Source organism: Tenrec ecaudatus, chromosome 12, assembly GCF_050624435.1.
Source record: "Tenrec ecaudatus isolate mTenEca1 chromosome 12, mTenEca1.hap1, whole genome shotgun sequence".
In the NCBI taxonomy this organism is placed as follows: domain Eukaryota; kingdom Metazoa; phylum Chordata; class Mammalia; order Afrosoricida; family Tenrecidae; genus Tenrec; species Tenrec ecaudatus.
This window is the reverse complement of record NC_134541.1, coordinates 137,088,921-137,210,816: the sequence shown is the minus strand read 5'-3', so window position 1 is coordinate 137,210,816 and position 121,896 is coordinate 137,088,921. Positions and strand designations below refer to the sequence as shown.

At 50.5% G+C, this 121,896-nt stretch overlaps 2 protein-coding genes across 2 annotated transcripts; one reads left to right on the top strand and one right to left on the bottom strand.

The window, feature by feature from the left end:
- The first annotated feature begins 285 nt into the window (after nucleotides 1-285).
- BRI3 (brain protein I3) lies at nucleotides 286-8,397 on the top strand. Its single transcript, XM_075565056.1, has 3 exons — nucleotides 286-518; nucleotides 1,555-1,657; nucleotides 8,033-8,397. Exons 1-3 carry the CDS (start codon nucleotides 383-385, stop codon nucleotides 8,163-8,165), a joined length of 372 nt encoding a protein of 123 aa, XP_075421171.1. The 5' UTR covers nucleotides 286-382; the 3' UTR covers nucleotides 8,166-8,397.
- Nucleotides 8,398-9,660: 1,263 nt separating this feature from the next.
- BAIAP2L1 (BAR/IMD domain containing adaptor protein 2 like 1) lies at nucleotides 9,661-94,066 on the bottom strand. The gene is made up of 14 exons (XM_075565055.1): nucleotides 93,784-94,066; nucleotides 65,919-65,994; nucleotides 59,014-59,100; nucleotides 25,782-25,843; nucleotides 25,610-25,681; nucleotides 24,448-24,585; nucleotides 23,931-24,083; nucleotides 22,236-22,403; nucleotides 19,936-20,083; nucleotides 18,320-18,527; nucleotides 17,410-17,487; nucleotides 15,725-15,902; nucleotides 10,181-10,215; nucleotides 9,661-10,014 (listed from the first exon to the last, which is right to left on the bottom strand). The coding sequence occupies exons 1-14, from the start codon at nucleotides 93,832-93,834 to the stop codon at nucleotides 9,939-9,941; spliced, it is 1,530 nt and encodes a 509-aa protein (XP_075421170.1). The 5' UTR covers nucleotides 93,835-94,066; the 3' UTR covers nucleotides 9,661-9,938.
- Nucleotides 94,067-121,896: the final 27,830 nt, after the last annotated feature.

Genomic DNA, 121,896 nt, shown 5'->3' with positions numbered 1-121,896 from the left:
GCTGGTGCAGCCTGTTCCCCTCTCCTCTGCCTTGTGGCGGCACGGCGCAGGCTGCCCAGCTCGCGCCTGTGCCCCCGTCCCCCAAGTCGTCGCGAGGGCGGCAACGTGGGTGGGCGGGCAGCCGGGGTCAGACCGGGCACGCGGTCCGGGGCGGTGGGGCGCGCGGAGGGCGCGGCCCCTTTAAGACGCCCCGCCCCGCGTCCCTGCCCCGCCCCGCGGGAGCCGCCCACGTGACCCGGGTCTTGTGACCGGCGGGGGGGCGCGAGGGGAAACGCGAGGGAAGCCCGCGGCGTCCGGGAGGGCGTCCGGGAGGGCGGGCGGGAGGCGGCCGGGCGTCCCCGCGGGAGCGGGAGCGGAGCAGAGCGGGAGCGGGGCCGCCGCCATGGACCACAAGCCCCTGCTGCAGGAGCGGCCCCCCGCCTACAACCTGGAGGCCGGCCCGGGCGACTACCCGTGCGGCCCGCACGGCTACGGGGCCATCCCCGCCGCGCCGCCGCCCTACCCCTACCTGGTCGCAGGTGCGCCGCGCGGGGGCTGGGCGGGGGCGGCCGCGGGGGGGGGCGGTGCAGCGGGGCGCCCCGCCGGGCCAAAGTTTGGGCTGAGCCCCGCGGTGACCTTTAACCCCAAACAAACTTTCCCCGACTCCCCCGTCCGGGTGGGGACGGGATTCCGGGCCGGACCGGGAGACCCGGTGGAGGGAGCGGGGAGGGCTCGCCCAGGTCCCAGCCCCGAGGAGGTTTTAAGGCACGGTGTTCCCAACTGCCTGACTGACTCCCCTCTGCCACGCCTAGGGTTCCGGGCACCAGGCCACCCAGAGCCCCTGGGCACCCTCTGCTCGGCCTCGGATCCCGGAGCCCCTGACTGCCCTGTTACCGTACCGGGAACCTTGGTGGTGTATTGGTTAAGAGTTGGGCTGCTAATAGCAAGGTCAACCGTTCGAAACCAGCAGCCGCTCTGGGAGCAAGAGGCTTTCTACTCCCACAGAAGCCCGCAGGGGCAGTTCTCTCCTGCCCTGTAGGGTGGAGCAGTGGGAAAGGACCTATAGCAGAGAAGGCCCTGGTGCAAGGCACCCTGCCCTACCGAGGGTCCCTGTGCCAGACTGCCTGTCCTGTGCCCTATTTCAAACAGGGCTTCGGAGCAGTTCTTTCTGTTTGGACCTCCCTTGTGGAGAATTTGCATTCCACTCCAGATGTAGGGAATTGGAGCCGCCCTTATAACTAAACCCCCAGGCGAATGGCTTGCATGTGTGCCGGAAGGCCACCGGGGTCTAATTAAAGTGCCCATTCTTGCCCACTCATTCGGTGGGAATGGGAACTCTCGGCAGGGGGTCAGGCTGGACGGGGATGCTTTGAAGGCCTGATTTCAATGAACTTTGCATTACTAAGGTGCTGCCTGCAGATCTGTGCAGAAGGCAGCTGGCAGTCAGACTTGGCAGATCAGCTATTACACATTACGGGAAGGATGGAGGCTTTTTTGGGGGAGAGGGACAGAATAGCAACCTTCAGACTTTTTGGCATTTTCTCCTTGCGCCCTCTGACCTACCTCCTCCCACAGGGTTGCCCACCCACCACCCCAGGGTCTACAGCATGCACAGTCGCGATGTCACCCGGTACCCTGCCAACTCCATCGTGGTCGTCGGTGGCTGTCCAGTCTGCAGGTAGGCCTGGAGGACTTGGTGTTCTGGGCTTGGGTTGGGGGTCCCCCATGGGGATGAGGAACCACTCCTGTGTGGGTGCCTGCTCCCTGGAGGTTGGGAAAGTGCTGTCACCCCAAGGTGGGCAGGTGCCACATGGGGCGATGACTGATGGCCAGCCTTTCCATCTTGCTTCAGGGACCTCAGACAGCTGTGCTTGCCCCGCAGCTGTTTCTCAAAGGTGGGGGAGGGGTTGCTTTGCCGGCCCTTTGGGGTGTGGGGACGGGAGAGTTGGAGTTTTTGATGGCTGCCGTGGGGTGTCCAGGAGTCCAGTGTGGGGCAGCAGCTTGAAGGCGGCTTTATCCTGAGGGAACTCCGACCGCCCAGAGGACAGCTGCTTGAGTCTTGTATAAACTTGGTAATGAGTTCTCATGGCTCACGGGGGCACCTGGATGTTTGTGCGGCCCTTGGGGAGACAGGTTCAAGGGAGACCTGGGGCTGGGCAAGAAGATGAGGTGGGAGCCATGTGTGACACATGATGAGCCACCTTAGGGCTCAGGACAGGAGCTGTGGATGGGAGAGCCACAGGGAGCTGTTGTCACACCTAGGTTGATTCCTGGCTGGGGGTCCCTGCACAGCTGATTGGGGACTTGGAGAACATGGAGGCTCGGCTTGGACAGGAAGGGGCTCTGGGACTGCTGAGGGAGAGCTGGCTCCTCCATGGTCGGATCCCGTTGGGGGTCTGGTGGCTGAGGTGGGTGATGGGTGGAGCTGGGGGTCTGAGTGGTCTTCAAGTTTAGGGAAGGTCCTGAGGCTGCTGGCTTGAGGGGGAAGGAGCCTGGGACCCGAGTCAGCTGCTCTGTCCTGGTCACCCGTTCCCTCCTGCTGGAGGTGCTGAGCTCTGGACTCCCCTTCTGGGACCTCTGCTTCCCTGTCTGGGAAATGAGAGGTCTTTCAGATGTTGGAGATGGGGGTCAGAGGAGGGTGGGGCCTGGAGGCCAGCAGCTGGGCCTCTGTGGCCGGAGGAGACTGGAGGCTACAGACAGCCAGGATAGCCTGGGGCTGTCCCCTTGCTAATGAGTTGTCACCTGGGGTAGGCTGTGCCTCTCCAGGCTCTACAGGAAGAGTCCTTGCCCTGGCCAGCTTTTGAGGCGCTGTCTTCTCTTAGCACAGCTGCAGTGCGGGGCCCCCAGAGCTGCCCCTTGCCCTTAGTGCCCTTGCGGGCTCCAGGGGAAGGAGTGTCGCCCCGGGGCCCCCTGGTCTCTGAAAGAGGGCCTGGGGCAGGTTCCAGTTGGCCACTGCTGGCTTCTTGGGGTTGGAGATGGGCCGTTGGCCAGCGTGCCAGACCTGGTGCTTGGCAGGGCCGGGCAGAAGTCACACGCTGGCTGTCATGGTTCCACTGAGCGGGGCTTGGCAGGCGGCTGCCTGACCACTGCTGGCTGGCAGGCAGTGACTCCACCTTCCCGTTTTAGCCACTTTGAAGAAGGTATGACTCCCAGACCTTAGTGTTGGCTGGGGGTATAGGTGCCCCTGACCCCAGGCTTGGAGAGGAGTGGCCCAGCCACACCCAGAGGTCGGGATGCCAGGAGCCCGGACTGTGGTGGCTGCTGGTCCAAGTGGTCAGGGTCAGGGAGCATATGTGGTTGGTGCCCTGGATGGTGGGGTTGGCAGGAGGGGCTGACAGCATGAGGTCTCAGGTAGAGGTGGGGGCGGGCAGGGGCTGTGCCCTGGGGGCTGTTCTGCCAGCTGCATCCACACCTCCTGCCTCCTGGGCACCCTTGCCTGTGGGGCTGGGACTCTGCCTGGCCTTGTCACACCCCTGAGTTTGGAGAGGTGTTGCTAGTGGCCCTGGTGACTCCTTGCTTGGTGAGGAGGGCTTGAGGGGCAGGCCAGTCACCAGGAGGAGCCGGAGAGTCTATGGTGACTCTAGGTTGGCCTCCGAGTTGCTTGGCAGCCAGGTGCACGTGGGCATGGCCAGGTTGGTGATCACGCCTGCTGTGGCTGTGCCACCCTAGTGGTCTCCTTAGTGGCCTCCTGATCCCAGGTAGCCTGGTGTGTGGGCTTCCAAAGGGTCTGGGGTGGTTGCCTGTGCTAGAGGGTTCCCCCAGCCTCTGGAAGAATTGCCAAGAGGCTGTTCTTAGCTGCCTGCCTCTCACCCCTGCAGGAGGCCCTTGGGAAGTGGGCTCCTGGGGCGCCCCCAGAGGCAGGCACACTAGCCCTATGTAGGGAGGAGGCTGGTGAGGGGAGAGGAGGGGTGCCAAGCAGAAGCTGGGAAGCGATTCCTAGTCTCGGGAGGGCTGGGGTCCCTTTACCAGCCAGTGTCTTCCCCTGGCGGGGTGGGGGTTCTGGGAGAAGTGCCATGGGAGATGCCAGGAGGAAGGCCAGCTGCTGCCCCCCCCCCCCAGATCCCCGCAGTGCTGCATACAGACAGACACCTCCTGGGAGTGCCTGTGACCTGAGCTTGCACCCTCTGGACCCGAGCCCCCCTGAGGCCAGGAGAAGGGGAGCCTCCAGGGTGGGTGGCAGGGGTGAGGGTCTTCCTGCCCCAGGACTACTGCAGGGCCAGAGACCATCAGGGCCCATGGTGTTTCCTGGGGCCCCTACGGCCCCCTCCTTCCCAGACTGCCCCCAGGCTGGCCCCGGGTTCTGCTCACTGGGACACCCACAGGGCTGCTTGGGCAGCTGGCCAGCCACTTTCTCTGCGAGGTTCCCGTCAGAGGTTAGGGAAGTGTACTCAGAGTGGGTTCCCCAATTTCCCCTGCTCCCATGGTGTCCCCACATGACCCCTCCGATTGTGCAAGCCTGGCGTGGGCGTCACCTGCCCCGCTGGGCTGCAGAGCCCAGTGAGGAGAGGAGGAACTTGGCCAGTCTGCTGAGGGGCCAGGGCTGTGGCTCGTGGGTTGGTTTGTTTTTTTCCTAAACAGGTTCCTGTCCAACCATGTCTACATGGTTTGTCCAGTGGCCTCAGTTACATTGTTGCAATAACGAGATGTGTCAGCACTCCCATGACTTCCTGTGGGGCTGTTCTGTCTCATCATCCAGGGTCTCTGGTCTCATGTAGGAAAGTTTTTGGGGCACAGTAGCCATGACTGGGAGCCAGTTGATGGTCTAGCTAGTCCGTGACCTTGGAGGATAATTTCTGTCTGAGGTTGGACGACTGTGTCAGGGCCATAGTCTTAGGGAGCCCTCTAGCCTCCACCCGCCTGGGAAGTCTACACTACAAACCGGCACAGCTGTGGACATTCGGGTGAATCCATTTGAACCCCTCCGGGGTTTTGTCCCCTCTCAGGATTAAGGCCGTCCTAGTCAGCAGGTTGGGAGTGACCATGGGCCACCATCGAGTTCTTCTGGTCTCAGGACAGGGAGGCCGCGTGTCCTGCAAACTGTCTGTCCTGCTGACCAGTTTCTCACCTGAGCCATTGGTTTTTCTTTAGTCTCTCACCCTGGAAGCCCAGAAACCAATATCAGAACACCTCCCCCGAGCCCCACCTTTTGAAACTTCCTTTCTGTCCGTCACTTCGCTCTTACAAAAGGGGAACCGTGTCAGGTGCGTGTTCCTTGGGAGCATCGAGCGTGGCAGCCCTCAGTGGCTCTTCTGGGCACCATGATCTGCCTGGAGCCGCCGTCTGAGCACTCGGCGGGTTTCACGTGTTGTCTGATTGCATAGTCATTTCCGGGTTTGGGAACACCCGTGTATGTCCCTCCTTCAAGCTTTAGGCAGGAGTGCGCCGTATGTGGGCCTTGGGAGACCTGTGGTTGTGTCCTAGGCGGCCGACTCCTGAGTTTTGGTGGACCCAGGAGCCCAGGTGGTTTTGGGCTCAGCAAACCTTGGCGCATCCTTGTCTGTCAGCGGGCACGCTGGTGCTGCTGCAGCTGAAAGGATGGGGATGGGTTTATCAAGAAATGGCCACATCACCTATCTCTGCAACAGACTCAGGGCCCCGAAGGCCTTTGGGATTGCGGGTGGGGTGTAACGTGTCCTCGCAGTCTCGACAGCCTGAGGCCGTGTGCTCTGAGGGTCGGCCACCCGTGCAGGGCAAGTCTTTACCTGCTCCCCAGGGCCTGCTGAAGCCCCACGTTCTCAGCGGGGGGGTGGGCTTCGGGGTCACTGAGACTCGGCAGACGGTGTGGGGCAGAGTCCACGCCAACTCCCTGGTGTTCCAGGAGGATGTGGGCAGTACAGCTGCCAGTTCTGCCAGGCAAGAGGGGGTGGGGCTGGATGGGCAACACTCCCGGCCCAGGCGCTTGGACCTGGTTTCTGGCCCATTTCTCGTATGCTTCCACTGGCGTTGGCAGGCCAGGACGGGGCTCAAAGCTTGTGTGTGCCCATCCCAGGCCCCGTGCCCCTCTGGGAGTGGACTCACTGGAGGCAAGGTGAGCCCTGGGAAACTCCCGGTGACAAGTGTGTGTGCACAGCAGTTTTGACCTCTGTCACCAGACTCAACAGGACAGACGAGCACGGGGTCCTCTTGGCTGACTCGTGAGCAGGCGGCCCACTTCATGTGAAGGCATCCTCCCGGGGCAGTGAGCCCTGGCTGCTCACGGAAAGCCAGTGAATCAGACCCACGAGCCACGCTGTGGGGCAAAGCTCTAAGGATTTGCCCGGAGGCTTGCAGTCTTGGTGACTCAGTGCTCAGGAGTCTGGCCAGGATCCCCAAGGTCAGCAGTTTGAAACCACCAGCGGCTCCTCGGGAGACTGGGCTTTGACACACCCTAAAGGGTTAGTCACAGAGACCCACAGGGGCGGCCCTACCTTGTCCTGGAGCAGTGGTTCTCAACCTTTCTAATGCCGGGCCCTTCCTTACAGTTAGCTCATGTTGTGGTAACCCCCACCCCCCAGCTGTAAAATTATTTTGTTGCTACTTCATCACTGTAATTTTACTACTGTTCTGAATTGGTGACCCCTGTGAAAGGGTCGTGACCCACAGGTTGAGAACCGCTGTCCTATGGGGTCACTATGAGTCCGCATCTATTCAATGGCAGAGTATTTTTTTGGGGGAGGGGGGCTATCGTAACGTAGCTTTATGTCCAGGTAGGGTTCCCTGTCTAGGTGTGATGGTGTACCCACAAAGGGTCTCCTGTGTCTGTGTCGGCTGTCACGCAGGGAAGGACAAGGGCTCTCTACAGCAGCAGGACACCCCCTAGTTCCTCTGGTCCCAGGGCTGGGCTGCTGCTCGTGTACCGCTTCTCCTCTGGGCCTTTGGCTGCCTCAGTCTCCTTACTCTAACGGGGAGGCAGTCTCTGCTGGTCCATCCCTTTGATCACCACCCGCCTGCTTTCTGTAACCTTTTGTGGGTGGGTAGGGAGGCGAGCATAGAGTTTGATTCCTTTTTTTAAAGTTGTTGAAACCAGAATTCCCCTTGGCTTATCCCGTTCGTTTTTCTTTATCCTGGGCCCCAGGTCCTGGCCTCTCTTAGGGCCTGGTTGGGTGCTGGCTTGGCAATGGTAGGGACAATGTCCACCCGCCTGCCAAGATGGTCTTGAGTTTCTGTCGAAGGGCCACCAGCAGCCGGTGTCTCTGGTACCTGTGGGGCTCAGCCCCCACCCCCCACCCTCTGCACCCAAGGGTGCATACCACCCCCCTAGCGGCTGGGACCCTGTGCGCAGGCGCCCTCTGGTGGCCACTGTGGCGTTCTTCCTCATTGCCAGCATCGCTTCCGGAAGGCATTGATTGGAAGCTGGTGGAAGGGCTGGTTCTAGCACTAGTCCAGCGTCTTTCCCCAGGCCCCCAAGGCTGGGCCAGCTCTGGGTAGATGCCACCTGGAGGGACTCCCCTGGCATCTCTTCTCAATCCCTTCATGTGCTTGGGATCAGGCCCAAGAGGGCTGTCTGGTGGGGTGGGTCCCTCTGGGCAGCCAGTCTCCTCCCTCTAGTGGTGTCTGGATCTCTGCCCCTGGGCACAGGGCTACAGTCACGTAGATGAGTTGCAGGGGCTTCCAGAGTTCCTGGACAGGTCCTGCCATTGCTCCGTCCCCCGAGAATTCTGGAAGCCCCTGGGACATGGTGTGCACTGGGGGTGGATATGGTGCTTTGAGGGGGAGGGGACACATGCCTGAGGGTTGAATTGTAGTGAAATGTCACCCAAACTTGAACAGCCAAACATAGCCCCAAACCCACTCCATCCCTCTCTGACGGGGTGGTGGTGGGGTGGTGTGTGTGTCCCCCGCGGTTCCTCCTTTGAAAGGGAGACCAAATGCTGTGTCGAAGCATGAATCGCCATGCAGGCAGAAGCCATGTGTCAGTTAATACCCAGGGGCTTCTATGGGGCGGGCATTGGCTGCTGCTCCTCCCATGGCACCTACCCTGGCAGCTGGCCAGAGGGGGCTCACCTGCCTCTCCCGCAGGCTGTGCATGAGGCAGGCCCACTTGACCCTGACCCCGTCCTCCCTCTCTCCACAGAGTCGGGGTTCTGGAGGACTCCTTCACCTTCCTGGGCATCTTCTTGGCCATCATCTTGTTCCCCTTCGGGTTCATCTGCTGCTTCGCCTTGAGGAAGCGAAGATGCCCCAACTGTGGGGCCTCCTTTTCGTAAAGGCAACCTCACCCCAGGCTTTCCAACACGCTCTTTTTCTAATGTAAATGTCGTGTACAATAGCTTTATCCCAGGAAGCTTCTGGACTGTTTTGTAAAGTGTGGAGGGGCCTAGGAAGGGTGCTCAGCTCTGGGACCCCAAGGCGATGGTGACTCACGAAAGCACTGCTGCTTCTGGGTCCTGCGATCCAAGGAAGGTGAGGGGTACCGTTTTAATAAACAAAATTCCTGTCCTTGTTGGGTTTCCACCTGCCTGTGTGCGCATGCCCTGCGGCCGCCTGCCCTCAAAGCCGAGCCTCCACTGGGGAGCGGGCACTGGTGAGAGCTGGCTGGACCGTCAGCCTTTACCTACAGAACATAGCTGCTTCACTGGAAAGGTAAGTGACTCTTCGGGAACATTGATGCTCAGCCGGTCCAGGCTTGGGCTTTGAGTGTGCTGTGTAAGCATGGGAGCGACATTTTCTGTGGGCTCGAGGGAGATGAGGAGCCCAGAGGGCTCTGGAGGGCCACTTCCCATCATCTGGAAGGACCAGCACCCAGCTCTGGCTTGGGCTCACTATGAACTTGGGCAGCCTCTTTGGGGGTTCCCCAAGAGTCGATTCTACAGCTCAAGAAAGCATGCCTGTTTCCAAGGTCTTTATTGTCATGAGATCAGCACCGTGACGCTACGGAGCTGGGGACCCCAGGACCCCCTCCCCTGACTTCTGCACGGAGTTCCATTCTGTGGAGGCGAAATGGGGCTTGGAGGAGTCTGGTGGGGTCTGCATGGTGCACCTGATCCCCTAGGACCTGCGTCTAGATCCCTGTGACAAAGCCAGAAGGCTCCCCACACGGGGCGACCCACCTGTTTTCCCTGAGCTGAACACTCCTGGACCCGCTCCTGTAGGTGGTGGGGAGACCCGACCAGGTTCTCTGCCCTGGCTGTCCCCTCCCACAAGAGAGCTTGTGATATTGTTCCACCCAGCTAGAAAGAGGCCTGCACTGGGCCAGCATCCAGTCCCCAGGAGAACAGCTGATGGCGGAGCAGCCCTTCCAAGCAGGAGGGAGTCCTAGGTGCAAATTCTGCTCTGGATTCTCCACTCAAGGTGAGCAAGGTAGGTCCTTCCTGCTGGTGAGACCCCCCCCCTCCCCCAGGCGGGCTGAGGGCTGCCCTGGCACACGGCCTGGGCAGTAAACCCAGCAGGTAGCTCGTGACTGCCGGCAATGACTGAACACGAAACGTGAAAACCCGCTGCGCTGACGAGACGCTTGCAGTCCCCTCCCTGGGTGGCTTTCTCCGATAAAACAGAAACTTAATGATTAAGTTAGAAAATTTGTATTTTACACATTATTTTCATAATTTATATTGCTTATGATTTGCACACCAAGGTGCACGCATACACACTTTCTCTTCAGGTAAATGTCATTGCTGTTGCCTGAGAGCACGTGCTTCGTAAAACACCCCTGTTGTCTTAGCACGGAAGCGGGGCGCCAGGCAAGAAAGCACAAATGATCTGTATATTTTGGCTGTTTAAGAAAAAAAAAAAAAAAGTGCACTAAATCATCCCAAATTTACAGAACAGAATGTGTAGATCTTAAATAATTTTGTTAGTCACTAAAGCTACTATTCGTTTTATCCTCTTGAAGACAGATGAGAAGATGCGTCCACCTGCCGGTGAGGACTGGGCCTCGACCGGGCGCCACACCAGTCCCAGCATCTTGGCGTCGGCGCGCGTGTGAGGTGCACCGGTCAGCGGGGCGGGAGAGTTTATGGGGGGAGCCCAGTGTCCGCCTTTCACCGGATGATGGGAGCAGATCGGTCGTTGGTCACCGTCGGGCGCAGCTTCACAGTAGCAAAGGGGTTTTCTCCACTATGGAGGAGGGGGGGGAGAGAGCCTTCAGAAACACTAGACCTCTGAGACACATGTGGTTTTCAGAGACGAAACCCCCTCACCCCCAACAGCAGTGGTGTCTGAACCCAGGGTGGTGTATCAGGTCACCCATGTGGTCCCTGAGAAGGCACAAGACAACACCTACCTCAGGAAAGGGGGCTTTGCCATCCCGTTGGCATTCTGTGAAGAGAAGATGAAGGTTACAGAGCGCCCTGAGGCGGGCGGGGGGGGGGGGGGGGGGGGGGGGGGGGGGCTTTCCACTATGACGAGGGAGGTTGGTGGCACCGAGGGTTAAATGCCAGCCTGCTAGCCAAGAGGGCAGCAGTTCAGAGCCATGAGCCACTGAAGGAGAAAGACGTGGCTCTAGTCTACTTCTGGATGGATCTACAGTCTCAGAAGCCTCAGGGAGCGCTTCTCCGCTAGCCTGTGGGTCCCCAGCTGGGAGCTGGTTCCAGCGTGACAGCAGTGGGTGTGGGCTCAACGGGACTGGAAAGGGAGGGAGGCCGTGAGTACGGGTATACACACCAAGGTGGGGACAGCATGTTTTGAAGGACAGGAACCTTTACAGGTGGGTGGCCACAGGCCACCTGTGCTTTCGGAGGACAGTGAGGATAAGGGGAGTCCAGCCTGCTCCTAAAGATGGCCCCAGAGCTGCACTGTGGGAGAAGGCCCCACCCAGCAGTGCCCACCCTCCCCACAGCCCTCTGGCGAGAAGAGGAGCGGGCACATCAGGTGATGTGTGGGAGGAGCCCTGGCCACGCAGTTGGCTGCTGACTGAGCACAAGGTCCCCCGATGGGAATTGTCTGCCACCGGACTGACAGGGGCAGGTCTACCGTGACCTCTAGGGTCAGCACGAGTCAGAACGACTGGATGGCTGTGGGTTTGGTTTGAGATGTGCGGGAAGGGGCAGATGGGGGCTCTGTAGTTAGCGAGTGTCAGTGACCAGCTTGTGCTGTCATCACCCCTCCCCTCCATCAGACACTTGCACCTGTGCCTCCCCAGGTGCCCCCACGCCCATCTCCCTTCTTGACAGCTTTCTCTCACACTGGATCCCACCAGCCATGGATAAGGAGGCCTGCATCAGGCGGGACGGGGCAGGTCTAGTCACAACTGGCAGTGTGTTCTCAAGAGGACCTTTGAGGGGCAAGTTATCAGAGATAAGTCCCCTCTCCCTCCTGCCCCTAGCCACCCCCTATGCCTGCCCACAACCCCTCCTCATGCCAGTGAGGCGGCTACTCAATTCAAGGCGTTCTCGCTGGGACATCTAGAAGATTCTCCTTAGGAGTTGCTCAGCCTCCCTGCCCCACACGGGACACTTCACCTCCATTTCCTAAGCTGCCCCAGCCCCCTCCCACCTTTCCTCTCAAACAGCAGCCCAGCTGGCCTGTCTCCCTTCTCCTCTGCCTCACCAGCCAGGAAAGTCTGTAAGTCTCCCCATCCAGCCTTGGCCTCAGCCCTGATTGGTGTTATTCGTTGGTCCCAGGGCCTCCACCAGCTGCTTATAGGAGGGCCTAACCAACCCCAACCAGAGTGCACACACTGGCCATGGATGGGAAGGACCTTGACATTAGTGAGTAGGGCAGCTACTGGTCACTGGTGCTGCCCTGCACGACACAGGGTGCCACACCTTGGTTCCCCTGCTGCCACAGAACAGGTGCTGTGACGGCCCGCCCCCTCCTTGCTGCTGGACTAAGGAACTCACAGGCCCTGGCCAGCTTGTTGGTGATCCTGGCCGAGCCAGGCCTGTGAGGGTGCTGGGCAGCAGACCAGCTTAAGCCGCTTTCCCCGCTGCTCGCCCTAGACCCCATGAAACCCCCTTCCTTCCTGCTGCGCACCCTGGACTCCCATGAAACCCCCTCCCTTTGTTTTTAAAGCCTGCTGGAGGCCCATTCATATTCCTCATCAGCAGCCCCGATGAGCAGTTGTTTGAACAGGTGAGCCCTGTCAACTGGCCAGTCTCACCTGGAGAGCCAGGGACTCAGCTCCCTGGTTACAGCCCCTTTAGTCTCAAGAGGGGGATGCAGAAGCCCAACAGTGTCAAGCAGCCACTCTGGGTATGCGGCCGTCGGCCACAGTGAAGGTGGAGAGCGGCCAAAGAGGAGCCACCGTTCCAGGTGGTTCTGAAAGCTGCTTCCACGTGCAATCCTCCAGGAGCGTCCCCAGTCCTGAGGAGCGGGTGGGGCTGCTTGCTTTCTGCTTCGCTCCTGGTGAACTGTTCTGTTTAGTCTGACCGACGCTGGCCTGACATGGATGGTGACTCAAGGTAACGAGTCAAACACAGAACTCAGTTCCTCAGATGCGCTGCCACTCACTGCTCAGGATCACACTGCTGCCATCCAGAAAGCTCTGGACAATTCTATTGCATACCTGATTTGTAAATTCTCAAGTTCCACATAATGAGATCTTGGGCCTCCTGCTGGGAGGCTGTTGGGACCAGACGGCCCACTGGGCACTCCTAGGTGGGTTCCTGGCATCTTGCTGAGCCACTGCAGCCTGCCTCCAGCTGGGGGTGAAGAGAGGCAGCATCTTATGGAACGCCGCCGCTCTCACTCCTGGATGTCTTCCTTCAGAAATCGTGCATCAGTAGTTGAGCAGTGGTGCCGGGCTGTGAGTGAGTGGTGGTCCTGGATACCTGCGTGGCTCTCAACTCTGCAGTTACTAGTCTTCATTCCAAAACCAGACCCACTGCAGCACTTCACTGACACAGGGCTGGAGGTGATGCTGGAGGGGATGGGGGCCAGGTGAGTGCCCCTGAGATCATAGCCCAGGTGTTGGGTCCTTAGAGGCTCTCCTTGAGGTGAACTCCACTTCCACTGGCTGGCGGTTAGGGAGTCCTGACCTGGATGCACGGGTGTTTTCCGATCTCCCCCAGACCAGAGGAGCAGCACTGGGCTGGCCATGCTGTAGACATGGTAGGGGGTAGATTTCAGAGTGGACTTTAAGTCTGCAGATCACTGTTGTCATGATGCGTGTGGCCACAGCACAGTGAGAGGAGGCTGGGTGGACACACTGAGAGTGACCGAGACGCACACAGACAGCGTGAGCACACACAGGCTGTTGGGAAAATGGTGCCAACAGGCTTGCTCCACACAGGGTTCCCACAGCCTCAGTCTGTAAAACACGCTCCGTGTGAAGCACTTCAGCAAGCTCTCCCTGCGCTCGGGGTCCCCAGTCAACTGTAGCAAACTCATCCCCCAGAGCACTGCCATGGGCTCACTAGGTGTTTGGCAGCACCTGAGGTGCCCCTCAAGGGGGGCAGGATAGCCCAAGTGGTCAGAAGCTGCGTGTATTTTGCCTCCTGGGGTGATGGTGAGGGACTCACGGTGCACTTATGCTCAAAGCAGGCGGCGGTGATGGGGTGCTGCCTGAAACAGCGCTGCTGGGGGCTTGAGATGAGATGTGGACCAATGCCAACGATGCTTTTCCTCAACACCTTTCAATGTGGCTTCCTCCCGTGGCAGATCACACTGGGTCACCCTGACCCTGCCAGGGGAACACGACTTTCCGACCCATCAGACAGCAGCGTGCTCAACACCCAAACTTTCCTTGTCTGTGCTACGCCGGGAGGAACACACGTTCTTGTTGCCCAGGCCAGTGAGGGCCATGACAGCAAAATGCCCGCAGTGCCGTTATGTATCACCCCAGTGCCAACCTCGATAAAGCCACAGTGCTCGGCGTGCCCTGTCGATGGCTGCCTCAAACCCGTGTGCATCTAGGACATTTCTCACTGAGAAACTTTCCAGAGTGCTCTACCACACAACGATAGCATGGGGACTGTCCGCACAGCCCACTCCGACCAAGATGTGCTCTGGCAAAACCAAGCAGGCAGGTGAGCAGCAGCTGCACCCTGGTCTGATGCTCCCCCCCCTCCCCCCCCCCGCTCACGTGTAGGGGCAACGGAGCACAGGACGTCTGCGGATGCACCGGGCATGGGCCAGGCTCCTCCACCTCGGGAGAAGACAACCAACCACAAGGGGAGAGAACACTTTCTGGAGTGAAGACATTAGGAGTCACAGGAACCAATGAGCAGACCCAGGCCACACAGTGGGTGTACCCAGCAGACAAGCTGCACAAAGACGACGACATCTGATATTTCAGACACGAGGCAGGGCTTTGTCCCATAATGCCTCACTGCTAAGGCACAGAGCAGGCTTTCGGAAGAGCAGCCTGGTCCTGTGATCACAAGGCTCTGCCTGCGCACCCACCTGAACTGAGACCCCCCTATGGCTGCTGGGACAGGGCTGTAGAGCACCGACCCCCTTTGCTGGACAGGGATGTATGCAGCCAGAGACAGCACCCGGTGATAACCGAATAAAAGACAATGAGGTGGCAAGGGCTGGACCACAACCTCCTGGTGACTTTCCATGAGGCAAGGGCACGGCAGCCTGGCAGACTTGGGGTCCAGCTTGGTGGAACCATCTGCACCTGGGGGCTCGTCCAGCTGAGTGTCCCTTCCACCGGACAGCCACCTCCCATCATCCTTCAAACTCAGCCATTCAGCAGTCTCCACCTCGCTGACAGTTCCCAGTCCATCCTCACACTGCACTCCCTAGCCAGTCCCTGGTACCACCCGCTCCCCACCTTCCTGCCTGGCCCTCCTCCAAAGCCAGCATCCAAAGATGCTGGAGAGCGGCACCCTGGCTGGCTTCACTTTAAACTGTGGCCCGATGGCACAAAGGGTGTTGGGTGTTTGTCACCTCAGAGCCTACTGCTTCTCACCCTCAAAAGATGTGGAGTTGTCCATCACTTTGGCCCCCAGACGGCTGCGGCGCCTCCTCGGGGTTGTGTCACCTGGTGAGTCTACTGTCCACTCAGCCATGTGTTCCCAGGGTACCCAGCAGGGGGCGCTGCTGCCAGCAGCTCTGTCCAGTCCTGGAGGCGCCTTCCCACTCTGGGCTCCCTGGCCCCACAGGAAGGTGGCTTGAAGGCCCACGTGGAGACTGCACAATGCCCCTCAGCCAGGGCTGCCCACACAACATACCACACTTCCACGGGACACCGCCAGCATGCCAGCCTCAGTCTGTGTCCCCATGGCTGCCTCCCACCCTGGGTTACTCTGGCCGCTTCCACGGCCCTTAATGCTGGTTCCCTACTAGCTTTTCTCATAGAGTACACAGTAGTCAGTTTTAACATGGGGGGACGACACAAAACCCAATGACCAGCAAAAACCTGGTCTGCTTATTTGTCCATGTCCACGTCCTCTCACCAGGAAGCACCATGGCCCAAGGGCCCAGGAGCCGGTCTTTGTACCTCTCTGAGCTGCCAGGGCTGGTGCCTGGGGCACGCAGCCTCTGGTCAGTCGGGGCCCTCACAGGTCATTCAAGGACAAGAGGGGTGGCAGTGCTCACGAGACTGCCTGCCGGTGTGAGGTAAATGCTTCCCGAGCAACCTGAAGGTTAAGCTTCCCAGGGTTCACCTTCAGCCTCCCTTCAGAAAACCACCTGACACCCGGAGCCACTGCAGAAAAGGGGATTAATGATCCAAGGCCTTCAGCGTAACCCAAAGCCAAGAGATTTCAAAGCCTAAGGAGAAGTGGTGATGGGGAGCCACTGGGCCCCCACTCTACCTGAGAAAAGAAGGGCTAGGGAGGAAGAGGCTGACCAGGAGGAGGGTGGAGGACCGGGAGGGGCTAGGACAGTGGGGATGGGAGTGGAAACTTGGGGAAATGAGGCTGGTGGCTTTACTCACAGGAGACGCAGCTTCCGGCTTGGGCGCTGTCACTCTGAAGGTTGAGGTCTGTGTGGGAGCCTCTCTCTTGTCCGCAGCTGCCCCCGTGGACAGACAGTCTTGGTAATCTGGCGGGGGGAAGAAGACCTGGCTCTTCTCAGCCAGGTTCACAGTGCTGACACTCCGCACGGGCACAGGGCTGAGAGGAAACAGGTCAGGATAGTGAGGGCAAGCCTGCCAGCCTCTGACCCAGCAATAGATGGTTGAGGGGGCCGCTGCCAACACACAGGCGCACACGTGCACACCCCTACCCGCATGCACCCTACAACACTGCAGTGTTTTGAATGGCCAATCTTCAGTCATGAACAAACAAAGCAGACGCTAGCTAGCTTGATTAGGAGTTGGACCTTATCTATATAATCTATAGTGATCAATTGAAAAAGACAGACCACAGCACAAACCTAAGTAAACACTTAAAGATAAAAAGGAACCACCATGCTGTCTCCACAAACGTTACTGTCATGTCTTGGCATCCCGGGGTGCTACTGGATGGGGGATGAGAGGAGGTGGACTCAGGAGCCACCGTGAAGTGGGGAGGGGGGAGATGTGTGTGTGGTTCCTGGAGCACCGCCCCAGTTCCCTGGGGCACACCTCGGAGACTGGGACTGGAATGGGCTCTGAGTCATGGCAGTCACTGACACTGTGCTGCCCTGAAACACACTTGTTGAGTACCAGAGGTGGGACTCAAGCCCTGGGCGGGGAGGCCTGAGGACCATCAGTGTCCACAGGATGGGCAGCAGAAGAACCCTTTGAGGTGCACACACAGAATGGTTGGAGGAGTGGAAAGAAAAGAATCCAAGGTAGAACATTCTGGAAAGTGCGTTCCCCAAGGTTCGAGGCTGTACTAAGGACCACATTTTGTAACCAGAGCAGCACTGATGAGAGGTTGGCTGGGTCTCTCCATCTGCTGGACCCTGTCCAGATCCCCATGAACGATGGAAGAATGGAACAGGGTGGGATGGTGACCTCTCGTTCCCCCTGCCCACGGCTCTGCTTGGAACCTGGGTGTGGCAGTTACATCATCTGGTGTCAGTTTGGGACTTGAGAGGATTAAGAGTGAAGGGGTGGAGTCTAGTCCGTCGATCAGATCATAGCCAATGAGGCCTCTGTGTGAACATGGCCTTCTCCTGAGAATTCTGGGAGCTCCTTTATTTTTCCTCCTTGGAGGCAGGAGACACTCTCTCTGCTCACTCCCTTGGAGACTCTACTGAGAAGGTGAACTCCCTGAGAGCCGCTCTCCTGACAAGACACATGGCACCAAGCTGACAGACCCCGTGCCTGAGAACTGGAGGAGCCCCGGAGAGACTCCTGCTAGCACTGAGATGCTTACAATGCCACTGGACCCACAAGACTTCCCACCCACTGGCCTGTGATCTTCCTGCACTTGGCATCTTTGCATGTGTTTTGTGAGTCTGAAGAGGATTTTACAGATTGGTATCAGACATAAGGGTTAATATCAGACTTAAGAACTTGATCTGGACTGGCTGTGATGTTTTCTCAATATTCAACTGCTCTTGTAGATAAAGCTCTTTCTTGTACACATGTGAGTGTTTATGAATTTGTTTCTCTAATATTTCCGGACTGACATGCTGGGCTCAGGGTGGGCTTCTGGTGGCTGGGGAGAAGGGACCACACTCAGGGGCTACCTTGGCAAGGGCGGAGCGGCTGCTTCCTCTGCGTTCCCCTCCAGCACCTGTGTGTACGACGATGGGAACCAGCCTCTCCTGCAGGGGAGGGGGAGAGAAGACCTTTCTGTGGTACGAGCAGCGGACAGCTCAACAGCAGGCAAGCCAGGGAGCAATGGTGAGGGTGCAGGGGCTGACCCACCCAGGCTCACCACAGGGCCTACGTGTGGGCCGAGGCTCGTGGAAACACACATGCCACTGATAAGCCTGGTTCCAGGCGGACTGACAGGTGAGGGCAGTGTTTACTATTTAATGTGAGGTCATAACAGAACGACTGATAAACGCAGATCGTGCTTGAGAAAGCAAGTCACATGCTTGGAAGAAACAAAAGACCAGGTGAACATTATCTGCTCTGAGGTGACTTTGTAGACTCTGGTCTTATCTGTTGGAATACCAAGTCCAGGCAGGCCTCGGGAGTCTGGGGCCCTATTTCAGTCCTCCCCAGTTGAGCAAAGAGCTCATCCAGTAAGCCCCACGTGCGTTTGGTTTCCCTGGTCTGAAGTGTGGGATACCATCGTGAGGAAGTCTGAAACATGGCAGGCATGAGCAACAGACGTGCCACAGGAACATGTGTTTGGGAAAACGGTACCCACGTTGGATGCAGGGCAGCTCCCCACATCCACTCCGTGGAAACCAGGATCTGCACCGGCAGGTCTGCTGCACACGCAGCTCCCCACTGCTGTCCAGTGACTGACCCAGAGCCCCGACAGGACAGGGCAGACTTGCTCCATAGAGTTTCCCAGGTCTTACCTTCTCTGGAGGAGCAGCTGGTGTTTGAACCTCCAGCCTTGCAGTGAGCAGCCCAATGCTTAACCCACCGCACCACTAGGGCGTGTACAATAGAGGATGGCCCGAGCCTCGTGGGACTTACACCTTGGTGGTGTCCAGCTCCCCGTAGAGCCAGCCGTCCTTCTCCTCGGGGATGAGCAGCGTGATGACGGCCCCCTTGGTGAAGCTGAGCAGGGTCTTGTTTCCGCCGTCGGCATGGGCGAAGATGGCCCTCACCTTCTGCTTCTTCATCAGGTTCAGGCCCGTGGCCACGGACACCGAGCGCTGGAGACTCGGGTCCTCAGGAGGCTCTGGTCCAAGAGGAAGCTGGCGTGAATGACGCTTCACTCACGGACACACTCATTCCCAGTCCACTGACCCCAGTGGAGCAGAGAGCCCAGGCTGGGCGGGGGCAGAGAGAAGCACCGTGCCGTCCACACCAACAGACCATGAGACCGAGTGACTCGCCGGGACCCGAGCTGGTAGTGGCAGGCTCAGGAGTCACGGAGGGCAGCCGGCAGCACCCGTAAGCCCTGGGAGCATGTTGTGTGTCAAAAAGCAAACGCAGGCTGGTATCACTCCTGCATGTACACGGACAGGCTTATGTGACAGGCTTCCTCCCACTCACGTTCTGCTACCCTAGGGCTGGATCTGGCATCTCTGCCTGAAAACAACGCAAGCTCTCACTCTGCAGCATTCTTGGATTCTTCACACCGTTCACACAGACCTGGGGTCATCTCCTGCCACGCAGCCCCCAAGGGTCCTGTGTGTCAAACTCGTGAAGTGGAGGCAGTGAGGCAGATGTAAACGACCTGACCCCCACCCCAACCTGGGACACAGCGTTTCTCGCTGAGGGCCCTGCACTTGGCTCCCTTTGTGTTCTCATCTTACAATCCAGTTAGAATCCACCGTGAACTGACGGACCTTTGCTGCTTCCGTAAGAACTGGAGAGGAACTTGACTCCATCTGCAGGCAGAACCCCGCCAACCACACTTGCAGCTGGAACCGGGACGCACCCCAGAGAGAACCATCTGAGAACCAGCGGCTGCCCTCGGGGGCCAGTGCCAACTCTAGAACACCTGTTGTTTCAGGCAGCAGCTTTTGATGGGCAGGGTCCACTGTCTTCCAAAAAACCAAACGTGCTGCCATTGAGTCAGTTCTGATCTAGAGCTGCCCCGTGGGCTTCCCAGACTAGGACTGCACGGAGCAGAAAGCCTCGGCTCTCTCCCAAGGAGCGGCTGCTGGTCTCCACGGCTGAGTGTGTGGATGGCAGCCCCACGTGTACCCCCGAGGCCAGCGGGGCTGCCACCCTTTCATCCAGTTAGTTCCTCATGTAGTGACAAGCCCCCCCTCAACCATGAAATTATTTCCATTGCTACTTCATCACTGTCATTTTGCTACTGCTAGGAGTCGGGCGACCCCCAAAGGGGTCGCGACCCACAGGTTGAGCATCACCTATGGCTGCTGCTGCTGTGCGCTCCCGGGGCTAGTACTCAACAAATACCCTTGCCCTCACCCCCCTGCACATCTTGTCGGCTGGCTCGCTCTCTACAGGCTGCCTGAGTCACACCTAGACCTTTATCTGCTTGGAGCTGAGACATAAGCTGTGAGTGTCTGCTTATAAAGCTCCAGTTCACCACCGCATATTCAAAGCATGCCCACCATTTATATGAATAATAAATAATAATAAAGCCTTCAAAATCACACCAGGTCTCTTACCTGTTGAATTGTTTGTCCTTTCTGAATTCTGGGCCACGGTTGCTGGGTTAGTAAACATATCGATCAGGGGACCGCTGTAGACTTTAGTTGACGTGGCCGGGAGCATCTTTGGTGAATATTTAGAAAGGGTGTCGTAATCTTTCCCGACCTGTGGAAAACCCTCTGTTGGTCTAAGGCTGAGTACCACGCAGTGAATCGACAATAGGGCTTCCCCGGACTGGTCAGCACCACCTCGTCCTCCTCCAGCTCTGTCTGCGCTCCCCTGCAAAGATCTCACGTGTGGCACACGCCCTGTTACTCCTCTTTGTAGCCCCCCTGACTTCAAGGGAAAATAAAAGGTTCCCCTTCTCGTTTTCTACAGTAACATGCAGATCCTGCCTTCCAGTGTCGACGGCCACGGGCCAGTTTCTTAGAGGCGCAGTCCCAAGAAGGATGGATGGACAGCTAGAGGGATTTGTCATGTTTCTCGTGCGGTCACGGAGGCCTGCCAGCGCTGTTGTGAGCGCCAGAGGGGAGAGCCCGAACTGGCCCGCCGGCCCTCAGGAAGCTGGCTGCAGGTTTCTAGCTCTGCTTGGGGGTCTATCAAAAGTCATCCTCAATTTTCTTTGTATCAGGACTGTAAAACCAACCAACATAACTCATGGCTATCTGACCCCCAGAACCCGAGGGGCAGAGCGGGACAACCAACATAACTCATGGCTATCTGACCCGCGGAACCCGAGGGGCAGAGCGGGGCTGTCTTACTGGGTTCCGAGGCTGGCAGCTCTATGGGTGCTGGTGGCCTCGTTTTTCTCTGGGAGGCCACCGGGTGGGTCTGAACCGCTGACCTTGTCGAGCAGCCAAGCGCTTTCCTGGTGAGTAGCTACTCATTAAGCAAGCGGTCCTTTCCCAACTCACTGTAGTGCCCGCTGAGCACCTTCCTGGTGAAGGGCAGCTGCCCCCCTGCACCCGTTTTTGGATGCTGCCCTGCCTCAGGAGAAGGGCTTTTAAATAAATGTAAATATACAGTTCACCCCCACTTTCATTTCATTGGAAAATTTTAGAGTTAGCTTTTAAATGTTTTTCTTTATCCCAAGAAATCCTCACGGGATTCTGATGGCCCAAACCCCACTGCTGACGAGATGGCTCCGACTCACAGCAGCCCAGGGCAGTTGGAAGGCTCCTCAGGGTCTGAGACTGACATTGGAGGTGTCTAAGCAGATTTGGCCTACCACCCTTTTCAGAAACACAAAAAAATGACTCATGCCCTCTCCCCGCCATTAAAACCTTTTGTCTAGAATAAATAGAAAGGCTTTTGCAGACCCCCTGGATCATTCCGGGGCCCCTTGGGGCCAGTATCACCCACTTTGGGAAACATTGCTCTAAAACTCTGCAGGAGCAGACAGCCTCATCTTTCTCCCTCAGGGGACTGCTGGGCTTGAACCGCTGACCTTGAGATGAACAGCTCAAAGCATAGCCCACTTCCCCACTGGGGCTTCTGATGAGCAGCACACCCAGTGTACACAGCAGTGGGGTGGTGGGAGTGGTAGACATCGCTCCTCTCTACCATGACCCTGGTAAGACCCAAGGGCACTCCACCTCCTGCAGCTTGGGGCTGAGTCTTTCTCCCTAGGCTCCATGCTGTGATAAGCCCTGGCTAGCTGGTCTTTTGTCTCTGCTGCCCTGGGGAGTGGGCCCCTGACCACACCCACACCGCCACATAAGACTGGAACCCAGGGCCACCAACCAGCAGACGACAACGCCCAGCTCACAGAGGAGAGATGCCGGGGACGCCTGCCCCAGTGGTGACTTCCACGATGTCAATGGCATCGGAAGTCATGCCACTCTGTTCTCTTCCTCAGCACAGCTCTGCTTCCTCCACGGGGAAAACATCTTCCAGTTGGAACTAAAAATCATGGCGATGCATTTTCCAAAACAAGAGACCCCAGTACTGAACACAGCAGGTGGCCCTTTGCACAGATTACCGGCCTAGTGTGAGCACAGACGGGCCCTAGAGAGAGAACAAGGGGGGCTGGAGGTGCAGTGGGAAAGGGATTGCCTGCTAGCCCAAAGTCTTGGGGTTTGACCCGTCTGGCAGCTCCTCAGAGGACTCCGTGGTGACCACAAAGAGGGTGGCCTCGGGCAGCTCGGCTCTGCCACATGGGGTCGGTGTGAGCTGACGTGGCCTGGATGGCACCCAGCAGCAGCAGCAGGAAAAACCAGGGACCCGTGACATCCATTCCACCGTGAGGAGACCTGGCCTAACCTGCGATTCATAAGCCCGCAGCCGGGCTCCCGGCTAGGCCGCCGACGCTTATTACCATGTTGCTTCTCTGGACCATCGGCGAGGGCTGAGGCGTCCCGGACACAGGGGTGGAGAGCGGCGTCTTGATCTCTTCTATCATGTTCATGATCTTGTCGGGCACCTTGGTGGCATCACCACATGTTTCCTGCCACCAGGGCAGCTTGGCACTGAGCAACTCTGCAGACTGCAAATCCCAGAGACACATGGGTCAGGGCAGCAGGCAGCGCTGAGGGGAACGGCAGCAGGCAGTGCCAGGCCGTGTACACCATGCTGGGCGGTCTTGCTGGGGAGCCCCATGAAGGATTCCATTTAAGTGTGCCAGCCCCTCAGGCCACACGGAGGAAGACTAACACGGGGTGACACAGGATGGAGGACACGTTCAGAGACTGAAAAGGATCCCAACAGGAGGGGCTGGGGAATGTGGGAGAAATATTCAGAACAAAACTCAAAATCATAAAAAAAGTTCAAGATCTGATACCAACAGGGGAGCCTCTGAGACCATGGCCCTGACATCCTCAGGCTAGCAGGGAACTCATCCCCGGGGCTCGACTTTCAGCCGAACCACAGACAGGCCTACAAGGTGACAGTCGCTCCAGAGTGGGCCGCCCTCCTTAACCAGTCAGTCACCTGCGACCCGGAGCACAGGGTGGTTGCTGTGAACCTCAGCAGAAAGGAAGGGATGTACCCTTTTGGGGGTTGAATGACCCTTTCACAGGGGTCACCTGATTCACAACAGTAGCAACATGACAGTGATGAAGTAGCAACAAAAGTAATTTTATGGTTGGAGGGTCACCACCATATGAGCAACTGTATTAAAGGGTCGCGCCTTAGGAAGGTTGAGAATCACTAATGTACAGCAAAGGGCTGGTGATAAATATCCAGTGTTTTTCAATTGGGTTTATCTATATATTACTTTCATCATGGTTTTTAAAATGTTTCATTTATGTTACATATTGTATTTTGAAAGATGTTATATTTATTAAAATATAACAGGTTTAAAAACTGAAAAAAAAGGAAGGAAGGAAGGGGACTGGGAGCCTGGGGCTGTACGAAGAGGTGCTGGAATGCTTGTCACAGAATAAAACTATGGGTTGTTGGATGGAAAACCAACTTGTTCTGGAAACATTCAACAAACCCATGAAAAAAACGTTCAAAGTTACAAAAGAAGGACAGTGAAACAGTCTGTGTGAACCCCCACTCCGTTCCCAGGGGCCCGAAGGCTGGCCAGGGAGGGTCTAGGGGCGCTGACTGGGGCCTTTTTGGGGGCCAGGAAGCTAGGCTGCACAAGATCGCTGCCCCGCCACTCCTCTGCCCTGTCTGAAACAGCCCAGGGCCCCTCACCCCACACTTGGCTCTTACTCTTGAGCATGGACGCTAGAAGGGCCCTAATTTAGTGGCCCTGTTTCGGGGGCAGCCAGGGGCCCTTCTGGATGTAGTTCACGCAGAGCACTCCTTGGACGTGCTCACTGGGACAGGGCTGCAGAACCACAGGGTAGGGAGAGCTAGCAGCTGTCCACCACAGCCGGACCCTGGCAAGCCATGTCAGACCACATCTGGGCCTGCTTTACTCAAAGGCCTGGACTCCTCAGAAGGGGGAGGCACATAAATGCTGGTGTGTGTGTGGCGGGGGAGTGGAGGCGGAGGGGGTGCGGCCTGGGGTCAAACAGCGAGTGTCGGTCGGCGTCCGGCGGGCAGTGACCGAAGCGCGCACCTGGAGGTGATACTGATGCATGTGCCCTGCAAAGCTGCAGTGCTTGTCGACCAGGAAGCAGAAGCGTCTCTTCTCTTCAAGCAGGGCGTCCTTGCAGCCATCGGCGATGAACTTCTGGATCTCCGTCTGACGAGAAATGACGGTTTCCACGTACTGGGAAAATGAACAACCGCGACAGGGTGACAGGAGTGAGCTCCAGGAACCAGACAGCTGCCTGCCCGCCTCCTGTCTGCTTTCACAATGGAGCATGCATGCCATGCAAACAAACAGCAGGCAGAAAGAAGCTGCCACCCAGCTTGAGTGGATAAAAATTCTCCTCGTTAAGACTCCTGTCTTTATGTGCCCACCGTGCAATGCTCGCGGAAGGTTAGTTTGGCTCTGTGGGGATGGCATGTGGGCTCTGGAGCAGAACGTTCTAGGTTCCAGTCCCAAACGCCAACCACAGGGTCTAAGCCTCAGCGCTCCGGAAACAGGAGCCGTGACTGCTACCACGGCTGCTTGCTACCCTCCCGCTCACCTCGGTCTCCTTGTGCTCGTACTTGAGTGCGTTCCGTCCCCCTTGGCTCTTCCTCCGGATTTTCTTCAGCTCGGCCTGCGACTTCTCCAAGGAGTCCAGCTTGCTCCTGTGCTCCGTTTGGTATCGCTTCAGTGTTGCCTGGAAATGAGGTCGGGCTCAAAGGCACCTCCCAGCCAGACCAGCATCCCCCCTCCCCCATTCACCTGGGGCACTTCTGCAGGCACCTCCACCAGGGAGGCTGGCTATGACCTTGCTGCCCCACCCCCCTTCAGTGTTCACATTGCTGCTTGGCCTGTGTTGCCACCTGGTTCCCAGAGGACCTGGACGTGACTGGTAGCCCTTGGCACACGGAGACACCGGCTCTTTCCCTCACGAGCAGCCAGCCCTCCTTTCCTCAGTTGTTTCCGGACCCTCGGGGGTCCGAAAGGTGCTTTGGTTCATAAACAAAGTCAAGTCACGTGCTCCTTGTGCTCTGCAATTTCTCAAGTCAAGAAGCAGGAGGAACTGGGGCTTCTAGGGGCCCCCGCGGGGGACACAGGTTATGGAGCCAACAGAGCTGTTCTGACTGGGTCAGCTCTCTGAAACCTACTGTCCCCTGGCCTCTGGAATGGGAGGGTCAGGACAGTAGCTGCCCCAGGGAGTTTTTGTGCGGATAACATGTGTGACATCAAACTCCTCAGCGAACACCGGGCGCAGTGGCCTCCCCCAGAAGTTCTCTGAGCACACAGGTGTTGGGGGTAGGCCTTGTGGGGGTGCTTACATCTACACAGGGGGTGGGGGAGTCCACTGCCTTGGTCAGAAGGCAAGGCCCTTCCTTGGGTGGGGCAAGCATGGGCTGCAGGGCCGGGCTGAGGGAGACTGGGGTGTCGCTCAGGAGTCAGGACAGTGCCAGCACTGCGTGGGAATGCTCGCAGCTCCTCCTGGGGAAGCATTCTTTCCCAAAGTGAAACACGATGTATGGCCTATGTTTACTTTGTATTCTTTTTAAAGACAGTGCCAGTGAAAACAAGCCCCCTCGGTGTGGACCACCCTGCCGGCGTCATGTGACGTGTCTCTCCACTCAGCACCGTTTGCAGCCTTTGGGTGGGGGGACCCTGGGGGAAGGTCCCGAGACTGAGAGGGTCCACATTGGCCTGCCCTCGGGGCAGGACCCCAGACTCACGCTCATGTACTTTACATCCAGTTCTGTCTTCTTCTCCAGCTCGTGTATGATTTCCTTGTGGAATTTTTTAAACTGGCAACAAAAGGCAAGCAAAAGGACTCATGCTCATTTAGAAACTTCATGCAAAATTTTTTTCAAGGATCATTTTTGTAACTAGACAAAGTTTCCTTACGTTTTCTTCCAGGCTGTCATTGAGTGTCTTGTGTGTGCTCGAGATCTCTATAAGGACACGCCCTGTGGACAAGACCAGACGGGTGTGAGACAGAGGCTACCAAGGTGAGGTCTTACAAAAATCCAGAGGACGGGGCAGAGGGGAGTGGGTGCAGTCAGGACAGTGCGTCCACACGGGTGTGTGTGTGTTAAGCACAGTTGGCAACAAGCTTACTCTACGACGTTGCTAACCAGAAGATACCACTCTGTCTTGAAGTGCATGCTAGTCTCTCGCTCTGTAAGCGGAATCCACCTTGTGGTTGCGTCAATGCTGACTCACAGTAGTGACCCTCCAGGGCAGACCAGGGCTGCCCCTGTGGGTCTCCTAGGCGGTTTCTTCTGAGCAAGAAATCCTGACCTCTTAGTAGCCAAGTGCTACGAGGGCTCCTTGAAGCCTGTATATCTGGTTTAATTTTTAAGTTGTCTTAACAACAGCTCTGGGTCATTACAGGAACTAATTATAGGATCAAATAATTCATATTTACATCATTTCCAAAACACACTGATGATCATGAAAGCTAAAGGCTGCTTTTTCGTGTGTTACGGCATTTGGTGCACAGAATGCACCCACCATGTAATTGTGCATGCTGTAACTCCCGGAGGTTATTTGCGTAGGCTACTTTGTTTCTTAAACACACGCATGGCTTCAGTGTCAGTATTTTCCCCTACCCAATGGATATGATGCTAAGTCTTGATCTTGGTGCCTGCTGACTCAGGGGGCTGGGGTCCCCGCCCAAACTCTCACCACCCACCTTGAGTCTAAAGCAGCCCCCCCTCCACTAGGGTCTCCACCCTGCTCAGTAAACTACGTTCTCCAAAGCTGTGAGAAAATCACTTTCTGCCCCAGAAACAACCCTGATCAGGTGGCTGCCTCAGCCCAGGAGGCAGGTGGATCTGCCCACCTCAAGACCAGAGAGGCTGCTCCAGCGGATCGGACTAGCACCTCACAGCCCCCGAGCCATGCAGCCTGCTGCCTCGTGCAGTGTGAACCCCGCTCCCCGGGGACCCTGAGAGCCATGCACACGGAGGGCGCAGCACAACATTCTTTACTTGCACAAGCGCACAAGGCGGGTCCTGACTGGGGGGCCAGGGCAGTGTGCGGCACGCCCTCCCCTCCCCTGCATGCTCCTGCTGCTCAGCTTCATTTATCACACCAACAGGATCACAAGAGTGACAACATGGGGTGAGGGCGAGTGAGGCGGAGAGTCACTTCTGGAAATGTCACACGACCCGTGTAGTACACGTATGCATGCATGTGCTATGCCACAACTTCTGCCTGGGAGCCTGCACCTCAGCCCCATGCACCCATTCTCTACGTGGCTGAGTTACTGGCAGACACTATGGCTGGTCCCTCTGTTGCTCTGGAAAATATGACCACCACGGAAAATTGCAGCCTGCACAGGGCTCAGCTTTGTACCCCTGGGACTGCAGTTCTGAGGCCAGCATGACCGCATAAAAGGAGAGAATGTTCTGGAACAAAGGCATCTTCCCCCGAGAGGCAGCAGTGACACCACTTGGCTTGTGGAGGAAGTGTCTTTTTGCAGTGAAGTAGCAAAGGTGAGCAACGGCCTCTCTCTCAGCCTCTTGCTGACCCTCAAATGGGCCGGAGGGCGCACGAAGGGCGCACGAAGGGAAGCTACCACCAAACGCCTGGCAGCATCCAGTGTGTGTGCAGGAGCGAGTGCATGCGTGCGTGCAGACTGCTCACAGGGTTTCTAAGGTTGTGGCCAGACCGGTCTTCTGAGGAGCCTCGGGGTGGCTTATTCAAATCACCCTGCCTGTAGTTGGTGGCTTGTGGCCGAATCCTTAACCCTCTGTGCCACCAGGAGCCTGGCTGGTCCAGTGGGTGCCTCTCATTTAACTTGTATAAAACAGAACTTGCTTCCAATCCCAGCTGTGGGCACTGACAGGCAGCCCCTCCTGAAGAGTGGACACCTCCTTCTCCCCCATGTTCCACCTAGGGATAGAGACTCGTTTCCTATGCCTGGGTCTCCCGGGGTGCGTGTGTGGCGGGAAGCACACATCTGGTCCCCAACCTCCTCAGGCTCTGGATCCCTATCTGGACCAAGGGAAGGCCTGCCGGGGTGGACCCGTAAACAGAGAAGTGGGAGACATCTCTCTCCAGGTGCATCCCACCACACAAACCCATCCAGCCCCTCCCGTGTCCCATGGGCACCTTCCCTCAAGCCCTTGTCATCAATGCTCAATGGGCCTCCCAGGGACGCAGCTAGCTCTCCTATAGATTCTCTTTCTCATGGGACAGGAATCTTCCCAAAACGTGAAAGGGACACGTCACCCCTGCACCTCCTACGGTGTTGTATTGGGTGCCAGCTATTTGGGTCCAGCTCATAATAACCCCTTACACAACAGAACAAAACACCGCCCCATCCAGTGGCGTCCTCACAATTGGAAGCACAGTTTCAATCCATCTTGCTGAGAGTCTTCCACTTTACCAACTCTGTGTCCTTCTCCAGGAATGGGTCACGGGTCCCTCCTGATCACACACCCGAAGGATGTGCAAACAAAGCCTTGCCATGCCATGCTGAAGGGGCATTCGGGCTGTTTTGACAATATGGTTCTGGTTCAATCTTCATGACTCAGTATTCACTGTCACCCACAGGGTGGGGCCCCCGAAGCCCTCTGAGAACAGTGCTGCCTATAGCCAAGCTGGTGGTGACGTCAGAGCACAGGGTGGTCCCAGGGACCTCTCAGGGAAGAGCCTGCTGGACAAATGGGCACCGGCTCGCTTGGCCCCTTCCCACCAAATGGCAAGGTACCCATTGTCATCTCTAATGACGGGGACACTTCACGGACCTTACATTTCAGTCTCTCACAGGCAGGAAGTCTAACAAACCAAACCTCCCCACCCGAGCATGTCGTTTTAGAGCCGAGGCCATTTAAGCTACTAAGCACTTTCCTGAGTGAAGCTGGTAGAGAACTGGAGTCAAAAGATAATGGACTTGTTCACGACGATTTTGAATAGCTTCCTCTCAAGTGCTTTAAACCCACGGACTTCTTATTGGAGATGAAAAACAAACAACAAGAAAAAAACCCACTCAACTATTTGAAAATCAAGCACTCTATTCTTGGCAAGCTGGAGCTACTTTTAAAAAGTACCTAAAAATAATTTTGCTGAACTCACGCAGAGTGATTGAGGCTAAAGCGTTCGGTTGTTGTTTGCTTGTTGTGTTGGGGTGCTCCCCTTTGTTTTGGATGACACATTCCCTAGAAGATACAGTGTGAGTCCTAACCTCTACACCTGAGGCTATAACCCCATCTGGGAACGGCTCTGTTCTGTTGATGAAGCATGGTTAGTGCAGGGTGTCCCAAACTCACTGCTATGTGTCAATTCTGAGTCGTGGTGACCCAACAGGACAGGGTGGAGCTGCCTGAGACGGCCGCTCTTTACAGTAGCAGGAAGCCTCATCTTTCTCCCACAGAATGACCAGTGGGTTTGAACTGCTGGCCTTGTGGTTAACAGCCCAATGAGCAATCACTATGCCACCAGGGCTCTGCAGGGTAGCCCAGGAGGTTTCAAAAAGTTTGTAGAAACTTTCACTATCTTTCCATCCCATTTCCCTGTGAACTTTTTGGAGTCTCATATTTTGAGTCTATTTCTTTAGAGTTATAAAGAGCTAAGCAAGCGAGCACGGTGGAAATGGGAGGAGACCCAGGAGCAGCAGCTCAGAGAGAGAGCACAACCTCCTGCACCAGGACGCCTAGCCTCCTACACTGTAAGACAACGAATTTCCTGGTGCTGAAGCCACCCTCTGTGCAGTATTTCTGTTAAAACATGACTCCAATACCAAATCACACTCACTGCCTTCGAGCTGATTCTGCTCATGGCAATATTACAGGACACAGTGGAACTGCCCCGTGGTTTCCGAGACTGTAACTCTTTACAAGAGAAGAAAGCCAGATCCTCCTCCCACAGAAGGGCTGCTGGGTTTGAACTGCTGGCCTTGTGGTTAGCAGACCAACGTGTAACCAACTACACCATAGGGGTCCTCCTAAGATACTTACAATGTCTTTCGTGAACTTCATTTCTACAGCCCTGGCTGTGCAGTGGGTTAAATGCTGGACTGCTAATCACTGGGTCAGCAGTTTGAAACCACCAGCCACTCCTCAGGGAAAGATGAAGCTTTCTACTCCTGTAGAGAGTTAAATTCTCAGAAACCCACAGGTCCATTGTTCTGCCCTTTTGGAGGCTGCTGTGAGTTGGGAAGGACTCACTCATGGCAGAGATTTTGGCTTTTATACCGTGTGGACCTCTGAGAAATGTTGCCAAAACAGAATTTAGTGCTAGTTTAGGAACTCCTGGGGATAACAACGAGGTTGTATTTGGTGTTCTGGCTCGTAGGCCAGGCTGCCCATGCCACCTCCCCCTCACCCGTCCTTCTGGGGCTTTCTCTCCACAGCCAGAACAGGATCCGTGGAACAGCCCGGTCACGCTGCAGGCGCTGACTGGAACACCCTGGCATTCCTGTCCCCTCACAGGTCTCTGCAGCAACAGCCACCGACGCCCTGGGCATACAGAGCCTTTAGAGAGTCTTTACTGCGAAGTGTGTTCTGGAGCAGAAGACAACTGTCTTCTGGGCTCGTCTGCAAAAAGTCAACATTCAACAGGAGCGTCGCTTTCTGCTGGCTTCCCCATGAATTTGCATCTCAGAGGCAAACGTGGGCCAGGAGTAAGAGCGCTTGGGGTAAGGTGGGTAGAAGGGTGGCTGGGATTCTAATGAACAGCCCAGTGGTCTCGTTTCGTGGCCCCTCAAGTCGATGAGAACCCACAGAAATCCCCATTGAGGTGCCTGCTGGATGCATCCAGGCCTTTTCCTTGTTTCAGACACTGAGTCAGCCTTTCGGGAAGAGCTGTGGTAATTGCAGGGATGTGACTCATTCAGGATGCATTGTTTTCCTAAGTGAATTGAGATGCCTTATTTAAGACACCTCAGTCATAACTTCAAGTTTCCACTTAGAATTCATTCGAATAATTGCTAATAGTGGTATCACCTTAAATCTAGGGACCACAAAGAAACCCAATCCACACTGTTGATAGGACCATCTAGAAATCAGCAGTGGAGCACATGGAGTGGACTATGAAGCTGCAAACATTAGAGTCACTGTGGTGTGGGGACATGTCAGAGTCACTGTGGTGTGGGGACATGTCAGAGTCACTGTGGTGTGGGGACATGATGTCAGAGTCACTGTGGTGTGGGGACATGTCAGAGTCACTGTGGTGTGGGGACATGTCAGAGTCACTGTGGTGTGGGGACATGATGTCAGAGTCACTGTGGTGTGGAAACATGATGTCAGAGTCACTGTGGTGTGGAAACATGATGTCAGAGTCACTGTGGTGTGGGGACATGATGTCAGAGTCACTGTGGTGTGGAAACATGATGTCAGAGTCACTGTGGTGTGGGGACATGATGTCAGAGTCACTGTGGTGTGGAAACATGATGTCAGAGTCACTGTGGTGTGGGGACATGTCAGAGTCACTGTGGTGTGGAAACATGATGTCAGAGTCACTGTGGTGTGGGGACATGTCAGAGTCACTGTGGTGTGGGGACATGTCAGAGTCACTGTGGTGTGGAAACATGATGTCAGAGTCACTGTGGTGTGGGGACATGTCAGAGTCACTGTGGTGTGGGGACATGATGTCAGAGTCACTGTGGTGTGGACACATGATGTCAGAGTCACTGTGGTGTGGGGACATGATGTTTGGATTTGGAACGTAGACACAGTTTCTACTCAACTCCCTGCCATCAAGCTGACTCAGGGGAGAAACTGCACCTGTGGGCTTTCAAGACTAACTTTTTGCAGGAGTAGAAAGCCCTGTCTTTCTCCCTCAGAACAGCTGGTGGTTTTGAACTGACCTCATGGTTAGCTGCCCACTACACCAACAGGACTCCTGCTAGGCCAGTGGTCTCGATCTTACACAGGGGTCACCCAATTCATAACAGTAGCAAAATGACAGCGATGAAGTAGTAACGGCAATAATTTTATGGTTGAGGGGTCACCGCCACAGGAGGCACTGTATGAAGGGGTCTTTGCGGCTGACTCTGGCAGCCCATGGCACTTTGGATACTCTTTGCCAACACCGCAACCCAAATGCACCCATAGCAGGTCAGCGGCACAGAGGCAGACCCTCAAGGAGATGGACTGCCACGTGGCTGCCACAAGGTGCTCAGCGGCAGCGGTCATGGCGAGGCTGGCTGGGGCAGGTGGTGTTTGTCCTGCTGTGGGTCGGTTTGGTGGTGCTCCTCCTCATTTCACAGCACAGATTGACAGGGTGGACTAGAGCAACAAAGCCAGGGAGACTCCTGTGTGTAAGAAAGAGCTTTACATCCAAGAGTCATTGTATATTAAGAAAACATCCCAGTCCAGATCTAGTCCTTACGTCCGATTTGGCCCATATGTCCGAGACCAGTCTATAAATCCCTCTTCAGACTCACACAACACATGCAATGGTGCGAATGCAGGAAGATGACAGGCCTGTGGGTGGAAAATGTTGTGGATCCAGTGGAAGTGGAAGCATCTCAGTACTGGCGTGGGTCTCCACGTGGCTCCTCCAGCTCCAGGGCTCTGGCTCCATCAGCGTAGCTCCCTGTGTCTTGTCAGCAGGAAGACGAAGCAAAGAGACGGTCTGTCCCGCCTCCTGGGCAGAAGACAGGAGTTTCCAGACTCTTCTGGAGAAGGCCATGCCCACACAGAGGCATTACTGGCTATGACCTGATTGACAGGCTAGACTCCACCCCTTTTCAAGTTGACAGGAGATTATGTCACTGCCATACATGGGCACCCAGTGGCATCACATGGATACTCCTAAAGGCCTGAGCAGCGCAGGTCAGGTGTGGAAGGACAGGAAGAGGCAAAGCTCTCTCTTCAATTCTACTTGACCAGCAGACACACACCTCTATTTCCAGAGAGCACAGGAAAGTCACCTACAAGGACCTGCGGCCAGCCTCCGGTCATCGCCACATGAGTGAGAGCCAAAGTGGTCACCGGGGAGAAAGGTGTTTTGGGGGAACAGCTCTCCGCATCGTTCATGTGCTATGGAGAACACAGGATGGGACAGGTGCAGAATGGACACAGAGGAGCTGTACGCACGAGTGTGCCACCATGCAGTCAGTCCCTCACGGGCATGCGGCTGCACTCCCGAAGGCTTTGTCAGCATCTACACACGGCCCTCAATGGCTGGCCGTCCAGAGCCCCTCCTGTAGCAAGGGGTACTCTCCTCTGCTCAGCACCAGCCCACATGTGTGGAGAGCGCAATGATGTATTTACTAGACATTCCTCTGAAAGTCTAGCTTCCGACTTCAACCAGCCACAGAACCACACTCTCAGTCTGTTGCACAGAGAGGGTAATTATCCTCATGGAGAGGATCCATCCCCTAAGAAAATAATTGGGACAAAAGGGAAGTCATACAACAGAACCAGAGTAATTATACTGAATGTTAAGTAAATGGACTAGATCTGTCAATTAAAAGAAAGACTGTTAGGATTAAAAATCCCAGGTAGTTTCCACATGTAAGAGTTGCACCTTAAGAAAATTATAATGGCAACATATGTACAAATATGCTTCATACAATTGATGTATGGATTGTTATAAAAGCTGTTAGAGCTTCCAATAAAATGATCTCTTAAAATTAAAAGAAAAGAGTTACACTCTATCTCTATGAGTGAAACGTTGGGAAAAGATAGCCGTGCAGTCAATGCCAATCAACAGAAAGCTGACATAGGTCTATTAGTACTGAAACAGATTACAAAATAGCCAGGGTTAGACAAGGAGCGTCATTGCAAGACATACAAGTTTCAGTCCATCTGGGCGATATCTGTGTGTGTGTGCCCACTTACATGGTCTTCACATACTGATACTTAGGTGGAACTACAAGGAGACCGAGATATGGACATCATGTGAAGCATGTCCTTTGGCCGCCATACAATGGAGCTAGAAATCATTAACAGGAAGTTCACTAGAAAAATTCCATGTGTTGGAAATGAAGAAACAGACTTCTCATAACCCAGGGGTAAAAGGAGAAAGCACAGTAAGAACTAGCAACTACTTGGAGCTGAATGAGAATGAAACACAGCGTGTGGAAACGTGCAGCCTGCAACTGTGCTGAGAGAAGCTCACAGCCGTGAGCTCCATGGAGCAACGCTGACAGAACTGACGGGAGAGGCAGACAAACCCCACGGTTGGATAGCTTTAACTCTCTACTCTCGATAACTGAAGGGACAGACCGAGAACAAAATAAAACACAACTCTAAGACAGAGCTGAACACCACCAGCAGCCAACCTGACCCAATGGAGAGTGGGTATTCTTTCAATTTTTATGTTGCTAGTGCAGAGTGCATATATACACCACAAGGTCTATCAATCCCAGTGTCCACGTGCACGATTTAGTGACTGCTTACACTCTCCCAGCTGTGCAACCACCCTCAGCCTCCTCCTCTGTGTTCACATGAGAATAGAGCCTTGTCAGGTAAGCTCCTCCCTCCTGAACACGAACTCACTGCCCTCCATGGGTCCTGCCTCTGCTAGCCTTTCACCATGCTGTCAGCGGCTTGCCCTCATACAGACAGTACTTCAGAGGATATCAAGCTTAGGGCAGACCGTACTTTTGATACAGGTTTAAAGAAGACTCGGGGTAATAATGTCAGGGATCCACCCACCACCTCCATGGCTCTAGAACAGTGCTTCCCAAAGTGGGTGATACTGCCCCCCGGGGGGCACTGGAATGGTCCAGGGGGTGCTGCCAAAGCAGCTGCTTACACTTTATCTGGGAATATGGGCTGTCGTACACGAGTCTTTACTCGCCAGAGGTGTATTTGGGAACTCTGCTCTAAGAGGAGGCCTGGCTCTGGTTATGAGTTGGGCTGCGATCAGCAAGGTCAGCAACTGGAAACCATCAGCCCGTCTGTAGGAGAAAGAGGGGCTTTTTGCTCCCATGAAGAGCTACAGCTTTGGAAGGGTCGCTAAGAGTCGGCATCACCTCGATGCAGTTTTTGAATTTGTGCTCTAGAAAGTCCAGAGTCCATGAAAACGAGAAACTCTGTTCTGCTTCCCCACACCTTTTGATCAGAATTCTCCTGGGGGAGCTGGGATCAAACTCACGTTTAACATCAGGAGCCGGGCACCATCCAGTGTTTCTGATCGTAGAGCAAAGAGACATTCATTTAGGAAGGCCACTACCCACACGCTCCATTTCTTCCTTATTGTGCCTTGCAAGGTGGCACAAGCTTTTATGACCACAGGCACCATGCAGCGAACTAGGAGGTGGGGCCCAGTTATTATTGACTCTACACCTCCAGGCCTAGGAGTCAAAACCCTTCAGGGTTTAGTTGTACAAAAGCTGCCTCAGCAGTTTGGCTTTTGGTGGTGGTTATTAATATATCTATCACGAAACCTTGCCAATTCAATTTTATACAGGTGTGCAACTGACAGAAATAATAGGCTATGTGACTATCTTTAATCATTGTGATTTTTCATCATCGTTCATGCCCCCCTTTCCCTGCTAACCACTCATAAAGGTGGCCTTTTTACATACGTGAGGTCATGCACTACTTGTCCTTCTGTGATTGGCTTATTTCAGGCAACACGACGTCCACAGGCTCCATCAGCACTGTGGCAGAGTTCCGGCCCTCATTTCTCTGAGCGGCTGCATCGTATCTGAGTCTATGCAGAAACCACACTTTGCTGTTCATCCGTGCATCTGTTACTGACAGGCAGCTCATCTCTGCCTTCTGCCACCGTGAATGGACATGGGTGTAGAAGTCTCTTTTTGTGTTTTCTTGCAGGTGGGGTGGGGGCGCTAGATAACAGGGAGTGGGTGATACGAAAGTTCTATTTTCATTTCCTAAGTGCCACACTGGCTCCCAGAAAGGCCGGATCACTTAAGATCCCTACCGGCAGTGGATAAGGGAGCTCTTCTAATTTTCACACGTCCTCTCCTGTATTTGCTGGTTTGGTTTGTTTGGCATCTTAGCCATCCTCACTGTGGTTTTGACTTGCAGCACTGTTAACAGGAGCACTGGTGGTGTAGGGGTTACGTGCTGGGCTGCGACACCCCCCTCCCCCGCCCAGGGTGGGGGCAGTTGGGAACTACTGGTAGCTCCAAGGGAGCACGCCCCCAGGCTTTCTGCTTTTGGTAAACAGCTACCTTCTCGGAAACCCACCAGGGATGCCTCTGAGTCAGCATTGACTTGGTGGCAGCAGTCTGACATCTGGGGACAGTTAGTGACACCGTCCACCTTTTCATGTGCTTGGGAGCCTCCTTGGTGAGCTCTCTAGTCAGGTCTGCTGCCCATTTTAGGCCTCGGCCTTTTGTGGCTCGCTGAGCTGCCAGTTCAGCGCTGTACATAGTTTAGTTACTAGATTTGTGTCAGATATGTGCTTTCCAAAGGTATTTTCCCAATCAGCTTGTGCTTCTACTTTTTTGTTAAAGTTTTGTGATGAGAATGAGGTGCTATTTCTATAATCTTCTGCTGCATGTGCTTCTGTTATTATAGTAGATAACACATTACTGAAAGCCAGGCGTGACAGTGTTTTCATCCTAAGAATGACGTTAGCTTGCAGCCCCCCACCCCCTCCCCGATCATTCCAGCAACTCCCAGGGGGGGTGCTGTGATCCCTTTTGAGAAACAATGATGATGAAAGCACACCATACCAAAATGTGTGGAATAAGGATTGACGAATGCTTAGAGGGAAATATAAAGCTTTCAATGCTTATGCAGAAAATGTTCAAAATGAGTAATCTAAAATTCTACTTATAAAAGCCAGAAAAGAGCAAATCTGTCCCTGTGAAATCCCCCTGACACGACTGCTAAGTGCGTGGCTACCTATCTGAACCCCTCAGCAGCGGTTCTGCAGGAGACCTGGCTGTCTGCTTCCGTAAAGCCTACAGTCTAGGAACCCCTAGGGGGACAGCTCTACTGGGTCACATAGGGCCCTTATGAGTTGGGATCAACTCGACAGCACCCGCCAAGTAGAAGAAAGGGAATATATGTGAGCAGAAGTGTCCGGAGCCATGAGGCCCGGACATTACTTGGAATTTATTAGCCTGAGCTCTGGGCATTCTTCTACCCCAGCCTACGTGACAGAGCACTGCAGTTGTAAAGTTTGAGCAAACAAGGGGTGATACTCTTTAGATAAGCACCTGTGTCCTGCATCCCCTTGATTGGGCAAAAGATCATCTTTCTCTATGCTTGATTTGCATGTACATGCCACTCCTCTGCATACCTACTTGAAGACTGTAAGCCCTTACTGACTCACGGGCAGGGCGCACTCCCCTGAACTCCCTGATTGGTCTGTTGCCAAGGTAGCCTAATTTGCATGTGCGGCAGAGGCTTCCCCCCCTTTGCTGGCCGTTATAAGCTGTGACTCTTTGTTCATTAAATCAGGACTTGATCAGGATATTGTCTTGTCCTCATTCTCTGTGCCTCTTGTACCCCCCCCCCACCCCCGCAATTCCCACACTCTCCTCCAGGATCCACGTTGACTGTCCCGCGGGACGGGACACAGAAGACAACAAAGTAGAATGGCCAGGAGAAGCATGCCCGGTACCACAAATGAAAGAGGACACTATTACAAAACACACACACACAAAACAAGCCTACACACAACGATAAGGGGAGCATTACGAGCAACTGTATGCTATCGAACACCCTAGAGAACGTAGACAAATCCCTTGCACCCTGCACCCACATGAATACAGGACCAAGGAGAAACACATCACTCCCTGCCATCGCGTTGATTCTAATGCCGAGTACAACTGACCTGTGGGGTCCCAAGGCTGTCCATCTCTATGGGAGCAGACGCCTCCTCTGTCTCCCTTGGAGGACTGATGGTCTGGGTGCTGACCTTGTGGTTAGCAGCCCCCTCATAACCATTGCTCCCCCCAGGTTCCTGTGACAAGTAAAGACGTATAACTGGGACCCATTCCACAAAGACAGCTCCAGGGGGAGGAGGCTGCTGAAGGGGGAGCTTCTGTCATAGATTTAAGGGGGGAAACCCCCCAAACTGCTTTTACCACAAACTCTTCCAGAAAAGAGAAAGGGGGGGGGCACATAACTCTGATAGGGCCATTGCCAAGAATTAAAAAGAAACAAACTATCAACAATTATGCCTTGGGGATTAAAATGCAAAGGATAAGGGACTAAAATGGTCCCTTCTCAAAATGAGCAAAGTAAATCCAGTAGGATGTAAAAAGCGCAGCACACACCCCATCACTGTGGCTTCTGCTGAGAACGCAGGGAAGGCTTCAGCAGTCTGCCGTCAATCACAGAACCCTTCACGGCACAGGAACAAGGAGGAACACCACTGACACCTACCCCTAGCCTTTGGAGCGAGAGGCCCTGGCCTCCATCTGCAGGACCCAAAGCCCTCTCCCGCAGAGTGAACCCTCTCTGGGCAGCACAGGCACTGGTATCAGCGCTGCCTCCATCCTTACAGCTACGCAGGGTCCATTCCTGCCAGCTGGCAGGTGAACCCTCGGGCAGAGCTGGCACCAGAAACCAGCTGCCTCCATCCTCAGAGGGACCTGGCAACCCCTGCCAACAGTGCTCTCTGCCACAGAGCTTCCAGAACACCAAGGTCGAAGCTCACAGGATCCTAGGCCACAAGCAAGACTGTGGTTGTTTTTCCTTTTTAAACAAAAGGCACTTTTGTGGACAGGGTTTTCATTTTAATAAGCGAGAAGCCACAGTGCCTGGCTGTTTGGGTTCAGGGCTGGACGCCTGGCAACCCAAGTTATGAGGATTAGATGTCCTAACAAGTGATGTGGACCACGGCCAAGACACACAGTCAACACGCCGTGTCCGACCCTCCCAGCATCCTCGCCTCTGGTCCCAGGTGAGAGAGAGGGGGAGACGATGGAGAGAGCAGGGCGCTGTGGAGGGCAATTTGGGGAGTTTGGCAATTAAAAAAAAACGTGTAACCAGACAATAGCTAGAGAGAGAAACATAAATATATTTCCCCTCTTCTTCCCCCCGGAGCCCCCACCTTTTTCAACTCACGAAACCCTGTTTTGTGTGTGGAGTCCCCCTGGGAATTTTATTTATAAATCATGTTATTGGGGGCTCTTATAGCTCTTATAACAATCCATACATCAATGGTATCAAGTGCATTTGTACATAGGTTGCCATGACATTCAAAACATTTCTTTCTACTTGAGCCCTTGGTATCAGCTCCTTTTTTTCCCTTTCTCCCCCACCCTCCCACCCTTGATAAACTATTATTATTTTCATATCTTATGTCTGCTGTCTCCCTTCACCCATGTTTCTGTTGTTCACCCCCCCCCAACCCAGGGGAAGGGTTATACGTCAATCACTGTGATTGGTTCCCCCTTTCTCCCCCCACTCTCATGGTGTCGCTATCCTATTGTTCCCGAGGGGCTTGTCTGTCCTGGATTCCGTGTGTTGAGAGCTCTGATGTGTACCTGTGTACATGCTTTGGTCTAGCCGGATTTGTACAGTAGAACTAAGGTCATGATAGTGGGGGGAGGAAAGCATTAAAGAACTAGAGGAATGTTGTATGTTTTGTCAGTGCTATACTGCACCTTGTCCTGCCCTTTCTTTAAGAGTAGATGACTAGTAAAGTTTATGAGAAGAATCAATAAAAACCAATAAACCTGTGTCTTCCTCATATGGCTGATGTGCTGAATCAATTCTAAACACATCCATAAGAAGCGCTCTTAAGAAATAAAATAGAACATGCTCTTATCCTTTCAACAAGGCTTCCATCTCAGAGAGGGCTGTTAGTGGAAATTAGTCTGGATACTTTAAAATCAAGACTTCTCAGTGGGGCAACAGAGCAAATGGAAGCTGAGAACACCAGTGACTGACTCTTCCAAGCCCTACTTGTGTTCTCCAAGAAGTGAGACTAAGTGCTGTCAAGGGCTATCAGGGCGTGGGTGACACTTCTGTTCTTAAAAAACCGAAACGCACCTCCCTGGAGTCAACCCTCACACACAGTGACCGTAGAGGGCAGAGCAGACCTCTCCCAGGGGGTGTTCAGGGTGTGGCAGGCTGCCTCAGTCAGGACTGCGGTTCCACTCTGTAAGTCAGAGTGGAATCCACACCAGGAAGCAAGTCATTAGGCTCCTCTTTCTCCGATGGAGCGGCTGTTAGAGTTGATCCTCCGACTCTGATCAACAACCAGTGAGGGGCCCCAAGCCCCAACCCCACTGCCACTGAGTCGACTCCAGCCACAGGGACCCCACAGCACAGAGTAGAATTCTGCTCCGTTTCCATGGCCATATGTCACCCTCAGGAAGCAGAGTGTCGCATCCTTCTCCTGCAGAGCCAGGGGTGGGCTTGAATAGCTGACCTTCCAGTTTAGCAGCCTCCCCCCTAGGGGCTTTTTAACTCTGTAATGAGGATGGATACATTGATTCAGGAAGCAAATTAAAATGTTTGTCTCCCACATCGGTGCTGACTGCCAATTAACGAAAACTAGCCAATCTGGGGTGAACAAGTACTGTCCCGTTAAGCAAGCACAGTCCTTGCAGCGAAGAAAACCTACCTCCACCCTGGAATTTAATGTGCGGTTCTTACTTTAGCATAAGGGAAAAACCACTAATTTATTCAAGTGTTTCAATTATACATCTCACAAAATGACTTATTAATATTGCATTTGTATATAGATCATAAGAGGCTTTCTTTGTACCCAAACATAAAGCACAACATTAAAAGATTAAGGGTTTTCAGAAAGTCATTACACCAAGTGAGGTGAGTTCGCTTCAATTATTCATCTTGTTCTTCACCAATTAGCAGATTAAGGCTAAAACCAAATCTGACAGAGCAAACCCTCCATAGTGAGTGAAGCTGACAACACGGCCCAACCTGCACGATCCCGTCATTTGGTTTGAGCTCACTGTTGCAACCACTGTCAGCCCACCTCCTTGGTCTTCCACTGGGCCTGAGGCCGGGGTTGGGGTTCTGGTGGCGCAGAAGCCCACGGGGGGAGGGGAAGGAGTCTGGTCAAGAGAAACTAGTCTGGTAGAGGGAAGGCAGTTAGCCTAACCGAGGGGTGGGAGCACCAGACCTGGTGGCAGAGCAGGTGGTGAGTTGGGGTTGGGGAGGTTTTGAACACAGGAGTAATAGGATTTAGCTTCGGAGTGCAGGAAGAATGAGTGGCCTGTGGATGAGTGTGGGCAGGGGAGTCACGACTTCTTTAGAGGGGTTCTGTTTGGGGTGCTGGCGGCAGCTGGAAAGTACATCAGGATTAGGCTGTATGAACGCGGGTCTTGTCAAAGACCCACTAGCTCCCCAGCCCTGTGGCCAGGTCTTCACTTGCCTGACCCCCTGGCACAGAGCACTGTGCCTCGGAGTTCGTGGGAGCCTGTGACTATTAACTACTGAGGACCACCGGCCCCTCTGCCCAGTGTGCCCTCTGTCCCTGCGGACTGCCGGGCACCTACTGGGCCAGCTCTGGTCCTCTCTAAAGCAGGGCAGTTTCAAGAGCTCTGGTTAGAGAAGTCATGGCTGGTATGAGGGATTTGTAAGCTGTCTCCTAGGTAACCTCCAAGTGCCACCAAAGGTGGAAGGGCTGATAGGGGTGTGGCGACATGAGAGCTTCTCTCTTCCTCCCCCAGTGGAAAATGCTAAGAATCATTCTTAAGAGGGATGTCACCAGAGGGCGGGCCTTTGTCAGGGGCATCCAGAATGGCATTCACCGCTCACCAAAGGTGCGTTGAGGTCTCTTACATTCGATCAACTTAACAGGCCGGGGAAGGAAACGACTTGCTCCTTCACAGACACAGCGGGGGCTTCATGGCCAGTGTGATTACCCTTTACGGAGAAAGGAAAGAGGGCAGCAGGCTTCGTGACTCAAGTACTAAAAAGTGACCATGCATTCAGCAGCGCTGACGGGGCACGGGCGAGTGACACTATGGGGAGGTGGGCTAGGAGACCCAGCCTCCATCATCTCAACACCAGCTGCCCAAGGGGAGGGCAAACACTGAGAAGCCAACCTCATCTGGCCTCCTGGGAGGAGGCCCCGCCTCGGTGGACAGTGGGTGGGGGTGGGGAGGATGCTGTGCATGGTGGTGGGCATGCAGGTGGGCATGCAGAAGCAAGAGGACATGGTGAGCTCATGAGCCCACAAACTATAACGAAGACTAAAAGGTACTGAGACCCCAAGAGAGACCTCAGCGATTTCCAGGAATACTTGAATTGCACAGTTAAATCAGTGTCTGTCCTCTGAGCTAAGACCCACACTCTCTTTTGCTGGGATGACACAGCCTTCTCTTTTTACCCCAGCCCTAGCCCTCTCCATCCTGATAGCGCTCTCATCTACCCACACGGACGCTGCCTGCCCCTCCACCAGGGCCTCGTCACCCCTCTCCTGCTGGCCCCCTGCCAGTACAGTCACCCCGATGCCCCAGGCACAGTGGCAGCTGGACTCCGTTCCTCACGTCAGCGTGGACCTCACCCTGACGCACAGTATCGCTGTTCTTCTGATAGCTCCAGGCAGAACTGGGCGTCACCTCTCAGATCCATGTTCTTCCCCTCCCCTCACCCACTTCTCACCCTTCAGAACCAAGGCAGCAGGTCCTCGGCTGGAAAAGCCGTCTGTCCTCGCTGCCTCCTGCCTCACTCATCGGGACAAAATCCAAACAAGCTTCTTCAGACTCCTTCATAAATCCCCAGCACCCAGCCTTCAGAGGAACCAAGCTATCTGACAACAGCTCTGATGACGATTCTCCCAGCATAAGCCTTTTCACAGCGTCCTCTTGTCCTTCTGAGAACTGGCCTGCGAGCCCTCCAACCTCAAGACTTGTGTGCACCCCACCCACCCCTGCAACCAAGCGACAGCCACATTAACCAAACTTAGGAATGGCCTCCGACTGCTGTCCAAGGAGCAATCTCTTCACATCAAGGTAAAAGAAGAGCCATGAACACAAAAAGACACATGGACATGATTAGTCCAGTGGATACAGGGACCACGCCAAGCCCAGTCTCCACCCTCTTGAGACCAGAAGACTTAGATGGTGTCTGGCTCCCATCATCAACTGCTCTGAAAGGGTCATGTTTAAAGGTCCCAGGCAGACGGCGAGAACAAATGTGGAGCAGAACTCAAAATCACAGGCAAGACCTGGCTCATTGGTCAGATGGAGACTGACAGACCCCAGAGGCCATGGCCCTTCAGCCCCCTTCAGGTCTGGAAATGAATTGGCCTATGTGTTAGCAAAGTCACCCATTGAAGATCCAATGGGCAGCGGTAACCCAAGGACAAAGTCCAGAGAGTTAGGAGGAAAAGGAAGAATGGAAACAGGAAACACAGGGAGGAGGTGGGAGACGTAATGGTATAGTGAGGAGATGACAATGGATGAGTTGAAACAAAATGTAGGTGAATTGTTAAATGGAAAACTGAGGATCTGCCTTATCAACTCACAGTAAAGAGTTTCAAAAATAAATGGCACCGGAATTTTAAAAAATCATAAGTATTTCTTTCCAGTCATGTATTAAAAATAAATGTTATACTCATTTTTTAAAAAATCCCTACCCATCACCACCAAGTACATTCCCGACTCCCAGTGACCCTACAGGGCGGAGTCGGACCGCACCACAGGGCTTCTTTACGGAAGAAGATGCCACATCTTTCTCCTGAGCGGGGCTGGGGGATTCGAAATGATAACCTTCTGGTTAGCAGCCAAGCTCTTCAACCACACACCACCACCCTGGACTTCATTTCCTTGTGTCTCCCCAGTCTGGGGCCATCGCAAGCTCTCCTTCCCATCCTGCCGGCCGCAGCCACTCAGGAAGGCTCTCTCAGGCCCCTCACTACTATGGATGTCTCGCTGACTGGTTTTCCCAAGCCTGGACTTTCCCACTTCATGCTGGGTCTTCCTGGAGGGAAGGGCCCCCAACTTGGCCCCCTACCAACCAGAGAACATCGTGTGCTCCTCCGAGCAGCAGCACTGGGTCCCAGAGAGAAGGCAGCTGAAGATACTCACAGCTAGCAGTGTGAAATCAATAGCTGAGTGGCAGACTCAATATTAGTAAACCTGACAATTCACATTACAGAAAAATGTAAAGGTGCAACCAGCCTGCATAGAAGGTAGTCACTTAATTCCACCTCAAGTTCAAGTAATCGAAGGCTCATTTGTGCAAAAAATAAGAAATCGACCAAACCCACTGCCACTGAGTCCATTCCGATTCATGCGGACCCCTGTAGAGTTTCTGAGACGGTGAAGTTTTGTAGAGCAAGAAGCCTCATCTCTCTCCTGGGGAGAGGCTGGTGGGTTTGAGCCACTGGCCTGTGGTTAGCAGCCCGTCACCTAATGGCAGCACCACCACCCCAAAGCAAGAAACCAAACTCCCTGCCATGGAGTTGATTGTGACTCATGCGGACCCTTATGGGGGGCAGGGTGGACCGCCCCTGTGGGTTTCCACGGTGGTAAAGCTTTACAGCAGGAGTCAGTCTCCTTTCTCTCCCTCAGCACTGCTAGTTAGGTTCAAACCACTGACCTCGTGGTTACCAGCCCACTATGCCCCCCGGTTCTGAGGTTCTTTAAAGTGAACACTACTCTTAGCAGACTGCATTGCAGCTCCTCTTCCAGCGAGCAATCTAGACACACACATTTAACATGTGTAACACGTCCTGTTTCGGCTGGGGGAGTGGGACACATTCCCCAAGGAAATAACTCAAATGGGGAAAAACAAGTTAAACAACATTTTTCACCCAGCTGTGCCAAAAATAGTTTACAAGCACAGGTTCTAACTACGTAAAAAGACGTTTTAAAGTAACGATAGGGTCTGCGTTGGAGGTTTATTAGGTTCATTTTTTTTTTCAAGTAAAGGTCTAAGTGATAAACCACAGACACACAAACCCTGCTGTGTAATTCAACAGCCAGCATAAAGGAAATCGGGCTCTTGGTTTCCCTAGGAGACTTCAGTTGGGCTTTTCAAACATTAATATAAAAGGTGAATTCCGGTGGACTGAGTGGAAGTGGGGTGAGATGAAGTTATTTAACCACACAGAGTAACAGAGGGGAAGAGAGAGACCTTGACACATGGCTACAGGAATGGAGGGTCCTGGCCCCCAGTGGTGGCTCTCAGTGACAGACGCCCTGTGCTGCGTGTCAGCCTCGCTGTGCTCAAGAATGACAGGCACTGGTTTCTTCCAGAATCAGAGTCGAGCTCTTAGCAGTAAAGAGTGAACCATTTAATTTACCCCTTCCATCACCTCCTAAGTTTCATTTTACCTTTGAACCCGTGCTTCTAAAATATGAGTCAGTTTTTAAGCGAAGCAAACCCTTTCAGCCCTTAGATATTCTCATTACCGTTTGAAAGGAGACTACTGTAGCCCAGCACTCAACCAGGGTGCCCTTTTCTCTTTGCCCCTACCCTGTCTGTGAACCCTCCCAGGTAACCAGAAATATCCTTGCGCCCCTCCACTGTTCCCTCCTCCAGGAGACACAGCCCTTCCCTCTTCAGGGCTGAGTCTCTGGATAGCACCCATCCCCTGACCCGGGTTCATCACCACAGTGGCCCCATAGGGCAGAGTAGAACTGCCCGGCGGGTTTCCAAGACTGTAAACCTTTACGGCAGGGGTCCTCAAACTTTTTGAACAGGGGGCCAGTTCACTGTCCCTCAGACCCGTTGGTGGGCCAGACGATAGTTAAAAAAAAATCCCAAAACAACTATGAACAAATTCCTATGCACACTGCACGCATCTTATTTTGAAGTAAAAAACACCGGGGCAAAAACACCTGGCGGGCCAGATAAATGTCCTTGGTGGGCCACATGTGGCTCGTGGGCTGTAGTTTGAGGACACCTGCTTTACGGGAACAGAAAGCCTCCTCTTTTTGCTCATGGATCAGCTGGTGGTTTCAATCTGCTGATCTTGGTAGTTGTCCAGTGTGTAACCCACCACACCACGAGGGCTCCAGAACTGTCTCCATAGCAGCAAATCCCCCCTACCTCCAAGTTTCTCTCCATTACCCCTTACCCCATTTGACTGGGATCCTCTTCCCACAGAATCCTGACACTGGTACCTTTCTACTCCTATATTCAGAAGGCCCGGCTGCAGGGAGCTTATGTGTTGGGTTGGTAACCACAAGGTCAGCAGTATGAAACCACCAGCCACCCCTGGGAGAAAGATGAGGTTTACTTACTTCCACCATACAAAGTTACAGTCTCAAAAACCTACAGGGGCAGTTCAACCTTGTCCTATAGGACCGCTGAGTTGGCATCGACTCAATAGCAGAGTTTTTATTTTAAATCCAGCCCTGTATTAGAATGATGTAGGATGTATACAATCTTCCTTACGATGCTGTACATCTCTTAGAGGTGGAGATAAGGTCTTATTCAAGCTGTAGAGGACAGCATGGCTTGGAGAAAGCCCTAGAGAAAATTGAGCCTTTGAATTAGTGGGTGAAACATCCATCTAGCCATCAACAGACATTTCTGAGACCATCTTCCACTGTGTGTCTACTTCCCACAAGTTCACCTTGCTAACCCTTGACCACGGGGCCTGGGAGGCACACCTACAGTAACTGCTGAAGGATCATTAGGACACCCTGCTCCCTTCGGAACCCCCAGGAAGCATTGTCCAAAGCCAGCTGCTCATGGGTCCTTTCCAGGTTTCACAGAAGGCAATGTCCAAAAGCTGTTTTCTATATGCCTACTCCTCACTTAACGACCATCTTGTTATTTGACATTTTGCACTATGACGATATTGGAAAACCTGGCCCAACTATTTTGTGCATTAGTGATTTTGGTCTGGCAGTAATGAATACCAAGGCACCAGGTGAGACTAGTGCTAGCTGTGGTAGTTGAGGTTAGGTGCCAACATGGGTGGGTCACCATTCTTAGTGGTTTGGCCCTTATGTCATGGTAAGACTTTGGCAGGTAGGTAATGATACGGCCATTCTCCACTCTGTGATCTGATGTGGTCATTCTCCATTTTCGTCCAGGATACTTCTCCTCTCACAGCACATTTCAAAACCCAAAGGTTTCAGAGCAGGGTCCAGTGTAACAGTGATTGTCATTAAAAGGCAATGCTGGGTCAGGTCAGCACGAGGATGGGCTCATGAGACAATGAGAAAGCATCCCACACACACTGGGCCAGACTGGCTTGATGACGTGGCTCTGATGCTGGGCACGGGGTATGGAGTCCTTCCTACCCTTGTTCACATGATCGTTACAGCAAAGCTGAGCAGTGCTGTTGACTTGGGGGTTAAAAAAAGGGCGATTTGCAAGTCTGAAGTATGAGGGTTTCGAAAGCTCATGGGAAAATGGAAGACGAGATAATGAGATATAAAACTAAACACCTTTTTATTGAGAACTAGGTTGAGGTCAAGACTCCATACAATCCTTTCTCTTGCTGAGCTACCATGGGCAGGAGATAAAATACTTCAAAGAAAACCGTACCCCGTGCAGTTCGCCTTTGTGACACAGAGCGGACTAACCGGAGAGACGGCAGCAGTGCTGGCTGACTGCCAGGGATCCAATTAAACGCCCATTAACCATCGGGGTAACCCTGGCAGGTCACTTCCTCTCTTTGAAGCCAGCTTCCTGGTCTGTAAAATGGAAATAATTGTGCTGATCGAGTGCTCGGAAGTTAAGTGTCTGTCAGACGAGGAAGGTGTGGGGCCTACAGCGGCACCATGCGAGTTAAAAAAAAAAAAGGAAACCCCCAAGCCCTGATTTTATAGCAGAGTTTAATCTAAGTTGTAAACTCAAAAGTCCAAGAGATTTGGGGACAATAATAACCTGCTTTGGCTCAAGCATGGCTCTCTCACAGATCACAGAGTCTGGCATTTTCTCGACACTGAGAAGTATTTTCACAAACTAATGTTTCTTTGCTTCCTAGAGAGTGGATGGAGGGTATGTGAAAGAGGAAGGCCATTAAGCAGACAGACTGACAGAGTGGCGGCCACAATGGGCTCGGACTTAGTAATTGTGAGGTTAGCACAGGACTGGGCAGGGTTTCACTTTATTGTACCTATAGGGTCACTGTGAGTCAGGACTGACTCAAAGGAACTTAACAACAATGTTTCTTTACACATATTTCAGAGTTATTAACAAGATAAACCTGAAATATTTCCCCCCTTACAACAGCATGGTCTATGAGCATTCTACCAACAACAAAAGAAAACCTGTGACTTTCTACATTCCTGGTGGCGAGGAGATTAGAGAGTCAGTTTTGAGCCCAATTTCTGAAAGTGGTCCAAGCAATTTAAGAAATGATTGACATAGAATTCACTAAAGAAAGTTTCTTGTACTCTAACTGTAGTGGCCTGAGGTGATCTGCCAAAATGTTTTGCTATTCACTTGACCCAGAAAACCCTACAAAATCCTGCAAATCAAGAGCAAGAGGGTCGAATCTCCGGGTCCACTTCAAGAACACCCGTGAAACTGCCCAGGCCATCAAAGGCATACATTTCTGGAAAGACACCAAACACTTGAAGACGTCACTCTGCAGAAGCAGTGTGTGCCCTTCCGACATTACAATGGTGGCGTTGGTAGGTGTGCCCAGGCCAAACAGTGCAGTTGAACTCAGGGTCGGTGGCTCTAAAAGACTGCTGAATTTTTGCTTCACAAGCTTAAAAATGCAGAAAGTCATTGAGGTAGATGATTGTGCCAACCTGGTTGATAAACACATGTAGGGTTAATTGAAGGGCAGAGGGATAAATGGCTCAGTGAGCCTTGCTAGTTCTTCGGTCTATGGCTTTCTGATGGTCGGATCAGGTGTCTTAGCCAGTGCCCTGCTTCAGCTGGCAAGGCTCACTTTCCTGCAAGACATCCCTGAGAAGCCACATGGACCTACCCCAATGCAGCCTTGAGAGCTGGTGCAGCCGTGTGGAGACCCCTGCTAGCACTGAGATGCTTGCACATTCACTGACTTGGCTTTCCTCCTGCAGTCGGCATCATTGCATCTGCTTTGTGGGATGGAGGAGGACTTTGTGGATTGGTGTTGGACAAATGGATTAATGGGTTAATGTTGGACTTGTGGGCTTGGGCAGCACTGGGTTGGGATGTTTTCTTGATGCGCACTTAACCTTTATAGAAAACTCTCTCTTAAACATGAGTTTCTGTGGATTTGGTTCTCTAAAGTACCCAGACGAAAACAGTCATGCTGAAGTGAAGGGTTTAGAGGTGGATTCTCTGGTCATTGAGCACATCCAGGCGAACAAAGCCCACAAGACGCACTGCCGGACTTACAGAGCTCATGGTCAGATCAATCCACACATGAGTGAGCTCCCCCTGCCACACTGACATGATGCTGACTGAGAAGGAACACACTGTTCCTAAGCCAGAAGAGGAGGGTGCACAGAAGAAAAAGATCTTCCAGAAGAAACCGAAGAAGCAAACACTCATGGCTCGGGAATAAATTATGCTTAAAATAACAAAAGTTAAAGCAGGAAAAAAAAGTTTGTTTCTTGAGAAATAAATAAGCTAGCTCGCTGCCATCTAGACAGCTCTGACTCACAGTGACGCTGCAGGAGGAGACCTGCCCCCACAGGAGTCCCATAGCCGCAGTTCTTGTGAACCCTGGATCTTTGGTCAGCAGTCCAACACATTAGCCTCGGCGCCACCATGGCTCCGTTGGGAAACAGGATTTTTTCTCTCCAAAAATGACTCAAAGGTTCTCTCATCAAAGCAAGCAATTTCCTCTTTCTGTTTACCCTCTCTTTTTCCAATTACTTCCCAAGATTTTTAACATAAATGTTCCTTGGGATGAGGGACAGAGGGAAGTTTCTTCAACTTTCAGTTTCCTCATAAATGAGTGCTGCTGGGACAGCCTGTGGCCTTGAGCTTACTGTGGGTACACAGCCAAACAACCCGGAGAGTTTAATTAGAGGGAACTGACACTATGACCTAATTAACGATTAAAGACAAGGAGGGCTTAAAAACCTACCTGCCCAGCCCCTGGACAGAGCTCTGGGTTTTGTCTTTTCCTTCCACCGGGGGGAGAGGGGGGGGGGTTGTGAAGGCGCCCTGCTCAGGGCACGGGAGATGTGAAGAACACACTGTTGCTGTGTAGTTAACCTGGGCACTCAAGACAGCATGTAGTTAGGGGCTTCTTTTTCTTTGGAAAGCTAGCAAGACCTTCATGTGGTTGGCTCAGTCCTCAGGTTTTAGCAACTACATGGTGGCTTTAGTGGTTACGTTATGGGCTTCTAACCTCAAGGTCAGCAGTTCAAAACTGCTAGCCACCTCCACAGGAGGCATGAACATGGGGCTTTCTATTTCTATAAAGAGTTACAGCCTCGGAAACCCACCAGGGCAGTTCTAGCCTCTCTTATTTAGTCACCATGAATTGGAATCAACTTGACAGCAGAGTTTTGATATCCAGATAGAGGCCTGCAAACGGTCACAGTGCAGTATGTGGGGGCTTTGATTGCTGAATGTTTCTGCTCAAGTCTACCTATGGCTGGAGAGAAGCCATAGAGCTCACTGCTGTGGGGTTGAGTCCGATTCGCAGTGACCCCATGGGACAGAGTAGGGCTGGCCCTGGGGGTTTCCAAGGCTCCTATTTTCATGGAAGCAGCCTGCCTCATCCTTCATCCATCGAGACGACAGCCCTAGTGGCTTCAAAACGTTGGTTTCTGGTTCAGAGCCCAGCATGTTATCCACACCCTTCTCCCAGGGAGTGGCTGGTGGGCTCCAATGGCCAGGGTTTTGGCTGGCTGCCCAGGCCTTAACCACTCCACCACCAGGGCTCCTTGCACAAAGCCCAGCTATTACAATCTGATCCTTTGCTAACGTGGTTTTCAAGGATACTTTGAAATATGGGTGACTTCTTATTGCATCTTCAAGTAATTGAGAGCCTTGAACATAGGAATGACTAGAATTTTATATTTCTGTTCAAACTATCAGTATTTTCTTATACACTCGAGGAAAACAAGCATTGGCAAACTCTGAATAGGAAATGAGTTCTCGGGGAAATCTATGTAAACTGGCTTATTTGTAGACAATGAAAATTCATCTATATTTCAGGTATTTAAAGCTTGAATATTTGCATGAGTGTATTTTCCATGGAAGAATGAACAAATCTGTCTTGGAAGAAGCACAGCCAGGATGCTCTGAAGAAGTTCAGTCGTGAGGGTGACAAGACTTCATCTCCTGTCCTTTGGAGATGTGGGACATCATGCTTGGTAGCGTAGGGGTTGAACTTGGATGCCCGCAAGTCAGTTCCAACTCACAGCGATCCCTAGGATGACAGGATGACACACTGCCTGGCCCTGGACCATCCTCACAACTGCTATGTTTCAGCCTGTGGTGGTCACCGTGCTGATTTATCTCACTGAGGACCTTCTACCAAGCACGCTGTCCTTCTGATAACATGACAGTCCCAAAGAAGAAAACTCTCAAGCAGATGGATGCACAACGCAGCGCCCTCCTTGTCTTTAATCGTTAATTAGGTCATAGTGTCAGGTCCCTCTAATTAAACTCTCCGGGTTGTTTGGCTGTGTACCCACACACGACACACTTGTGGGGAAGGCACAGGGCGGGCAGTGCTTCCTTTTGTGGTACAGAGGGTCTCTAAGAATCTGTGAGGCGGCAGCCATCACCGGGGTCTGTCAGCCATGACCTCTCCTCATCAGACAGATTCCTTAGCTGAGGAGGCTGGACCAGTCATGGGCCATGAGTTGGCTGGGGCTTCTAGGGAAAAAAGATGGCCTCCTTGGTACAAGGGCACACCTGAGAAGACCTACCCTTGTTGCCCCTGGACACACTAGAAGGAGGCGACATAGCAGCCATCTGGAGTCCAACAAGAGATAAGCATGGAGGGGGGAAAAGATATCTGGGCCCTTCATGATGATTGACTCACCTGGAATCTACTACTCCTGTCCGTCTTTGGTTGATAAGGAACATCCTTATCGTCTAAGCCACTCAATTGGATGTTTTGCTCACAAGTAGGATGTTTTGCTACTTGTGAGCAAAACACTCCTGGACCAAGCCACCTGTTGTCAAGTCCATGCAGACGCACGGTGGTCCTGCGCGTGTCAGGGGACAACTGTGCTGCACTGGACTTTGATGCCTCCCCTCCCAGAGTTCATCAACAGCCCTTCTTCTGAGGAACCTCTGGGTGACTCTGAATTGCTAGCCTTTCGATTAGCAGCCAAGTTCATGAACAGTTTGCACCATCTAGGAGCTGCTTGTGAGGAAAAGCCTCTAAGGTGAATTACAAAGCAGTGGGCGAGAAGACTTTGGGAGGCGGCCATCTAAGGGGACATTCTTGGAGTTCCAGGATGGACTGGAGCCACTCCCCAGGCAGATCCCCAAACACAAGGGAAATGTAAAGGCCTAACTACCTCACTCCTTCAGCTCTTGTGGTTGTCAGGTGCTGTCAACTCAGCAGGGCGTCACAGTGACACTCAGCACAACAGAAGAACCCTCACCCCCATCTCCGTGTTTGGGCCCAGCTGCTGCAGCCGCCGAGCCAATCCATCTCGCTGAAGGGCTTGCTCTATTTTGCTGACCCTCTGTTTTAACCAAGCACGCGGTGCCTCCTCCAGGGAGTGGAGCTCTTAAGCGCTTTCTACTTTTTAAGTGGGAAGAGACAGAAATATTTGGCTTTGCCACCCCTGATTAAATATTTATAATGCCTTTGGCCTTGTTTCCCCAAGGTGAATGATCACAGCAGTTTTCTGTGAAATATCTTACTCAGAGACCATTTTCTTTAAAATGGTACACAAGTCACAGAAATGCTACAAATATTTCAGGTAAAAAACACAAATGAGATGGACGGAATGGTGCCCTGGAACACCACACACCAGCTTTTAATGGACCGTTTAGACGAAAACTGCTCTTAGAGACGACGCACATTAAAACCACATGAACTACCAACCTCTTCCCTGCAGGAGAATGGCAGCAATGGAAAATTAAAAAAAAAAAAAAAAAAAAGCAACAGGTGTTGGCGAGCTTGTGGAGAAACCGGAACTTTCATTTGCTGCTTGTGGGCTTGTAAAATGACGCAGCCGGGTGGGTCCTCAACACATTGAAACCAGAACTACCCCATGACCTCGTCCTGGCTGTCTGGGTCCGGGAGAGGGGAAGGCAGGAACACAGACAGAAAACACAAGCCAACGTTCATTGTCCACAATCGCCACAAAGTGAAAACAACTCAAATGTCCAGCAGGTGAAGGGCTTAGTGGAGAACGTGGTATACACATGAAGTGGAGTCCTGCCCGGCCATCAAGACCGTGAGTCCTAACTCACAGCAACATGTGGGTGAACCTGGGAAGCCCCATGCAGGGCAGAATAAGCCATTCACTAAAGGACAAGTGTTATAGGATCTTGTTTATATGGTTTTAGCAAACACATAGAAACCTAAGATTTTTAGTGGCTACCAGGGCTAGGAGGGCATTTTTGCTTAGGGAACACTGAGTGCCACTCACGGTGGTGGAAGGCCTTGAGAAAGGAGAGCAAGAATGAAGTGTTGCACAACTTGAAGAATGACATCAATGTCCCTACGTTGCCCCTACAGCAATTGGCGACACGCTTATCAGGCCTCTCTTCAGCACCCCACAAAAAGACCAAGACTACCCTGGCTGTAAAAGCTCCCAGAATGTTAACCATCCTTCAGCATCCTTCTTCCCTCCAAAGCAAACACTGTACATGGGAACTCTGGACGTGAGGGGTTCCTAAATGGAAAAGGGTTGATTCCTGAAGGCGCCCTGGGCTCCATGCGTTGGGTTGCAACCACAGAGTCAGCAGTTGGAGAGCACCAGCCCAGAGAGACGAGGCTTCTGCTCACATCACGATTCACAGCCTGGCAGACCCCCAGGGGCAGGGCTACCTGTCCTACAGGGTCACCAGGAGTTGGAATTGGCTCGAGGCACAGAAAGCTGGAAAGGGAGGCTTGAGGGGCTGGCCCCTTCCCGCAGAAGACAGCCCCTCTCCCCGCAGAAGAATGAACTTCAGAGGACAGCATTGAAGCTACAGCTCAGGGAGAAGGACATGTCTGATCAGAGCACATGGGGGCAAATGAAGGGAGAGGGAGAGGGAGTGGAGCACACCCTGGCCCACCAAGTCTTGAGGACGACATTCTCACTCAGAGCAGCCAAAGTGCAGAGAGGACCATAACGGCCGACCCCACTACGAGACATGGCATCTCTCACTGACCCACAGCACTACAGGGAACAACACTGGAGACAGTGTGGAATTGTGTCCCATCTGACCCCACCACACTGAGGTGAAGCACTAAGGGCGTGCAACAGAACAGCAAGAGGAACAGAGTAATGAAGTCTATGGGAATTACCCAAACCAGACTGTGGGGCCAGGATGTGGCACCCCATCAGACTTGACTGGAAAACATTCCTAAAGGTCAACAAACAGACCTTGAACTATTGACAGACTTTTCTGTCTGTCTTTTTTTGGTCATTGCTTCTTTTTGGTGTTGTTTTTATCATCTTTTGTTGCTTTGTTTTGCTGTCTTGTTTTTTTGTGCACATTATCTCTGAAGGTCTATCTAGATAAGATAGGCAGGATAAACAATCTGGAGGAGAAAACAATGGGACATGGGAGAGTGGGAGGCAGGAGGTGGGGGGGGGGGGGAGGGAAGGAAGTGAGTGTCAACAAACCCAGGGATAAGGGAACAAATGATCCAAATCGATGGTGAGGAGGCCTAGGAGGGCTTGATCAAGGGCAATGTAACCGATTTACTGAAACCCAAATGAAGGTTGAACATGATAGTGGGACAAGAGGAAAGTAAAAGTAAATAGAGGAAAGCACTATGAGGCAAAGGATATTTATAGAGGTCTACATACAGGCAAGTACATATGTAAATATATTTATATATGATGATGGGGAAATAGATCTATGTGCATATATTTATTGGTTTAGTATTGAGGTAGCAGATGGACATTGGACCTCCACTCAAGTAATCCCTCAATGCAAGAACATTTCCTTCTATTAAACTGGCATTCCACGATGCTCACCTTTTTCCTGACACGATCGCTGAAGACAAAGCAGGTGCAAAAGCAAATGTGGTGAAGAAATTTGATGGTGCCCGTCTATCAAAAGATATAGCATCTGGGGTCTTAAAGACTTGAAAATAAACAAGCGGCCATCTAGCTCAGAAGCAACAAAGCCCACATGGAAGAAACACACCAGCCTGTGTGATCACGAGTGTCGATGGGATTAGGTAGCAGACATCAAAGAACAAAAAAGCATATCATTGTGAATGAGGGGGAGTACAGACCCAAAGCCTGTCTGCAGGCAACCGGACATCCCCTTACAGAATGATGGCAAGGAGGAGACGAGCCAGTCAGGGTGCAGCATAGCACCGATGAAACATACAACTTTCCTCTAGTTCCTAAATGCTTCCTCCCCACCACTATCATAATCCTAATTCTACCTTACACATCTAGCTAGACCAGAGATGTACACTGGTACAGATAAGAGCTGGAAACATAGGGAATCCAGGACAGATAAACCCCTCAGGATCAACAAGGAAAGTAGTGAAACCAGGAGGGGAAGGGGAAGGTGGGGTAGAAAGCAGTAAACGATTACAATGATCTACATATAACCCCCTCCCTGGGAGACGGACAACAGAAAAGTGAGTGCAGGGAGATGTCTGACAGTGTAAGACATGACAAAATAATAATTTATAAATCATCAAGGGCTCGTGAGGGAAGAAGGGGGAAAATGAGGAGCTGATACCAAGGACTCAAGCAGAAAGCAAATGCTTAGAGAATGATGATAGCAACAAGTGTACAAATGTGCTTGACACAATGGATATATGTATGGATTGTGATAAAAGTTGCATGAGCCCCCAATAAAATGATTAAAAAAAAAAAGAAAGGAAGCTGGAAAGGATGCAGTACTCTCTGCCTTCTGTCTTCCAGATGGAACTTTGTATCATGAGTTCCATGACAGAGTGACACGAGCCAATGACAGAGCTGGGTAGCACTACATTCTTATAGAAAATGGGAGGAGCACAATCCACCCCATGCCTTCTTCAATGTATTGACCCCTCGTCTTCCATACTGAGGGTGGCACACACATCAGACTAACTTTAACAACTGACTGGGCCCATAAAAAGGACTTAACAACGGCCCTTCAAAAGCAACTGCTGGAACAGTGCCTTCTCCCGACATGCTGCCAAGAACAGCAGAAAGCCCAAAGCTCAATGAGACCTGGATCTGAGTCCCTGGGCCGTGAGAACCTCTGGCTCTCAATGACTAAGGTTGGAAGGAGCCCTGCGGGACCTGGGGCTGAGGCTCAAAGGTTGGTGGTTTGAATCTACCCACTGCCTTTGAGGGCGGAAAGACCTGGAGACGCTGTTCTCATAGACGACAGCCAATTGTTAAACAAGCGGCCATCTAGCAGGGAAGCGACAAAGCCCACAAGGAAGAAGCACACCAGCCTTTGTGATCACGAGCAAGAGGTGTCAATGGGAAAAGGTATCAGAAGTTCAAAAGCAAGCAACCAAATCAGTGTAAAGGGATGTGGATGTCGTAGAGACCCAAACCCCACTTGTGAGATAATTGGACAGTCCTCTCAGAAGGGCCACACGGAAGGGATAATTAATCTAGGACGTGGTATAGCACTGATGGACCACATAACTACCCTCTAGTTCTGTAATATATCCTCCCCTTACTATTATGGTTTTTATTTGTTTTACCTCATTAATCATGTCAGATTTGCATAGACTCATTTGTATATTTAAGAACATTGGATATATGAAAGCTAAGATAGATAACCCTTCAGAAACAGTAACAGGTGTAATGGTTCCCTGAGGGTACAGGAAGGGGGGGGAACCGGGAATAGGGAGCTGATAGCATTGATGAGCTTATACCCCCCCCTTGATGAGATTGAACAACAGAACTGTAGTGAATGGATATAATGGATGTGTAAGATATGGCATAAATAAATGAGAGTTCCTGGGGTGAGGGGAGAGGCTGGGAGAGGGAAGGAATAAAGTAGAGCCGATATGAAGGAATTCAAGAATAAGGAACATGTTTTGAAACTGATTGTTGTAGCAATTGAATAACACTGATGTAATTGAACTATGCAATGTTATGATAGCTGTAAGAGCTCCCAATAAAAAGATTAAATTAAAAAAAAAAAGACTACAGCCAAGACAACCCTGTGGGGGCAGTTCTACTCAGTCCTACAGATTGAGGGAGGGCATGTGACCACTAAGACTAGTAAAGACAATGGCCAAGACTGGCAGGACCCTCAAGAGACTGTGGCCTTCAGACAGCCCCTCCAACCTGGAACAGAACCCCCCCCCCAGTCCCTTTGTGTCAACATTCAGATAAGCAACAGATGAAGAATACCACTCCCCAGAGGATGGACACGTTTGTCAGAAAAAAATCAACTATAATAACTCAACCAACCAACCAATACCACAAACTTGCTGCCAGTAAATCAGTTCTCACGGAAGGGGCAGGAGACATGGCTGAAGGGTAACCAGGAAGAACACTTCTCCATTGAGGGGCTTGCGATCAATTCTCAGGAAACACGAGGTGCCTGAATTGCTGAATGGGAAATGAACGTGCTCTGCGAACTTTTCCCCAAATGACAAAAAGTTTAAAAAACAACAAGGATGCAGGCTCGGGAAACCCTGGGCAGCCGTTCCAAAGCTCCACCACACAGGGAGGGCCGCCAGGCCCTGGAGGGCCAGGCCCACCTTCTGTGGGCTGAGGCAGGCAAGGCACGCAGCAGCTGGCAGGGAGCACAGAGGCCCAGCCACAGTTGTCTCCTCCACTCCCTCTGAAAATGGATCAAGCCACCAGCAGCACACGGAGGGAACTCTGGGCCCAGCCCGTGTTTATGGCGACACTGGCGTTGCTGGGGAAAGCGCTGACTCAACCCGATGAACTCACAGCTGAGTAAAGTTAGGTGGGGGCTGAGCAGGGGAGCGGGCTGCTTATTTCAACAGTGACAAGGATTGTCAAACATCAGAAAGCCACACTGAGAGGCACCGACGGGGAGTGCCAGGGCTTTTCCCGCAACGGGTCAGACTTGCCCTCCCCACCCCTCGACACAAATAGGACATTTCTTTTAAAATTTGGTCCTATTTTTAGAAACCTGTCATCATCTCCATGCTCCGCTCCTCTGGCCTCCCCCAAATGTACCAAGCGTGGCTAGGGGCCTCCGCGGGCATAATGCTGCCTGTGTTTGGCTGAACCCGGAGTGCTCCGACGGGGCTCCGGCAGCTGGCCCTGCCCGCAGCTCAGGTCGGGGTGTTGGATGCCTTCTGCAGGGAGCCGAGTCTGGGACAGACAACAATTCGGACTTGTCTGTCACACAGCCCGGTGCCACACGTGGTGGCTGAAGGACGGCACCGAGCGTGCAGGCCCACGGCAGTCCTGCCACCTCCTCACACTTCTCGCTCAGTCCTCCGCTTCCGTGGGACAGCGAGGGTTTGCCACGTGACTGACCCTGCCAAACCCTCACGACATTGTCTGCCGGAGTTCTCTCCGCTGTTTCTGGGTCCATGCTCCTCCCTTTTATTGGAGAGAGATGCACTTGTGTGTACACACACACACACACACATTGGAGAGAGATCCACTGTGTGTACACACACACACACACATGCAGACCTACTCACACTCCCCCACTCATCCACATGCCACATGCATCCTCGTACACTCTCAGACACACTGACTCATGTTTGCTATCACACACACACACACACACACACACACACACACACACACACACACACACACACACATTTACTCACTCATGCATCCTCTTACAAACAAACGACCATTTTCCCCCTTTTGCTTCTCGGAACCTTTCCAATGAGGACAGACACGGAGCCACAGTGCTGCCCTTTGTGGCCATGCAGCTGAGGGCCATGTGCGGGGTGGACTGCAGGGCAGGTGGGGCTCACAGCCAGGGGGCCGCTGCCCTGCGCCTGCACAGAAGCCCCATTCAGACAAGCAGAACGGGACAAGCCCGGCCACGTCAAGGGAGCAGCATGAGGAGTCAGACCTGCTGCCAGGTGAGTCACAGGAAAGCTCCCACCACAAGGGCAGGCCGGAGACCGGGTGTGCCTCTTCCAGTCAGGCGGTGGGGGTGAGGCCTGCTGAGCCCAGGCTTGGGGAGCAGCTGCCCCAAGGGTGAGGCAGGAGCACAAGGACTGCCACCCAAGGCCCCGCCACTCAGCCACCAGCTTTTGGTAGACCACAGGGAGCCAACAGACAAGTGTCAGACCAGCCTTCCTTCCCCACAATCGAGGCAACAGCGCCCGTGGGTGCTGAGGGACTTCTACTTACCCAGCTCTGTCGACACCAGGGACCCTGTGGCAATCTCGCCAAGCTTGGCCACTCCATCGTAGTAGGCTTTCCCTGCCAGGATCATGGCTAGAGAGGGAAGAGGACAGACACAGCTCGTCACTTCAGTAAGGACACCATGTGGCTGTGGCTTCGAAATGTTCACGAGGTCCCTTCTGGTTGTGATGGGGCAGGGCTGGTCCTGGGTCAGAGCCTCCAGGTCCACCCCAGTGGAGATGCTCACAGCTCTGGTGTGGTTACCACCACCCACTCTTGAGAGAACACGCAAGGTCCTCCCACGGTGCCCACCACAGGGCAGAGACACAGCCCCCCAGTCAAAGGATGTGGGCAGGGTGGCCTGGGACACGAGGCCTGAAATCTCTTCTATAGAAGAAAGCATTCAGAGTCATAAACAAGGGACCTGCTTGTTGGCAGGGAGATGCCGACAAACTCCGCAGTTGGCCATCATCCCCTAAAACAGGAAAATTGTCAGAAAAAAAGCACTGCACGTGCTAATTTTGGGGAGGTGAGGAGAAATCAGAAATGCCTTTATTGCTATTCCAGTTGCGGGGGTGTCTAAGTATCTTAAAGAAAAAAATTTCTTTGTAAGACAGAATTATAGAGTAGACATCTGTTTTTTATTTCTTTTCAGTAGAGCAGACCTGGGTCTGAATTCGACCTTTATTTCCAACTACATGGCCTCAGGTGACGCACCTCTTCACCCTGAAACTAAGGTCCCCAGGGGCAGAATCCGTAATACTGTGAGCCTTGAAGGGACAAATGGCAGGGACAAATGCCAACTCCTCCTTTTACCTGAACAGGCTAGACTGAAGGTCTACAGAAGCCTGCTGCACAAGGTCACCAGTTCAAAATAGCCAGCTGCTCCACAGGAGAAAAATAAGGCTTTCTACTCCCCTAAAGATATTTATGTTCCCTGAAACCCACAAGGACAGTCCTACCTGCCCTATAGAGTCACTATGGGTCAGCACTGACTCAATGGCAATGAGAAGGTACTGAAGGTCAGTGACCAGCAGGCTTTTCAACAAGACCTCACATCTGCTGAGTGTTGCCCGGGGGGAGGTCCACTCAGTGGTTTTACCCCAAGGTGGTTTCCCCTGTAGAAATCCTGTTCTTCTATAGTCTTAGGGGCCATTGAATTTGGGACCTAAGAGCTGTAGTTTATCAGTGAGCAACCGGGATCCCAGAGGAAAGCAGGCAGGGGAATCTCCCAATTCAGTAACGTCGCTCAGTTCTAGTTGGTGGCAGCTGCCAACTGCTATTAAATAGGAGCCTGCGGCCTCTGCCGCCACAGCCCACCAAGAGTGTGTGCAGCTGTCCATCACGTCTCCTTGTGGATGGCTTTGTCAATGTTCGGTCTGCACCCCAGTGCTTTCTGTTGTTGTTGGGTACCACTGAGTTGGTTCCGAACCACAGCGACCCAAGGCACCACAGAAGGAAACCCTGCTGGTCCTGCACCACCCACACCTTTGTTCTATGCCTGAGCCCATGGTTGCAGCCACTGTGTCCATCAATCTATCTCACGGAAGGCCTTCCTTCCTCTCTTTCGCTGCCCCTTTACTTTACCAAGCATGATGTCCTCCTCCTGGGACTGGTCTCCCCCGACAACATGCCCAAAGTACCTAAGATGAAGTCTTCCCATCCTTGCTTCTAAAAGAGCATGCTGGCCGTAATTCTTTCAAAACAGGCAGGTCTATCTCTTCAGCAGTTCATCATGTTCAATATTCTTCTCCAGCACCACAGTTTAAATACATAGATTCTTCTTTGGTCTTATTCAATGTCCAACTTTCACTTGGAGCATGCCATGGCTTGGGTCAGGCGCGCCTTAGTCTTCAACGTAACATCCTTGCTTTTCAATACTCTAAAGAGGCTTTGTGCAGATTCACTTCATGCAACGCATCTTTAGATCGCTGAACTGCAGCTTCAAGTATTCATGGTTGCATTTAATTCTAAAATCATTAATTTACCAAATTCGTAAAATCAACTGTACAATTCATATGACAATTAGTTTGGTATATATGTCTATTCCTCTTACTGTTATATTTAAGAAGGTGTCCCAATCCAGCTCCATCCTTTCATGGAGAGCAAAGTCAGGGGCCAAGAGAGTGACCTTGATCTGACTGATGATGGTCCAGCTGGTAAACAGGAGGGTGTGAAAAGGCAGGAAGGGAGGGCCCACCACTTCCTGCTGTATGGAATGATAGGTGCTCCTGGTTGTAACTCCCTCACCCACAGCATCAACATGTTTCTGTCAGGTAAGTTTTCCTTCATGGACGACTTCATTGGCTGACTGCACCCCGTGGGCCCCGCTGACTGTCCTGCATACCCCCCACTTAGTATATTCCTGGTGGCCCATTTTTCTGTGAGTGAGGGCTTTTCCTATCTGCTCGTTCAGGCAACGGGCTGTGATGATGCTTCTCTGAGATTTAACGAGACCAGGGCTGTCACTTTGAAGTGCAAGTATAAACAACACGGTCTGTGGCAAGGAGGCAGAGCTTCCGGGTAACCACTCCGTTAACCTCTCTGACCCTCAGAAGCCCCAGAGGCCAAGGCGATGGCCCTGCTCTAGCAGAGGAGATCCAGCAGGGCACATCCCAGGCCAGCAATCAGTCAGACACATGGAAGTGCAGGAGTGGGCATTTTCTCGGCTCTGAATTCCAGTGCTGGCTCAACTTCTGGCCTCATCCACACTGCCAAGATGTCTTGACCCAGCGAGAGCTGTCAAATTAATAGCGGTGCTGTCTTCGAATGAAGAGTAAACACTGCTGGGCACTTGTAAGTCAAAAAGCCAATTCACGGGCGAATGCTTACACCATATTTTAACATTACCCATCACCTTGAATTTTTTCATGAACTGTTGACTTATGTTAAAAGTCACCATTCAACCTCACTCCCTGACTCTAGACAGATTCCAGCTCAGAGTGACCCCTGCAGGACAGAGCACAGCTACCCCTGTGGGTTTCCCAGGCTGTCAATCTTTGCAGGAGCAGAAAGCCCCATCTTTCTCCCAAGGAGCCGCTGGAGGTTCCAAACTGCTGCCCTTTTGTTGGGCAGCGTAACCCACTACACCAAGCAGGGCTCCTTTAACTTACCCGGTCTAGTAAAAATATCTTGCTTTTATGAAAAGGCTGACTTAACTGAGAAGTGGAGGATTCGTTCAAAATGAATAAAGGGCAGACTATTACTTTTACTGTGAACACACCAGGGGAGCTCATACCCCAGGCTGGCTTAAGGAAGAGGAACACTGGAGCTCTAGTTTCGTGGTTGATCATCTGCTTCCCTCTCACACACTTCTACCTGGTTCAGGTTCCTTCAAGCATTCTCTCAGCAGTGCGTTGCTGTCCTGCCCAAAGGCCTGTGGGGTTCTCCCTTTGCTGACAGAGTGTACCCGTGCTTGGCAGAGCTGGTGTGAGATTTTCACAGCAATGACCTTCAATAAACTACATCTCCCAGAATTCCTAGCCCCTCTCTACACTGTTGGTTGTGGCCACATGAGTTCCTTTGTCCAGTGAGACACCAGCCCACATCGGTTTGGTCAGTACTGTGACCTGGAGCTGATAAGTCCTGGAACTGAGGACCCCATCTGGCCTTGAAGTGGAAAAGACCCCTTTTGGGAGGGCACAAAACCAACCCAAGAAATCTGAAGAACTGAGAACTGCCCCTAGTGACTGTACAACTCTTCTCGCTATGATCAAACTAGTGAACGGAATGCTGTGTGGATCATGTTCTAATAAAATGGTTTTTTTGTTTGTAAGTGAAAAGGATACGCTGAGCAGTCTACCTCTGACCATTTCAGGATCCTTTGTACATCTGCCCTGGTGGCACAATGGGGTAAGGAAACTGAAAGGTGAAGTGTGGACCCACCAGCTGCTCCACGGGAGAACGAGGAGGCGGTCTTGCTTTGATGACTGAGAGTCCTAGAAGCCCTGTGGAGCAGTCTACTCTGTTCTGTCAGGCTGCTATGAGTCTGAATGGCCTCTCAATGGTAGTGGGTTTGGGTTTGGAGTTTTTTTTACACTGGAGCCTAGTACAGTTTCCTTAAAAAAAAAAAAAAAAAAAGGCGAGAGTCAGGGGAACCTGCCCAGGCTATGATATAATAAGTTGTTGTCTTAAGCCACCAAGCTCTGGGAACAGTTTGCTATGTAGTAATAAGTAGCTGATGAGACCTTAAGGTGGGCTTATGATAAAACTTTGTCTCATGTACTTTGGACGTGTCATCAGGAGGGAGCAGTCCCTTGAGAAGGACATGGTTTGTTCAAGTGGAGGGTCATCAAAAGAGAGGAAGACAATGTCCCATTATATGTTTTGCTACTGCTACCTCCCGAGGCCCCTGCTGGGTTTGAGGGCTGTCTCTTCTGCCTGGTGTTTAGTGCTTGTCTGTGGAAGCCTGGAGTCAGTCACCCGCCTCGGATACTATATGGCCTCCGGCGGGCTCCATCCCACACCAGCCTCCTGGCTCAAAATCCTGTCACACTGGCCCATCTCCATCCCTATCCCCCATTCCCATACTCCCATGCATTTTAACCTGTTGGTTGCATACCTGGGAACTCCAAAAAGTTCCTATAAAATCAATGAGGAGCTAATGGATGTTCCCATGCACTTTTTGAAGGCCTGTCATGCACTTACTCCTGACTTAGGGACTGTCTCCTCACTGGACCACGCCACATTTACAACAGCAAAAGACCTGTCCGATTATTTTGCACAGTAACAAGGTGCGTCTGGAGGTGCAAAGTGAGAGTAAGGCTGGCTGTGACAGCTGTTCTTATGTGTCTACTTGGCTGGGTCATGATTCTTAGAGATTTGGCAGTTATGCAATGACGTAATTTGGCAGTTAGGCAATGGTGAAAGTCCACAGTGATGCAATGATGTACAAAGGCAATTAGGTGACAATGAAGGCGCTGTCCTCTGATTTGTAATTTGATACAGTCACCCTCTGTGCAAAATGCCAATTTTTTTTATATAGCAGCCTAGCCACCAAGTGTGGAGTAAGTGTTCTAGCCATTCTTAGAAGCCTTGTGCTTCTGCACAGACCACATCTCCCAGGTACGTACCAGGACTTTACACCAGATGGCCCACGGAAATGCCAGGAAATTAGGAACTCTAATTCCAGGTACACTGTGTGGACCGCAGATGGATTCCCCAGGAGGGGCTGAAGTGATATGGGAGCAGAGGCGTAGAGGAGCCCTCAGTAGAGAAGCCTGGCTGCTGGAGGCCGAGCTGCAGGCGGCTCAGCGCAGAGAGCAAACACTCTGCAGGTTACAGGGATGGCTGAGGCAACAACTTGGTGGCCTTGTGTGATTGAGCAATAACCAAGGGAGTGTCAGTTGGGCAAGACGGTGGGCCTGGCCTGCTGCCCAGGAAGGCCGGGGCACCCACTGGAGGGCAGGTCGGGAGGAAACTGTGTCTGCTGGGGATCCTGGTACTGATGAGGCCTGGCAGCAGCCCAGCAACCCCGAAGTCAATATCCAGTTCACTCTCTGGACAGCCTCACCGCTCCCCATGCCGGCGTCCATGGTCTTCCAGCACCCCCCCACCCACCCACCCACCCACTCACACCACCCCTTTCCTGGAAAGGCATACATGGAGGTCAAAGGAGGCTACAGTTTGTTTTCAAAATATCCGCAGGGAGTAGCTGGCAGTGAGGGAGGCTGGACCTGAGCCCTTCCTCAGACCTAGCAGGGCTATCAATGACAGTTTGTAGTGTTAAGTGGCTGGGGCAGAGGGTGTGACAGGGGCCATATGGTGACACAGAGGACTGCTCTTTACTTGGTGTGGTTCAGTGGCTGTTCCCCTAAACCAAACTCACTGCCATCAGAAGTGAAGCTGACTCACAGAGACTCTATAGGGCAGGGTGGAAGACGGTAACGCTCGCTTTCTGGGAGTAGAACGTCTCATCTTTCTCTGTTAGAGGAGTTGGTGGTTTCCAACTGCTCACCTTGCAGACTGCAGTCCAAGGTGTAAACCACTATGCTACCAGTTGTGGTCATCATGAGGTTATCAGTGCTAGGTGTGGACAGCACCCACTTCCTACTACAGAAGCACCCTGTATAAAAACGTCAGCTTCCTTGAATGCTGTCTGTCCAAAGCAGCCAGCGGCTCCGTTCCACAAGGAGAGACAGAGGCCGGGGCTCAGCCTCCTTTGGAGTGGAACACTTAGGTTGACAGAGGAGCCTTTAATGGAGACATTTTACATTTTACTATTCAGGCAAAAATGCCGGCACCACTCGCCAAAGCCATAGAGCGTTTGGATGCTATCCAAATGAAAGGAAAGAAAGTGCAGCCTGAGGGAGAGAGATGAGGCCTCCTGCTCCTGTAGAGCGTTCCGGGCTTGGACACCCACAGGGGCAGGCCTATCCAGTCCCACAGAGTGGTCAGAGTCGGAATGCACTTGATGGCAGTGGGTTTGTTGTTGTGTTTCTGTTTTGCCGTAGCAGCAAACGTGTTCTGGTTATGCTCTTAGGGTAATTATGTTGACTCAGTGGTGTGAGCTCCCGCTCCTCCCTACGGCCTTCATATATGTGCTATCAATTCACAAAGAATTTACTTTAAGAGTATTATTGCTCACAGTAGTGCCGTACGAGGTTGACCCATATCATAGAGCACAACTTGGCCGGTAAGGTACATCATTTATGTCACTATTATTCAATCCACTCATTTCAAACACGCTATGGAGCTGATCACAGCAAAGTTCTAGACCAAATCCAGAAACCACCAAACCCAATGCCACCGATCCCGGCTCCTTGAGATCCAAGACAGACAGGGTAGAAAGGCTCCTTTGGGTTTCACGGCAACTCATTTAAGGATACTTGGCAAATTCAACATCGAGCACATCAAATAGCCTGCATAATTGCTTTTTGTTAATAAATGTAACAAAAATGGGAAAGACTTACCATTAACCGCTTTCTCATAATTCTTTCCTAGGTTTATTAAATTTCGAAGCCCAGGGTTGAACTGATCCATAACATTCTGGAGAAGAGCAGAAAAGAAACAAGATAAATTAACCAACTACAAACAAGGTAAGCACTCTAGCTTTTGTCACGGTGTCGCTGAGGATGTACATGCCCTGTCGTCCAAGCAACCGGGCAGCGGTGTCCAGTCTGAAACAATAGCAAGCACTTCCGACCTGCTGCGGCAGGTGAGCTGGGTGTCATCCTGGTGTCCCTTCTGCCCAGAGAGCCTACTATAAATGGATCTCACTGTAGATTCTTCTCTTCCGTCAAAGATTAACACCCACACCCCGCAGGGCCCCTGGGACCAGGAACCAACACTCCCTGAGTTTAAGTAGGTTAATGGCTGTCATTCTCCCCAAGCAGCTCTCTGAGCTTAATTATATAGGACGCTTGGGCTGTCAGTCTGACAGACATTCCCAAGAAACTGGGTTTGAGCTCTGCTAAGTACCCTGGTGGCCAGTGGCTCAAGCATTCAGCAGCTGCTGGCAGGTCAGACCCTCCTCTGCCTCTCGGGGTTTTCATTTTGCAGCCGTCGTTCTTTTGTACTGTGCTTACTTCAGTAATGTCACTGTACGATGCTTTTCCACTTCGCATCTGACGACTGGCTTTCGATCTGGGTTCACAAAGTGAGGCTGAGGCTCAAGGTGAGGGTGGTGAGACTTCTTCGTCTTACATACTTTGGACAGACATGTTGTCAGGAGACCAGTCCCTGGAGAAGGGCCTTCATGCTTGGCAAAGTGGAGGTGTGAAGGAAGGCCGGCCCACAAGATGGTCGGATGCAGTGGCTGCAACAATGGGTTCAGGCACTGGAACCATTATGGGTGGGAGCCTCACAGCAACAACACTGCTTTCTAGAAGCCCTGGAGGCCTAGTAGGTTCTTGTGGGTTGATAACCACAAGGTCAGCAGTTCAAAACCACCATCTGCTCCTTGGGGGAAAGATGAGGCTTTCTATTCCGGTAAAGAGTTAGAGCCTCAGAAAACCATAGGGATAGTTCCATCCTGCCCTAAAGAGTTCCTATGAGTCGGAATTGACTCGATGGCAGTGAGTTTGTTGGCCCTGGCTTTCTATGATAGTGGATGGTGGTTTAGCTCACTACACCCCACTCCTTCCCCAGTTGTTTTCAGACATGGTTTTAAATCTATAACCAGTGATTACTTGAATATGTCTTTGTTAACACTGGTCATGATGATGCAAGGAATGTTCTGAGGACATTTTCTTTCTCAACAGAGCATTTTTGTTTTGCCTGGGATTCATAATTGTATTTTTTTTCTTTTGCTTAGGTTTCTATGAAACTATCGAGTCCATTCTGGCTCATAGCAACCCTACAGAACAAAGGAGAACTGCTCCTTAGCTTTTCTGAGGCAGCAACTCTTTACAGGAGTAGAAAGCCCTTTCTCCTGTGGAGCAGTTGGTGGACTTGAACTGCTGACCTTACAGTTAGCAGCCCAACTCATAACCCACTAAGGCACCAGGGCTCCCCTTCAATCTATCAGAGGCCTACTGACATAGTTTTCCAGATGCACAAAACCAGCAGCTGATCTTGCCCATCCATTTCCCCAGCACCTCCTGCACGAGTAGTCCTCCATCTTCCTGCTCAGCCTGGCCCTGTGTCCAGGCCTGTTGTGCTGCTGCCCTTGACCTTCCTTCTCTGGTCTCCTAGGTTACAGCTCTCTTTAGCTGGCCCTCAAGGCCTTTGTTTCCTCCTCTTTGCTGGGGATCACGCTCCAGGAATGGCCAAAGGTATGATCATGTGCAATAGGTAAATCTGAGATCCTGGGTGCTTGAGATTCTTCTTACCTGGACATAGAACTGGTATTTTGCCTGGGGGAGTATTGTTGTTGTTAGGTGCTGTCTGGTTGGTTCTGACTCAACATGCATATGCGGGTACAACAGCACAAAACACTGCCCGGCCCCACGCCATCGTTGGAGGCCATCGTTGCAGCCAGTGTCCACACCGTCATTCAAATGCACCAATCCAATTCTCCCTTATTCATCTTTCAATCTTCACACACACGATGTGATTGGAAATACCACCGGAAGAGTATTAAAGATGGAAGGCTATTTTCCCTCAGAGTTTTGGAGATGTTGCTCTGTAGTCTTCAGCACCCAGCTTTGCTCTAATAATGTCTTCCTTTGCAGCTGACTCCCCACCCCACCCCCTTCCCTATTTCTGGTGCCTTTCTCTTTGGGCTTTGTTCTGAAATTGCATTAATGGCCTGTTTCAGTGTGAATATTTTAAAGCTTGTTTTATTGGGTACTCAGTGGACCCTATCCATATGGGACATGTATACTTTCGGGTATAAAGTGTCTACTTGATTTCTTGTCTCTCTGCTCTTTCTGGAACCGACTAGGATTTTATACATCCTGGACCCATTCTCAAATCACCCGACTTCCTTCTGATTTTCCACTTTTTTTTTTCCTGTATGACATCTTGAGCCCTTTTACACGGACTCATTGACTTATGAAAATCTTTAATTCCAGAGAGTGCATTCAAGTTCCTTGACGACTTCTTTTCCAATGCACCCTGTTCTTGTTTTATGAACGTAGTATCTTCTCTTCTCTGAACATATTAATTGTGCTTTGTGGAGGGTATTGCTTCCAGTTCCCCATTACCATCTGGTCGTGATTTCTTCTGGTTGCTTGGTGTTTCCCGGTCTTTTGTCTTCAACCCTTTCTCAGATACCTCCCACATACAACTCGCTGCCATCAAATTGATTCTGACGCCCTGTAGGACAGAGTAGAACTGCCCCTGGGAATTTCTGAGATTGTAAATTTTGATGGGAGTAGAAAGTCTCCCTTTCTACTGCTGAGCCACCGTTAGTTTCGAACTGCTGCTCTTAACAGTTGGCAGCCCAACAGGTAACCACAATGCCACCAGGAGTATACTCTCAAATCACCTGGTGATCCCTTATTGCCAGTTTGTATTTAGAAGCAAAGCCCTAGGATGCTGGCTGAAGGGTGTGGGTGTGTGCACAGGGTGCTTGTAGATGACTGGGCTTCACAGCAGACTGGCTGGACAGCAAGGTGAGGAACTAGCCAGGGCCCAGTGGGTCTCTCTAGAGAAGTTGCTACATTGTTTTCGCACTCTGCTTGCCCTATGTACACGTTTCAGTGCCACTGGTTACATTCTTCACATTTCTACCCCACTTTGCTTTATCAGTTCCCATCAGGCTCCCGGGTCCCTAAGCTTCTCTGTGGTTCCAAGTTAACGGTTTTCAAGTTGACATCCTGTAGATAATTCCTGAAAGAAAACCCTTGCTCAGGGCAAAAATTCTTTACAACCCAGCTAAACTGTTATTTAAAAGATGACTGGGGGTGGGGTGGGTGGATGGTTTCAGCGGAAGGCTTAAAGACCATCTCTGGTCAACACCTCCAGGTCTCTCCTGTGTCTCAGAGGGTCCAGGACATCTGCTTTCTATAAAGAAAAAGTCTGGTTCCACGTTGCTTTTCTTTTTGATCAAGGTTAATCTCCCAGGTTCTTAATGGCGGTAAATGCTCACAGAACAATTAGAGGTGTGTCCATCTCCCCTACTGTTCCAGGGCAGAAACCAGTTGTTGCAGCTTGGATAGCCGCTGTCAAGCTTTTAAGGCCCCGGTACTACTCATTCAATTAAGAAGAGTGATTTTACAACAAGCCCTAGTGATACAGTGGTTTAAGCACTGGGCTGATAACCTCAAGGTTGGCAGTTTGAACCCAACAAATGCTCTCTGTGGGAGTATGATGGAGCAGCATGCTGCCCTAAGGAGGATGGCCTTTCTGCCTCGTCCACCGGGTCACTATTGGAATCAACTCAACGACAGTGTCCGGGTTTCAGTTTGGCACAAACAGTACTGGGTCAAGTGACTGAGACAACAGTGGAGAGCAGTTGTGAATGTCCTTATCTTTGGCTGGGACGAGGGACAACAAAGAGGTGGCTGGTTTTCTGGGAGCAGGGGTTGGGAAGCGGGCTGGGTATCTCAACACAATGGGTGGACACTCTTAACTCGTCTGTCTTTGGGGTTAATCTTCACCACCAGCACCTCTGCTGTCATCTTTAAGTCCAGAACCCTCAGCTGCAGTAGATCCCGAGATTCACTGCTGGTCTGCCAGGCATACACAGCAGCTGGTGCAAGTGCTTGTTTGAAGAAAGAACCTGGGACAGGAATAGGGGACAGGAGGGGGTGGTTAGGGAAGTGCTCCCTTTCTCGGGCCTGGTTTTCAGCCTTGGCTGGGCCACCTTTGGTCAAGCGATGCTAGCTTTCCAGTCTCTCTGAATTGCAGATTTAAAGCCCTTTCATTTGTTTCATTCCTTTGCCATCATGATCTTGTGCTCTCAGTGGACAAGGAAGGACCCTTGAAGTCAACCTGCCATGCTGAACTAGACACCGCTCCTCCTGTGTTAACAGAGTGGGTCACAACCTAAGCTATGAGGACCTAGAACCAAGGCTGACTTCCCCACCCTGCTGCTCTGCAAGGCAGCAGCCCTCAGGACCTGAGCACTGAGCACCTGTAGCCAGCGCTTAAACCGTGTAAGTCTCCCAAGTTGTAAAACAGAACAGGAAGTTCCCAGGTAGCTTCTCCCTGTGATAACATCTTCTCTAGGCAAATGCTGCCTGGAAAGAGCTGCTCGCACATTACACCAAGAAACTGACATGGGCACAACACTGTTATCTAAATGACACACCTTATTCATACGTTGATCTTGCTCCATCTCCCTATGTGTTTGTGGAGTTCCTGGGGTTTATTCCTGGTACCATCACCATCATTAAAATGCAGTGTTCTTTCCAAACCCCAAACTCACCCTCCTGCTCCCTGCCCTATAGTCACTCCACCACACACTCCCCAGACCCTAACCCTTGGCGACCCCTCTACAGTCATCACCTTGCCATTCCACACATGGGGGCATAAATGGAATTATATGCTGTTTGACCTTTTGAAATTAGCTTTTTCACTCAGCATAATGGTCTGGGGGATCTATCCAAGTTGGTGGTATACTAAGTTGACTTTTTTTTTCCCTCTGATATCAGGAGGGGCCACATCTAGGTGAGCATTTAAGATATTCTCAGTCATTCTGCATTTGGAAATATAAACAGCTGCTTGGAATACCCATGTTTTTGAATAAGGCTATGACTTCATAAGGAGTCCTGGAGGTATAATGGTTACACGTTGGGCTGCTAACTGCAAGGTCAGTGGTTCAAAACCACCAGCTGCTTCCCTGGAGAAAGATAAGGCTTCTACTCCCATAAAGAATTAGGTTCCACAATCCACAGCCGGTGGTTCTACCCTGCCCTGTGGGGTTGCTGTGAATGGGAACAGACTCAATGGCAGTGAGTTTTTGACATCTTTACAGCTTCAAGGGCCACATGGTAGGAGCTTGTGTTACTCCGTAAGAATCACTAGGGTGTTTTTCAGAGTAGCTTCATCATTTCAGTAATTTCATCATCACAGTAATCTGTGACCCAGCAGCCATGCAGTCATTTCAAACATCTAAGAATGCCACGCGAGCATGGTTGCTTTTTAACAAAAAGTGAAACTAGTTTTTACAATTCTTATGGTATGCCTGTGAGCCTGAGCTTGGACTTGAAGTACCTGTCAGAACCAAACTAACCTTGACCTCTAGTCTAAAAGCAATTGCAGAAGGCAGCCCAGGTCTGTATCTTTTTGTTGATTATTCCTTAGTTCACCTTGCCCAATTAAGGGGAAATATGGTGTCTTGAGATGTTCAAAATGTCCACATACGAGGTGTATCTCCCCCAAACTGGAATTCTTCCCCCCAAAGCTATGTATGTATGTATTTCAAAACACGCCTATCACCTTCAAAGTACTCTCCTTTACTCTTGGTACATTTGTCAAATCTGTGATTCCATTCTTGGAAACACTTTTCAAATTCTTCTGTTTGGATGGCTGACAGCACCTCCCTAATTTTTTTCCTTCACCTCTTCTGTGTCATCTAATCACTGTCCTTTCATGTCCCTCTTCATTTGCAGAAACAAAAAGAAGTTGCATGGAACAAGGTCAGGTGAAGCAGGTGCATGGAGCAAGAGAAGAATGCTGTTTTCTGCCCAAAACTGGCCCACTGAGATGGCTGCATGAGCAGATGCATTGTCATAGTGGCAAAAACCAGTCCCTTGTCTGACACAAATCAGGCCTTTTTAGGTCACACACTGTTCTGCAATCTTTTCATATCCTCTAAATAGAAAGCTTGATTAACAGTCTGACCTGGTGGAAGGAACTTCAAATTCAAGAAGACATTTTCATCTGTTTGGGATGTTGACTGACTTCCAGAATGAGGTTTGTCATCAAGTGACATTTCACCTTTTTTGAAATGAGAAAATTACTCGTACACTTGGGCTTTCCCCATAGCACTGTCCTTATAAGCTGTGTTTAACATCATATAACAGTTTATGCGGCATTTTTCCAGAGCAGGAAACAAAATTTCACGGCCACATGTTGTGAAACAAGGTTTGAGCAAAACTGCTTTTACAAAAAAAAAAAAAAATTCACTGTGACCGGAGAGAACCTTCCAGGCATTGCCACTGGGTGCACTAACTCCAAGTTGCTCAAAGCTCACCTAGCAGGAAAAACACATACCATGAAAGCTCTGCTCTAACCAGCACAATTTTTTTGGTATCCCTTTGTATATCTCTTACATCAAGAAGTCTTTGTGGTGTGGTGGGTTATGTGCTGGGCAGCTAACCGCAAGGTCAGCAGTTTGAACCTACGAGATGCTCCAAGGGAGTAAGATGAGGCAGTTCTGTTCCATAGAGAGTTCCAGTCTCCGAAACCAACGGGACAGTTCTACTCTGTCCTATAGGTCGCTATAAGCCGGAACCGACTAGAAGGCAGTGGGTTTGAGTCTGGCCTCTTACATCTTAAGATACCAAGAACAATGAATTCATGACAAGATCCAAAGTGAGTGTCAACCACAAATCACTAAATGATTCCATGGGGGGGCAGGGAGTGGGAGAGTTCAACTATGATGTCAACTATATTCAACTACAATCAGCTTCAAAGGAAGCAGTAGAGGGGAGTGCTTCAAAAATTTTGTAGAAAAATGGAATGATAAGATAATGGGAGTTTTCAAGTATTCCCTTAACACAAGAACACTTTGTTCTAACAAGCCGGCATTCTGTGATACTCTATCCCGCGATCACTGAAGGCAAAAAGGGTGCATAAGCAAATGTGGTGAAGAAAGCTGATGGTGCCTGGCTATCAAAAGATACAGCATCTGGGGCCTTAAAGGCTTGAAGATAAACAAGCGGCCATCTAGGTCAGAAGCAACAAAGCCCACATGGAAGAAGCACACCAGCCTGTGTGATCATGAGGTGTCAATGGGATCAGGTATCAGGGATTTAAGACCCAGAATAAAATCATACCCAATGTGAAATGGGGCAGGGGTGGGTGGCATGGAGTAGAAACCCAATGTCCATCTGTAGACAATTGGACATCCCCTCACAGAGGGGTCACAGGGAAGAGATGAGCCAGGCATGCAGTACAACACCCATGAAACACACAACTTTCCTCTATTTCTTTGGTGCTTCCTTCCCCACTATCATGACCTCAATTCTACCTCACAATTGGATTAGACCAGAACATGCACACTGCTACAGCTAAGAGCCCACAACACAGGGAATCCAGGAGAGATAAACCCCTCAGGGCCAACAATGAGAACAGTGATACCAGGAGGATTAGCGGAGGGTGGGGGCAGAAAGGAGGAATGATCACAAGGATCAATCTACAACCCCCTCCCAGGGGGACGAATAACGGAAAAGTGGCAAGGTGTGACAGAGGATGATGTAAGACATTGAAATAATAATCTATAACTTATCAAGGGCTTGTGAGGGAGGGAGGGAGGGAGGGAGGGCTGGGGAGGAAGAGGGAAGGAAGAAATGAGGAACTGATATCGGGGTCTCAAGTGGGAAGAGAATACGTTGAAAATGATGATGGAGACATATGTGCAAATATGCTTGACACACTAGATCAATGTATGGATTGTGGTAAGAGCTGTAAGAGCCCTTATAGTACAGGGAAAAAAAGATAATGGAGTTTTTCCAGAAAATTTTAAAAGCGCACTCCCAAGAGTTTTTTTTTTTTTTTTTTTAAACCTGGTGGAAGGTACCAATGGGCCAAGAAGAAGGAGTTTGTAACAGCCACAGACCAAAGTCTCCTAAGTGGTCCCCCAGTGAAGGCCTGGCTGGGAGGATCACATGCCAAACCAGTTTCAAGCAGAATGTTTCACTTCCATTCTGAGCGGCACCTGGGGTAGCTATGGTTACAAAACAATCAGGATCCCCTGAAGAGGGAGGGGCCGGTTCCACTGCAAAAGCTGGGCTCTGGGAAATACATGGTTTGGGCTAAGTCCAGGGCTGGGGAGCAGGCCAGGAGGAAGTAACTGCTCCTTCCACCCGATTTACAGCTGGGCTCCTATCATGTGGATTTCCCCTGCCTCCCCCGAGGCCCGGACCTTGGTACACAAAGGGGTTATGCAACCTTGGGATAGACTGGACTTCCTTAAGATTTGGACTTTTCCTTTTGTTCCAGTCTCTGAACCAGCATCTCTCACGACCTACAAAAGCCTAAATGACCACCACCATGATGGGCCAGGAGGTTATCCAGAGCTCAGAGCACATGTCTCAGCATCAACTTTCCTTTCTGCTACTCTTTCCAGTTTTCAACAAAACCAATGTGTGCTTCTTTTGAAATATTATAGCATTTCTTGATTGAAAAAACTTGGGTAATATTTACGTCCAGTAGGAGTGCTAGAACTCAATTCCAATTATATAGCTATATTTTACGTTTAAATATATTCGTGTGTCTACATATCTATATCTATCCATCTATATACTATTATTTTTCATCTTACAAATTAAGATGACCAGGCCACACAAGGTTGCATGACCTCAAATTCACTGCTATCAAGTCAATGCCAACTCATAACGACCCCATAAGACAGGGTAGAAGGGACCCAAGGCTGTTAACTCTTTACATGAGTAAAAAGCTCATCTTTCTCCCTCGGAGCGGCTGGTGGTTTTGAATGGCTGACCTTGTAGTTAGCAGCCCAGCGGGTAACCACTTTGCCACCAGTGCTCCTGCATGAGCTCAGGTGCACACTGATTTCACGTGACATGCACCTCTGGTACCAGGGCTCCCTGAATGGCTGCTGGATACAGGCTCTTGCTTCCTGCTTCCCAGTGCAGTTGCAAGTGCCTCCCTTGGACTCCCGTCAGTAATTTCCCTGCCTTAGGGAAGTCTCAGGAAGTGACTGTGGCTGCTTTCTGGGTTCACAGATGGTCAGTCCAGGTCCAGTGCAGGGAAAAGAGACAATTTAGATGTTTGTGCTTGGAGAGGTCCACGCTCAGATCTGTTCACATGTAGAAATACTGTCCGCTCCTACCCCCTGGGTGCCCTGTTGCACTGACCATTAACCTGCACAGTATGTCAACTTGTCTGGAACTTGCAGTCCAGGAAAGTGGGTAGCATGGGGCCCTGGGGGAGGGGAGGGTGGTTGGACCCAAACCAAAAACCAAGTCTACTGCCACATTCAACTCAGTGGAGAACAGGACTGCAGAACAGGACAGAGTAGAATAGGCCTGCTCCTGTGGGGCTCCCAGGGCTGTAAATCTTTACAGGAGCAGCCAGTCTCATCTTTTTCTTACAGAGTAGCTAGTGGGTTCGAACCATTGATCTTAGGGTTCATGGCCTAATACTTAACCCATTGAGCCAACAGGGGGAGGCCAGGCTAAAGCTTTGACCTTGAGTCCTGGAGCTAATGACATCCCCACATCTTGGAGCTGGGCCTCTTCCTTTGTAAGGCTGGGATCACGACCAGGTTTGCAATAACTCACATTTACAGAGAACTTCATTTTAACCTTTCCAAGGGGCCCTGGTGACCTGCTAACCACAAGGTCAGGGGTTCAAAACTGTCAGCGGTTCCATGAAAGATGAGGCACTCTGCTTCCAGGAAGACTTGTGGCCTCAGAAGCCCTAGGAGGCAGTTCTGCTCTGTCCTGCAGGGTTACTATGAGTCAAGATCTGTTGGACCCCGAGTTGGGTTTGGGGGCTCTACAAATAGCTGAACTCCCCAATGCACATGGGTGCCAGTAACAGAAATAAGCGACCTCAGCTTCCCCACCTCCAAGTGTCTCCATCCAGGAGAAGGCCAGCAGCACACAAGCCTCTGGAGTCGAGTGTGGAGTACACTGCCCCATCCTCTGCTCTGCTGATGACCAGTGCAGGGACAGTGAGCTACTGCATGTGGCTCTTCTGGCCAAAGTCTCTACCCCTAACCAATCGGCTCTCTCCCTCCAGGGCCTGGTAAGAAGGTAGGGGAAGGCACTTGAGAGAATTATCCTATGAGTAATTGTGAACAGGATTCCCTGGACTGCCATCCTGATGTGTATAAAATCTGCCCTCTGAAAAGCAGGAGGAGGGATCTCATTACCAGCAAGAGGCAGAGGGAGAGAGTGTCCACTGGAACCAAGATTCCTGGGCAGTGAAGCCCTTGGATTCAGAAGACAGCTGTGACATCAGAGGAGCAGCAGCAGAACCAAGAGCCCGAAAATGAAACAGAGAGGGGGACTTCCCAGCCTATGGAGCAAGGACAGCTGAGTGACTTTGGGCTGCGGCTTACTGGAGTGAGATGCCTCTGAACACTTCATTCAGGGAGCTAGGTTTGCTGACCCTTGAGCTTGAACTGACAGCCTTCTGGTAGGGGATGACAGCCTTCTGGTAGTGGGGTATACCCCATTAGGCATTTATTAGCAAACCTGAATTTTGTAGTATGTTCTGATAAACAATTGTACCCTGAGCATCTCACTTGTATACTACAACTTGTCGACTTCTATAATTAGCCCTTAATCATGAACACTGTCTGTGAGATCTGTGTAGCCATTGCAACGAGCATTAGAACCTAGAAATAACACAGAGGATACTAATTGAGACAACGCAAATGGTTTCATAGTTTCCTTTGACCTCCTGGCAGCACTGATGGGCATTCCTGTCTCTGGAGTCCATGACTAGCATTTTATAGGGCAAGTCTCTTTGGGTCCTAAAAAATCCCCCCCCCCCCCCCCCACAGATCTATTCTACAGATGAGGATACAACGCTTTGGGACAGTGAATGACCGAAGCTCTCCTAGCCAGCAGGCAGGGGAGCCGGTGTCCCCACTGATCTTGGCTCTCGTCACCTCAATCTGAGTTCCTTGAACTGTGAAATCCTGGTAGGTGGAAAGTCTGCGTATAATGAGGGCAGTACGATTTAAGTTTGGGAGATGAAGGGTCTTTACGACATTGCTTTTTTGCAGGTTTTTCTGTCACCTTCCTTGGGGGTGGGGGGTTGTTTAGGAATATATGTAACCTAATAGCACTATGAACACATTAAACATAATTACCCTAATAGCATAACTACAATGCATTTATTGCCACTGCAAAGCCAAAAAATTCAAACAACCCACTTCCAACCACACTGCTGTTGAGTCCATCCCAACCCAGTGAGGCCCCTAGAGGACAGAATAGAAGTGTCGGTCCCTTTGGGTGTACCAGACTGAGCATTTTTATGGACACCGGCAGCCTCATCTTTCTCTGCTAGAGCAGCTGGTGGGTTTCAACTATTAACCTTGTGGTTAGTATCCCAACACGTAAACCACTCCATTATTAGGACTCCTAGCCATCGCAAAAAAACAAAAGAAAACCCAAGAGATACTACGAAAAGAGGGCCCCTAAGAAAAGAGGGCCCAGCCCTCTGACCCTCACCATCAAATGGACCTCTCTCGTACAACCAGCAATGTCCCTGACAGAGGACTCAGTAAAGACTATCACTGCCCCATTGGCTCCCACTTCTGGAAAAAGAAGGAAACACAGAGGAAACTACAAGGATCCTAGCCACGCCGCACTCCCCTCCCTTTTCCCCTTCCCAGAGGGAGCCACAGTGAAGACTGGCTGCTCCCGCTCTCCCCTGTATTTTACACATTCACATGCACATATATTTAGCCATGACTCATCTAATTCTGTTCTGTGCATTCAAAATATGCAGTTGAAATAACATCGTACAATACCTTTCATTTTTCCACCTCCCTGTTTCCTCCCCCATCCAGCTTTGGAGGCCTGTCTGTGGCTTATTCTCAGTTAACCTCTGCATTGTGTCCCCTTGTGAAGGTACATTTGGCATGTCACATGGCTGGGCTCTTGTGCCCAGTTGCTGGGAAGGTCATTTTGGAGATGTGCGTAATACTAGATTTATGAGCTGCATTATTTTGACACATTTCAATTTCCTCAATGAAAATTAGAGATCATTTACATTTACGTTGACTTGTAACCATTTAACAAGACAAATCTATGTCCAAATTCATTTTCTTCTAAGTCTTCTAATCTTGAAATTCTCTGTGTGACAGGTGTATCTATCTCCATTGATACATGTCAATTTGTACTCATAAATTGAGTATTAATCCCAGTATGTGAGTTTCATTCATGTAAGCATTACTTCAGTAATAAATATAAATGCAGTCAAAAAGTTATGAGAAAACAAACTATAAAGCAAACAATGCTATGGATCGTCATGATTGACCCAAGCAACTTTAATGATACATTGAATCCAATACCTCAAATGTTTTAGTGTTAAATATAACAAATTTAACATAAAAACATAGTATCACAGTTTCATTTAAGGGTTAATAGTGTATAATTATGTTGTTTTGAAAAGAAAACGTGGTTTCATTCACATGTTAAATTGACTACTGTCCGCAGAGACAGGTTTACAAGAAATGTCCATAAACCGAGAAAAAAATGATTAGGGCAAAGACTGTACAGATGTGCTTTATACAATTGATGTATGTATATGTATGAACTGTGAAAAGAATTGTATCAGCCCCAATAAATTGTTAAAATAAAAAAAAATGTCCATAAACCTAGTGTTAATCTCTACATTATCTCGATTTTACAGAAAAGGGGCTGTCCTGGCAATTTGGGTGGGCCTGATCTAATCAGTTGGAGGAGTTTAAAACAGGAAGGAAGATTTCTCTAAGGAAGAGAAGTCTGCTCTTCCCAGGCATCCAAGGGCTCTGCCACTCGCACACTGGCTGGCTCCCACAGTTGTGACGAGCCTCTTACACTGGCAATCTGATAGAACCATCAGATACAAATACCAGAGCACCCCAGCTGCCCCGGCAGACCACCCTTCTCTCTGGTGTCACTGCCTCATTATGACCTATTTCCTCTTCCCTCTCACCATGGTGGCCCAAGCACACTACGGGCAGGCTCTCAGCTCAGCCACCATTGCATTCCCAGCACCCACGGTGTCCTCTCAGGTGGGGAACTCTAAACCGGCTTCAGACACCAGGACCCAGAGGGCCAATTAGCCAGGAAAGCTGCCGCCTGCAGCTTCATTAGCCTGGACTGCAAGCGCTCCGCTGGGCACCAGCCTCTGCCCTGGCCCAGAAGTCCCCTCGGGCCTTTCTCAGGAACTCTGCTTTCCTGGCTGCCCTTCAAACTGCCAGTTTGGTCTATGGCCCACATGTGGCTTTTCAAAGAAAACAGTTGGTGGGAAGACCCACTCACTAGCTAGCTGGTGAAGAGAGTAGACAAAGGTGGCCTGGCATGTGCCACAGCCCAGCGAGCTATCAAGGAAAAGAACCAATCACAAAAGACCACAGCTCCGACCAGCCAACCGACAAAGCACTCAGCTGTCAACCAAAAGGGCAGCACTGGGACCCACCAGCTGCCCCAGGGGAGAAAGGCAAGGGCAATGTGGTTCTATGAAGATGTCAAAAAAACAAACACCCAAAACCCACCGAACCCCAAACTCACTGCCATAGAGCTGATTCCAACTCACAGAGACCCAATAAGGCAGCGTAGAACTGCCCCCTGCGGGGATTCTGAGACTGTAAATCTTTACTGGAGCAGACAGCCTCATCTTTATCCTGAGGAGCAGGTGGTGGTTTCAAACTGCCAACCTTTCGGTTAGCAGACCAGTGCCTAACCTCCAACTCCACCAGGCCTCCTGGTTGTGAAGATTTACACCTAAGACACTGGGGCAATTCCACTCTGTCCATCAGGGTCGCTGTGAGGCAGGGCCTGGGAGTGAGGAAGGAGGGCATAAGGGGTCTTTTTTGGGTGAGAGAAGTAGGATCCAATTAGGTTGGGGTGGGTGATGGACACAGAAGGCTATATATTTATCAAAACCATGGAGCTGTATAGATATCTCAAAGGAGTTGATTTTCTGGTATATAATGACACCGGATAAAGGTAACGAGAGAGAGGGAGAGATAGCAGAGACAACAGGAGGGCTGAGTTCCTGTGTCATCCCAGGATGGACCTGAAAAAATGTGACTGGGCAGCTGAGCCTTTATGCCCACTTAGCTGTTTGCAGCCACTTCCCCTCATCAGGGGAAAATCAATCTAAGCCATTATTGGAAAGAGACAGCCCAGTCCTTCCGAGACAGAGCTTCTGCTGGGTTGGCGGTTGTCGCCGCCATGGGCCTGGGCCGGGAGCTGCTTCCTGCTATGTCCTCACCAAGCCTTGGCGCCTCAAGAACGCCTCCCTGGGGAACTTTCACTGAGACACCAACTTGGTGTTGCTGTTTTCCTTCCATCCTTATCCATAACCCATCTCCGGCCTGCGTCAGGATGGATTTCTGCTAAAGCACTCCCTGGAGGGGCTGTCATGAGGCCCATAGACTCACATGGTTCTGACACCACAGTGTCACCTGAGAGCAGTAAGCTATTGTAGGTGGCTTGACACACAGGTCATCTCTTAGGGCTCAGCATCTCCGAAAAGCACAGATAGTCAGGAAGCCATGAACATATCTGAGCCACAGAGACCATCCAAAGGAGGGCCTGCCAACTCCTAAAACACACTCCCATCTCCAAAACCTTATCCCCGGGGCTGCTAACTGCATGGTTCGTGGTTCAAGTCCATGGGAGAAAGATGGGGCCATCTGCTTCTATAAAGATGTGCAGCTTCAGAAGCCCTAAGCGGCAGCTTTACCTTGTCCTCCAGGGTTGCTACGAGTCAGAATGGACTTGACGGCAGTGGAGTGTTACTGGTGAGATCACGTGAAGCCCCCTTGCCTTTAGCTCAAGGGCAGGCAGTTACACCGGGTTCGGCTGGAGCTACGGGGCAGGGCCAAGAGCAGGCCTCCCTAGCTCTGGTGATTACCATGCTGGCCGACATCTGAGCAGTGTCTGGTCCACTCTGGCCACTGCGGGGCAGGGGACTTAGGTGGCCCGGGCTCAGGCCTCTAACTGTAACTCCTGGACTTTGGACTCTACCGTGAGAGGAGTGTTCATGCCTCAAGGGAACCCACTGCATGAAACTCCAACTGTGATCACACTCCCAGGGTCCATCTGTGCTTGGCTGGGGAGCAGGTGTGGGCTGGTATTTGAAAGGGTGGAGACACATGCCTTCCTCCTCTAAGCCCCAGACCCGGGCAGAATGCAGCCAAGGGAGCCTGAGAGGAAAATCAGAAAGCTGGCACTTCAACTAGAATCTGAAAATGAGCCTCCTTTTCTGGCAGTTTTGGGGGAGGGGAGAGATGGACTGAGAGAGAAGTGATAGCAAGGAATGAGTCATGAGGGCACTTATATTCCATCCCGTCCCACGAACTTTGGTAAATCCTGTTCATACCCAGGCCTTTGAAACAACCTCAGAAATGACACCTTTGTGTCACCTTTCTTATAAGTCGGGAACAGTTCCAAGAGTCCTGTAGGGTCGCAGTAAGTCAGGATCGGCTCGATTGCCCTGGGTATGCTTTGGTTATCACACGTCTACACCGATGCCATTGAATGATGGTGGCAGCAAAGAATGCTCAATATGGCCGGCTGGCAGCAGCACAGCCAAATCGCTCCTTAGAAGTGAGGCTGGGAAGACGTTTCCTCACAGGCTTTGGACATGTGGTCAGGAGGGGCCAGTCCCTGGGAAAGGACATCATGCTTGGGAAAGTAGAGGAAGACCCTCAGTAGGACTGAGACACAGTAGAGACTGGAGAGAGGAGAGGACTGAGCAGCATCTCCTTCTGCTGTGCGTGGGATCGCTGAGTCGGGACGGAATCCCCCACACTGACACGAGGAGCACGTGGAGGCAGGCCTGCTGCTGAACGTGGGGAACAGAGAGGGCAACCAGACCAGGGTTCTGGCCGAGCGGGAGACAGCTATGGAGAAGGACAGCAGCTGTCCGGGCACACCCGGTGAGAAGGCACGGAAGCATCTCGGGCATGACATGGATGCCACTTAAAAATACACAGCATTCTTGGCGTGAAATGGCACATGTTAAGGAACTTAATTGACCAGTAACTGGGCTTTAAATTCCTGTCACCTTATCTAACAGATACACTTGGGCCCCTGGTTAAATGCCTTTCTCTGCTGGTTCATTTTGTTTTTTAAAAAGGTGCATCTAGTTATAAAGAAAGAGCCAGCAGTGAATGTGCAGGCAAGTTGCTTTTGAAAGTCCCAAAGTACTTAACAGGCAAGAGAAACAAGGCCAAAGTCCAGTAATGTCACAAGTAAGTGGCACTTTCTTTGTCCACTAGCTCTATTCAAATGACATCTCCTGACAGCATTCGGCTGCATCACCCCTGACCTGGACCCCGCAGGACTTGGCATTCAGTTCTGCGGAAGGACAGCGAAGAGAGGGATTTCTTCCTGGTTTCCCACTGTCACCTGACTTGGTGACACTTTGCTCCGAGCTGGAACTGACTTGACAGCACCCAAGAACAACAGTACGTCTGACTTGTCGTTTTGACTTTAATTTTTCCCTTTGGACATCCTGCGGCGTCTTGGCTTGTTGCTTTGGGGACATTTGTCTGTGTCTGACAGGCACACGAAGGTGATCAGGTCTTCCTTTCCTTCCAGACCCTCTGACCCTCAACCTCTCACCAGAGGAAGGTGCTGCCCACCTCCTAGCATGAGGCTCCCTGACGTGAAGAAGGGAGGGCTGCAGGTGGGGGACCGGTAGGGGTCCTGACCCTCCTCTCCCCACCTCTGCCCTCTGTAAGCCTCAATCTCAATCATCTGATCTCTATGAAAGTCTTAAACGACAGACCACATATCAACACAACAACATGCACAATTCATGACACAGAGGACATTTTTGGAGTTGTGTGACCATTCTCCCTCTACTCTCCCAAACTGCCCTCCCCCATCAATATAAACCTATTGCCCACTAAGGGTCCCCTCTCACCTTTCGAGTTTCACTTGTCAATTTGATTCCATATTGCTCCTTAGAGGCAAGGATGCTCCTTAGAGGCCAGAATGCTCCTTAGAGGCAAGGATGGTGAGACTTACATACTTTGGACATGTCCGGAGAGACCAGTCCCTGGGGGGACATCGTACTTGGTGAAGAAGAGGTACAATAAAGAGAGGAAGGCCCTGGATGAGAGGGATGGACACAGTGGCTGCAACAATGGGCTCCAGCACAGGACCAATTGTGAGGATGGTGTAGGGTCAGCAGGGTTCTGGTTTGTTATGCTTAAGGTCGCTATGGGTCGGAACCAACTCAATGCACACAACATACAGTTCTTAACAGAGCCTGCTATACAAAGCAGCCTTTTTAGTTAAGCTAAACCACTGTTGAGTTTTCAGAATATTTCAAGACTATTTCTGCTTTAAAGTTGAAAGGTCATCTCTGGACAACAGCTTCAGCCATTCATCTGACCTCCATGGTTCCAGAAATCTCAATTTCAGGGGAATTTGAAATTCTCTTCTACATCCACCCACCCACAAATCAGGAATCTTCAATGGAAACTTCAGTCAAAATACTCAGTCATGGTAGCCGGGCGCCATCCAGTTCTTCTGGTCTCAGGGCAAAAAAGGCAATGGTTCCTGGAGGAAATGAGTCATGTATCCCATTTCCTCCTCCTGTTCCCACCTGTCCTCCTCCCTCCTTTCTGTGACAGGCTTCTCTTCCTGCCTTGGAGCCTTTTCTTCACCTTGAAAGGGCTCAGCTGCTGGCAGTGAGTGTCAGAAACACAACTGCTTTGATGAGACAGCACTCAGCACCGAAAGTTGGCTATTTTGAATTCCATTGGGTTACTTTTTTTTTTAACTTAAAACATTTTTTCAAAACAGTTTTGTGGACATATAATTTACAGACCATACTGTAAATACTGGTTAAACTGCATTAGAATCCTGTACAGTTGAGTTACCTTTCTGCTGCCCCTGTCATTTCTGCCTAGGAGATGTTGAAGGTGTACTCCTGTGTGTGAAATGCAGAGAGCGACTTAGAAAACACGAATGTGGCTGAGAAGCTAACCTGCAAAAACAGACGTGGAAAATGACCTGTTTTTGCCTCGTTGTAAAAATGTCTGACCCCTTGGAATGGAATATGTATGTTAATTTTGCTTTTTTGCATTTTTAGCTGTATAAAAATAAGGAACCAGAGGGCATCCTTACCCACCTGACACAACACAGGTCTGCTGGGTGGCTCGAAGCCACCAGTGGGGTCTCTGGGCCTGCCTGGCTCACCCTCCCTGCTCCCTGAATGGAGAATGCTCACTGGCAGCATTTTACTTACATATTTTTCTAGATTTATACTTATTTCATGACTGAGAACATACACCCACAGCAAAACACACATCTAGTCAACAGTTTCCACATGTGATATCTAGTGACATGGATTACACTCTTCAGGTTGTGCAATCATTCCACGAGCATCTGAAGGTCTGTTCCGCATTTCCCCCTCTTTTGATCGAGATTATTCTATGGGATTTTTGGTCAACATGTTCAATTAAGGAAAATGGGTCAACTCTTTGGGTTTTAGGGCAAAGGGGGTAGCTCGACTTCATCCACCTACCCGACTGTCCTTCTTCCTATTGCTCCGGGAAAAGAGAGACCAATTGGTGGGCCTTGGATGGCGTGTTCCTCTACTTGTTAAAGTGAAACCAGCGTCTGTTTAATCTCATGTACACAAGATTCACCTTTATTCCATACAGATTAGAGGTAGCTGTTGACACCAGCACAGAGTCGATAAACTAAAGACAAAGGTGGCAATCAGAGGCAGGGAGGGCGAGAGGGAGACACAGCCAGAAGAAGGGACAGACAGGGGAATATACAACAGGGAAAGTAGGCAGGTCAGAAGGGTCATTCACCAATGCTGGAATGAGTCCCCACGAGTACCGGTGTATGAGGGAAATTACACCTCTTAAGGGCAGCACAGCATCTCATGTTCTCCTGGCCAGTGTCCATCTAGATGCTGTGGGCTAGGCACTTTACCACTGGTTCAACAAACAAACCCCTCTCCCGTTACAAAAAAAGGAAGTCCTTTGTAAAGACCTGCTTGCTTGGCTGGGCTTCCAGGATCACAGCGACCCTCACAAACTGCAGCTTGGAGCCCAACTGGGCAGAGGCTCTCCAGAGGGCACTGTGCAGGGCATAGGCACTGTGCTTCAGGATGGCCCACCCTCCAGCCCACAGTTCCTTTGGGGAACTGAGCTTGAGCCATGAAGGGGGATGTGTGTGCACGCACAGCAATGATGTCTGTTGCAGTGCCTTAGCACACAACACTGGCACAATCAATGTCCCGGGCATGGGGGTGGGATCGATACATGAGGAAGCAGAACAGCGTCCTATGGGGGAGGCACAGAGGGATTGGCCAAGAGGGGTGCCAAGAACACTCAGGGGGAGGAAGACACTGCCACTGCTGAGAGTGGACAGCATTATCTCCGGGCTCTAAGGTTCTAGAGGCCTTAATTTTGCAAGGGATGGGGTGGTGGCTTGGCTTATGCTTTGGGCTGCTAACTGCAAGGCCAGCAGTTCGAAACCACCAACCCCACTCCAGAGGAGAATGAGGCTTTCTATTCCCATGAATAGTTACACCTTAGAAACCCACAAGAGGGCATTCTATCTACCTTGCCCTACAGGGTTGTTATGAGGTAGAACTGACTTGATGGCAATGAGTTTGGCATTAGTTTTACTGGTCTTATTGATCATAGAACAAGGAGCCCTGGTGGTCACCAGAAAAAGCTGCTACTGTACAAGGTTTAAGGAGGGCCACCAACAGCTCCCACACAAAGCCTTTCAATGTATGCACCCACGACAGCAGCTTTTAGTGCAACAAACATCAGTCTAACAAACCCAAGCTCATGCTTTACTTTCGTGAATGAATATCCCAGGTGCACGACGGCTCTTGGCCCATGTCCTGAGTCTGGGCTGTCTTTTGACAAGAAGGCACCCTGGTTGCGCAGTGGTTAGCACTCAGCCACTAACTAAAAGGTTACTAGTTCCCACCTGACCCACCAGCAGGAGAGAGAGGTGGTGGTCAGCTTGGGTAAAACCCACAGCCATGAATCAGAACCGATTATAGAGCAGAACAGCACTTTGACACCACCACCACCACCCAAGGCTGGCTGCCGCAGAAACCCTCTGGGCAGTTTTATTGTCCCACAGGATTGCGCTGAATCAGAATCAAACGCATGACTTGAGGACCCCAAGAGGTATCCCCAAGGCTCCTGCTGAGGCTACAGGCATCCACACAACCACGGATGCCCAGCAGGCCGAGTGCAAACTGTTTCTTTGCCTGGTTTTTACTTTACACATCTGATTTGGACACACCTATAGGCTGGGTGAAGTGGAAAGGGTGGCAAACACCAACTGCTGGCTAGGCTTCAGGGAGGCTGGACTGCCCAGATCCTGCTGGTAGGACTTGGGGCAGGCACACCCTCCTCAGAAAAGGACTTGGCAGGTTTGATGGAAGCTAAATATTGGGCTACCTAACAACCTGGCTAATCCCTCCCTCTGTATTCACCCAGCTGCTCATAGCAGCACTATTCGTAATATCCTGGGGAAGTCTGGAAGGCGTCTAAAGGCCCATCCGAAGAATAGATGCATTGTAACGGATTCACAGAGTGGAACAGCAGGCAACCAGATCAAACTGACTCCCACATACACTGAGTGAGAGAAGGCAGATTCAGAAGGGCATGCTCTCGGCCTCCACATAAGCCAAGCACAAACCAGGCGACTCGAGGTTGCTGTTGGAAATTAAGAGTGGTCACTTTATATGTGGCCTGGCTAGTCATGATCTGATAAAGCCTACCAAAAGATGGGGTGGGCCTATGCAAATAAGATGCTTGGGGCCAACCAAGGGGATGAGATAGCAATGCTAGGAATGAAAATAAGTGGGGGGCACCTAAGTGGGGGTGGGACCATGTAAACAGAGGCATTGAACTTTAAAGAGGGTGTCCACTCGACTTAAAATAAGGCATCTCAGAGGCGGGGAGTGGGGACCTGACTATCAGTAAGAGGAAAGGAGAACCTCCTAGTCTCAAAGAAGAGGGGAGAGGGCAAGAGAGAGTAAGCTGTTAACCTGGACATAGTAAGAGATGGTGAAAAGCAGCGAGAGCTGAGGGTCTTCAGGACAAGGCTTCATGGTGGAGAGGGGTGCTTTTGGGGGAGTTACAGAATGTCATCACACTTTCCTGAGCAGGTGGAAGTTTGACCAGCACAAGAGGCCCCAGGGCTGGGGGGCAGAGAAAAATCTGCCTGTAGGCACAGCTGAGAAGAGGCAATCTTGGTTGAAGAACTGTATCCTGAGCCGTGTCTGATCCAGAATGGTAACATGTTGCTTCCTCCGTAAAGTCCATAATCCTAAATGCCGCCAGTGAGTTCAATGTGGCCACTACCACACATCAGCTAATCTAGCAGAAGAGTGAAGGGTGCTGTAGCAGGGATGGCTGGGGTCAAAATCTGTAAAAGACTCGGGAGGAGGTACATGTGACCTCTGCTGATGCCAGTTCTTGCCCATCACCTGAGAAGTCGGAGATTTGATGCCCCCCCCCAATGTCATTTTTACAGTCTGTGACAATTTAATTTCAGTGTGTATACAAAAAATTTTAAAGTCCAAACCTACTGCCACTGAGTTGATTACGACTCATAATGACCTTTTTTTTTTTTTGAGGCTCCCAATATTCGAGGGAGCAGCCTCAACTTTCTTCTTTGGAGCAAGTGGTGGGTTTGAGCCACCATCCTTAAAGTTAGAAGCCTCAATAGAGGCAAGTTTTTAAAATTATGTTTAATTTAAAATTTCATTTTAAAAATTAAAGAAACACCCATTTGCAGGTTTGTACTAAAACCAACAGATGGTTTCTACTAGTGTTGGGCTTTAATACACACACACACGTAGGTGCAGGCTTTGTAATCATTAATTTTAAAATGCAAAACTGCAAAACTAAATGACAGAAATGCTGAGGAAAACAAATTGCATTTGCTGCAATTCTGGGACAGGGCTGCAGATAGCCCCCTGTGTGAGAGCCCCGTTCTGTGATGGCCTGAATTCGGCCCCAATACCTAAATCATATGCCACCTGTCAGCTCTAAAGCAGCACAAAGCTCCTGGATGGTGCCAGGTGTCCAGAGTCCCAGGTTCCCAGGCCCCACAAGGAAAGGGGCAGCTTTATCTGCCTGGCAGAAATGTTATCAGCCTTCTCAGAATGCTCTCCAGGCAAGAAATGCACGTGTCCTGAGAGAAAAAGATGCCTATTGTCTGGCTTTGCATTTTCATGGCACCAGACAGAAAAGAATTTCACATCCTGGGCTCTGCAGTTTCATATGGCACCTGCCGATCACACTCAGCCATGTTTCACATCATCGCCCAGGGCAGCTTGTGCCTGGGCTTCTGAAGATAAAACCCGGCTTCATCTCCCGTACGATGAGGAGGTCATTTCACTGGGAGAGGTTATGATAGCCACTGTGAGGGGGCTACGGATAGTTTGAGGGAAATGTGGAATGAAAAAGACATGGGATTTCCCCCGTGAACTTTTGGAAGGTCTCCTGTTTTGTGAACAGCTCGAGCAGCACACATACCTGAGAGAGGGTTCTTGACAAAACCAAGTTACGCTCCAAAGTGAAACCTGCTGACTAGAGCAAAGACAACAGGTCTCTCTCTCTCTCTCTCTCTCTCTCTCTCTCTCTCTCTCTCTCTCTCTCTCTCTCTCACACACACACACACACACACACACACACACACATACACACTCACTCACTCACTTAAGCTGAGGGGGAGGGGAGGCTAATTCTGAATAAAATCAAATGAATAAGGCCCTTTACACCAGCCAAACTTGTTGGCTTTCCCCACTCAGACCTTTTCTTACTCAGAGGAGGAGCACAGAAAGAAGCATGCTCCCAGCAGACTCTGGGAGGGGGGATCTGGAGGAGGGCAAAGGTTGCACACAAAGAACCTAACAGGCCACTGAGTCGGTGGTGCTGGCCTGGGTTCTGCCACAATAAAATATAAAGAAATCAATGAAAAGTTTTGAAACATGGTCCCAGTGATGGTGAAGGAACAACATGTAAGAGGACAGGGTGCTTTGGTAACATTTTAACTCGCCAAATCATGAAAATACATCTGGCTTGTGCATTTAGGGTGGGGGAAGCCCACTGGAAACCAAATCACTGGCAGGTGGATGCTAGCAACCTCAGTCCTTGTGCCTTGGTTTCCTCATCTCCGAATGACACTCAAACAGGCAAAAATCCATACCCAATACATGCGGCTTAGAGATTTTCTGAAGTAAAAGCTCTCCATGGAGTGCCAAAGCAGGGATGGTGGGGGGGACTGACACGTGATCCCACCCCAAACTTGATACTGCCAAATGCACCCGGCCCTCTAGGGACCGTGCAGGACAAAGTAGGAGTGCCCTACGGGTTTCCCAGGCTGTCCTTTTTAAGGAAGCAGTCTGCATCTTCTTTCTCCCAAAGCACGGCTGGTGGCTGTTATCCCAGGCTTTCGGTGAGCAGCTCAGTGGTTTCACTGCTGCAACCCAGGGCTTCTTGGGCACCTGGTCAAGAAGCTCGCTCATTCAACAAACGTTCATCAGGTCACCTTCTGGCTGAGCTAGGAAGAGATAAACGCGATACTCGAATAGGAGGGGCCTTCCAAAAATGTGTAGAAACATGGAATTGAGAGATGTTTTCTCAGGAAGTCTTTGAAGCCCCTGTCTTTGACATGGGGGAGGAGCTGCACAGCAGGGCTCACTGAGAGGGTGACTTCTGTGTCCTGTAGTCTCATCCCTACCCCAGGTGCCCCCATTGCTGCCCTGAGCTGCTAACTGCAAGGTGAGCGGTTCAAATACACCAGCCATTTCTCTCAAGATGAAGCTGTCGGCTCCCATAAAGATCGACAGCCTCAGAAATCCTGTATGGGGTCACTCTGAGCTGACTCGCTGGCAGTGGGTTTGGGAGCCCTGGTGGCAGAGGGGATTACACATGTGTCTGTTAACTGCAAGGTCAGCGATTTGAAATCACAAAGCCCCCCCAAAGAAAGGTGAGGGTTCCTCCCCCTGTAAAGGTTTACAGCCTCGGAACTCCAAGGAGGCAGCAGGCTTCCTCTGCTCTACAGCAGGAGGAGTCAGAAATGATTAGATGGCCATGAGGTTGTGGGCAAGGTGAATGAAGGACTGGCCTCCTGAGCGAGAGCTGCCCTGCCTCACCTTCTCAAGGCTGAACCAGTTTCTCACTTCTAGGAAGGTTAAGGTGACTTGCAATGAGAAGTTTGTTTGTTTTTTTTTAACTTTTCTTTCTTCCTGATACTGAGGCAGCATGCACTAATCAGAAAACCATGCACAATCACAAGCAGCTTTTGTGGGCAAATTATTGGTGTGCTGCAGAAGAAAGCATGTGCAGAGAGACAGGGAGAGAGGGAGAAAGAGAAAAACAAGAGTGAGAGTAGGTATGTATTTGTGTGTGTGTGTGTGTGTGTGTGTGTGTGTGTGTGTGTGTGTGTGTACTGGAATCACCGCCAGTCGCATCACCTGGCAGTCTGGGGCTTACTTCTGATGCCAACAGTTTGTGAGGTCATGAAACGCCAATCCTCCTGGCAGTGCTCATGGCCCTCTAGCCCTCACGAAGTCTAAAGTACATATTTCAGAAAAATTGGCAAAGGTGTAAACATATCTGAGATATCTAATACTGCATCCACAGGGGCACGCTGCTCTATCGCACACACGCATTCTCTACGGAATGTATTTCTTCAGCTCAAAGTTAGAGAAATTTGTGTATTCAAAAAAAAATCCGAAGGCCATACTGCATGACATAAAATCTAATTCGCAAGTGCCTTTTGTCAATACACCTGGTTAGGCTGGCTATGCTTGTATGGGGAAAGTATTGTCGATGGTTAGGGGACAGAGGGGCCACTTTTTAAAAAGAATCAGACTCACTGACAGGGCCAAGAGGTTTGGACAGTGTTAAGTTTAAGCGGGGCCCAGCTTTGGATGGTTGGAGAATTGGGAAAATGGCCTGAGGAGGTCAAACTCAAAGTCATCAAGTCAATCCTGATCTCTAACTCATGGAAACCCTATAGGAATGGGTACTGGATGCTGCCCCTGAGTGTTTCCTGGGCTATAAAAAGCATTCTCTTTCTCCCCAGGAGCAGCTGGGGGTTCAGACTGCTCAAATTTGTGGTTAGCAGCCTAGGGTTTATCCTGTTCTACACCACCTGGCTCCTTAATGCAGAGGTGGTGAATGTAAATTTCATCATGTATTTCTATCAGCCAAAGCAGGGGCTGGCTGCCCTCACTTCTTCAGTTTGTTAGATGAGAGAAATTTACCCAGCACTGGAAATTCTGACCCCATCCAAACACTATGGTTTCAAAACATTCTTGAAATGGTGATAGCAGGTCATCAAATAATCCGTGAGTGTTGGATATGGCTGGAGACACCTGGGCAGGGGTTTGGCTGCCTGGGCCCTGACCGTCAATGGGTTACCACCCTTCAAAACATGAAAACTTACACAGCTGCCCGCCTAGAAATGCATACGAATCATCCAAATGATGGACTGACTCCACAGTCTCTCCTTCCTCTGGCCCCAGCTCTTTGGGTAACACCACCAGCAAGGTGGGTGGCACTTGTGACAGTGTAGATCCTGTAGGGCAACCCCTCCACCAGCTGTCGTCACTAAAAACCAAGTAGCAGAAGAGCAAGCAGAGGAGTACTGCTCCGTATGCCTGGTTAATTGTCGTGCTACCTCATGGGTGACTGAGAAGGCCCAGGCATCCAGTCCTGGAAAGGAGCCCTGGTGGCAGCATGCTAAGAGCTCCCCGGCTGGAAGCCCCCAGCCACCTTCTGGAGAAAAGAGCTGCTGATCTGCTCGCAGGTTCCTCACTGCCATCGAATCAACTGTGACTCACAGGGACCCTACAGAACTGGGTGGAACTGCCCCTACAAGTTTCTGAGATTGTAACTCTTTACAGGGGTAGAGAGCCTCGTCTTTCTCCCTGAGAGCGGCTGGTGGTTTTGAAGTGCTGCCCTGGCAGTGAGCAGCCTGACTTATAACCCACCATGCCCCCGCAGGCCTATGGATCAGCTCCACCCTTCTCCTCAGGGGTGGTTAGGAGTCAGAATTGGCTCAATAGCATCAGCCGTTAGCTCACTCTGGTTTATATTCTTAAGGGGGTGGGGGGTGGGGTGGGGTGGGGGAAGGAACTGCAGCTCTGGGTCCCCCAGCTGACATTTAGGCTCCACCTTAAATGTGCAAATGCAGGGCATTCCTCAAAGACGGTGGTCTTAAAGGATATCCACCAAAGTAGCTACTGCTTACCACGCATAACACCGTTTTATTTACATACACAGCTTTGTCAGCGCCCCACACTTTCCTTCCCACAATCTTCGGTTTCATTTCTACATTAACAATCTCAGTCAAAGTGTAGCAATGCTGATAAGTCAAATGCCTCAGATTTCTAGAAGTTTTGAGGGAATACTAGGATAAGGAAGTCTTCGGTCTCATTGCGTAACTCAAAAATGCTGTTATCAATCACCTCACTGGTGTCAATGATATCTGCCATTCTAGCGAAACCATTACCCATGTGTTTTGCTTCCTAAATTCTTACCCAATGAAAGTCAATAAACTCCCGATTTCAGGACCTCACTCAAGATCTTGCAGACCCAGTCCAAGAAATTTCAGGGTTAAAAAACAAACACACAAACAGAGCAGCAACTCAAAAAAAGTATTCGTCCGTGTGGGTTTTAAAAACGGCCTCAAATGAGAACTTTCATGTCTCAAGGGGTTGTTTGGCATGCTATTAATAGCAGATGATTAAACACATATCTGTTTTCAACTGGAATCCATTTAAAAGTGCTTGAACTTTAAGTAAACGAGCCTCTCATCCTCAACCCCTGTCTGTTTCTGGAAAAATCCTCTCATCCTACAGGCAAGTTTTGAGGCTGGCTTATCCACGCGTTGCTACGGGCTTGGTGAGTTTCGGCGCTCTTGGAGTCCAGACGCTACGAAATGATCGCTCACGCCGAAGGTCTGAGACTCGCTCCAAGGACAGCCCTCGCCGCCGCCCAGCGCCCAGGAGGTAGCAGGCCCGGCTCACCTGGCGTTCCTAATTACCCCACATTCCTGGTCCCTAGAAACCCGAGCCCGGTGTTGGGGAGCCCGGGGTCCCGGGAGGTGGACGCCCCGGGAGCTACGCCGCCGCGGGCGCCTGCGAGCGGACGCGGGCTTGCAGGGGGAGGGGCGGCGGGGCGCGTCCAGGCCCCTCCGGTCCCCGAAGCAGGCTGCTCCCGCGGGCCTCCGAACCCCGACCCCGCAGTCCGGCGGCCCTGGAAGCCTGGCCCTGGCAGTCCTGGGGATTCACTGGACCCCGACCCTGGAGTCAAGACCCCCGACCCCGGGCGCGTCCGCATTCCCAGATCCTGACTCCCGCACCCCCGCAGTCCCGAGACACCCCCACCCCCCGTCCAAGGTCCCCGAACCACGACCCCTGACCCCCGTGCCCTCGAGTATCCGGAACCCCCGTCTCTGCCCTCTGCAGTCCCGGGACCCCCCCTCCCCACGAGGCCCTCGAACCACGACCCCGACCCTGGTCCCTGGAGTCCCGCCGCCCCCAGGTCCCGGCCCCGCTTACCCGGTAGGTGCTCTCGGTGAGCCGGCTCACCTCTTCAGGCCCCCGCGACATGGCTGCGGCCGGCGAGCGCGGGAAGCGCGGTGGGGCCCAGGGGCAGCCGGGCTCGGGGCTGCAGGGGTTCCGGGGTGCGGCCAAGGGGCCTCGAGGGTCGGCCGCCGGACACGGCCGTCGGCCCGAGTTTGTCCGCGCGCCGCCGCCAAAATATCTAAACTTGCTGCGCCTCCGCCGCCCGCGAGGAGCCGAGGAGCCGCCTGACGCGCGGGGCGGGCGGGGCCCCACCTGAGGTGGGCCGCGGCCGGGGGCGGGGCCTGGAGACGCCGATGGGGGCGGGGTCCCGGGAGGGGCGGGGCGGCCCCACCTGAAGACAGCTGCGGCTGGGGGCGGGGTTTGGAGAGGCCTCAGAGGGCGGGGCCCCGGGCGGGGCGGGGCGGCCCCACCTGAAGACTGCTGCGGCCGAGGGCGGGGCCTTGCATGGGGGCTGGGGAGCCCCACCTGAGGCAGGTGGCGCTCCGAAGCTTGGGACTGGGTGGCCGGGCCCACACCTGGGATGGGTGTGGCCTCCAGCTGGGACGGACAGGAGGACCGACCAGTGGCGGGCTGCAGTCCGGGCTGGGGTGCCGGGCGGCGGGCTACCTGGTGGGAGGAGCTGTTCCACCCTGAGGCCCTGGGTGGGCGGGTAGGAAGTGGGCTGGGCCAAGTAGGCGAGCGGGGCAGTCGTGAGAATGACTCTCTCAGCCAGGTTTCTTGCTGCCCACCTGCTACCTTGAAATCCGACCCGTAGGCGTCTATAGCTCAGAATGGGTTGTTGCGCTTCTGCAGCCCCCGAAACTCGTGTAGCCCCCACGGTGGTGGCCCTGGAGTCCTCCCCTGCTATCCTTCTTATGAGGACCCCAAAGTGTCGACTCTCAGGGGTGAGGAAAAGAAAGGGAGGAGGCGGCCACTTGGAGTTTTGGAAGCTCCTGACAGATGAAAACATTCACAAGTGCCAATATCAGATAACTGAAACGACAGTGTATTTGTCCAGTTTACATCCAGAATGGCCTTTACTCAACGCTGCTGTAGAGAAGGATTTGTAAAACCGAGTCGTACTGAGGCGTGGCAGAGGTCTTTCAGACTTAAATCACTCTCCGAGAGTCTGACTCCTGGAACTGGCTGCGCTGTCTCCACCCTAGCTCCAACCTTGCCCAAGGCAAGGTGCCGGCCCTCTCTGGGCCTCTCCCAGGCTTGGGTGACCTGACCTGGAGACTCCAGAACAGCCTTCTCCCAGCAGGAAGCACCTTTTAGTCACCTGAGATGAAAGGGCTGGTGGTCTTAACTGGGGGCAGTTGCATCTTTTATGAGCTGCTAGGATGTGAGGCTTCCAAACTGGGCTAAAGTCCACTGAGATATGTACACAAAGATCAGACTTTTGTGTACAATGGAACAACAGTGTGGGGGCCACTGGACTTAATGACACAATTTGGACTCTGAGCCAACCGTATCAAGTTTTGCTAGCCATAAAAACTCACTGTGCCTGTGTAGCACCAATGGAACATACAATGTTCCTCTAGTTCTTTATTGTTTCCTCCCCACCTCCCCCACTATCATGATCCCAATTCTACCTTAAAAATCCAGCTAGACCAGAGGATGCACACTGGTGCAGATAGGAACTGGAAACAGGGAATCCAGGACAGATGAACCCCTCAGGACGAGTGGTGAGGGTGGCGATACCGGGAGGGTGGAGGGAAGGTGGGGTAGAAAGGGGGAACCGATCACAAGCATCTACATATAACCCTCTCCCTGGGGGATGGACAACAGAAGAGTGGGTAAAGGGATACATTGAACAGTGTGAGACATGGAAAAATAATAATTTATAAATTATCAAGAGTTCATGAGGGAGGGGCTGCAGGGAGGGAGGGGAAAAATGAGGAGTTGATACCAAGGGCTCAAGTAGAGAGCAAATGTTTTGAGAATGATGAGGGCAACAGTGTACAAATGTGCTTGACACAATGGATGGATGGATGGATGGATTGTGATAAGAGTTGTACGAATCCCCAATAAAATTATTTCAAAACAAAACAAAAAAACCTCACTGCACCTCAAGTAGAAAGAAACTGTTTTGGAAATGTTGATAGCAATATATATATTGCTATATATATATATTGCTATATATATATTGCTATATATATATAATACGATTGAATGATGGATTATTATAAGATTTGTAAGAGCCCCCCCCCAAAAAAAAAACTCACTGCACTTGGAAGCAGGGCAGTGATGTATCTTGGATATTGGGGTGGAGGGGACGTCCCATATTAGCCCAAGGTTGTGGGCAGTGGAAGCAGTCTCCTCCTTCCTAAACATATTTCCAGCTTTGGGGGCCTGAGATCTCGTGGGGTTTCATTGGTCAGATGGGAGTCAAATGACAAGGTCATAACCTTATTATTTCCACTATTATATAGTATATTCTTGAGTATGTCCGTGGCTGTCCTTGAAACCTCAACAAAATTGGGAATCCCTGCCTTCCCCTTGCAGATCACCTCTCTTCTCAGCACTTCCCACTGGACCTTGAGGCAAAGAAGGCTGCTCCACTCTCTGCTGACAGCAGCCAACTGAAGAAAAGTTGGAAAAAAGAGCAGAGGTTTAACCTTTCGCACTCCACAGCCAGCAATGTGCTTCAGGGTCAGCAAAAGCAAGGATTAAGAAACCACTCTACACCCAGCACGAATACCAGATGGCCCCGATGGATTGCCCGGGTTGAAATTTAATCGAAGGGCCCAAGTTCATAATTGTATGCAAATCCTCAGGCAGATATCTGGTTATATTCAACTTTCCTTCTCAGAAACAATTTCCCGGTTCAGTTCTTGATCTGTACCCAAGATAAGAACCAGGCAGTCCTGGCCCTTGCTTAATTAGCCTAATATCATTTTAGTGCTTCTGGTCTACTTCCTACTTCATTGCATATTGCCTGGGGTCTTAAAAATCTGCAAGTAACCATCCAAGTGTGCATGGATCCTAGAGGACATAGTAGAACTGCTCCTGTGGGTTTTTAAGATTGTAGATCTCTATGGGAGTAGAAAGCCTCATCTTTTTTATGAGAAGCAGCTGGTGGTTTAGACTGCTAACCTTGTAGCCTACTACACCCACAGGACACCTTAAAGAGTCCTGAGGAGTCTGATTAGCAGCTCTGGGGGCTTAGTGGTTACACATCCTGCTGCTAATTCCAAGGTCAGCAGTTCAAAACTGCTAACTGCTCTGAGGGAAGAAGAGGCTGTCTACTGTTATAAAGTTTGAGTGTCTTAGAAGCTCCCAGGGTGAATGTGGGCTTGGTTGGTTTGTTTTCTGTATTATCCAAGGTACAACAGTGGTCTCTATTAGCCTGAAGCAAGAGAGGAAGTAGAGTCAGGAATAAGAAGAGGAAATAGAATCCCTGGCTAATTGCTTCCGTGAATGAGTGCCCCCTTTGCCATGAGACAGGCAGAACTGCATGGTACCTGGCTACCATGACTGCATGTTTTGATCAAAGCTTCCATGGAGAATCCGAGGGGGAGAGTGCAGAACAGGATTTTAAATTCTCATGGAATCCAGACTTTGGGGAGCCATTGAGGTTAAATGCACCCCCAAACAATTGCCCTGATGTCATCTTTAAATCATAAACCAAAACTGTCCCTTAAAATATTCTTTAAACCAGGGGTGTTAAACTCAATTAAAACGCGGGACATTTGGTGCAACAGGCAAGATTCACGTGGGCCACATCACATTTACAAATTTTGTTAAGTTTATATTTTGAAGTGAGGATTCGGGAATATGGATAGGTTAATTAAAGCACTATATAATTGTTTTATTTAAACATTTATTTTATTTAATGCATTTATAAAACTAAAATTATTCTTTTTTACATGAAACCTGCCAGCACTTTCTTCCTACTAGTTTTCCAATATCTGGATTGCAAGACTAAGGACATGGATAGGGCAGAGGTTGTACACTGGTACATATGAGGGCTGGAGGCACAGGGAATCCAGGGTGGATGATACCTTCAAGACCAAGGGTGTGAGGGGCGATGCTGGGAGGGTGTAGGGTGAGTGGGTTGGAAATGGGGAACTGATTACAGGGATCCACATGTGACCTCCCCCCTGGGAGAGGGACGGCAGAGAAGGGGGGGAAGGGAGACTCCGGATAGAGCAAGATATGACAAAATAACGATGTATAAATTACAAAGGGCACATGAGGGAGGGGGTAGCAGGGAGGGAGGGGGAAAAAAAAGAGGACCTGATGCAAAGGACTTAAGTGGAGAGCAAATGCTTTGAGAATGATTGGGGCGGGGAATGTATGGATGTGCTTTATACAATTGATGTATGTATATGTATGGATTGTGATAAGAGTTGTATGAGTCCCTAATAAAATGTAAAAATAGAAAAGGGGAAAAAAAGAAAAAAAGAAAAGAAAATGATTAGGGCAAAGAATGTACAGATGTGCTTTGTGCAATTGATGTATGTATGTGTATGGACTGTGATAAGAGTTGTATGAGCCCCTAATAAAACGTTTAAAACAAAAACAAACAAAAAAAGACTAAGGACAGACAATCTTCATTTAGGCAGATAGATATTTATCAGTTAATCTTGATCTGTATGCCATTTTATTTAATTTTCATGGACGAAAATAGTTGCTCACACAATGGCTTCCCTCTAAAAATGTTAACTAGCACTGCCACTAGGCATTCATAACAGCACAACCCAAAGTGCTCTTTTTAACCTTTTCACTATTGGGATCTGTTTACATTACGTGACACTGAGAGTGGCAGACATATCGCTTACAAACGTCACCATCTTCAGTAGTTAAAGGGTTAACGAGGGAAGTGTGTGTACGGTAATTGTCTCAATCTCCCCTAAGTTCTATTTTCTTCATAACATTTTTTTCTATTTTCATTTTATTTCAGAGCATCACGGGCCAAAAAACCCACCAGTTTGACACCCCTGCTTTAAACCAACCAGTACCCTGGTGGCACGGTGATGAGTTGGGCTGTGAGTTACAAAGTCAGAAGTTTGAAACCACCAGCCACTCCTTAGGAGAAACACAGGACTTTCTGCTCTTGTAAACAGTTACAGTGCTGAAAACTCACAGGGGCAGTTCTGCCCTGTCATATAGGATTGCTGTGGATCAGAATCGACTCGACGGCAGGGAGCTTGAGAGCTGAGCTGAATACCAAACACACTGCCATCCAGTCAATTCTGACTCATAGCACAGGGTTGCTACAACTTCCTCAGGCTGTAAAAAAAAGGGTTTGTTTTTACAGTTTTATTGGCATATAATACACACATACTATTCAATAGTTCAGTCATATCAATAATTATACAATAATTACTCCAATCAATTTTAGAACTTATTTTTCATAGTTTAATCGCTTTTTAAATGGGTTGTGTAATCACGATCAGTTCTAGTGCTCCCTTCTCCCACCTACTTTGTTCCTCCAACCCCTTCACCTTCCCCATCTCCTCACCCCCACCTCCCCTTTAAACCCTGCATCAGTTGTTATCTCTATGCATCTACTCCTTCTGTGCTCCACAAACTGGATAACCCAACAGAAACAATGTAACGTGGTAAAGATAAAATAATAATAATTCAAAGATAAAAATACAAATGAGTAAGAGAGAAACGACCACCATCTGCATTTAAAAGTCCAGGGAAGAAATTTTTGTCATGGAACAAGCAAGGAATGCTTGCACCTAGAACAATTTCAGAACACGAGGGAGATCAACTGACCAGGTATCAAGTTCAGTACAGTATAATCACGGTTACAATGATCTCCAACTGACAGAAAAACTATTTGAGACCCCTGCCAGTGGCTAGAGGGGCCCTGCCATTGGGTTAATCTGACTAGACACTCTGTAGATGGGTTTGGGGATCCCACTGTCCTTCATAGCCTTCTACAAATTAGGTGTTTTCAATTTAGGCTCTGATACTTTTCTCTTTTTGTCATATTTGAATTTTGTTATTGTTGTCTTTGGATGACACAGGCTGGAGTGCTTCTGCCATGTGGACTTAGTTGACCCTCACTTGGCTGCTTGTTTGAATGCAAGCCTTTAAGACCTCAGACACTATTCTAACCGATAGCCAGGCACCATCTGCTTCATTCACCACACTTTGCTGTAGCACCCTTATCTTCAGTGATCATTTCATGAAGGTGAGTATCAAAGGGGCCACGCTAACTGTTCTTGGAGTGGGGTTATTGTTAATTGGGGTCCCAGAATTCATCTGTTTGTCCCTGGAATATGCATGGCTCAGATTTACTTTGGCAGTCATATTATGACAAGACTCCATAAGACCAATTACTCCAACAATAGCAACTAGTGGACAGCAAAACAAACAAGCAAAAACAAGCAAACCAAAGGCAGGAAAACAAAAACCTCATAAAAACAGAAAAGTAAAACATTGTCCATAATCCCCCGTGGGATATAAGGCATTTGCATTGTAACATCATTTTTCCCAGTGGCACATCACTCTGAACACTGTTGGGATGAGGTGTCTATGTGAGTATGTTTCCACCATGAGCCCCAACCCATTCAGGCATTGTTGCTCTGCACAGTTCTATCTCCCATTCGATTGAACTGTTTGCCATAAGAGTGGGGATAGGTACCAGGGGGAAACTTCTCAAATCAATTCTTCTAAGTTCAGATCCTTGCCGAACAGATCAAAACCCATCATGTCACTGCGAGGGGGTGGGGCATCGAGGCACTACATTTTTACGGTTTACGGGAGCAGAAAGTTTCATCTTTCTCCACTGGAGCAGCTGGTGGATTTAAACTGCTGACCTTGTGGTTAGCAGCCCAATGCATAGCCCGATAAGCTACTGGGGCTTTTAAACCAAACAGCAGTTTTGTTGAATTAGTGAAGAATGCCTGCCCTGAGCACATGCTTTTAAAGAACTAGCTCAGTAGGATCAAATGGACAACAACTCTAAAGATTGGGTAGGAAGTGGGCACTGAGTTTATGTCAATGAAGGAGGAGCATCAAATGGTAAAAATGTTCGCAGAACTTGAAGAATGTAATCAATGCTATTGAACTGTACATGTATGATGGATACATGTCCCATGTATTTTCTCAAGGACAGCATCATAAAATTTAGCGAGTAGGGCATTGCAAGTGCAAGGTCAGTACTTGGCATGGAAGTGGCTTGTTAGAGGGCCAAACAAAGACCTCACTGTCATCGAGTCGATGCCGACTCATAGTGACCCTGTAGGACAGAGTAAAACTGCCCTGTGGGTCTCTGAGGCTACAGTTGTTAACTGGAGTAGAAAACCTTTCTTTCTCCCATGAAGCAACTGGTGGTTTCAAACTTCTGACCCTGTGGATCACAGCCCAATGTTTGCCATGAGGGCTCCTTTTGTTAGAGGGCAGTGATGGTAGACTTCTCACCTTCTGTGCAGGATACTGGGGTTCAACCCCCGGCCAATGCCCCTCATTCGAAGCATCCACTCATCTGTCACTGGGGCCTTTCGAATTGCTCTGATGGTGAACAGGTTTCAGCAGAGCTTTCTTAAGACAGACTAGAAAGAAAAGTCTGGTGATTTACTTCTGGAAATCAACCAATGAAATCTCTAGGGATTACAATGATCCAGTGATCCCTCTGGGCGTGGGGTCGCCATGAGTGTTGGTCGAATGAGAGAAGAGGTGAGCACAAATTATCTGCTCAGGGCCAGGTGCTGTGCTGAGGCTGGCCCTATCTTCAGTGCATGGCACAACGTAGAATTTCAGGACATCATGGATGAAAACTATAATAGAGGTACAAATATGCTAAGGATGTAAAATGTGTGTGTTGGCAAACAGACATTTGTATTATGCTACAGATGTAGGGATGGAATTGCATTTCCCCAAAAGATAGGTTGAAAGACCTTTAAAGATGTCATCAATTAAGTTAACATGCGATCACCCTATCACCCTGGAGAGCTCATAACCCAGAGCTGTGGAGTTGATTCCATTCCCAGTGACCCTATAAGACAGAGGAGACTCGAGTTCCAAGGTGGTCAGACTTTGCAGAAGCAGGCTGCCAGCGCTTGCCCCATTGGAACAGCTGAGGCCAATGCTTTTTTAGTTAGCCGCTGTCAAAGCAGGAAGTCCTATACTCTGATGGCGTGAAAGAAAGAAAGGGGATTTTCTTGGGGAAAATACGGCTTGAGCTGGCAGTGCTGAGTTAAAAAACAAAGTACTCCAGGGTCCAAGCAGAAAAAGGGGAGCATGAAGGAAAGGCCAGGGAGTCATGATGGATTGCAGATGCAATCCACTTCAGCTTGAAGTTCTTTAACTTGTCACACTGGCACTCTCTGTGGGATCATAGCACAGCAGCCAGATTGATCATGGCACAGGTACTTCCCTGAGCTGCGGCAGGAATGCCAAAGGCCATTCTCTTTTGGAGTACAACTTTTCTTATCATTGCTACTGACCTCTCGAAGGCCACAGACCCTGTCATTTAGGACATTTTATACATATTTGATTATTCTTTCTATATGTGTCCTAACATCTTCAAGTTGTAGCTGAGCTGTACTTTTAAATTGCCAAGCCGTTGAAGCATTGATTGAGACGATCAAGCTCTTAATATGGGTGCTCTAGCTGGTAAAGGGAGTTCAGGTAAAATAAGCCTTTGAGTCCAGCTCAGGCTGAGAGTGCATCAATTCAGCCTGGCAAGAGCCAGGAACAAAGGACCTCATTTGAAGCATAGAATAATCCACATAATAATTGAATAATCCACATAATCCAAAGATGCTGTGAAGGGCTACCCAAGCGATACCTAGTGTTGTAACCCATTGGTGTTGGATAAATCAAATTATCATTCTATAAGTGAAGCACACTCAGACATTGGAAGCCATCTCGTAGGTCTGGTGAGAGCTGGGTTATTCACATGGGGTGTGGTTAGATTATTCTCAGTGAAAGGGAGCAACTTAACTTAGTCTCCCCACTGTGGGCCTTAGCTAGGCCGATAGGTTCCACAGTTGTTGATATGGACCTGTTGGCAGGTTTGGAAGACTTGGTAGCTCTTCTTGGGAGACTTTATTTAGTAAAGGAAGGGTGTGTTAAGACTGAAGATTAATTTATGGCCTGGGTTTGTTAAGATTCCCAAAAGAGACCATATGTCAATGGAACATCTAGTAATTCTGGCTTCTGGTATAATAAGCTATTTCTCCTTGTACCTATCGATCAAGAGCAGCCCAATTGTGTCCCTATAGTGGAGAGACCCACCAGGGAATGCTAGACTGACCTGAGGTTGGGAGGGGACCACATACCTAACAATTAAAATGTGAGCATAGGCATTTGTCTAAGCTAGGAAAAGATAGTCCAAGCATGACTATTACAAAGACAGAGTGAATAAAAGGTTAAAGAGGTGCATTTTCAGGCCTGGCCCAGGGTCTTGGGTCAGCTGTCTGCCTCAGATGTTATCTGCTTCTGGTCACTCAAAAACCAACCAACCAAACAAAAACCACTTCACTACCTTCACGTTCATTCTGACTCATAATGACCCTATAGAACAGACTAGAAACAGCCCTGTGGGTTTCCAACACTATAACTGTTTATAGGAGCAGAAAGCCTCATCTTTCTCCCAAGGAGCACCTGGTGGTTTAGAACTGCTGACCTTGTGATTTGCAGCACAACTTGTAACCCACTACCCCACCAGGGCTGTAGTCACAGGGTCATTCAGATTTAGCTTTCAATTTTCTGGTGTGTTAGCTAATCCAAAAAGGAGTCTTAGCCCTTTTTAATTGTGACAGATGGATCCAAGGTTTTATTTCCTCTAATTTTCAAGGAGATAGTGGTCTAGTGGGTGGCACATTGAGCAGCTAACTAGAAGGTTGGTGATTTGAATTCACCAGCTTTTCTGCAGGAGAAAGATAAGGCTGTTTACTCCCATAAAGATTTAAGGTATCAGAAACCCAAAGAGGCTGTGTTCTACTCTGCCCTATAGGGTCTTTTTGGCAGTGAGACTTTGAGTTGGCTGCCCATGAACTGGGGAGGAGGATTCCATAGAGACTCTTCCAATGAGATTCTAATGATTCTTTTGTTTGGTGTCTTTTTAATATACATATTTTCCTGGAGTGATGCTGAAGAGTTTGAGAATCTAGTAACTGTTTGTTAAAGGGTTCTCTAATCTGTAAAAGAGAATCTTTAGAAGATTTGCCTTTCCTCCACCCCCCACCAACACAGTTTTCCAGTTTCCTCAAATTTCTTCATCATAAGCACCCCCCTGATTGTCCTGTGTCCTTTGAGAAAACTGATCAAGATTCACCATAATTTCCGAGCTGACCTCTCTGCCGTGAATTTAATTGATCCAGTAGACCTCCTTCAGAGAGCACTGTTTTGATTGGACCTTTCTTTTAAAGGCACCCTGTGGCAGTTACATAATCTCCTGTCAACTTGAGCTAAGGGGTGGAGTCAAGCCTGTCAATCAGATCATAGCCAATCATGCCTCTGTGTGGGCATGGCCTTCTCCTGAGGATTTTGGGAAGTCCTGTTGTCCTCCCTGGAGGTGGGACACACACTCTCTGCTTCACATTCCTGATGACAAGCCACATGGAGCCATGCTGATGGCAGCCAAAGCCCTGGAGATGTTTCCACCACCACCAGAGGAGCCACAACACTTCCCACCCGTAGGCTATGATCTTCCCGCATTCAGTATCATTGCATGTGCTGTGTGAGTCTAAAGAGGAATTTATGGACTGGTATCGGACATATGGGTTAATATCAGACTTCTGAACTTGATCTGGACTGGACTGGGATGTTTTCTTAATATACAATTACTCTTTGATATACAGTTATTTCCTATACATATATGCGTCTCCCTGGGTTAGTTTCCCTAGTCTACCTGGACTAACACACACCCTCAGGAGATTAAGAAGTGTTACTGAGAGAGCTTGTCGGCAGGCATCCACCAACCACAGAGCAATGGGTGAGCATGTTTTGCTCAGAACAAACCTGTGTGTGAGAGAACTGGAGCTCTAGTAGCAATTCTTTTTGACTGACACGCCTTTGTATAGTTTATCACAGAAAAATGAACGCGAGAACGGAGCAAAATGTCTTCCATTTGGAGGTGTATTTCATTTAAACAAACTGTATGTCTTCTGTGGTTCTCTGGGCATGGAGTTGGCCAAGAGAACCTTTGGGGACAGAGAAGTCCCTGTCCATGACAGCTCTTTTGGGCAAATAACCACATACCATGAGATTGGGACTTTAACTTCCTGTTAGGAAAAATCCAATTTGAAGCAAAAAGATACTTATCTTTATGTAACTTGCTTGCAGTCCAGCCAGTTAATATTACCAATGTGTCAAGCTCATTTCTGCTGTAGTTTGGCACTAACTTTATTTACCCTCAGTCTAGAACATTCTACTCAGTGCCCCCTCAGTTTGTTCCTGTCATTTGGATTTTAGCTTCAAGGCTGCCTCAAAAAGACTGGTCCTAACCACTCCACCTGAACAAGCAGAAATCTATTCTCTCAACCGCTCTGATGTTACTGTTAGGTGCTGTTGAATCTGTTACGACTATGTACCAACCTCACGATGCTTGTTATGGCTGAGCTCATTGTTGTAACTGCTGTGTTAACACATCTCCTGGGGGGTCTTCCTCTGTTTTGCTGCCCCTTGACCAACATGATGTCCTTCTCTAGGGACTGGCCTCTCCAATAGATCTGTTGGTTCTTTTGTCAGCCCACGGTAGTGTCCATATTCTTTACCGGCACCATAATTCAACCACATCAATTCTTTGGTCTTCCTTGGTCAGTGTTCAACTTTCACGTGCATACCAGACAATGGAGACTATCATGGTGTGGGTCAGGAACACCTTACTCCTCAAAACCACTTTCTTTGTTTCCAACACTTTAAGGAGGTCTTGTGTAGCAGATCTACCCAATACAATGCTTCATTCGATCTCTCAACTGCTGCTTCCATGAGCAGTGATTGTGGACCCAAGCAAGAGGAAATCGTTGACGATGTTAATCTTTTCTCCATTTCTCATGACACTACCTATTGGCCCAGTGTGAAGATTTTGGTTTTCTTTACATCTAGTTGTAATCTATACTGAAGGCTAAAATCCTTACTCTTCATCAGCAAGTGCTTCAAGTCCTCCCCACTTTCAGCAAACAAGCTTGTGCCATCTGCATATTGTAAGTTGTTAATAAGCCTTTCTGTAATCTTGAGGTCACATTCTTCTTCGTAAAATCCAGCTTCTCTGATTATTTGATCTGCATGCAGATTGAATAAGTATGGTGAAAGAATACAACCCTGTTGTATATCTTTCTTGATTTTAAGCCACGCAGTATTCCTTTGTTCTGTTTGCACAATTGTGTCTCGATCTATGTACGGTTTCCGCATGAGCACAATTATGTGTTTGGGAATTCCCATTCTTACTTCATAGTTTAGGAGGCTAACAGTCAAAATTTAGGGCACCCACCTCAGGGGAAGGCATTCTTATTCTTTCTCTATCTGAGCACAGTTAGGAGAAAGGCTCTTGCTTCCTTTCTGCATCTGTGGGCCCAGTGTACCTTGCAGATGTCCCTGTGTCTTGGCATTGCTCTTTCTCTGGAGTCTAGGAGGCTCCCAGTGTAGGGGACCCACTCCCAGCTCTTCTTTCTTGGTGATGGTAGGCCTTTCTTCTCTGTTTCTCTCTCCGCTTACCTTTTATAAAATAGAAAGTGAGGCAGACCACGCCACAGGGTAACTCCCCTTATACTGGTGTTGCATCCCACCCCAGTCCCCTTACAATTGAGTGGCTGCATCATTACATCACTGCCAAACCACTGAGAGTCATGGCTCAGCCCAGAGGACACTGTGTGTGTGTGTGTGTGTGCACGCACGTGTGTGTGAAACAATTCAGTCCATGACATCAAGGAATACAGGTTGCCACCACCCACTTCCATTGAGTCAATTCTGCCTCATAAGGAGCTTCTCTAGGGTCCCCCAGGCTGTAAGTCTGTGTGGATAGCTTCTTCTTTCACCTGGGGGGTGCCTACAGGGCATGAATTGTCCCCTGGTGATTACAGCCCAATGCCTAACTCACAGCTTCCACCTTGAGGTTGGCCAGGTCATCTGTTCCTGTGGGTGGCTCTCTTCCCTTTGTGTTTTTGGGACCCAGAGCATCTTCTTTTCTTTTGTAAAGTCTTCTAGGTAGTACACTATTTTGGTTATCCATAATTCTGAAGTACCCAAAGTGGAAGGAATTTGGGGTGATATAGCTGGCCATGGTGCTGGAACCAGAAGCCTGAAACAGGAGGGATTCTGGGCAATACAGGCGGCCCTGGTGCGGGAACCAGAGGCCTGAAAAAGCCTTTGTTTCAGTCCCAGATGAGGCCTAAGATCTTGTTTCCATTTGTCCTTATCTTAATGGTTCCCAAGCAAGGCATTTTCCACTTCTTGGTCTCTGTTTTCCTCACCTCTGAAGCAGGGTAGTTGGTATCCAAGTTTCTTTTACTTCTAAAAGTTCCTGGTTTTATTCTTGTGACTTCCTAACTCCTGTGCATAGCTCTGACTCTAAAGTGCCTTCCCTCAATGCAGGCTAACCTCAGCGAGGAGAGGCTGTTGTCCACAGGCTGAGAGAAACTGGCCCCTCTTGGCTTCCCCAAGGGCAGGCTGGGAGAAAAACTGCCCTGCTCTTCCAGAGCACTCCAAGGGGATTGATTTGGCTGCATGGGGAGATGGGCAGGTTGGAATGGTGGAAATCGATCCTCCTTCGCCTGGCCTGGCCTTTTTGTAGGAGAATGTCTGCAGAGAAGCTTCCAGACATTGCTGTTCTAACCCAATGCTGCTCTGTATCGAGGAGGTTGGAGGCATGGAGCCCTTGGGCATCATCCTCTGTGTGGAATCCCCATCTCTGCCTTGAATGCCCAGTGCTTTCTTAGACAAATAAGCGCAGCGAGCACTGGACCGATTACACCGTCCATGTGGTGATTTTTTCTCTGACCGGGGCAGCTGGGAGGGGGTGCAGGAAAGCCGCTCTGTGCACAGTCGTTTGTGTAATGTTTTGAGTCAGATAACTCATAAATGCTAAGGCATCCTCTCCTTCGGTTCTTTCTGTGAGAGTTGAGGACGGTGACCCTGAGGCACTGGTTGCCCCTTCTTTCCCACCTCCCTCCATCCCCAGCTGCCACCCCACATAGCACTGGCCTCTTTCATGGTGGGCCCCTTGGCTTTTCCAGATTAGCTGGGACCTCCCATGACCTTGTCTGCTATCTGCTCCCCTCTGCCGAATTCCCGGGCTGCTCTGAGCGAAATCCAGGATGAGACTGTGCCATTTGCTTCCCTAAATGGCGGGGAAGTAGGAGAGCCCTGCAGATCTGAAACTTCAGCCTAAAAGGAGAATTTCCATTCGACAAATGGGTCCAATTATAAATAATTAAGCATGGGCTTGAGTAGTGAGTAATTTATGTGTTTTCTTTAAAATGTCCCCAGTATACTGACATTGACGAATAAGCTCACGAGTGTCCAGGAATCAAAGGAAATTCTGCTGAGCTGAAAGGCAGGCTGCTGAGCTGAAAGGCAGGCTGCGACGACCGGGCCTGCCAGCAGGTTTCATGAGCGCTCACTCACTAGAAAATGTCCAGCACTCGGATGGCAGACTGGCCAGGTCCTGCTGGGCGCCCAGAAGCAGGGGCCAAAATCCATGTGCTAAGACCTTCTCTGAGCACAGATCACCCATCAAAAGTACACATTCTGGTCAGCATCAGCTTACCCAACCAGGGAGGGGAGCACGGGCTCCCTGGTGCTGCCTTACTAATCTGTAGTGAGTAGTTTTGATAGGGGCGGGGGGTAGATCAAAGTACTAGAAATATCATGAAATTTAAGATATTGCTTGTTCAAAATCCAAAGGGCAACAGCCCCTTCCCTTGCAGTACAAAAAAAAAAATCCTTGTAAACATAATCAGTGTTGATGTTCTAACTCCGGAAGGAGGCGGGCAAGGCCATTTAGATGAACAATGGAGCCTGGGACCGCAGGGCTGGGTGATCTGACAATTGTTGAAGAAATGTAGATAGCAACTGGTCATCGGATCACCCGCGGAGATGCAGGTGGTTTCTTGTGACGTGCCCCATGCTTCCTCTGTCACCCTGTTTGAAGTCCTCCGGTCATTTCTGCTGTTGTCGGGGGACACAGAGCGGGTCATTGCAAAGCCTGCTAATCATCTCCTGGGATTGCTGCACAGCCTGCTTTTGTCCTCAGTAGTTTAGGTATGGAACTCACTTGGTTTTCACTGAGTCTTGGAAGCAGTTTGGAGGTAGCAAATTCTGCTCTTCCCCCTGTCTCGTGCAGGTAGGAAGAACCTGGTCTCTTGAATCCACCTGTCTTTGCCTGAACTAGTGACAGGGGAGCCTGGACCTTTGCTGCCTGGCAACAGTTTCACATGTGTTCACCGCATCAAAGATTCTGTTTCTGGTTTCTGGCTCTCTTTCCCATGCTACTGTACCTTCCTCCACCCTTAAAGCCTCTTCAAATTTAGCATTTTTGACAGAGACAGAAGGCATCCTGGGGGTGCCGTGAGTTACATGTTGGGCTGCTAACCACAACCTAGAAGGTTCAAACCCACTGGCCACTTTCTGTTCCTGTAAAGATTTACAGTCCCAAACCCTATGCCAGCAGTTCTCAACCTGTGGGTCGTGACCCCTTTGGGGGTCAAATGACCCTTTCACAAGGGTTACCTGATTCATAACAGTGGCAAAATTACAGTGATGAAGTAGCAATGAAAATAATTTTATGGAGCCTTCACGGGAGCAGACAGCCAGTCTTTCTCTCCGAGGGTTTCTTCCTGGGACTCCTTTGAGGTGGCCAGATAGATGTAATTCTGGCCAAAGACACAAAGTAAAAGGTCTCTTTGTCTTGTGTTTTTATGGCCCCTTCAGCAAGATAAACAAGGACTTCCTTGTGCTTATTTGCCAAGGGAAACTTAATTGTTCACTACAGATTAGAGAGTAAGCACAAGAAAGCTGTGCTTACCGTGCTTGTTGGGTAATCTGCTGCCGATTCCATTTATTATTTGTTGCCTTGGGAGATATTTAGAGTCTAACATTTCTATAGCTTTAGAAAAGCAAGGTGCAGGCATCGAGGGCAGATACCCAACCCTGCCGAGAGGGCTGGGAACTTGATTTTCCAGTCTCTCTTGAAACTTTTTTCAGCTCCCTGGTTGGCTCCTGTCTCGTGGCAGCCCAGAGCACAACAGAACAAAATCTGACCTGCTCCTGTACCATTCAGCTGTGAACGGGGCCATTTAGTCCATAAGGTTTTTACTGATTCATCTTTGGACACACAAAGCCAGGCCTTTCTTCCTGGTCACACTCAGCTGAAATTCGTTTAGCATCATAGCAACATGCAAGCGGTTAGGTTTCTCACGTAGGAAATACCTTGGTTCTTGGCCTCACATGAAAAAGAATTCACGCTGAAACCTGATTTGCGATCCAAGTGGGTTTTTATAAAGGACAGAAGTTTCAGGGTTTGCAGTCACTGAACATGGCAACCTCAGGGACTGCACACCTGCACTTGGTGGCCTGAGGCCGGAGAGGGAGACCACAGCACGGCCCAGCGGAAGGTAGAGAAGCAGCAGAAGGGCCTTCAGTTGGAAGGCATGGTCGATGATACTAGTTGACCCTACTGACTGAATTAAGCCCACCTGGCCTAGTTTGGGCCCACCCAGGAGTACCGCTCACCTGACTAGGATTGAATTGGCACATGCCTGTTAGCCTTTATTGACTTCCAACCTCCTGTAGGGGAGGCCTCCAGGCATGGAGAGGTACACCCCCGGTCCCTGTCTCTAACTACCTAACAAAGCTCAATAATCGTTTCTCTTGCATGGAAGGCAAGAATTCTGTCACAGAACCATCACTGTCTCCACGGCCACCAGGTCCACTCTGGCTCATGTTGACCCTATAGGACAGTGGTTCTCAACCTTCCTCATGCCTTTACCCTTTCATACAGTTCCTCATGTGGTGGTGACCCCAACCATAAATTTTTGTTGCTACTTCATCACTGTCATTTTGCTACTGTGATGAATCAGACGACCTCTGTGAAAGGGTTGTTCAACCCCAAAGGGGTCTCGACCTACAGGTTGAGAACCGGTGCTATAGAAAGTTTCCAAGGCTGTTAATATTATAAGAGAGGCTTATCTTTCTCTTGAGGGGTAACTATTAGGTTTGAACCACCAACCTTGTGGACCTTAGCAGTTCAATGCTTACCTGACAGCACCACCAGGGCTCCTACTTTAAAAAAACAAAAAACCTAAACCTACTGTTATTGAGTCAATTCCGACTCATAGTGACCCAATGGAACAGAGTGGAGCTGTCTCTGTGGGTTTCTGAGACTGTCACTCTGTACAGGAGTAGAGGGCCCCCTTATTCTCTTGCGGAGCAGCTGGTGGTTGCCAATGGCCGAGCTGGAGGGCTGCAGCCCAGTGCAGAACCACTGTCTCGTGGACGCACCAAGCAGCAGGAGAGCCAGCCAGCTGAATTTGGTGAGCAGGAACTGCCCAGCTGCTGAAAGCATTCCCAGCCACTTGGCCTCGTCCTCATTAGAATTTACGAGGGTTTGACGCTGTGCTAAGCTCAAATACAACTTTAACAGACAGGCCAAGTCAAATTGGCGAAAAGGGGTTTCTTGGAACTTTTGATTGATGAAATTCCTCCTGTTTTGTGATGATTGTCATTTGGATTCGTGGATTGCCTGAGTTGAGGATGATTTTGGAACCCAAAGAAGGGGCGTTATTAAAACTGGGACTCTCCTGGGGGCGGGAGGAGTCCCATCTTGTGTGTGCATTTATGTCCTAGGGCCACTTGCCAAAAGCGCTTTTATTTTCCTTTAATTGAAGAACCCAATTTTATATCCTTTCTCTTAAGAAACACATTCCAGATTCATCCCTGAGAGTTGGCAGATTGGGATATTACAAAGCTAGATCACCCACTTTGCTTCCGAGCCGTCCTTTTCGCTGCACGCCTTCTCACAAAACAGCGTGGCCCAGAGACAACAGCTACAGACACGGAGCAGCCCCGACCCCACAGGAAATGATTGCTGCACTTGTGTTAGCCGAGCTGACGACACATCTGCAGACCCTTAATTGCATTCATAATTCTGGGGAGATTGCTCCTAGAGAAGTTGCTCTCTTCAGAGACTGTTTTTGGCTGTTTGCTTGTGACCCCAAATGGCATTCAGAACCCCTTAGGTTCTCTGTGGAGTCGATTCCAACTCCGATGCTCCCGGGGCTCTCTGAGACTGTAAAGCTCTAGGGAATCAGACTGCCTCATCTTTCTCCTGCAGAGTGGCCTGCCAGGTTTGAACTACCGCCTTTCTGGTTAGCAATGAATATTTGGTGGCCTGCATCCCCTCCTCACTCCCCAACCACGTGGACTGAGCTAGCGGTTTGACCTTCGGGTGCACTCTGGAGTCTAGAGCCAAAGGGTTCTTCCTCCACCCGCACCTGGCGGCTTTGAAAGTGGGGTTGTATTTAGCGTCTGGGAATGGTTGCAGGCAGTTGTGTGTAGAACAAGGAGTCCTGGTAGTGTAGTGGTTACCAGTTGGGTAGCTAACAGCAAAACAACAAGATCTACAGTTTGAAGCCATCAGCTTCTCTGAGGGAGAAAGAAAGGGTTTTTAAACATTCCTGTAAAGCAGTGGTTCTCAGCCTGTGGGTTGTGACCCCTTTGGGGGTCAAACAACCCTTTCACAGGGGTCACCTAATACATCCTGCATATTAGATATTTACATTATGATTCATAACAGTAGCATTCATTACAGTTATGAAGTAGCAACAAAAATAATTTTATGGGTGGGGGTCACCACAATGTGAGGCACTGTATGAAAGGGTCAAGGCATGAGGAAGGTTGAGGACCACTGCTGTAAAGGCTTACAGCCTGGGGAACCCACAGGGGCAGTTCTACCTTGACTTATTGGGTCGCTTTGAGTCGGAATTGACTTGATGGTGGTGAGTTTTGAGTGAACAGAACATGGGGCAACAAGAATTTACCCCACTCTCCATCCCACGCTGGGAAAGGCACAGGCTGCTGAGGCTTGTCATCACCATGGCCTGCTGGTGACCCTCTTGCTGCTGTTTGGTCCTGGTGGAAGGACAGTGAATTAGCCCTCCACACAACTGTCAGAGTAGAACTGGGCTTCCTTGGATGTTTCAGGAGCAGAATGCCAGGCCTTCTTTGCGTGGTGTCTCTGGGAGGTATTAACTCTTTGCTCCACCCAGACCTGCCGAATTTAAATCTTGTCTCGGTGGTGAATGGCCCCTGTGACAAGTTTCGCTATTATCTCTGGGCTTTTGTGTTCTGGTCAGCAGGAGGTGGGTGGGGGTTGGGGGTAGCGCTCCAGATGAAGGAGGTGGGGTGGGTAGTGGTGGGCATACTTCCCTTTCAGCTGAGAGATGAGGCTGTGTGGGACCAAGTCAGGCTGCTCCTCCGAAATCCTCCCCGGCTTCTTCCTGGGGCTGCTGGCCAGGAAGTGGCCCAAGTGTGGCCTGGGGTTGCTGGGGGAGGTGAAGGGAAGGTCTGGGGTCCCTGCCCCAGGCTGCAGGGCTGCCTCTTCCTCATCCTGTCCCCAGCTGCCTTTGATCTCCAGACCAGTGTGCTGCACTGTAAACAGAGACTGGGCAGGCACATGGGATGTCTACACCCTTTCCAGCCCGGGCAGCCATTCTGCAGATGGATTTCAAACGCAATTACAAAGTAAGAAAGAAAAAAAAAATGGGGGGAGTATCACTGGTCAATAGATGGGGAACAACACAGTTGTGTTTCAGCAATCTCTGTATGTCCAGTTCAGGTGACTTTCATGCATTCACCATGTTCTTCAGCCATCACCAGGACAGCTTCCTGCACATCTCACCATCCTTGGGAGCTCAAAAGGAGTCCCTGAGGCTGGTGGGATTGAGGCTGGCAGAACCCCTGAGACTACGGTTCTTGGCCATCCTTCCGATCTAGAATGGAAATCACACCCTGGCTTCATTTTTAGCCTAATATTAATAAACCAAATTCCCTGTCATTGAGTCAATTCTGACTATAGGACAGGGTAGACCTTCCCCTGGGAGTTTCAGAGGCTGTAACACTTTACTGGAGTAGAAAGCTCATCTACTCCCATGGAGCAGCTGGTGGTTCTGAACTTGGGACCTTGCAATTAATAGCCCAGCTAGTAACCACTACACGACCAGAGCCAAATAATTCTCACTCCCTACTATGGAGTCAGTTCTGACTAGCAGCTCAATGCCTAACCACTGTGCTAGCAGGGCTCCTTCCCACCAAACAATAGACAGGCCTCAAAGGAGAAGGAGCCCTGGAGGTGGTGTGGGTTATGCTTTGGGCTGCTAACCATGGGTTTAGCGGTTTGAAACCACTAGCCTCTTGGTGGGAGAAAGATAAGGCTTCTGCTCCCATGAAGAGGTGCCAGCAGTTCCAACTCATAGCCACCTGCTGTGCAGTAGAAGGAAACATGGCCTGGGCCTGCACCCGCCTCACCATTGTTCCAATGTTGGAGCCCATGTGGCAGCCAGTGTGCCAATCCATCTTGCCAAGGGTCTTTCTCTGTTTCGTTGCCCCTCTACTTTACCAAGTATGATGTCCTTTGTAGGAACGCGTCTCTCTTGATAACACGTCCTAAGTACATGCAATCAACATTCTGGCTGTACTTCTGCCAAGACAGATTGGTTTGCCCTCTTGATAGTCCACAGGCTTTCAATATTCTTCGCCTGCACCATCCTGCAAACCCATCCATCCTTCTTCAATCTTCCTTCCTCCATGTCCACCTTCCACATGCTTTGGAGGCGATGGACAATATCATGGGTTGGGGCAGGCTCACTTTAGTTTCCCAAGCAACAGCCTTGCTTCTCAATACGTTAAAAAGGTCTGAGCATCCTTATCATCACCCTGCAGGACAGGCTAGCACGGTTCTTGGGAGTTTCCAAGAAAACTGTCAACAACCAAGATGCCCCCGGGCACCTCCCCATAATCTGCTCTGCAAACTTTCACCAGGTCCACAGGGCTCCTCCAGAATCTACAGAGTTCCAGTCTCCGAAAACCTGGAGGGGACAGTTCTACTCTGTCTTATAGGTCGGAATGGACTGGATGGCAGAGAATTTGAAGAATTTGGGGGCTGTAAGGGGAAGAGTAACACTGTTGAGGGTCTCACACCTTGAAATCAGCAGCCATTTGGGATCAAGGGGGACAGTATTTATCCAAGGATGGAGCTCTGAAGGGTTAGGAGATAGCAATGGAAACACTGAGGGAATCGCAGTGAATGAGGGGAAAGAGAATGTCTAGGAGCCCTGGTGGTGCAGGGGTTATGCATTGGGCTGCTATCTGCCAGGCCAGCAGTTTGAACCCAGCAGCTGCTCTGAGGGAGAATGGCTCTCCTCCCAGAAAGAGTTAGTCTTAAACGCCCAGGGGCAGCTCTCTCTTGCCCTAAAGGGTGGCTGTGAATCAGCATTGACTGGATGGCTGAGGGCTGAGTGAGTCAGTGAATGAATCACTGGATGTCAAACTGATGATCTGCTCTGTAAACTTTCACCCAATTCACAATAACAACTTACAAAAAATTAAAAAAAGGAGTCTGAGTGGCACAGTGCTAAGTGCTCTGCAACTAACAAAAAAAAAAAAACAAAAAGGGGGTAGGGTGGGGTGGGTGGATGGGTCAAATCCAGCAGCTGATTAGAAGCAGGTACGACCTGGCCAGCTCCTCCTGGCATCGACTCTGTGACAGTGGGCTCGGGTTGTCTCCCTGGCTGACGGGCATGGCGTCCCCTAAGCCTCATGCCTCTCTCCTGGTGTATAACAAGCTTTTCCCTGAGTGCACGCCATTCACTGGCCCAGCCACCGTCACCCTGCGTAGTCTTGGTGGGACTAAGACAGTGGACGAGCCACAGGAAGGCTGGTGGCCAGTGAGTCTGGAGGTGCCGTTCCTGGCTGGACTATTGTTTGGGGGGGGCTTCCTTGTGGGGAAGCTGGGGACACCCACCTGGAGAGCACTCACATAGCTTCCCAAACTTGTTTGGCCGGCCACCCCCTCTTCAGGGGGATAAAAAAAATTACTCAGTGACCTCTGGGAATGAAAACATTTTGTCTTATAGCCTGTCACCCAGGATCCAGTGTGGGTATCTGCTTTTGCTGCCTCCCCCTCCCTGTGGTGCATTCCAGCACTGCCCCCATGGGGGTGCTATCTCCCTCTCAGAGGTCCCCCTTTGCCTCGCTCTGCCTTCTGCACCTAGGCACCTGCTGGCCTTTGCCGCAAACCCTGAGGCCAGTTGCTGGTCATGTGTCTCTGGGCAACTCAGACAGAGCCCCCTTTCTCTCTTTACAATGGGTGGGAGATATTGGGAGCATTTCAAGTGTGGCCTGGGCTGATAAGTGGCTCATGATGATCTGGTTTGGATGTCAAACTGATGATCTGCTCTGTAAGCGTTCCTCTGTCTTCCTTACAGTCTTCTGCATGTCAAGCCCTCCTGTGGCTCTTGTGTCTGTCCACCTCACCCAGGCTTGCCCTCACTTGCCCTTGCTGCCCCCTCCAAACATGGTGTCTCCGCCCCCCCTCTGGCAATGGCCTCCTCCCCAGACCTGCCCTACACCTGTGAGTTGGACAATGTTCTGCTGTGGCCTCATACGGGGCTTTGACTCGCAAACTTTCAGAAGTAGATCTCCAGGCCTTTCTCCCTAGTCTGTTTCAGTCTGGAAGTTCTGCAGAAACACTGTCTCTCATTTGAAGAACCAGGGGTGTGGCTTCCGGTTCCTCGGCAACATGCCAGCCACCACAAGCCTACAGGATTCACCTGTCGCATCTATGGCCCACGGTAGTCTCCAAGGTTGGGGACAGGGTTAGGAGCATATTCTTTCCTGCTTGTGAGGCCAAGGCATGGCTCACCTTGACCAGCAGCTGGCCCTTGAGTCACTATCGATTGGGGTAGCTCAGGACGGATGTGACATCATCAACAAACATCGGTGATCATAGATACTGAGGCCGATACAGAGATAAGCTCCAGTGGCCGGGCTGGGTCTGTGTAGAGGGTGGAGGGAGCCAGTCCAGAGCTGTTAGCTCTGTGACATGCCAAGACTGTGAAGGGACCAGGCAAACCCCAGGAAGGGGAAACTCTCACCGGTCATCGTGGAGTTCTGCTAAAGTATGGGAGGCAGGGTGTCCTCACTCCCAGTGGGGACAGGACACCCATGGCAGCATTGTGATGGTCACTTTGCTATTCTGAGGCTGGGCCTTGTCTCCCCCAGGACACTGGCCTTCAAAGGTCACTTAGCATGTCTCCTAATACTCTCTCTCCTGCCCAATACGAGGGTAAGTATTGCTCCAAAATCCTGGTTAAAATCCTTTTAACCAAGAAGATAAAAACGTGAAGTTATTGTTTCTTGGCAGAGCCTCCCTCTAGGCCTTTTGCTCCCCATGCTTCTGAGGGAAGTGTTGCCATCTCTCTATTCCTCCCCCAAAGATCTCCTGCTCTTTGATGGACACCAACCTCACAAGGGCAGTCTGGGCATCCTCCAGGGCCTTCTCCTGTGGTCCCTTTCAAGCTTCTTGGCATTTGGGGAACAAAAGGAAGAAGCCTGAATAGGTAAGATCAGGGCTAGATGGTGGGCAGGGTAAGGTTTCCCAATGAAATTCCTGTAAAACAGCCATTGCCTGTCCTGGAAGAACAGGCAAGTGCACTGTCCTGATGGGAAAAACATTTTTTTACCCAAATCTCCTGGCTTCCCCTTCAGTTTTCCATTTTCTTAAAATTCCTTAATAAGTATATGTATGAACTGTGATAAGAATTGTATTAGCCCCTAATAAATTGTTAAAATAAATAAATAAATAAATAAGTTAAAAAAAACGTCAACTGTAACATTCACAGAATCCATAATAAAGTACAATAAAATACATCACAATAAAAAAATTCCTTAATAAGCCCCCATAATTGTCCTGTGAAGCCTGCTTCCTTTGCCACATTGTTGGGTTCTTCTAATCATTGCAAAATTAGTTCATTGTTTCCTGGGATCATTGCCCAACCTGTTTTCTCCTCACATGCTTTAAGGTACACAACTTGCTTGATTTTCACTGAACCTTGGAAGCAGTTTGGAGGTAGTAAACCCCATTATTTCCTTCTGTCTCTCTTTTGCAGAAATAAACGGAGAGTTCCTTGAATCAACTTGGTCTTTGTCTTTGGCTGAAACAGTGACAAGCAATCCTGGACCCTTGGTTCTTGGCAGCATTATAAGCGACAAAACATAGAAGAAGCCAAGAGAGAGACAGTTCTACAAAAGGGAACAGACTTTGGAGATTTCCAAGGGTGAGAGGACAAGGGAAGGGAGAGGAAATAATGGCCTAGACAGGTATTAACCCTGGTGTATTAACCTTGGTGTAAGGGAGGCTAGGAACCCACAAGAGAGAGGAGTAATCAAGGAGTGGGTGAAGGGTAAACATTTTGGGATGTTGATTAGTACTTTAGACAGTTGAATATGAAGTTGATGACTCAAGATGTAAGCCCCTCCTATTTTCAATAGAAAAAGAAAGAAGCATGGAGAAATAAAAGAAGGCTTCAAAGAGATCGTGGGACAAAAGAGATGGAACCGCTGATCAAAAGTCCACCCAAAACCGGTGTGGAAAATTCCATGACCTTTTTTTTAGGTACAATTTTATTGTTTGATGAAGGTCTTACATGATATTTCAGATTAAAAACATCCATTTACTGGGGCTCCTACAATTCTTATCACAATCCATACCTCCATCCATTGTGTCAAGCGCAGGTATTTCACATTCTCCTTCAACAATGCCTACACTTGAATTCCATTTTCCCCTCAATTTTCTTCAAAGTCGCCCATTCCTATTTTCAATAGCAATAAACGTAAGTGAAATAGATTCTTTCAGAAATCAAAATGAGGGCCAACAAGGGGGGTGCAAAATAGCCACAACCCTCCATGGGGAACAAGAGATCTCAGTTTTAAAATAAAGACAAGATCCGGATTCCAGATTTTTCCTGCAGCCTCTGACTCTGGTGTGGCTTGCATGGAATGCTGTTGCCCTCACTCGGGAGGGAGGGAGGGGCAGCATCTAGAGTCCACTGAGCAGGGGGAAGCTTCAGAGCTGACCCCAGCCCCAGTGTCATACCCCCAGGGTGGCCCCTGGCAGGCTCTCACATTGCTCTTCAATTCTGCTTACCTGTCACCAGCTCCTGAGCAGGTTCGTCCCTGTGCAGAGACAGGTCGACGTGGGGTCAGACCCCACCCTGAGTCCTGTGACTGCCTAGGGAAAATCATGCTCCAAACCTCCATCTTGGCCACCACACAGAGCTACGAGCTCCCGATGTGCTGCCACAGAAAGAGGGCACCGCCCCGCCTGGTTTGGATTGGTTTCGGATGTGAATTCTAGTTAGACACCTTTAATAATGCCAATAATATGACAAAAAGACAGCTTTTGCAATGAACATAGCAAACTATCTGCACCTATATTTCTCCAGAGGTCCTTAGCCCACCATCCCCTGAAGCCTCATAGTCCCTTGTTTATCTAAATTGTGTGTGTTGGAGGGATGGGGGTGGAATCTCACGCTTAGCTTTACCAGACCACCACCCCTTGTAAGCCTCTGGAATGGGCCATGCTTTGTGCCTGGCTACTTACCTTAGTGGCTTTGCTTCCTGCCTTGCTGAGTTAAAACATCCCAACTGAGTAAGCGTAAAAGGAATTTTTACTGCAAGGGAGGGGGCTGCTACATTTTGGATGTTGAACTAATGAAGTTGTGTTGTATTCTAGTCTTTTGATGAACGGTGGGCTCTTTCACGTCCTCTGTCAGTCATTGTGGTCTCATCTGCTATTTGTCCTTTTGTGACTGAGTACTTTCACTCAGCAGGGTGTTCCCTAGTTCCCTCCAAGTCACAAGGTGCTGCAGTTTTGTCTTTTTTATTTTTTTATGTGAATGTATTGTATAGCAGTCCATGGCGTGTATGGACCAGGGTTTCTTTATCCATTTCCTACTGATGGGCATTTCGGTGTCTCCATCCTCTTGTTATTGTGGACAGGCCTGCCCTGAACTTGGGTGCCTCAGCCCTCCTCTAGTCACAGCACTCCTCACACCAGTTCAACAATTTCTACTTGGACCCTGTAGAGGGGAGACACAGTGCATTCTACAAGATCAGCCTCACCCTCCTTTTCTGAATCTTTCTTCCCCCGTTGACACACATGGTAACCCACTGTCCCCAAGCTTCCTATTTAACCTTTCAAGTTGCTGTTGTCCGTTTAAACATAGGGATAGTTCTTTATTTAAAAAAATCACTTTCTTGGGGGCTCATACAGCTCTTATCACAATCCATACATCCATCCATTGTGTCAAGCACCTTTGTACCTGTTGCTATCATCATTCTCAAAACACTTTCTTTCTACTTGAACCCTTGGTAACAGCTTACTTTTCCCTTCTTCCCCTATCCTCCCTTGATAATTTAGAAATTATTTTTATTTTTCATGTCTTACACTGACTGATGTCTCCTTACACTCACTTCTCTGTTGTCTGTCCCCCTGGGCGGGAGTTATATGTCGATCATTGTGATTGGTTCCCCCCTTTCCCCTTACCCTCCTGATATTGCTACTCTCATTGTTCCTGACTGGTTTATCTGTCCTGGATTCCCTGTGTTTCCAGCTCTGAGCTGTACCCATACACATGCTCTGGTCTAGCTGGATTTGTAAGGTACAATTGGGATCATGATAGTGGGGGGAGGAAGCATTAAAGAGCTAAAGGAAAGGTGTGTTTCATTAATGCTATAGTTCACCCTGACTGGTTCATCTCTTCTTGTGACCCTTCTGCAAGGGGATGTCCAATTGTCTACAGATGGGCTTTGGGTCTCTACTCTGCACTCCTCCTCATTCACATTGATATGATTTTTTGTTCTGAGTCTTTGATGACTGATAACTGATCCCTTCAACACCGCGTGATCACACAGGCTGGTGTGCTTCTTACATGTGGGCTTGGTTGCTTCTCAGCTAGATGGCGGCTTGTTTATCTTCAAGCCTTTAAGACCCCAGATCCTATATCTTTTGATAGACGCGCACCATCAGATTTCTTCACCACATTTTCTCATGCACCAATTTTATCTTCAGTGATCATGTCTGGAAGCTGAGCATCACGGAATGCCAGGTTATTAGAACAAAGTATTCTCGCGTTGAGGGAGTACTTGAGCAGAGGCCCAATGTCCAGCTGCTACCTTAATACTTAACATATAAGTATATGTACATAGATCTATTTTCTTATAATTATATGCATATTTACATATGTGCATGCCTGTATTTAGACCTCTATAAATGCCCTTTGCCTCCTAGTTCTTTCTTCTATTTTGTTTTACTTTCCTATTCTACTTCATTCGGGTTTCAATAATTCCTCTTATCAACCTTTATCAACCCCTCCCAAGCATCTTACACCTGCCTCACCATCGATTTTAGATCACTTGTTGTTCCCTTGTCCCTGGGCTAGTTAACACCCACTTCCTTTCCCGTGCCTCCCCATCTCCCATGTATCCCCAGAACCGTTGGTCCTGTTGTTTTCTCCTCTGGATGGTTAATCCCACTTATCTTCTCTAGATAGACAAGCAGAGACACTAATAAGCACAAAAACAAGGCAGAGCAAAACAAAACAACAAAAGAAAACAAATAACAACACAACAAATGACCAAAAAAAGAAAAGCCTATAAATAGTTCCTGGTCTGTTTGTTGACCTTTGGGAGTGTTTTCCGGTTGAGTCTGATGGGGTGCCACACCCTGGCACCAAAGTCTATTTTTGGTATCCCCCAGGGACTTCATTTCTTTGCTCCCCTTGCTTCTCTGTTGCATGCCCTTAGCGTTTTGCCCTGGTGAGGTGGGGTCAGATTGGGCACAATTCCTGCACCGTGCCTCCAGTGTTGTCCCTTGAAGCGCTATGTGTCAGTGAGGGACATAATGTCTCGTGGTGGGGCCAGTCCTATGGTCTTCTCTGTGTATTGGCTACTCTGATCAGGAATATCATCCTTGGGGCTTGGTGGGCCAGTATGTGTTCCACATTCTCTCCATCCCTCTTCATTTGCCCCTGTGCGCTCTGATCAGATTTGTCCCTCTCCCTGAGCTGTAGCTTCAGTCCTGTCCTCTAATTCTTCTGGGGGGAGGTAAGGTGTCCACATAGTTAGGATTGGGGCCAGCCC

What these genes read in the sequence shown, in the direction of transcription:
- BRI3 (XM_075565056.1), top strand. Translation starts at nt 383, where the DNA reads ATGGACCACAAGCCCCTGCTGCAGGAGCGGCCCCCCGCCTACAACCTG. An exon ending in CTACCCCTACCTGGTCGCAG is followed by an intron (nt 519 to 1,554) that starts GTGCGCCGCGCG and finishes CTCCTCCCACAG; the next exon opens with GGTTGCCCACCCACCACCCC. An exon ending in GGTGGCTGTCCAGTCTGCAG is followed by an intron (nt 1,658 to 8,032) that starts GTAGGCCTGGAG and finishes CTCTCTCCACAG; the next exon opens with AGTCGGGGTTCTGGAGGACT.
- BAIAP2L1 (XM_075565055.1), bottom strand. Translation starts at nt 93,834, where the DNA reads ATGTCGCGGGGGCCTGAAGAGGTGAGCCGGCTCACCGAGAGCACCTAC. An exon ending in TGGATGTAAAGTACATGAGC is followed by an intron (nt 24,586 to 25,609) that starts GTGAGTCTGGGG and finishes CCTCATTTCCAG; the next exon opens with GCAACACTGAAGCGATACCA. An exon ending in TGCATCAGTATCACCTCCAG is followed by an intron (nt 22,404 to 23,930) that starts GTGCGCGCTTCG and finishes TGGGATTTGCAG; the next exon opens with TCTGCAGAGTTGCTCAGTGC.